This window comes from Amia ocellicauda, chromosome 5 (genome assembly GCF_036373705.1).
Source record: "Amia ocellicauda isolate fAmiCal2 chromosome 5, fAmiCal2.hap1, whole genome shotgun sequence".
Lineage (NCBI taxonomy): Eukaryota > Metazoa > Chordata > Actinopteri > Amiiformes > Amiidae > Amia > Amia ocellicauda.
The window spans coordinates 25,431,958-25,539,193 of NC_089854.1; the positions used below are offsets into that span (position 1 = coordinate 25,431,958).

Here is a 107,236-nt window from a genome sequence, read left to right on the forward strand (position 1 = left end):
TATCACAAGACCTACCGTGCTCTGGCTCTAATACATGGTCTATTTAAAGTGCATTAGAGTTACCCTGACAGGTTTATTAAAAGTATCCAACCTGTTTTCTGTTTTCTGTGCGTAAAAGCCATTGGCACAGACGCGTGAAACGACGCTGTTTGGTTTTTATTTTCTCAGGTGTCTCTCGCAGCACTTAAAAGTCTTCAGTTAGGCTCTTGTCGTTGGTTTCATTCATTAGTTTGACTCCCCTAGGAGAAGGGTCAGAAAAGTGGCTCATGCTTAAATTTCACCAGATTTGGAGGTATACGTATGCGCTTGGCAAAGAAATAGGACGGCCTGTCAATGCAATTAACTTTCTATCGATTTACCCGTAAACTCCTGAGACCTATGAGAGTAACGACTTTATAACACAGCCAATTGACTGCCGACTGTGTTGGGGATATATCAAACATTAATAGGTATAAATCATTAATCCATATAATAGCTAATTAGCATTATAAAATGTGTGTTTACTTCCAGGACAAGTCTTAGTCTATGAATTAATGTGTCTATTATTATTATTATTATTATTATTATTATTATTAGTAGTAGTAGTAGTAGTAGTAGTAGTAGTAGTATGATGATTGTTGTTGTTGTTGTTGTTAATGTTGTTCTCTCTTTCTTTGTTTTTTTTTGTTTGTTTGTTTTGCTATTAGTTGCCGTTGTTATCTCCATCTTCAACGTGTATATCAGCAGGGGCTCAAAACGGTAGGTTTAGATTAAATATTTCACAATTGTAAAAATGCCAGAAACTTATGGATTTATCCCGGCATTTCCTTCTAAGTACGGCTTCCGCTGCTTTCTTGTTATCTTTAAAGTGCTAGAAGTGACTGGCGTTTACTTCCCATACTTTTAAAGTTTAAATTACAGGGCTGGGTTGGAGAGGAGACAACCGCTCATCAGCAATGGGTTAATTTAACTTGTCCATCTTCGCCATTTAAATTGAATAACCTCACGGATGGCCCATTGCTGCAGAGCCAGACTGGGGTCTGAAGCCGAAATAAAGCATCATGGAGTCACAGGGACCTCAGTTCCTATTTGCAACCTCACACGCTCCAGGACATTCCTGTATAAAGGTTGCTTGTTTCCAGTCAGGATGCTAATGTTGTGCCTTCAACAATAATACAGTATAGCAGAGAGGGCTGGGGGCTGGGGAGAGGGGAGGGAAAAAATACTTGTGTTGGTTGCTTTGATCATCAGGGGCCCCCGTGTAGATAAAAAGTGTCAGCGTCCCTCCTTGCAGCTTCCAAACCCAGCCTGCTCTGGGACGTCAATAGACGGGGTCCGCCAGAAAAACTGCAGTGGACTTTCTCCAGGATCCAAGGGCAATCAAAAACACTAAAAGGTAAAGAAAGCTTGGTTATATAGTCTTTATTAGAGTCGGATCACACTGTTGATAATGGGATTTATAGAAACATAAGATATTGAGTAAAAATTCAGTTCATCTTCATAATAGTAATCATATATATATATATTCAAATGATAGTGATTATTCTTGGCTCTTTCAAAAATATCGCATTTTAATATACTCAAAGTTATATCAATGAAAGCTTTACATATATGTGAGAATTCCTTATGTATTGATAGCTATAGAGACATGTTGTGTAAAACATCTGATTTCAAAAGGGAGACCTTGCCAGCATACTGGATACCAGACCTTGCCAGAACTACAATTATTAACAATATTAAGTTTAATTTTAAGCTTAAAAATTAGTCATTCAAGAAAGTCTAAAACAGTGATTAATGATTCTTTTTTAAAACTTTCCTATATTAAAGCTCTAATATTTGAAACTTGGTTTATTGTGGATTCAAACAACATGAATAACAACAGCAATATTATTATTATTATTATTATTATTATTATTATTATTATTATTAATAATAATAATAATAATAATAATAATAATAATAATACCACACTTCTAGCATTCATTTTAATCATCTCTGATTTCAAGTATATTACTTAAAGGAATATACTGACTTGGTTGTTCCAGACGAAATAGCATCTAACACATTATACACGGTTGTGAAGAGTCAGGGAGGCCCCGGGGAGCTCCGCGGGTGGGATACACTCCCCTGTGTGAATGGGATTAACAGCCTTGTCTTTAAAATGCTATTTGCGTATCAATCCCATACAAAGTTTATTGGCACTAAACGCCCGAGGCTTGCGTCTCAGTTGAACTTCTCCTTGTCTTTTGCTTCCGTTTCCCTAATGGCAGAAACACCTGTATGAGATACAGGATCAGGACTCTTCTCGTTGTCCCGAAACTGTGAAAGCCATATGAAGGTGAGCTATTTTGAGGAGGACAGTGAATAAACAAAGACAGCTCTCTCCCTATCCGTCCTGGCCATCATCAGCAAGGGAATAAAACTTCAAACGGCACACTGAAGCGCCTTCAAAACGATGGCTTAGTGTTTGCTTAACCCCAGAAGGAAAAGTATTTAGTTTCGGAGTATTTATTCAGGTAGTCTGATATATTTCTTTGGCTTCTGCGAAATGTGATATGCCTTTACATGTGCTATAGTCTGTATAGATTTAAATATCCCCCGAAATATGATTTCTTTCCATAATAATAATTATAATAAAAACGACTGGCTATATAATAACAATAATAATAATAATAATAATAATAATTTGGGAAATAAATAACTGCCTATTGTTTGTCGGTCTTTAGGGACAATTTAGACAGTAAAATTAGAAATAAAACCGTATAGGAGACAAAAAAATCAGGGCAAGAATGAGTGATGTACTTCTGTCCCATAGCGGGCGCATGGATTAGGTCTGTGTTTTATTGTTTTTCCTTTCCTTTGAGGTATGTTACTTAAAAAGGGGTAGTAATTGTCACTTTATATATTTTTGTGGACTGGGAAATTGGTGTGGTGAGCCAAGAAAAAAAAACTAGTTAAATCTCAGAGATCAAACACACTAACGCGTGGGCATCTTTCTTAATCAATTTAAGGGGGGGATCTCAGTGTGCCTCAGCGACGCCCAGTGTCCGGCCCTCTGCTCTGATTGGCTCTGGAGAGAGAGACGGGGAACAAGTTTGAATAAAAATCCACATCCCTTAGTTGGGAGTATTATTAATTCAAAACACAGCCTAGCGCCAAGACACTGCTATTAATAATACGAAACTTTAAATGACTGCGTGGAGAAACACTGGGATTTAATGAGGACAAAGCAGAACTTAATTGCAAGAACTGCTAAAAGAAACGACATATCATTTTATAAATATATTTTATTTTTAATGTATCATTAACTACTGCTCTATTTATTTCTGCAATTGCATTTACAAATATATGAATATGCTCATTCAAAATCTTAGTCTCAATTGCTATCTATTGTAAAAGCTTTAAATATATTCAAACTTAGCAAAATAAGTATACTTGTTGGTTTTAAAAAGAAAAAGTTTGAGTTAGCGTTTCCTTTTAATTTATTTATTTATTATTTGCCCTTTTTGTTTGTGCCTCAACGTAGTTCTCTCAAAACTAAAAGGGTGGGCAACAAAATAACAATACCCTGCAAAAACAAGAAGAGCCCAAAGCCAATGAACTCTTATTGCCCGTGCTTGCAGAAGAGGATGAAGACCGTGACGATTGTCCACTCGGTTGTCTTGCTGGTGCTGCTGCAGTCCGGAGTCCTGGAGGGGAGGAAGGGTCTGAGAGGCGGCCGGGGTAACCCGCAGCCCCGCCGGGCACAACCGTCTCCCCCCTACCGGGACAGGGGCGAGGCGACCGAGAGCTTTTCCTTGGATTTCACAGCGGTCGAGGGCAACATGGACAACTTCATGACACAAGTCAAGAACCTGGCGCAGTCTCTCTACCCGTGCTCGGTGCAAAAGCTGGACGATGACATGAAACTGCACTTCTTGGAGAATGCGACAGTCACATGCAACGACGGGACGCCAGCTGGGTGAGTGTCCCTCCGTCAGTGGCGCTAGACTGTGCATGTCCAGTAATTGTCAAAGGCATCATCCAGGCCAGTTATAGCTGCTGTACATACTATAGTAAGAAACTGGCTTTCATGAAGGTGTAAGTTCTTACCTCATACTTCCCAGTAAGATTTGTATACATGTATATATGCATTGCTTGCACCAAGCCTGAAGAGCATGTAGGTATCATTGAATTGGAAGAAGAAACACGGTAAGTATAGTCAAACAAATAAATAGGCTACATACATTTATTCATACTACTTTTAATAATCATGATTTTACCCCTTTGTGATATGCATTGTACATACTGCATGGCACACAGTTTTTGAAGTACATTGTCTAATCTAAAACAGCTACTATCAAAACAAACATAGCTGTGAAGCTTTCATCAGTACATTTGCGACTCAGGAATCTGTTGTGCGACCACATCTATGAACGCTTTTCATGTTTGCATCAGTAGAACAAAATACTTCAGTCCCGCTGTCATTTCCTGCCTCTCACGTTTAGTGAATAAAGTATGTAAAACAAATACTTAATATACAGATACACATACTTAAAATACAGAACATTAAAATGAGAAAACAAGCGCTATGAAGATTGATTAACAAACAGTAAGAGCATGATACATTGAGATTTTTAGTGCTCATAATAAACCATTGAAGATATCAATTAAAAAAAGTTGTCTGCCTTCAGGAAAGCAGGCGAAAGCTAACATCTGAGGCAGCATGAGCCAAAGGAATACTTTAGTATTGGTGTTATTAAATGATTTCCTAATCTGCAGCACCTTGTCTGTAATTGTAAGTTATTGTTTGTCTGGAGAAGCAATAGTAAATTAATATTCCTAGAAAACCAAATGCTTAAGGCTTGAATCTGGGTGCTGTGTAAGGCAAGGGAGGGCATTGTTAGAGCACAGTGTTGGCAAATATTAAAGGTCATGCAGACTTTGGAGTCAAATGTGCAGTACAGTACACATCTTCCAAGCAAGAGGCGCCTCTATTATAGGTAGACAGGACACTCATCGATGTCACTGTCTGTTAGCAGATAATTGCCTGCAGATTTTAAGTGTTTGCAGATGGATGAGAGTACAACATCTGCAAAGTGTGGAAGGTGCAGTGCTATTCAGAGGTAATCGAATTGCACAAACCCATCGGGTGTCATTCCAATCTTGCATCGTCAGACATTTGAGGTAAGCCCTGGAAGGTCCATACAATAAGGGGCTTTGAGGGTTCTTTGACTGCTGTTGTGGGCTGGCCGCGGTAGGGATTTAAACATGCAAGATCCTGTCGATTTCAGTCAAGTTTAGATCCTGAGGTACACTTCTTTTGAAGGCACCCCAGCTGTAACTGAGGGAGTCACCCAAACGAAGTTCAGCAAAAACGAAGACCATTCTGAAATTCACCATTTGTAATGTACCATAACAAACTGATTTTATTATCTCTCTGTACACCTGTACAAGTTAGGGATTGGGGATGGAGGTCAGACGGGGTTCATATTGTCTGCACAAGACACATGATATCACATGAAATGGAGACGCACCACCAGATGAATTAAGGGCAATTTATGTAATGTTGTGTGAAGTAAATATACTGCAAACTAAAAACCTTTTCACCTTATGAAAGTACTAAAATCAGAGTGTAAAGCATAATAAATGTGGGTATTTGTCTACAGTTTGGATAAGGCTTTTTAAAAGGTTCATGTTTTGTGTGTAATGAGTTCACAGTGTTGAGGAGTGTAGGACGTTGAGCAACTTTCGAACATGCTGGTCAGATGGTGGAGAGGGAAAATAATCACTCGTGTTTATAATTCTTCCTAAACCAGCCTTGACCTTTGTGAGGGACACACAGACTTAAAAGCTTCCATTGAGTTAATGTTCAAAGGGCGAGCGGTTAGAAATTGGCTTGAGATGTCACATAGATATAAACCCACTCCCTTGGGACAGTGATATTTAAAGCCTGTTATATGAAACTAAACAAGCGAAAAAACAAAAACCATGCGTTTTATTTCTGGCTCTGTGGTCAAGCAGGTCGATAATCCTGCTGTCCCTTTCGCAACTGCTTCCCTGGAGGTAATGTACAACATCAGGACTACTTTCACAGTGGCCAGCTCCTCTAACAAAGTATATCAGCCGTGGCCCTGTTGAACTCCGTACTGAATTACTCACTTAGGCAATGGCAGATCAAAGAGATTCCTTTCAATGGGTTGCAGCAGTTTATGTGTTGTGAAATTACTCATGCAGTGAGTCTGGCAGTCGTGCAAAAAAACATAAACTTCCAGAACATCCCAATTAACTGTCTCTTCTTCTTCATAGCCCAGTGGATTTAATTTAATGATTGTCGGCCTGGGATACATGTGTTGACAGTATTTTGTAAAGTGTGCTTTGTATAAGCAGAGTTCCCTACAAGGTTGAGAATGTCTAGGGTTTCTTAGATTTCCTGTGTCTGTACGGTAGGGAAGGAGATCGCTAGTTGTGCAAGTGGTGATATTGGGGGACTAGGAAAAATCAAAAACCTACTACAGGACAGGCTAAACTGAAACTGGTAAATCATAATTTTATAATAATCTCATAATGTAAAATTTTGTATATAGGACTCATACTTCCACCACAGGTTTATTGTGGCCCGTTAGATTTCCATTCCCCCTTTAATAAAGACCTGCACTGAACATATCTCACAGAGGTGTATCTTTGCAAAATCATGATGAATAATTCAGAGAAGATCCAGAGAATAGCAGTTTGGAACAGCAGGGTGGGGTACTGAAAATAATACAATACAGTGACTTGAAAACTATGACAAACCAAGCAATACATTCAATCTAATTTACAGACATGACCCTGCTTAACCTGCCATTTTCTTGACTTTGTGAAATGCAGGTGAATGTTAAAGTTATCAGGACCAGATTATCAGGAAGGATGAATTAGCCCTATAATTTACTGTTGATCTAAAAAGATCACAGTCTCTGACCGGGAGGAAATGCGGTTCTTTGTGCTCCTCACTGTGTCAAACAGTTTGATGATACGATCATTTGATTGTGCACTTCCCCCTGCTTGGACAGAAAAAGAGCTGTCCAGACATTATATCCTTGACTTGATCCTAAAAGGCAGCATGAATGAAAATCTCGGGCCCTGAGCTATATTTTTTCATTAATTCCATGAGGGATGTGGTTCTGTTTTCCTGTTGCTCCTTACATCATTTTGGTGGTCAGCAAAGTCTTTTCATGTGTTTGAGATGGAAGTAAGAGGTGAGGCTGGTGAAATGCTCTATTGACTGTGGCGATGAAGTACCGGTAGCAAAACTGCAAAGCAGGACAGCCAGTGAGTGTGCTGTACACAAGAGCTGTGTGGATAGTAGAAGGGAGGAATAAGATAAGGATTCAAAGGATTGATGTGCAAAATGATTTAAGGAGAAGATCAGATTCTTTGCAGTTAAGGCACTGTAGTCTACCTTTTGTTTTGTTGTTTAATTGCATTATGTTTGCTATTATTTCAAATCAATTGGTTTAATTGCATTTGTTAAATACAGCTTGCAGCTGGATTGTATCATGTTAAGATGAAATATGTACTATGTGAGCTGTGAATTAACCACTTGGCTAAATCCATTTGTAAGGGTATATTTAGAGGATGCACAATAATACATTAACTGAAGTTTACATCTATTCAATAATTAAAGCATATCATATGAGAATGAATAATTGAATTGTATTTTGTCACTTGAGGAGGTGGCGAGAGACAGGGGACAGGTCCAGTCACATTTGTCCCTCTCATTGCTTGGGTCAGCTGCTCACCTCGCTTCAGTAACTCAGTGGATCCTGTGTAGAATATAAAATGTATATCTATGGCCATGTCTCTGTTTTTGTGGTTGAAAACATTCAGATTATTTGTAACGTTATTTTTTTTTACGGTTGATATGAGCAGCAAACGGCATGCCCTCACTGGAACAAGTCACAGCTGGGATTCGTTAAGAGGGTTGGATACAGTAGCATGTGGGATTCCCCCTCAACTGAAACAGGCACTGAGTTTTTAGGGGTTCCCCCCCCTCCCCCCCCTCCCCCCCCCCCTCCCCCAATACCAGGATAACCACACGTTCAGGCTAGATATCGTCAGAAGGGATTTTCCAGGGCTATAAAATCCGTCTCTAAATGGTTGACAGCTTGAGTGAACTGCAATATGCACACAAGTGTACCTATGGCAGAAACCCACAGTAAATGCTCCCAATCACTTTAGAAATAGACCGTGGCATGTCTAACAGTCACAAAGTGCCCCACACCAGCAGACACATGAGTCCAGAAGAGGAATGTCAGTCGATTGAAAGTAATTGCTCATTGTGAGTCCCTACACGCATTTTACTAATTCAATAATTAATAATGGTTTCAGGATCTTTGAAATGGGCCCAAGTCCTTATTGAAAAGAACATTTTAGCCGTGAAATCAAAGCCAAATGTTTTAAGTCCTGATCAAAGCCTAGGTTCAAGCACATGTTTTTTCAAGCTTTAATACAAAACAAATTGCTCAGTGGACTAACTCTTTGTGTGATACAGTATACTCAATATAGTGCAGATGCTTCAGCTCAAACAGCCCACATGGCCCATATATATATATATATATATATATATATATATATATATATATATATATATATATATATATATATATATAATTGAAGAGTAATTTATTGTTGAGCAAATAGCTATCATTGACAGTAGCATACAATTCTTAGGAATTATATAGGGCTTTATTTTCCCTTTAAAAACAAATTCCTCCTTGCTATTTATGCAATTTCTCCTGCTTTATTGCTTCTTCTACACTAGCAATCTAGAAGAGAATAAACATAATGCAAAGTGAACAGAATGACTGCGAAAATAATATTATAATTCCATTTCAGGGTTTTGATGACTTCATAACACAGTCGAGTGCAATCTTGTGGTTTACGATGTCACCAGCAGGCTGCAGTGGGATTATAAACCATGTAATTCAAAGCAGCCCAATTATTATAGTGTAAAAGTGTGTCCCACGAGTTAGAAAAGCAGTTGTTAAGAGCAGGGTAATTTCCTACCACTTTGTGTTTTAAGCTGAAAGGGTGTTTACTGTGAGCAGCTTCCTCAAGAGAAGATAGTGTGTTCCCATTTGTAGAATTTCCTCCCATATATATATGAAAAAGTATATATTGTATTTTTTATTTTATTTTTAAAGCTGACCTGTATATCACATTTCTTTCATGAGCGGGACCCACAGAAAACACTGCAAAACAAACAAGGGCCGCACTCGAACACAGAGTGAGTCAGACATTCTCACAGTGCTGTTTAGCCTCCCCTAATTTCTCCTTTTGAAGTTGGATATTTTTGGCAGCCGACAGAGCTCCTGGTTAGACCTGCGGTCACGGATCACTGAGGCCCTGTATTTACAGTAGACGCACAGAGCAATGTGTAATAATTTACATTTTCACTTTTTTGGTGTGCGTGTGTGAAATGCTGCAATGATGGCAGGGGCAGGAATGTGAGAGGGGTGATGATGTTGGCAGGACTGGGGGGCTGCGGGGGGGGGGGATTGTTTTACACAATCCCAAGGCCACAAGCTGTACGCGTTCCAGTGCTGTCTCCACACATCTGGCCACGTGCTCAAGGCTGTCGTCCCTCTGTGCCCGACCTGTCTCCATCTGCTGGCTTCAGTGTACTTCACAGTGGCAGGTGGACCTGGGAAGATAGCATTAAACTGGCTTTCTGTCACATCACTTTAATTCAAGTTCGAGACCTTCCTTTGCGAAAGTACTACAGAGGAAGTCTTGAGAGGGGCCAGCGGGGTGAGAATTGTGGAGGGTTTGGGATCAAAACTACACTTATCCTTCTTTATGTGTAAAGTGAGTCAAATGAAACCAGTTGCCTGATATAAAATTATCTTTTCCTCTCCATTTTTGTGATTTTTTCTATCCTCTGTTTCCCTTGGAAAATTAATACTACGGCTATGTTTCACACATGCTGATTTTCTAAACAAAATGTTCACACTGCTCAGCGATCAATAGTCAGATTTGCAGAAAACCCAGAAAAGCTCAGTGCCACAGCAGGACTGCCCCCCCAAGGTGAAGTGCATTTCATTCAAGGCAAAAAAAAAAATCAGAGCTGCCCTTCCCTTCTTGGCTGAACTCTCTCGGGTGGTTATTGACAAACCTGTGGTCTGTGTCTGCAAATGAGCATTTCATTGTTCATTTTCTTTGAGGAGAACAAAAACGTCAACATACATCTTACAAGGATTAGGTTTCTTTTATTGTACTTTTTCCAGATAAATCCAGTTTGTGATTTGGATCAAATCTCTTTGGATATCCTATTCACAGTGTCTTAGCATATCAGTCTAATAGCATGGTGTCACTAAACCTGATTTCCCCTTCTGGATAAAATGTGTTGAACGTGTAACAGTCGAGTTAACAAAGTTAACCGGATTTCAGTGTATTTTGCCATATTTTCTGACAATTTAAATGAAGAAAAAAATAACAGTAAAAAAATGCCTAGAGCATGTCTTTAATTTAAGCTTGGGAGCCAGTTGTTCTGGCTTGTTTGCAAAGGCAGAATAAAGTTTCATATCAGACATGAAAAACACCTGCTAAACATCTTGTTTATATCTTAAAGTAACATCTTCTTTATCCTTATGTTTCAGTAATACTGGAATCAATTTATAATGCTTGCACAAAAAATAAATGATTTTCATCTACAATATCATTAGAATCACATGCTATTTGTGTGTGTTTATTGCACCTCATAAAAAAACCTGGTTAAAGCAGAAATTATGTGAAATTTGAATAAGTATAATATGTATCAGTTAAAAGAGTTCAGTTTGATGTTTGTTTGTTGGTGGGAATCTGTGACACACCCGTAATGGTATTTCAGAGCTGTTCATCTTCTTAATGTATACTTCATTACACAAATAATATGCAGATCATGTCTTTGCTTTCTAGAAAATATGCCACACGTAGTTTGTATTCACGATGAACAGAAAGAATGACACTGGGTACGAAAAATGTGCACCAGTCCTCTAGATAATTGGCTGCTGTAAAAATACCACATGTTCAATTGGGAGGAAAAAGAGCCCTCTTGTGGGCATTACTCAAATGAATCAAGTGACGATGTCTTTTTCTGTGGTTCGTGCTTTTGATGGAGAATTTCATTTTGAGATTTGATGCTGTTGAAGTTGAAATCTAAATTCCCAGTGAAAGGGCCTGCTTACAATTAAAAACTAGCGGACTTAACCCATTGATATTTTCTCAAGCATGTCCATTTTGACATTGCAGCAGTCCTTCAATCAATCAAGTCAGTCAATTACTTTTCAATTTACTGAACGCCTTGTTATGGGGAGTAGTGACTCCGGGCCATTGCAAAAGTGACGTGCCTTTGGTGCACCTAGGCCTAGACCACATATTACAAACCTGTAAACCTCCACTTATGTCAGAAGCTATTTTTAATTCTTATAAATGCAAACCTGGTTAAAAAAAGGGTATTCGCACTTTGCAGGTGCGTCAAAGTTTTGATGTGGTTTAGGCCCTTGTCTAACATATGGCAATATAAAATAAAGCCTAAAGAACTCTTGACCTTGATGGCTGAACATTCCACGGAAGTCGGAAAGAACATTCCATCGGATCTTCCGGAATAATAAGGGCAGGAGCGACAGAAGAATGTCAAAGTCTACATCATAAGTATACATACAAGGCTGCGTTTGTCTGTATTTGATCTCTGTTTTTCATTCCAGTGACATCAACGACAAGGGTTTCTCGATTTTATCCTTCAGAGGATAAAAGACTTATGAAACAACAGTAGGAGAATGATGGTAAAGTATAGCTTCAGGGGATGGTCCCCGCTAGCTAAATCTGTATTCTCCTACGGAAATAAAATGATCTTATCAGGCCTTTAGCTTAGCCATTGAGGGATGTGCCAAATAACCCTTATTAGGACGGTGCCCATATGCACACTATCTATTGGCCGATCGCTGAGATTGCGTGTCTCTTTGTAACATTGTTTTATTTCCTTTTGTGACCACACCTCCACTATCTCCATTGCCTTTGACAACTTATTCTCGGTTTGGATTTCTTATGCTTTCCTAATACGGGCTCAACACTGTTTTCATCTGTTGCCCATATCAGAAGTCTCCCCTGCAAACTGGCATCAGAGTCATGCACTCACCCCTGCAAATACCATCAGCTTGTCTTCCTTTATCAAGGAATTACTTTTATTTGGGGGGGGGAGTACTCTGTAGTAATTGAAGCTGCCAAGAAGCAAAGGTGAATACCTATTACAAAGCAACACACATTACAATGTAATTACTGCAGTGGAAATCCGTGAAGTTTTCTGATCTTTTTGGGGGGGCGGCTTTGGGCCCAGTTGTGGTAATATTTTAGTGTCTGTCTTTATCTGTGTGTGCCTGGGATGTGTGCTGCACTTGGTCGAGCTGTACTTATAACTGTACTCTTATTTCAAACTGTGAGTGTTTTTAATTATGTAAAGATCAAATGTTCAACTTGGAAAGACGAGATGTAGAAAGTTGTTGTTTTGTTTATTTTCGTGTCCATTACTGTAACTAATCATCTTAATGCGGTCTTTAAAATTAGCATACCGAATGAAAGATGTGGTCGCTGCATGCTAAGTAACGCTTTTAGACCGTGTTGTCTTTGAGCATTAATGCTCACCCTTGCAGTGGGGGAAAAAAATAATCTCTTCTGCATATTTTCCCCTGCTCTATTGGTTCGCTAAACATAAAAATGTGATTGTGTGATTTAATTTCATGACGGATCAGGCACTCTGTGGTTAACCGAAGTCCCAGGTGAATTTATTCATTAGACATGACACCTTCCCAGGCATGGCTATGCTGTTCATGTAATTGAACAGGTTTTATTTGTTTTGCTTCTTGTAGGTATTACATGAAGGAATCCAAAGGCAGCAAAAGGTGGTTGATATTCCTGGAAGGTAAGAATGTGAGGATTTACTATCGTGTTTGGATATCACCTCATAGAGCACAAATCATTGTGTGTTTGCATAAACTCATTGTAGTCTCTCAAACAGATCTGTGCCTATGTTCAGGTGTCCATCATTAACAAGTCTGATTCTGTTTTATGCATGAAAAAGGTAATGAAGGCAAGATGCACTCAGAGAGTCGAATTTAGTTACTGTGTTACCTTTTGAGAAGATTTGTATGGACATTTCCCAGCTTTAATTTAGCCTTCATTTACATCATCTGTCTCATATGTGTATGAATAATATGACTCTGATTCACAGGTGGCTGGTACTGTTTTAATAAAGAAAACTGTGACAGCAGATATGAAAACATGAGAAGGCTCATGAGCTCCGCCAAATGGCCCCGCAACAAGACAGGTGAGTCCGAGGCCAGGAATATTTGTCTTGCATTAAAATCTGTTGCATCTAGGATGATCTACAATGGTTGCACATGGAACTATTCAGATATATTTTAAAGAGAGTGCCTCTTTTGCCACACACTTTAATGTAGGGAAGGGGAAACCTGGGAATTTGAAGATTGGGCAGCCAAAGCCGCTCTCCTCAGACACAACTGGGTGGGAAGGTGTTGTTGCGCAGTGTGGTATAGGGAGAGACATGGGACAGAAGAAGGGAAGGACTGAAGGAAAGAAGTTTAAATGAGATGTTTTGAACACTATACTTGGCATACACTGAGGATGTGACTGCAGTGCAGTGCTGCAATTGAATACGGAACAGATGTTTTTTTCATTTGTTTTTTATTTCTCCCGTAGGCCAAGGTATATATTTACTGACTGCATGGTATTTAGTTAAAGATTATTGCTTCATGATGATGGCAGGGAACTGTTCCTCCTTAGTTTTGTTAGTTGAGGCTCTTATCATGATATACCTCAGGAGTGGTTTCTAAGTGTTGTGAGACAACTTTGAAGTTTGTTTCCACAGGAAGCATTCTTGGGGGGGGGGAGGGATAATTTATGCTGAGCACAGCAGAGTAAATGAGTAGACAGCGGATGGAAATGTTATCCCTCTTTGAAAGCAACCCCCTCTTTTTGGGCAAATCCAATAATGTACATTTGAATCGAATTGTCTGTTAAGATAATCCCCTTTGCAACTCCTGAATGGTGGGGATCATCTCCGAGAAACAACAGACAGCCTTGGGAACGGGGAGACGTTTCCGCTTTATACAATTGTACAGAGGCAATGAGAGATTCTTTTTTTTCTTTTTTTGTGACAACAGAGGTTCTAAAAAACTTGACAGGCCGCCTACGCCCCGCCTGTGTATAATACAGTGCTGTGTGACACCTGTTATTTTAAGAGGGGAAACACCTAGCTTTTAAAAGGGATAATGACTGTTATTCATGCTTTGATTAAAAAGAGGGGGATCTTGCCAATGATTGATGGGTTCCCTTTGAAATGACATGCTACTGATGGCTTTGTGTTTCCTTTAAAGGAACAGGGATTCTGTCACCTCAGCCCGAGGAAAACCCATATTGGTGGAACGCTAACATGGTGTAAGTGTCCCCTTTTAAAGTGTGACTTATTGAGTTCCAATTAATTATTTGACAACCAACTGCCTTGCTGTTGTTTTTATGGTTGTTTCTTTTCCATGTTTTTTTGCGAGCATCAGTTGTACACTGATTTCTTGGCTCACTGAGCACACAAAACAGATAGCGGTCAGCCTGCCCAGTACAGTATGCTTTCTTTGAACATCCGCCAAGAAAGCATTGTTAAACCTAGGGCTTTACGGCTGACATTTGTTTGACAGCGCCCAGCACCCACTTCCAGACACACACAGGCGCACACAGACAGGCACAAAAAAGGTCAGTGCAATAACACATGTACACTGTGAATGTTTTGTTTAGATCTGCATGTTTGAGGGTTTTTCTCTCTCAATCATGTAAATAACTAGAAAGTTTTGCCCTTTTTCTTTTCTAAATAAAAGGAAGTTCACAAATCTAGAGACATGACATTACTATGTTGTTGAAACTGACTTTGTGAGAGCCTATCCGGGAGATACTAATAACCTCATTAGTGAAGTGGCCTCATCTGCTTTTGAACCATTTCTCTTTCTTAACTAGCAGAGGAAGCTGCGAAAAAGTGCAAAAAAGCTATAAAAAAGTGTTTCCTAACTTTCACATGCAGTAGCCTTTCTGGACTCACTTATTCACTAACCTTTGTGATCTGAATATGTTGGAAATGTCCAGCGTTGTAGTGTATTGATTCAATATATCAGTACAATTAATCGATTTCTCCTTACCAACAAGATAAACACACTCCTTCTCTCCCCTCTCACCCCCTCATCCCCTTCTATCACTAAATAAATGTCGGAATCAGGACTTTCCCACAACAATTGACACTTCATTGACTTCTCTCTTACAATTTGCTATCTACTTGCATACTGCACAGTATGTATTTATTATTAATCTCCCAATTTGCCAGGCAATAATGCTAATACAGTATTATCAATTATAACAACAACAACTGAAAATTTGTATACAGTTGTCATGGTAATCCACATCAATTCAATACTTCAATGCCTTGAATGGAGGCAGTCTCCCTTTTCTGCATGTCTGGTGTATCAGTGTAATAGTATCTGGATATTCTGAGTAACTCAACGGGGGTGGGGGTGGGGGGGTAAATCACAGGATTTCAAACAGCCAGGTGTAATAAACAAGCTGTGGGCCCTGTCTCACTTGGGCTTTTTGGTGTTTGATATTCAAACAAGACCGCTAGAGGCTTTTGGTCTGGAAAAGCAAATCCTTACTTTGGAAGCCTTTATTTCTTTTGGACTTGTATGAATTAAAAAAAAAGGCACTGGCGAGCGCTTCTCTAGTTACACTTTGATGGTTTGTGTTGCTTTTGCCACGAGAGGCCTCTCAAAGCCGATTTGTCTCGCCCTGCTGGAGTTTATTAATTGCCGGGAAAAGCAAGATGAATGACTTCAGACCCAGTATTCAGAAGTTTTGTTTACGCATATCAATGTGAATTAAAGGGGGTTGCATTTGAATTGAAGCACAGTGCTCCTACACTACAGAGCAGCTACAAATAAAGCTATACCAAACAAAACCTTACATTATCTAGAAATAACATGTTTAACATGAATATTTGTACTTGATCAATCAATCAACCAATGTTGATATGTTGGAATATTCATGTTCTTTTTCTCTTGTAAACATAATGCAGTGCCTTTAAAAGAGTATTAATATATACATGCACATACTGTATAATACACAAACACATCTATTTATAATTTATCCTAAAGGAAAGCGACCCAACCTATTACGTCTTCTAGGTGTTTTTATAAAGATATGCTTCTTGGAAAGACTTTGTGGTTTCTTTTATACTGACAGCAATTTAACGGATTGAAACATCAAAGACAAGATAAGTAGAATAAATCAACAAATGGCCATTAAAGACATTAATCATCGTAACAGCAGCAGTAACTTATAAGAACAAAAGACCAGAGGAAATGTTATAGATGAGGCCTCTTCCACTCATCTAAATGTGACGGTTAGTTTCCTAATGATCCAAGAAACTCATATTTATTTTCACCCTTACTGAGCACTGCCAGCGGCTCAGCATTCACCACAATGTTCTTCGCTGCACAGGCCCAACTTTTCTGCAAAATGCCTCTAGGTCTGTAATGTACTAGAACTGAATTGAAATATATATCAGTCACCAGTGTTGAGCTTAAAGGTAAGGGGTCCGGGTGGACTTTCTTGTGGTTGGTTGCAGTTCAAGTTTTAGATTTGCCCTCAGCCTTACAAAAACAATGAGACAGACTCTTTTATCTTGTGCTTTTCTAAGTGAAGTGGTAAATGTGTTTGGAGACACTTAAAGCTCACTGTGGGATCTTGTGTTTCAGGTTCATCCCATACTGCTCCAGTGATGTTTGGAGTGGAGCCTCTGCCAAGACTGACAGATGTAAGCCTTGCTCTTGTGTCCTTTGTTCTACTCGTTTGTGTGTTTTCAACATGGGTGCAAACTTGTCCTGTGTTTGTAAGTTCCAGACCAGTTATGCTGTACTGGCATATTTCAGAATAAAAGTGCAATATTTCTGGGTTCAGATTTGACTCAGTGACTTCTTTAGGGAAACTTTTTATTTTTTTAACCATGTTCACCTCTTGAAACCTTGGGAAATAATGGTGAATGTAACAATGATAATTATCACACTTGTGACCGCTGCAGGACTTTGCAGCTTTAATACATTCAAATTAATTCACCTACATGATATCACCGGCATATGTTTTCCTGAGCTGGCGTTTAGGCCATTGTGGCTGTGTGTGCGTTGTGCGTTGTGTGTGCTCACTGGTGTGTGCTGTCTTTCCAGATGACTATGCCTTCATGGGAGCTCTGATCATCAGGGAAGTGGTGAAGGAGCTCCTGACCAAAGGCCTGGACAATGCCAAGGTTCTCCTGCTAGCTGGAAGCAGGTGGGTTCAGACATTCGTCTCTGTCTGCTTCATAAGGGACACACAAATCATGTTGAAGGCCCTACGAGCTTGAGTTTAAATGTGTATTTTGAATTAATGATTGCACCGGGTTCTCTTAAGATTATGAATTTGTGGTGTGTGAGATGGAACTGTGAATTAATTGTATGTAGTATAGCTTGGCATGAAAATGTGCACGCTTTACCTATTTGTGTTTAGCCTGTACGTGTCTGACCTATGTTTTATGGTGCAGTGCGGGTGGGACGGGGGTGCTGCTGAACGTGGACCGTGTAGCTGAGCAGCTGGAGGAGATGGGTTACCCTGGGATCCAGGTGCGAGGGCTCTCTGACTCCGGCTGGTTCCTGGACAACAAGCAATACCGCTGCACGGACTGTGTGGACACTATCAGCTGTGCACCTACTGAGGCCATCAAGAGAGGCATCAAGTAAGGGCTTCAGAGCAGGGTAGTTGACCCCTGCAGCTTAACAGTCAGAGAGTCATACTTCATCCCATTGCCTTTCCTGTTCCCTCTCCATTGGATCCTTCCTATTGGCTTATTGAAGATTAATTTCTCTCTGCTCCATTCTGTAAATCTGCACAATCTTTTTAATGCTGAGATCCTTCAGAAATCAGCTAAATAAGGTTATTGTGATCACTCAGGGGTCCTGTGGATTACTAGCAACCAAACAAGCAGCTTAGGGGAGTATGGCCACTTGTCATTTGTAACCCATCTTATGAACTCACGTCCCCGAGACTTGTGTGTGGTTGTCCTGGCCTGCAGTAGTTCCTGGGTGAGGAGGTCCTCAGAGGTTTACTTTGCCATCTCTGTGCTCTGTCTTGCAGGTACTGGAACGGAGTCGTGCCAGAGCGCTGTAGACAACAGTTCAGAGAGGGAGAGGAGTGGAATTGCTTCTTTGGGTACAAAGTCTACCCCACTTTAAAATGTAAGGACAGCATTATATAACAAACATTACAGAAACCCAGATATGACGCCTGGGAAGGCTGAATGTTTTCCTTCCAGAGTGCTAACAGTGTAGTACACATAAAGCATTTTTTTTTGCCTTTAGTTGCCCAATATGAATAAAAAAAGTTGAGTTTGGACAGAGTATTACAGTGGAGGGGTATAAATCGTCTTTTAAAGTATGTACTTTTGTTGAAATGGTTTGTAGATACATTCATAAAAAGCAATGTTTACACTCACAAGATGATTTACACACAGTGAGTACTCCTTAGGTAATATTTCCTGAGTTCACTGTATCCCTATCTTGGCGGGGCAACACTGTTGTTTACCTTTCAAGACACATAGTGGTAGTTGAATGTAATTCTTATGTCCGACACTGATAAAATCCACTGAACTACAGTATGAAGTTCTGGGCATGGTCCGGTGTCAGGGTCCAGTTGAGCATGCATGTGTTGAAAGACGCCAGTCCTGACAAGGTTGTGTACCCCTACGGTGTGTAGCCCCAGTGTTCGTGGTGCAGTGGCTGTTTGATGAGGCCCAGCTGACAGTGGACAACATTCACCTGACCGGCCAGCCAGTGCAGGAGGGGCAGTGGCGATACATCCAGAACTTGGGCAACGAACTGAGGAACACACTTAAGGATGTCCCGTAAGCATCTTTGCTTCCCGACACGCACCGTTGGACACATTGACCCTGTCAGCTTCTGGCCACCTAACACCTTGTACAAAATGTGCACTTCATACAATAAGACCGAAGATAACAGACAAGGCTCAAGGTCAATGAGTCCCCTAGTCTTTAGTCTTTCTGACTCAGGTCCTGTGTTTGATTACTGCACCAGATCAGAGAGGACACAGTTCAACTCAGGGGATCCTGCCCTATCTTATCATGTTGGTGCTCACTGATGTCCACTTGAATTGTATTCTTCTTTCCTTTCTTTGAATTTGCAGGGCTATGTTTGCTCCTGCCTGCTTGTCACATGAAATTATCACAAGGAGGTGAGTGAACAAAAGCGTGTGCCCTGCAGAGGTATTCTACAAGATTTTGAAGTTTGTTTCTTGAGTGACTGCTTTCTTCATATTTATTGCAATGATATATACTTATCTGAGCAGATTTCAAACTGAGCAGTAACACTTAAGAATTTAACCTTACATCTAAGTAATATCTGCTGTTCATTTTTTATTTTCTTTCTGAGCTGCCTTGGAGAAAGGCATCAGCCAAATTGTACAATGATAATAGTCAATTTTGTGCACATATACTCCTGTGAATTTTCAAACCTGCACAAAATGTGTATTTCAATGAATGCTCCCTCATTTTTGTTGCAGTTACTGGACAGACATTCAAGTGAAGGGCACCTCGCTGCCCAGAGCACTGAACTGCTGGGATCGCAGTCTCCATGACAACAGCAAGAACAACAAGGGTCCACCCAAAGGCTGCCCGATCCACCTGATCGACAGCTGCCCCTGGCCACACTGCAACCCCACCTGCCCCACTATCCGAGACCAGTTCACGGGCCAGGAAATGGACGTCTTCCAGTTCCTGATGCACATGGGCTTCGACGTGCAGAAAATGGCGCAGCAGCAAGGCATGGAGCCTGGCAAGCTCTTGGGCATGCTCAGTAGCGGCAGTTAAACTGAGACCCGCCCCACTGTTTAACCCCCTCCAGACCGGTTTCCCAAAACGTGGGCTTCAGGGAGCCTTATCACCATCTCCACCCCCACTCAGCAGCCCCCTCTACCCCAGTCCCACCAGCCCCCCCTCAGCTCCTCAGCACACCCCAGTCCTCCTCCCACCAGCCCAAGTGTCCTCAAAACACTGACAACTGCCAAAGCAACTTCATAAACGCCACACGACGAAAAGGCACACCCCTTTGCATCTTGATATTCGCTTCTCTTCATTCTTTTGGTTGTGAAAGAAAATATTACGAATGTAATCCCGTTTTAAGGATACTCATTTTCTTCTTTTTTTTTATCTCGTTTTGGTTTTGTCTCTTGTTTTTTCCATTCTCATTCTGGCCATCACCGATGACTTCCGAGAGTCAGTGGAAAAGAAAACCATGTCCACTGTGGGCCAAAGTGTTTTTATTCCTCAGACCTCGTTTTTTTTTCTTTTTAATGAAATACACACAGACAAACTTGGTGGGAAAATCACTGGATCGTCCGTCTTTTCATCAAGGGAAGAAGGGACCAAAGGGCACGTGTCTCCAAGATGGGCATATTGGCCACACTTTACCCTGACCAAGGGTAATGATGAGGGAGGTTTAGTAAAGCTCAGAATCACAGCGACCAGCCAACCCCAACATGACCTTTGTACAAAACCCACACATACTGGCAGCTTAGCCTACAGTTGGCTACACCACTCTGGAAATTACAGAGATGAGAACAGGGCCTTCCTCCTCTAGGCAAACCTATAGGAGACATAGCATGGCATCACACTTCCAAACTTTAGTCTTCCTCTGTGCTGTAAGTCCACAAATGTCAAAATGTCTGTTGAAATGGCTGACTGGAATTCCCAGAGAAGTCAATACCATCCTGATGTTATCAGCCATTCTGTTCTGTTTTTAGTCATGGAGCCCACCTCTGCAAAGGTGATCTCATGGGCTCTGTGAAGAAAGAACAATGAAGTTTCAGAGTGGCCTAGTTGACCAAAAGCTCGACAGGCATCAACACAACAGCACTACACAGTTAAATGTGCTTCCTAAATGTGTTTTTCCTACATCACACAATACCAAACTGAAAGACGAATGGCAGTAGCAAGGAAACAGATTCTGTATGTCATGATAAAGCCTTCAGGTGGAGCTCTTGGCTCATGTTGGTTTCCATTCAGATGGGGAGACTGGTGGGTTGATGGTGTGATTCTGATGCTTTTCACCTCCTTCCAGGGTGATACACTGTGGAGTCTGAAGCTATTAAGACCCCCGACTGACTTCCATTTTAGAAGTGTACAGTTATTTTGAATCAGCCATAAATCAGAGTCTGTGCCCCTGAAATTCTACTCTAATGCTAGACCTACTGGTCAAAAATGGACCAAGACCACTGGAACCACAGCAATTCCCAACAAGGCCAGTCCATCCTGAAAATGTGGAAAACTATAGAAGTCAAAGATTTAAAAAAATAGCAGCAGTGTATAAAGGAGTAACACAAACCATTAATAGGTATTTAAACATTTATAACCAGACCATGTTTTTTCTTTAAAAGTGTACATTGTTAGTGACTAAAATGAGTTTATAAGTGATGTTTATAGTGCATTAACCTCAAGGTTTTTAGCATCTTTCCACTGTTGTAGTTCAGATAATTTTTCTGAGCACAAAATTGCTGTATGTTAGTATACTCTCCTCTGGAAAACTAACAGGAACTAGCTATTAATGAATGTTCTGAGTTTTGACTTCCTAAAAAAAACTTTATTAAATGCTTACTTTATCTTTTTATTATTATTGGTATTACTATTATTATTTTTACAAAGTTGATGACTGGTTGTTTGGAGTTCCAGGTATCTTTCAGTATAATTCAAATGTCAATATAGTGAATTAGGTTAGTTGATGCGTTTGGACTGTGCTGTATTGTAACAGTGTGCTGCCCAGAATGAGGAACTGCCCAGGGTCCTTAACAAGGTTCGCAACCCTCCTCTCATCAAGAGATCTTTCAATATACAAATAAATGAAGACACGCTGGATTTTTGATTTTGTTTTTTACTAGAACGTCCCTCATTGTTGGTTGATATAATTTTTTATATATATAAATAAAAAAGACTTCTACTTCATAACTAGCAGGAAAAAAAAGGTTATTACTAAATGTATTTTGTTCTGTAACATATTTTTTTAACAGAAAAAAGAAAGAAACTCAAGCTACTTTGGTAATTTTACATATTTATTTTATTATGTAAATCATATTTATAAGTGCTATTCAAACAGAGAAGTGATTCTTTGTAAATTGTAAATATTTTTAGTTTTTTTGATTATTTTTTTCCTGTTTTGACCGCATGTCTTTGTAATGGATCTAAAGAAAGGAAACATTATTATTATGGCAAAATCATGTCTCTGTGTGTTTTCTCTTCAGTTTCATTTTTTGACTCTAATCATGAAGACTGCATAGGTTTTTAACCCAAAGCACAGACAATTGCAGCAATATGGGAGACCATGGTAGCATTCCAGTATTTAAAAGACAAATTAAATATCCTAACATGTTCAGAGCCCACAAGTGTCACAAATACAACACAACAAAACTATAATGAAACGGGTGACAAATTAAAGGAAAAACCAACATAAAGTGTCTCAGTAAGGTGTTGGGCACCACAAGCTGCCAGAACAGTTTCAATGCTCTTGGCACAGATTCTACGAGTCTCTGAACTCTACTGGAGGGATGAACACCATTCTTCCAAAAGATATTCCCTCATTTGGTGTTTTGATGATGGTGTTGGAGAGCGCTGTCTTAACACGTTGTTCAAACAACAATAGGGTTTTCAATTGGGTTGAGATCTGGTGACTGCGTAGGCCATAACACATGATTCACATCATTTTCATATGCATCAAACCATTCAGTGAGCCCTTGTGCCCTGTGGATGGGGCATTGTCATCCTGGAAGAGACCACTCCCATCAGGATAGAAATGTGTCACCATAGGAATATGGTGATCACTCAGAATAACTTTGTAATGATTTCCAGTGACCCTTCCCTCTAAGGGGACAAGTGGACCCAAACCATGCCAGGAAAATGCCCCCCACAGCATAATAGAGCCTCCGGACCCCCTCACTGTAGGGGTTAAGCAGTCAGGCCTGTACTGTTCTCTTGATGTCACCACACATGCACTCGCCCACTTGTTGAGAATATGGGGAAGGATGACTTATCTGACCATATCACTTTTTAATCTCTGTAGACCAGTGCCTATGGTTTTCACACCACTGAACTATGAAATGTGCATTTGTCTTTGTAATGAGGGGTTCATGCACTACCATCTTGATCCAAAATCGAGGTCAACTGGGCCTGCTCAGCTTTCTTATACATGCCACAATTGTATCATGCAGTGCACCTGTTTGGAGGCATCTGCATTCGTTATGTACCTCCACTCATTTATTCAGGTTTTTCCTTTAATTTGTCACCCATCTGTTTAATATATACACTCACCTAAAGGATTATTAGGAACACCTGTTCAATTTCTCATTAATGCAATTATCTAACCAACCAATCACATGGCAGTTGCTTCAATGCATTTAGGGGTGTGGTCCTGGTCAAGACAATCTCCTGAACTCCAAACTGAATGTCTGAATGGGAAAGAAAGGTGATTTAAGCAATTTTGAGCGTGGCATGGTTGTTGGTGCCAGACGGGCCGGTCTGAGTATTTCACAATCTGCTCAGTTACTGGGATTTTCACGCACAACCATTTCTAGGGTTTACAAAGAATGGTGTGAAAAGGGAAAAACATCCAGTATGCGGCAGTCCTGTGGGCGAAAATGCCTTGTTGATGCTAGAGGTCAGAGGAGAATGGGCCGACTGATTCAAGCTGATAGAAGAGCAACTTTGACTGAAATAACCACTCGTTACAACCGAGGTATGCAGCAAAGCATTTGTGAAGCCACAACACGTACAACCTTGAGGCGGATTGGCTACAACAGCAGAAGACCCCACCGGGTACCACTCATCTCCACTACAGATAGGAAAAAGAGGCTACAATTTGCACAAGCTCACCAAAATTGGACAGTTGAAGACTGGAAAATGTTGCCTGGTCTGATGAGTCTCGATTTCTGTTGAGACATTCAGATGGTAGAGTCAGAATTTGGCGTAAACAGAATGAGAACATGGATCCATCATGCCTTGTTACCACTGTGCAGGCTGGTGGTGGTGGTGTAATGGTGTGGGGGATGTTTTCTTGGCACACTTTAGGCCCCTTAGTGCCAATTGGGCATCGTTTAAATGCCACGGCCTACCTGAGCATTGTTTCTGACCATGTCCATCCCTTTATGACCACCATGTACCCATCCTCTGATGGCTACTTCCAGCAGGATAATGCACCATGTCACAAAGGTCGAATAATTTCAAATTGGTTTCTTGAACATGACAATGAGTTCACTGTACTAAACTGGCCCCCACAGTCACCAGATCTCAACCCAATAGAGCATCTTTGGAATGTGGTGGAACGGGAGCTTCGTGCCCTGGATGTGCATCCCACAAATCTCCATCAACTGCAAGATGCTATCCTATCAATATGGGCCAACATTTCTAAAGAATGCTTTCAGCACCTTGTTGAATCAATGCCACGTAGAATTAAGGCAGTTTTGAAGGCGAAAGGGGGTCAAACACAGTATTAGTATGGTGTTCCTAATAATCCTTTAGGTCAGTGTATATATATATATATATATATATATATATATATATATATATATATATATAGTATACAATCACATGACTGAATCATGACATCAGGGGTCTTACACTCAGTTCCTGGAGGGCTCTATCAACCCCTGACTTTTGATAAACTGAAGCTCTCAGTTACTGAATTGGTCTATTTATATGATTAACCTGATACATGTATAACTTATACCCATGCTCCAAAATTCAAACCAACAAATGTTAATTACAAATTGAAATGAAAACTCTTACCCTATGTAAGTGAATAAAACACACAAAGGACACCTACACTAGAATGCACTGCTGTTTTGAATGATTACACATTTTATCAATAATCCCAACTTGGTTCTCGGTGAGCTTCTGGGAAATTATGGCAAAGGGAGCCTTTAAATATCTTTCGATTGCAAATGCAGGGCGTGAGTCAGTGGTGGTTGGAGCCTCACTCCTTGGCATGATGTAGCATACAGTGAGGGAAAAAAGTATTTGACCCCCTGCTGATTTTGTATTTTTGCCCACTGACAAAAAAATGATAAATCTATAATTTTAATGGTAGGTGTATTTTAACAGTGAGAGACAGAATAACAGCAACAAAATCCAGCATTTCATTTCAAAAAAGTTATAAATTGATTTGCATGTTAATGAGGGAAATAAGTATTTGATCCCCTAACAATCAGCAAGATTTCTGTCTCCCAGGTGTCTTTTATACAGGTAACGATCTGAGATTAGGAGCACTCTCTTAAAGGGAGTGCTCCTAATCTCAGCTCGTTACCTGTATAAAAGACACCTGTCCACAGAAGCAATCAATCAATCAGATTCCAAACTCTCCACCATGGCCAAGACCAAAGAGCTGTCCAAGGATGTCAGGGACAAGATTGTAGACCTACACAAGGCTAGAATGGGCTACAAGACCATGGCCAAGCAGTTTGGTGAGAAGGTGACAACAGTTGGTGCGATTATTCGCAAATGGAAGAAACACAAAATAACTGTCAGTCTCCCTCGGTCTGGGGCTCCATGCAAGATCTCACCACGTGGAGTTTCAATGATCATGAGAACGGTGAGGAATCAGCCCAGAACTACACTGGAGGATCTTGTTAATGATCTCAAGGCAGCTGGGACCATAGTCACCAAGAAAACAATTGGTAACACACTACGCCGTGAAGGACTGAAATCCTGCAGCGCCCGCAAGGTCCCCCTGCTCAAGAAAGCACATGTACAGGCCTGTCTGAAGTTTGCCAGTGAACATCTGAATGATTCAGAGGAGAACTGGGTGAAAGTGTTGTGGTCAGATGAGACCAAAATCGAGCTCTTTGGTATCAACTCAACTCGCTGTGTTTGGAGGAGGAGGAATGACCCCAAGAACACCATCCCCACCGTCAAACATGGAGGTGGAAACATTATGCTTTGGGGGTGTTTTTCTGCTAAGGGGACAGGACAACTGCACCGCATCAAAGGGACGATGGACGGGGCCATGTACCGTCAAATCTTGGGTGAGAACCTCCTTCCCTCAGCCAGGGCATTGAAAATGGGTCGTGGATGGGTATTCCAGCATGACAATGACCCAAAACACACAGCCAAGGCAACAAAGGAGTGGCTCCAGAAGAAGCACATTAAGGTCCTGGAGTGGCCTAGCCAGTCTCCAGACCTTAATCCCATAGAAAATCTGTGGAGGGAGCTGAAGGTTCGAGTTGCCAAACGTCAGCCTCGAAACCTTAATGACTTGGAGAGGATCTGCAAAGAGGAGTGGGACAAAATCCCTCCTGAGATGTGTGCAAACCTGGTGGCCAACTACAAGAAACGTCTGACCTCTGTGATTGCCAACAAGGGTTTTGCCACCAAGTACTAAGTCGAAGAGGTCAAATACTTATTTCCCTCATTAACATGCAAATCAATGTATAACTTTTTTGAAATGCGTTTTTCTGGATTTTGTTGTTATTCTGTCTCTCACTGTTAAAATACACCTACCATTAAAATTATAGACTGATCATTTCTTTGTCAGTGGGCAAACGTACAAAATCAGCAGGGGATCAAATACTTTTTTCCCTCACTGTAGCTGGGCTATCACATCTCAGTCTTATCCTACAAATAATTGATCAATCGGATTCACTCCAAAGACATTGCTATAAACTGCCTTGATTAGTATGCTATTCTGCCCATTGCCACAAGATGGAAGCACTTCTTTAAGAAATTGATTATTTTTTGTTTGCAACAGCATGAAAATTTCAGACTAGCAGTGTTAATTTCACAGTCCTTCCAGACGTGAATATGGACAGAACAAGTGTGCGTGTCATGGGCCTAAGTGACTGATTTTACAGTTGATTTCAATTGCAGAGTCTTTACTAGATCAACAACTAAACTAGAATTTAATTTATCTGTAGACACTTTGTCTGTATGTGGCAATACTTCTTGCCTAATTTTATTTCATATTTAAATAGGCACAGCGAAAATCTTATTAATAATAACTATTTATTGCTAATACATAAATAATAATATTTAATATTAGTATTATTATAACTGATCATAATAACTGATCAAAGTATCATACAGGAGAAAATAATTCCAAGTGAGACAAACAATGCAATGCAGGACTAAAAGTGACATACACAATCATATATATATAAAAAAGTGACATACACAACCATATATACACTCACCTAAAGGATTATTAGGAACACCACACTAATACTGTGTTTGACCCCCTTTCGCCTTCAGAACTGCCTTAATTCTACATGGCATTGATTCAACAAGGTGCTGAAAGCATTCTTTAGAAATGTTGGCCCATATTGATAGGATAGCATCTTGCAGTTGATGGAGATTTGTGGGATGCACATCCAGGGCACGAAGCTCCCGTTCCACCACATCCCAAAGATGCTCTATTGGGTTGAGATGTTGAGATCTGGTGACTGTGGGGGCCAGTTTAGTACAGTGAACTCATTGTCATGTTCAAGAAACCAATTTGAAATGATTCGACCTTTGTGACATGGTGCATTATCCTGCTGGAAGTAGCCATCAGAGGATGGGTACATGGTGGTCATAAAGGGATGGACATGGTCAGAAACAATGCTCAGGTAGGCCGTGGCATTTAAACGATGCCCAATTGGCACTAAGGGGCCTAAAGTGTGCCAAGAAAACATCCCCCACACCATTACACCACCACCACCAGCCTGCACAGTGGTAACAAGGCATGATGGATCCATGTTCTCATTCTGTTTACGCCAAATTCTGACTCTACCATCTGAATGTCTCAACAGAAATCGAGACTCATCAGACCAGGCAACATTTTTCCAGTCTTCAACTGTCCAATTTTGGTGAGCTTGTGCAAATTGTAGCCTCTTTTTCCTATCTGTAGTGGAGATGAGTGGTACCCGGTGGGGTCTTCTGCTGTTGTAGCCAATCCGCCTCAAGGTTGTACGTGTTGTGGCTTCACAAATGCTTTGCTGCATACCTCGGTTGTAACGAGTGGTTATTTCAGTCAAAGTTGCTCTTCTATCAGCTTGAATCAGTCGGCCCATTCTCCTCTGACCTCTAGCATCAACAAGGCATTTTCGCCCACAGGACTGCCGCATACTGGATGTTTTTCCCTTTTCACACCATTCTTTGTAAACCCTAGAAATGGTTGTGCGTGAAAATCCCAGTAACTGAGCAGATTGTGAAATACTCAGACCGGCCCGTCTGGCACCAACAACCATGCCACGCTCAAAATTGCTTAAATCACCTTTCTTTCCCATTCAGACATTCAGTTTGGAGTTCAGGAGATTGTCTTGACCAGGACCACACCCCTCAATGCATTGAAGCAACTGCCATGTGATTGGTTGGTTAGATAATTGCATTAATGAGAAATTGAACAGGTGTTCCTAATAATCCTTTAGGTGAGTGTATATAGATAGATAGATAGAGATATAGATATACCTAGTTAAATTCCAACACAGAATCAATGATAATCAGATGGACAGACATACACATGCAGACAATTATAACTTTATATATATACAGTGTGCCCAATTGATTTCTCTATCTCTTATGCAACTGGTGTAAACAAACATATCTTTTACCAGTAAGTGCACAACTGTAAATAAACCAAAACAACGAAAGAGCACCACTGTTTCGTGGGACCACCTCTCTTTACACACAGAGCCTTGCAGTCCTGCAGAAACATGATTCCATGCTCTGGTGCATCAGCATCACATGGGGCTACACTCCCCATTCCTTTGTTAATATAGCTCACTATTTATAGCAGATATGTCGCCCTCGCCAGTGCTACTCTGATCTCAGCTGCAGTGCGTCTCTTAAATAACTTTCCTTGGCAGTCTTCTCGCTACAGAGAGTGTGTGTGTGTCTGTGTGTGTGAGAGAGAGAGAGAGAGAGAGGGGGGGGAGAGAGAGAGAGAGAGAGAGAGAGAGAGAGAGAGAGAGAGAGAGAGAGAGAGAGACGCGTCTGCAACACAAAATCTGGGAGTGGACAGGACCGACTGCAACAGCAAGGACGAGATTTGCACGGGGGCCTTGAAGGCTAAAGAGAAACAGGACCACACCGCAGGAACGAGACAATACTTCTGACAAGAACGTCACAAAACCGAACCTCTGAGGTCCTGTTCTGTAAAAACTAGAAGAACTGCAGACACACTGGTCATCTTACTGAGAGACATCCGGAACTAAGTAACATGGAACAGTAATCTACAAGTAAGACAATAATAATATTAATAATAATAATTATTATTATTATAATCATAATCGTAATCATAATATTTCTCTGCTTCATTATATTGTTGCATTTCTATTTATTTATTTTATACAGCTCAGATTAAATTATACCTTTAAGGAGCAAGTGCACAATAGCTGTTCAGTACATAAACAGCATGATAATGATATGAGATCATTTCTATGCTGAGCAAGACAAGCAAGTAAACACACAGAAGCGACAGTAGATGTGTCAGTACAGGGGAGTACTATTTTATGGCAAACATAACATTATTTGCTATATGCTGAATTAGGGGTTATACATATGAAAATCTATTTCACTTCTCTATGTGCCGATCTGGTTAAATTAACCTGCCAATAAAACATTTAATTAATGAAGTAGCCTCCCAAAAAAAAACAAATTATATGTGACTTATATGTGAACTCATTTCCTGCATCTGCTGTTCAGAATAGCACCAGGCAAGGCCTATCCGGGGAAGATCTGGGAGGAGAAGCAAGCCATTTCTCTCCACTCTGCCAAAGCTGCCTGAGACAGCCTGTCTGCTGAGCTGGAATGGATGCCCAGGGAGGACCCTACCTAAACGTGGCGGCAGTGGCTTCCCCAGTAGGCGTTGCACGACTGGGGCAGATGATTCTGGGTTGCACCACGCTGAGTCTAGTGACCCACCAAGCGGGGTACAGCGCAGCCTACGGGACCTTCTGCATGTTTGTGTGGTGCTTCTGCTTTGCGGTGACCGTGCTGGTCTTCATGCTGGACTTCACCCGGCTGCACAGCTGCCTGCGCATCTCCTGGGACAACTTCACCATCGCCTTTGCCATGCTGGCCACGCTCATGTACGTCACGGCCTCTGTAGTCTACCCCCTGTACTTCCTGCGCTCCGAGTGCCCGTACAACGGCTGTGAGGTGCGCAACTACCGCATCGTTGTCACCGTCTGCTCCTGCCTCTGCACCCTGGCCTACGGCGCAGAGGTCTTTTTCACGAGGGCCAAGCCGGGTCATGTGGTGGGCTACATGGCCACGGTCTCAGGACTGCTGAAGATCGTCCAGGCCTTCGTGGCCTGCATCATCTTCGGTGCCCTGGTCAATGACAGCCAGTACAGCCGCCACATCGCCACCCAGTACTGCGTGGCAGTCTACAGCTTCTGCTTCACCCTCACAGTGATCGTGGTGATACTCACCGTCTCCGGCAAGACCTCAGCGCTGCGATGCCCCTTCGATCGTTTCGTGGTCATCTACACCTTCCTGGCTGTCTTGCTGTACCTGAGTGCCGCCATCATCTGGCCCATCTTCTGCTTTGACAAGAAGTACGGCAACCCCAGCAGGCCTTCCAGCTGCCCACAGGGAAAGTGCCCCTGGGACAGCCAGTTGGTGGTGGCCATCTTCACCTACATCAACATGGTGCTGTACATCATTGACCTGGTCTATTCTCAGAGGATCCGCTTTGTAGCTCAGACCTGAGCTCTAGACACTGACTGCCACCACCGCCTTGCCTTGAGCGCATCCTGCGTTTTGCTCACATTCACAAAAATAAGTCAGACCAATTCCTATGCAATTTCCCTAGCCATCGCCTGAGACACCTCTCTCTGTAACTGACCCAATCAAAGAGCTTCAAACATCCACACTGTTAAACCCACACAAAACAACCTTGTCCTAGTTCTTTCAAGGTAACTCCTGTATATATGCTAACAGCCTAATACCTTGCTGTACTCCCTCATTTATCTCTGAACCCTTTTTGACTGCGTATTAACAGAATCACCCAGACTTTCTTGATTGCTAGACCAGACCACAATCATCCACACTAAACACCTCCACCCTCTTCTTCAAAATTTAAATTGGTTCTGTATGACTTTAATTCTGTTTACTGTTTCTCCGCAACCACATGGAGTCCCATGATTTCAACAGTAACACCGTCTGTCTAGCACTGAGAGCCATAACCTAGACTAACCCTCCCCCCCACCACTGGCCCACACCGCTACCACGGTCATCTACAGGGAGGAACTATCATCTCTTCTGACATCCAGCTTGTGTTGAGAACTGCCTTCAACAGGCCCAGATGTCTCCTGTGATTGATTGCAACCTCCCAAATTTCAGTGCCTCATCCCTGGAAGTGCAGATTCCAGCTGCCTTAGCAAAGCCACCGAGCTCTTTATCTACAAAAGCGGAACTTTCCATGTCTGCTAAATCCCTCCTCTGGAATTGCAACACAGATGTTTTTCTCATCTCAAAGCCCAACTCCAGCCATTCATGTTCAGTGTGTCTCAGACTATTCCTACAATGTCAAAGAAGCAGTCCAAATATGTCAGTAAATAAGGTATACCTTTTAATTAGTTCTCTATGAATTATTGTGGTTTTATTTATTTTATTTATTTCAAAAGCAATGTCTGTATTTGTGTTTTCCTGCAAACTGGAACATTAAATTGTAAAGTGCCAGTACTCTTGCTGTCATCTCAGTGCAATTTCCCCCAAAACATCTTACAAATGTCCTTGATGGGTCACAGCAGTGTCATGATAGTAGGGACCCAAATTGCAGGAGAAGGCCTAAGACATTTTCACAGTCTGTGTGTGTGTGCACTGATTACACGTATCTTGACTCAGCATGGTTGTTCTGCATTATTTTCACAAAAGAAAAGATGATTCCAGTACTGCTGTTTCTGTTTTTAGCATGTATTCAAAGAACTTGGACAATCTGTGGGTAAAACCTTGGCCATTTTGGTCTTGTTGTGAAATGTCATCAGTATTACAAGATGGAGATATCAGAAAATGTTATTTGTTGTATAAATCAATCAAAAGATTATATGGAGGTGGTGTAGTATATTGTGGGCACCACTAAGACACAACTAAGGCCTTGAAAATGTATCATAAGTGAGTCTGATAAAAGACACCTTGCTTCTAGATTCAAGTGGCATTCAAAGTGGAAAAGGAAATACAGAAAACTGATGGGTGCCCTTATACAAGTGAGTGCTCCAGTCTTGAAAGTACAGCATTCCTGTTGTAAACCATGTTTAATCTCTGTACAAACAAGATCAAATAAGTCTGGGTATCTTCATAATGGAGGTCTATTGGCAGACATAACAATCACATGATATTTAATGGATGTAAAGATTCCCTTCAAATGTCAATGCAAGCCTTCCAATGATATCACTTGACTATGCTACTGTACCGTTCAGCTGTATCAATGTCATTTAAAGACTGCTGGATTAAGCTACTATGTAACCTTCATACTGTATGTGTGTCATTTCTCATAAACTGGAGTTTTGAAATACTTGTTACTCTTTCATATTATTAAAGTCTTCTGTTTGATACCTTAATATCATTGGCAGCAGACTCTCAACTTTCTTTCAAAACAAATAATGCAATCTTATCTCTTTAACGAATTCTTGGAAGACGGAGCAGGAAGGCAAATGAACAAAAGTCAGAAGTGAGATACTGATTCACATGGGGTTATTTTTTGTTTTATATTTTTTAAGGTTCCTTCATCAAAGAGGCTGCAGCAAACAGAAAAGCCCCTGGGCAATGATCGCTTGAGATAAAATCACAAGCCAACGCCGCTGCGCACACTGAGCCACATATTCCATCGCCCTGTGGGGCACATAACAGAATGTGACATCTTCACATCACAGCGAGGTCAGGTCTTTTGGAGCACACTGCCAGCCTGCCACCCTGTCAGCCCTGCACTCAGCCCGTGGACATGTGCTAGGCGATGGCTGTGTGCTAACTGCTGTAGGAGATTCCTATCGAGATCTAATGAAAGTCTGCTCAGCAGCATCTTCAGCCTCGCTGGTGGTCATATCGACAATATGCCCAAATCACAGACCACTCTGATGGAGAGGAACGAGAAAAAACTATTCTCTCTCTCTCTCTCTCTTTCTCTCTCACTCACAAACACACACTGAAATATAATAAGCGCAAACAATTGCTTTTGGGGATTCTGAACATTATCTGCATTACCAATGCCTGTGAGGTAGTTTGTGGAAAGTGTAAAGAGGTGCTTGTTTGGCTGTTAGCAAGGGAAAGCTCTGACAGCAGGGTTCTGGGAATGTGGAGAGATCCAAAGTTTGCAGGAGACAGGAGGCCAATTTCAAAGCTTGTTTGTTATTTTTTATTATTATTTGAAAGGTCCTATAGAATGGTACAAAAACCTAAAGCCATGTATCTTCAGACAGTGGGAGCCCAGCCTTGTTAGGAGCATAGAGGGAGCTTCTGAGACTCGTTGGCTACCCACGTTTTAGCATTGGTCCATCTCTCTCTGTTAACACTGGAGAAGTGTGTTAGCAAGCAGATTCTCACAGGGCTTGCCATTTTTCCTTTTTTCTGCATTGAGTGTTTGAAGTTGGAAGGACTAATAACTTGGCATTATAAGAGTCTTCAGAGCACTTGCCTAAAACCATGCGGTCTAGTTAATGTGCCACGCTGCATAAATCCCCTCCTTCTCTCCAGCACACTGTGTTCATTAGCATGCTGAGGGGAATTCGACAGTCTGTTTGCACTGCCTGTGCGGCACAGGTACATCATATAACAGACCTCCTTGTCTTGGATTTCATTAAGTGGAAGAAAACATCAAAGAGATTTTAAAATCAAAAAAGCACCCCGGGTTTGTGTGCGTCCATTGAATTCCAAGTACTTCCAGAGAGTCTTGCCATCTAAGCCTTTCATATTGTAGTCTTAACCCACTGGGTCCTCTTTCACAAGGCCAGTGTGTTTTCAGGCTTAAACAGGAAAGAAGGTCTAAAACACCTCAGGCCTGATGTTTTGTTGTTGTTGTTGTTGTTGCTGTTGAAAGAGAGATGAATGTATTGAAAAACTGTCTTGCTGTGCATCTTTCACAAACTGACTTTAAATTTCAGTACCTTGTGGATACCGCATCCATCCTAATCCACTTATCTTTCCTGTGTATATAAATCACTGTTGATTTTCTAAACACAAATTGATGGCGTTACGCTTCAGCAATGACAAAATGGGACACATCCAGCATAAGCATTAAGTCTTAGTCAACACGTGTTCAGTCAAACCAAAAACAATTCATATCAAGAGGAATTTATTGTTCTCAATGCTTTTCATACATTGTATTGCACATCCCCCTAAACTACCTGAACTGTCATTGATTAATACATTCATAATTATGAAATTTGTGACCTTAAGGAAGATAATGTCATGAAAGTAATACCACAATTGAATAGAAAATCTAAATTAGGTTCAGCCCCAATAAACATAATAATCAGATTAAGTTTTTTTTAACAATGATTTGGTTGTGCAGGAAAATATATGTAGCTCCATGTGTGGCTCACATGGATTAGTTTTTAATCTCAGGAGTTTGATGTATGACTACTGTTGTCAGGAAGAAATGTGTTGGTTTTTATATTCTCATTTATGGATATTAGAAAACAGTCCAAATAAGCAATTCAGGGAAACAAAACTGGACTCATTAGTGTGGACAGAAATTCAGGGAACAAGCAGAAATTAAGTCTGGAATATCCTTTCTCTTCCCTACAGGGCTGTCTCTAATCACAGGAAATGGGGAGACTTTTATAGACTACTATTCTATTACACTAGTGCTAGAGCTAAATTGGGAGGGTACGGTGTATAAAAAATGTACAGTCAACAAAAATGTATCAGCACAATGATGTAAAACAACAGAAATTTAACCCAGCATCTCAACTGAGATCACAATGCCCTTTCATCTGAACTACATGAACACCAGTCAAGTCATCTCAGGGGCATCTGGACTGGGACTTTTGAAGAGCCTCATGGTAGCATTATTTGGTCATCTTGGGGAAACTTAACAGAAGGAAAAGATCCTATGAAATCTGTAAAAGCACAGATCTAATCTCTGTGCTGTAAAGTGGTATGAAGGACACAATAAAGGAACTGTAGTTTAGAGACAATATGTATTAATAATTAACTTTCACATCACAGAACCCCTGCTGAGGCACGAGCAACTATCTGCCAGGTTAGGACCTTAGTTACGCATTATATATTTCTTTCCTGATTACTTTCTGGTTAGTGATATCCAGGAGATCCTCTAATGCTACAACTTCTCCTTATCACTTATCACTTCCTTGCAAAGCCCTGCTTTACCTGTGGTTTGCCCTATTTTTTCGTCCTGTACTGTGCTTCCACTGTAAATCACTGCTTGATTCTGAAATTGGACTCATTGGACATAACTATGTTAGGCTTACGTCACTCCCCTGAGATCCCAAGGGTGTACAACCTCCCCTTCCTCAGGCATCAGATTTTTGCCAAAGCAGATTTGTCATCCATTTGATTTGTGTAGATTAGGTTCTCACAGCTTGTGATACTGTTTTGAATATGGGCCAGCATACACTAGAGTTATGTTGACTCTATATTTAATTTCCAGAATAAAGGGGCTTTATTCTTATACAGCTACTTTGATAACTCACTGGGGTACAATTTATATATCTCACTTAACAGACAGACACAATAAATAGTACAGCATCCCTAATCCTAACCCTAGGGTAAGCAATAGTTAAAACGGTGTGGGAGGTGCAAATATTATTCTCAATAAACTTTTTAAGAATTTGAATGCTCTGACCAAAGCTCCCCAAAGCTCCCCTTGTCCCAGGCTATAACATACAGTAATTTAAAAGTATCTATATATTAAATAATTTGCATTGCAGATACTGTGCTCTGAACTTCCTCCAGTGTTGTGATATATTTTCTGTCATGTGTTGACCAGCACAGATGAGGTCAAGTATGATGCATTATAGAATTCAAATAACAGCTTCTTTGGTTTGAATTCAACAGTTGTGTTTAAAACATCAAAAACACAATACATTTTTGCATTTTTTTCATCACCTGCCCACACTGCTAGGATGTGTTCATTGATGAGTCAACAAAAACACCTTCTGTGTGAGCAATTCATTGTATGACTCAGTGTATGACTCTGTCAATGAGATCTAGTGTTAGCAGTAAAAAGGCCCTGAAAACAGGATTCTCAAATCGCATCCGACATCCCAGCTAGAATGGAGGGAGAATTCTGTGAATGTAGAGCATGTCACCTAAACTGCTGAAAGCTTTCTTATTCCTGTCTCTATGCACAGGTGTTAGTCTGACCAAATAGGCAGCTGCCAGAGGACGAAATGAAACCCAAAGGAGCTGTATATTTAGATGTATACTATGAGAACAATGCTTGCAATGCATACATGTTCAAGAATATCATTCCATTCAATAAGATGGACACTTTGCTTGCACGAATATGTCCTGCTTGATCGAGTCTGAACTGCAGCAATCAACATACAAAATAGATCTGGGTAAAACTGTTTCAGTCTGCAATCCAGGTGTTTAGAGAGAGCCTCATACCTGCTGAGGGATTTTATTCCTGCCAGATGTACTGCAGTGGATTTTGCCTCCATCCTGGTTCCAAACAAGGGATCCTATTTTATTTATAAGGGGAGAAAGTGTATGGGTCCTCAGTCTACCATTTTGAAATGCTCCTCCTATAAGAAAGTATCTGAAGTATGCAAGGAACACCAGCAATCAGTGATCTCTAAGATTCCTCATTAATCCCTCCCGCAGAAAAATCTTCAGACACAAACCTGATCCCCCAAGTCAATCCCTGACACAGTCCCTGCATGCCCTGTGTTTCTTGCTGAGTAACAGGGGGGTGACGTTGGGGTGCCTGGAATGACAGGAATGTAGTACACTTTTCCAGTTTTAAGATGCTTCTCAGCTGCTTGGGAACTTGACCTTTGCATTTCAAGAGCATTGAAGAGGCAAGAGAGAGTTATAGGAGAGAGTCAAAACAAATAAAGGAATAATCCAAATGCTTCTTACACCTGCGTGTCTGCCTGCTCCTGTAACAGGCAGACATTACTTGCATTTTCCTTGTCTGACTGGGTTAGATAGTTTCATGAGAGCACAGCCACTTAGTTAGCAGTCAAATCCAGGGGGTTTATTTGCAGCTAATGTTAATTTCCCTTTCATATTTCCCTCCATTATTTGTATTAACTTTTTTTGCCCTTTCATCAACAAGTGGGAAAGTCACATGGTATAATGTAATAATAAATATATGATAGAGAAGACAAATAAAGAAACATTGAAATTTGTTTACACAGAATAAGTTGCTGGTAGGATTCAAAATGACTCAAGCTGAGCTCAGGTTTTTCATTGAATTAAGTTTTACTGTAATGTGTGTTATGGTATAAGCAAGCAGGTGGGTGTGTATGTCACTACAGAAAACAATGCTCAAATCAAAAGTATATACCTAAACATGAACTACAATTGATATTTCATGGAAAGATAATCATCAACAAAAATGCTATCCTTATGTCTGCTTCTTACCCCTGAACACAGCTTTAACTGTATCATTAAACCTCAACCTTGACTACTAAAATGACTACTTAATATAAGTGTGAAGCCTAAGATTAGGCATCATTTTTACATGGAGATAGTTAGGTAAGGGATACATTGATAGGTATGAATGGTCCCTAGATTATATTAGAGTTGTTTCAGAGTTGTTGGTTTTATATTTGTAAAAGATGAGCTTTAATTAACAGAAGAGGTTATAAAGGTTATTAGGAAGGGACAGAATTGCCATTAAAACAAAACAGGCATTAATAACATCTAAACAGGAATTTCTGCATTGCATTATGCCTGGTGAGTTATTTCATTTTTCTTTTCATGTCTGCAGCCTATGACTGCATGGTATGAAACCGTCTGGAACAGGAAAACTGCATTTCCTTCTTACCAACCAGGATCTTGTGTCACCACAATAATGTGTCATGCTGAGATGTGAAAGTCTAAAAAGCCTATATCAGTACTGGGAAAGGTAGATTTACATTATGTTAGTTAGTAAGTTACTGGAAAAATAGTGTAGTCCGTTACATTCACACATTTCTAATAAAATAATCTAAACAAAAGCAGTAGGTCTAATAAGTCAGAGTGATACACATTGGGGGAACAAAGTTTCATATTTCACACATAACTACATCTTTCCGCCAAAGCACAGTTTAGAATAGATTTAAAATACTTTCTCACAACAAATCGGCTAGGGTTTACGAATGCACTTTTACTCTAGAGCCTAATCCTTGGCATTGATCAACTCTGTTTGGTTGACCTATATTTCCCTATTTCCCATTGTTTGGGGGATGATGCAACGAAACCGAGCTCTTGCACAGCCCGCCCCCCCCAACAGCACGATCCGGTTTGTCTGTGCTGTGATTGGGCAGTCATCTCCGAATCTCCCACCGCATTGGTCACGATACATGTCACTCAAAGATTATTTCCCGGAACACGTGTGGGGCAGCATTTTGGAGGAAGCCACGTTGACACCGGTTTCTATTTTGTACTACAAGAAAAAAGAAGGGGACGTCCAGTGAGAGGTGGGCTGCAGGAGTTTCTATGCGAAGGTAAGCAGTTGCACGAAGACCTTTTAAAAACCGACGGCAGCACGATCAGTCCCCCGAAAACGGGTTTGCATGCTTCAGCTACCTTTAAAATCACCGTGATGGCAGTGTGTGATAAAGCTTGAATTATATAGTGCATTTGGTCATGTCAAGCAAGTAACATGTTAGGGTGCCCATTCGTTAACCCCAGCGTGAACTGGTATCTTTACAGTTCAGGTAATAAGATAGTCCAGCTCTGATTGGCCTGATCAAAGGACACCGCCGTAATGCGATTATATATGGCGTGTGTGTCTTGTGTGCGATTGAAATGTCGCAATAGTGCGCAGTTTCCCTGTTTGCGTTTTGAGTGTGTGGCTGTTTGCACAGGTTTGTTGCGTTTGTGTTGCAGGACTGACACGGACTGGCAGAGATGAGTGTGGGTTTCATTGGAGCCGGCCAGCTGGCTCATGCGTTGGTCAAAGGCTTTTCCGCTGCGGGTAAGAGAAGCTGCTAATGAAGGTGCCCTGTAGGAGTGCTTTTTGACAAATGATGTGGGATGCTAAAGCACAACACAAGAAGTGATATGTCACTCATGTCATTAGCTATTGCCTAATTATAACATCTTAGATCTGCTTTTTTCCCCTCTATAATTGGGATGCTGACACTGTTAGTGATACTATACTTGTTTATTTAATCCTAATGGTTTGTACCCGTTTGTTTAGAGTACCTGCGTTGATCGCCTTTTAAATTGTGGTAAAATATAAACATTGACTTGTATAGCCCCCACGAAACTGTTAAAGTACAGATTTTGAAGTGTTGGTATGCAGCAGAGTGACATATGGCACACACTGTACACATGTGCAAATCACTGTTGGTTTTAATGAATGGTTTGAAACATTCCTCTAGGCATAATCGCTGCCCACAAGATCACCGCAAGCTCTCCAGACACAGACCTGCCTACCGTGTCAGGACTGCGGGTAAGACTGAGAGCCCACCCCCTAAAAGTTTTCCAGTGTATATGATTGTGAAAGAGAGCAAAGCAACTTGATACACATGCCCATTCTATGAAAAGTATAAGACATAAGTGTGTACATGTACTCGGAGTCTGTACATTTTCTATTTTCTCCTATATCCGGCCTGACATCTGTTCTTGTCTAGAAACTGGGGATCAATTTTACGACCAGCAACAAAGAGACGGTGAAGAATAGCGATGTGCTGTTCCTGGCTGTCAAACCGCACATCATCCCCTTCGTGCTGGACGAGATCGGCCCTGACATCATGGAGCGACACCTGATCGTGTCCTGCGCTGCCGGTGTCACCATCAGCTCCATCGAGAAGGTGAAGTGGTTGACTGCTTTTCACACCGCATCAACACATAGCAGCTGGAATCTGTGTTTGGGATGTGAACGTTAGACGATGAGACTTGTCTAGTCTCTCTGGCTGTAGCAGAGCATGCCGGAGTAACCTAGCTTGAGCTCAGTGCCGGGGAGGCGCCATGTTTCATTTTCTGTCTGCAGTTTTTGTACACCTGTATTTGTATCCCCTGAGGTATTTTAATTTGTGGGGTTGGAGCTAACCACAGCATTGATTTTAACCGTGAATTTGTCAGCTGTTTGTATTTGGTGAACATATATTCATTAGAGACTATTACAGGTTATAGTGGGAGCTGAATGAAACACCTCATCAAAATCGTGAAGGGGATTCTCATTCAGACATGCACTGCCAGATGCATTCCATGAAGTTTTGGGGTTGAGCCATGATGGTCCTCTTTCCTAAGCACAGTACTTTACTTTCCCTTTCTCCATGCAGAAACTGCTGCAGCACCACCCGGAACCCAAGGTGATGCGGCTCATGACCAACACCCCAGTGGTGGTGCGGGAAGGGGCCACTGTGTACGCCACCGGGACCCACGCAGAAATAGAGGACAGCCAGCTGTTGGAGCAGCTAATGGCCAGCGTGGGCTTCTGCACTGAAGTGGAGGAGGACCTGATTGATGCCGTCACCGGCCTCAGTGGCAGTGGCCCGGCCTATGTGAGTGAGACTAGAGGTTTCATTTCCAGCTGTGGCTGATTCTGGTGATGGGACTCCGGTGTCCAGTCCCGTCCTTGCTGAAGGACGAGATGTGGTAGCGTAGTGCAAGTGGTGCACTCTCGCCAGTCTCTCGGCTGCCTGGCAAGAGTCAAATGAGGGAAATCTGTCTGTTTCTTCAATGTCTCACTCCTCGTGGGCTGCTGTCCTCCATTGTTTTTGTGTAGTTCTGCCATTAATGACCACCTTTTTACAAAAGCTTATCCCAGATGTGAACAGGTCAACCTGTGCTGTGACACGGGGTCACGGAATCTGTGTAGGCTCTCTCCTCGGCCCTTGTTTACACTGTCCTTTTAGTGTTTGTGTTCCTGCTTTTAGAGACATTTGAATAGAGAAGGTTTATAAAAGCTTCCCAATGAACTTTCAAGTACCAAGTCGAGTTCTTTGTTCAGTGGCGTCATAACTCAAGTAGCTTCCTATGATTAAAGGAAAGCATTGAAAGCTGAATCATCCAAGGATGTTGAAGAGGAGCAGGGGGGGGATAGAGTGCATCTAGGCACAACACGGGCCACCTGAACAAAATAATGGAAATTGCTTCCTTTTTTATATCTGGGGGAGTATTCCTTTGCAGGTTGCCTGTGCATTATGTGGTTCAAGAAATGTAAACAAAAACTTCCTGTATCTCTTTTACTTTTTTCTCTGTGTATTTCTTATGTACTTTTCCCAAATGCTGTATTCCTCTGTGGTGCTGACACTGTGCATGTCATCTTTCCAGGCCTTTACAGCACTCGATGCCTTGGCAGATGGGGGGGTGAAGATGGGGCTCCCGAGGCGGCTGGCAGTCAGACTGGGGGCTCAAGCCTTACTGGTAAATCCATAATGATCTGAAAGCATTGTATACACTGCCATTTTAGATTGGAAAGCCATTTGCTTAAGGGAGACTGGAAATTAATATTCATGCTGCAGAATATATGCTGTGGAAGACGGTAGGTTTTGGTGTCTGTGAAGCAGTGGAATTGGTCCCAGAAGATTTATTATAAAGAAGGAAAACATATCTTGGATATAATATATTTATCAGATTTTTAGTCCTCATGATATGCAAAATATATACACTCACCTAAAGGATTATTAGGAACACCTGTTCAATTTCTCATTAATGCAATTATCTAACCAACCAATCACATGGCAGTTGCTTTAATGCATTTAGGGGTGTGGTCCTGGTCAAGACAATCTCCTGAACTCCAAACTGAATGTCTGAATGGGAAAGAAAGGTGATTTAAGCAATTTTGAGCGTGGCATGGTTGTTGGTGCCAGACGGGCCGGTCTGAGTATTTCACAATCTGCTCAGTTACTGGGATTTTCACGCACAACCATTTCTAGGGTTTACAAAGAATGGTGTGAAAAGGGAAAAACATCCAGTATGCGGCAGTCCTGTGGGCGAAAATGCCTTGTTGATGCTAGAGGTCAGAGGAGAATGGGCCGACTGATTCAAGCTGATAGAAGAGCAACTTTGACTGAAATAACCACTCGTTACAACCGAGGTATGCAGCAAAGCATTTGTGAAGCCACAACACATACAACCTTGAGGCGGATGGGCTACAACAGCAGAAGACCCCACCGGGTACCACTCATCTCCACTACAAATAGGAAAAAGAGGCTACAGTTTGCACAAGCTCACCAAAATTGGACAGTTGAAGACTGGAAAAATGTTGCCTGGTCTGATGAGTCTCGATTTCTGTTGAGACATTCAGATGGTAGAGTCAGAATTTGGCGTAAACAGAATGAGAACATGGATCCATCATGCCTTGTTACCACTGTGCAGGCTGCTGGTGGTGGTGTAATGGTGTGGGGGATGTTTTCTTGGCACACTTTAGGCCGCTTAGTGCCAATTGGGCATCGTTTAAATGCCACGGCCTACCTGAGCATTGTTTCTGACCATGTCCATCCCTTTATGACCACCATGTACCCATCCTCTGATGGCTACTTCCAGCAGGATAATGCACCATGTCACAAAGGTCGAATCATTTCAAATTGGTTTCTTGAACATGACAATGAGTTCACTGTACTAAACTGGCCCCCACAGTCACCAGATCTCAACCCAATAGAGCATCTTTGGGATGTGGTGGAACGGGAGCTTCGTGCCCTGGATGTGCATCCCACAAATCTCCATCAACTGCAAGATGCTATCCTATCAATATGGGCCAACATTTCTAAAGAATGCTTTCAGCACCTTGTTGAATCAATGCCACGTAGAATTAAGGCAGTTCTGAAGGCGAAAGGGGGTCAAACACAGTATTAGTATGGTGTTCCTAATAATCCTTTAGGTGAGTGTACATTCAATGTGTGTTTCTCCCAGTCGGGTCCCCTCACTCTCGGATGCGTGTTTTTCTAGGGGGCTGCAAAAATGCTGCTTGATTCAGAACAGCACCCTGGCCAGCTGAAAGACAATGTGTGCTCACCAGGGGGCGCCACCATCCATGCCCTGCACTTCCTCGAGAGCGGGGGGTTCCGGAGCTTGCTCATCAACGCCGTGGAGGCTTCCTGCATCAGGACCAAGTACGGCCTCCGTCTCCTGTGCAGTGTCATATGTCATGCGGAGATGTACTTGATTATTGTAAACACTGACTGCCCAGTAAGGCGTTTGTGAAACTTTTGACAAAGGGTATCATGCATTTTTCTGGAGGAATTGCAAATGAGTGTAGGGAATGGTTTCTACTGTCTTGGAGTGATGGAGGCTGGAACAAGACTTGTTCCCAAGCTATGGCACTGTTTTAACAGTAGATGGCGTGAATACTTAACGCTGGGAAAATTCCAGGGAGTTGTCTGATTTTGCCACCAGTAATTAATTGATCTGAGAATTTTAGCACTTAAAACAACTAAAATAGCGAGCCAGAACCCTGGAGTTCTACATTGTCTTTTTTGTTTTATTCCAGCCATGTTTAGAATCGCAGAATTTGGCTTTGTACAAGTGAATATATTTCCCGGTACTTTACTCTGTGTTTATGTAAAACCTGTAGGACTGTGACTCAACAAGACCAGAGTAGAGGACCTAATAACAAACATTTAAAAACAAAAACCAAGAGAAACCTGTGCGTATTAGTGAGGGCTGTATTTTCAGTGTGGTGCTCAAGGCTATGACGTGTGTTATATCGGCTGTGTCCTCACAGGGAGCTGCAGATGCTGGCTGACCAGGAGCAGATCTCCCCAGCTGCCATCAAAAAGACCACGCTGGACAAGGTGCGACAGCAGTCCTCGACCGTGGGAGCCAAGACCGGCCTCAACCTGTTCAACAACACGCGCCCCGGTATCAAGAAGAACTGAGCACACAGCCACCACAGAATCCCTATAAGAGGCATTACTTACTGATGTCACTTAACTTGCCTTTATCTGGTCCACAGAAGTGTGTTTTTAAAAAGAGAAACCAGCAGACAACCAGTGTTGCGTTCTTATTCCACACAGCCTGAGTGTCAAATGGAGGGAGGAAGCAATCGAGAGTTGAGCTGCAACCCAGAGGAGCGAGAGGTCACTTGTCCAACTCAGTGTTAGGATTATGTTTTTGTCTTTTAGATTAAGCTTAATTGTGCCTGTGTTTTAAAATATATTTTATTTTCTTGTCATTTTTGTTCTCTGTTGAAACATTAACCATGGCTACAAAAAACACCCAGCCAACAGCCAACAGATCTTCGGTTGTGGGACTATTTGCGATCCTCTACGAAATGTAATTTGAATAAATAAGCTGCAAGTCAGTTCTGAAACATTTTCTGAAGCTGAGTGGGGCTAGTATAACATTCTGTCTTGAGAAACTGCTCCTGCGAAGGATATGGAGTTAAAAAACCAAACCCTAATGACAGCCAGGCTTGGAAGAAAGCGTACCTGATATGATTCCACAGTGGTGCAATATTCAGGAAGCCACAGCAAGTCTAAATGCTTCTAGAATGCCAGTAAATATTTTTTCTGTTTTATATATTTAAATTGATAGATCTGTGTTGGAAGAAGATACATCTCACTGTAGAAAGACAGTGCACCAAAGCCCTGATATTTCATCATCTTTTGTTACATTTTATTTGGCATCTTTGAGTTTAATGTTTTTATATGTGTGTCTAACTGATATACTGCAGTTCTGTCTGACGAAAAAAAAAAAAAAAAAACTTGGGAGCAACCATTGTAGTGACAATAACCAATCACAGATTATATCAATCAGGAACCAAAACTGTCAAAGAACACGGTTTGGAAATTTGGTTCTTTTGTATTTATTTTTTTGTAACAAAATTTCTACTGGGATATTTTAGTTGCATACAACTATCAATCCGTGTGTATCCTTCACATGAAAGGATACGAATAAATTTCAGTTCGGCTGTCTGTGAAATGTGTTTTACTGTATATATTCAAAACACGCACAAGCACACACGCCACAACAGTACTTTCTGAGGTTCAGTTGGGAACTATTTTCTTTACAAAAATATGTGAATTGACATTATGTATAATTCTCACAGAAGCAAGTATGATATGTTTAATTTCTGTTTTCAAAAATTCCTCTTATTATTGAGAGGAGAAATTAGAAAATTCCATATGTAAATAACACTTTTCAAAGTCTGAAAAAAATACACTGGTGAGTTATTCAAGGTAATATTTATAAGGAGATATTCTGCATGAGCCTCAGCAAATAACTTCATATTTGTTCCCACCTCTGCATTTCATCGGACTTGATGAATTAGTAATGGGTAATTGGATTAGCCTGAGACCTTTCTGATTCTTTCAAACCTCTCAAGTATGAATGCGAGGTTATTCCCGGTGCTGTTTTTCGACTTGTGGTTCACCAATGTGTCATCCAAGGCTACACAATAGAAGCACCCCCACCAAGAGCCTGTAATGGACATTAATAAATGCACTAGTGCAGAATGATGCCCATCTGGCCGTAGACTGCCATTTGACGAGCAGAGATCACTGGGTGGCAGGTCTGTCAGAAGTTTTAAACTTCATATTTCCTGGGCAATACACCTCTAGCCCTTTTTGACATACCATTCTTTACAACAATAGTTTTTGATATAACTATCCAAGTGCTTTCCTTTTTTTTTTTTTTTTTTAGGACACTGTTTTTAAGCTGGTGATGTTCATGTTTTAATGTACAATGATGATTTGTAGTAGTATAGTAGTAAATAATTATAATAATTGAAAGTATCAAGGACTGACAAAATGGATCAACAATTTTTTAGGTCAGAAAAAGATATTGATGGTATCTGAGTGGCACTGTCTGTAATACATAATTAAACACACAGACCCTTCTGTCTGTCGAGTGCAACGTGCCATTAAACAATTTCCATGAATTCAGAAAATGATTTCAGTGTGGACGATAGTGTTGAAGACATTTCAAATAACAGATGGTTAAGATTGGAAACAATAACATGAGTATCTGTTTTTTGGATAAGGATATAAAAATGATTTTTTACGATTTTGTCCGCAGTGGCTGGACTCCAGTTTGGCAGGGCGTCTGTCCTAAACTGCTGCACAGTTATCACTAAAATGTTAAATACTGCGAGTGGCCAGCACACCGAGCTAAAAATAGCACTTTGTAAACAAGTGTTTTGCTGCCATAGAAACTTATCGATGTTAATTTGTTTGCACCGTGCTGTGACACTGATGTGGGGTAATGAGGTCTGTGGAATGTCCTACGCATCCCCGGTCACAGAGCCCTGCTCCTCTCTGTGTCGGCAGGACAGTGCCGCTGCGGGCAGCCCCGGCGCCTCTTCAAGCGTTTCCCCTGATCGTGGCCCGAGTCCCCGTCCTAGCTCTCATGTCAGGGAAAATGTGTTTTGTGGTGTCAGCTCTTCTCCCAGCAGACACGGTTCCCCATCACTAAACCACCATGATAATTGGATTCAGATGGGCAGTCTCAAGAAATAAGGCCATGGATCGGTCTGACATGAGCAATGAATCGTTGGGGTGTGTGGCATCAAGGCTGAACTGAACTTGCATTTAATTATTCAATCTCTCTCTCTCTCTCTCTCTATATATATATATATATATATATATATATATATATATATATATATATATATATATATATATATACACATACATACATACATACACATGCATTTGTGTTTGAGCATGTGTGCCCCCCCCCCCCTCTATATATAAGTGTGTGTAATTAAATGCACACAGCTATATACATATATTCATATAGTGCATTCACATGTTTAAAGTACAGTCAAGCCTGCCTTGCATCTGAATGACAAACACACTTCATAGTTTTGAGTATCACTTGTGTTTAGATGAAGGGAAGCTGTACAGTGCAGAACATCAAAATTACGGTTGTTTCGAAAGCAATGTTTTTATATTGAACAGCTCTGTACCCTGTGAATATCGAAAGCTGACAAACCCTAGGCTTTATTCCAATTCTCTTTCCTAGCAAGTCATAATTTTAAATGGGCTGCAATGCGTTCTGCTTGTTTGTGTTTAAGGATTTTTTGTTACCATCACAGCCAGGCAATGAAGTCTTGGAGTAATCCCTCTTTTATTCAAAAGGTTATACTTCACTGCCTCACAGGCCTCTCCAGCTAGATAAGTCAGTCTGAGACGCCTTTCATTTGCTTCTCATTATGCATCCCGACTCTGCCAGGCTTTTGTGTGCTTCCTCCCATTCTGAGGAAGAGGAAGTCGAATGTGTGTTTGTTGGCGATGGCCTTGACACCAGCTCACCACCCTTCAGTGGATTCACGAGAAGAAAGTGACAGTCTCAAGCTGAATTCCAAGCCCTAGGGCAGTATGGGGCTACATTCTGTACATATTGATCAAAGATGGATAAAGGAAGCTATTGGATGGATCCTAAGATATGATAAAAGACCTAGAAGAAGATCACATAAAAGACGGGAAGATTAAATATATTTTTAGGTGTGACATTGGAAAAGAGAAGCTATAGATCGAAACAAGTGGAAACATCTTTGATGAGTGAAATTATATTTAACCCTTCAGCTGCATTCACAGGTATGACTGAGCTCTTCTGAGTCGAGGCTGACATCTGGTGGATCTCAGCCGCTCATTCTCAATGTAGTCAACAGTAAAAATAGCCTCCCAGTCAAAGGTTAGGTGTACTTCAATGACGCACAATTTTATTTAGGTCTCTGTGAGTCACAAACTGAATACGGCTGAACATGTGTAAGCACAATCACATTAGAACAAATCAGCATTTATTGTGTAATAAGGTAGCAGGCCCCCTGTTGCTTCAGCACTGAGTTTCCTCAAAGACCACATACAATAATCTCCAGGTTGTGTGTTTCTAACACCTCAGCAAGAAATGTAGGTTTCCATTGTATCATGCTCATTAATAATTAAACTGCCTAACAATTTAATTAGGTTGCAAAAGACAATCGGTGTTTAGAGACTGTTTTGCCAGCACAGTTTTGCTCCAGTTGTGACACTGCCTTCCCCTATCCAAAACTTGACCTTTCATTGAGATGAATAACCAGAAAGTCTCCATTTAAATGAGCCAACATTGTAAATGAGAAGAGTTATCCCACTTGATGCTTTATCATTCTTATGCAGCTGGGTTGTGTGGGGAAGAAGATGTGGCTTGGTGTTTCGACCAGTAAAAACCATTTCCCTCCAGCTACGGTGAATCATCACTTTCACTTCCCTCTCCTGCCTCCTGTGCTATAACGATTTTGTGGGTTTTGGAGCCAAACTTTGTAGACCTCTGACCTGGCCGTTGGCTGTGGAGAGCACTAATAACTGATCAATGCCCATCCATTACAATCAGTACTATGCTTTTCTTTGTAGTAAGTGGGCCATTTCTTCAAAATGCAGGATTGACAGAGGACATTCTTAAACTCTTTGAACAGCCGTTTGGATCACATACAGAAAGCTATTGTGCTATAATAGCTTGTAAAATTGCTTTAAAATGCCACATACACCCAGCGGTAAAATAAATCAGTTGTAAGATGTTTCAAATGTGTTTATATAATATACAGAAAGCTGAAACACAGTTTAAGTTAAACACAATCATGAAAATACAATGTATTCACAAATTATTCCTGTGAAACAAAATCTTACTCTTCAGACATATATAATACAGTTAACAGTAAAACGAATGTTATTTTAATGTTGGTTGATAAATGCATTCATTGCTTTAAAATTACTATATATACTATAATATTATACTTTAAATTGCTCTGTTACTGTCCAACTAATCTAAAGTATAAAGAGCCCTTTTTTCAAAGCATATAGACCTTCGCAATATCTTCTCTCGAATACCACATCACAATTACCAGTAGGCTGAAAAATATGTACTCTAAAGTTTTATTTGTATTTTTTAAAGAGGATATATTCATCATTTGCTTTGAATTTTAGATACAGTAGCATACACATGCGATCAGTAAATCTTATTTAAACAATGTATGTATTTATATGCACAAGCTAATTTATACGTATATACATGCATTTCCACAGATGAATATCATATGCAAATACAAACACGTTGTTATTATTATTTAGCTATCAAAAGTAGCAAAAAAATGCACATTATTTTCGACGTTTTGCAAATGAAGTTCCACGTTTATAAAGTCAAAAGGCTCTATTACAGAGACGGGATGGCTCTTGTTCTGCAGTGCGTCTTGAAGACATTCTTGCAAGGTGTTGTAATCATCCTGGATATCGAGTAATGCCTGGCACCCAACGCCAGAGCCGAAAAAGCACGTCAGGTTCAGGAAACCAGTTGAAAAGGTTTGCAGGTGACTAGCTTAAACACTGATTTCCATTCAGCATTCAGGAGAGGAGCCGCACCCATGTGCACCAAGTGTAACAAGTTCAGATAGGTTACATTTTCACTATTCCGACTTCTCTGCTACTTTTTACACCTGATCTTTATGGAAATTGCATTCTTTTTTTAATACAAGTTAAAACGAAATGAGCATAACATTTTTATAATTATTAATAATAAAGTATACATACATTTATTTCATTCTCATCCTAGCAATTTAACTTTATAATTCTTAACAAGCACAAAACAGATGAAGACAATAATCAACAGGAGATTGCAAGCGGACAAGCAGGGTATATGCGCTTGAGCTGCGAAACATGCGCTCTGCTGTCCCTTTAAAGAGCGCGTCCTGCGATGTGTGCAAGAATGCGCTTTTGGGAAATATGTGGCCTCTGTCCCTTTAAGCCTTTTCGCCAGTTGCGTAGATCCTTCATGAATGAAACCACGTGACCAAACATCATATGACGTCTGGCTCCGGCACAAGAGAAAGGGATCAACAAGGAGAAGGCGAGGGAGTAATTTTTTTTACAAATCACCCAGAAATAGAGACGCCGCACTTCCCGATACTCACTATCAGACCTCCGGCGGTGGGAACAGAGGGTCTCCCTTGAGTTTGGTGAGTCCGGCGGCGGGTTTGTGTCGACCGCGGGTGGCACATTTAGGAGCGGGCTGTTATTTTGCTGAGTGTGCACGCCTTTGCTTTCCCCTCTGCCGCCCGTGTCTCCGCGGTGTGTGCATGTCGCCGTGTGTGAGAGTGCGTTAAAGGGCCAGACATGCTGATTCATCACGATCGGGTCGTTATTAGGCATTGCACGGCGGTACCCCCGCAGCCGGGCACACTCGGGCGCTTTCTCCGAGGAGCCACAGGGGGATTCCGGGCTCCGGGGGGATCGAGGTGCGGGCTGAGGCTGTGTAGAGAAATGTGAAATGCATCTGAACGGGGCAAAGCTGCTGTTTCATCACAGCTGTGCGGCGCTGAGACGCGGGCGACGGCAGCGCTGTTTGAGCGGCAGACGGATCGGTCTGGGTGTCTGCGTTGTGTATCTGGAGAGGTGAGCTGAGCCTCGGCTTTCTTTCGTGGCGGACTAGCTGCGGATCGTGTCCTCAAGTCGGCTTGTATGTGGAGAAGGAGAAGAAAGGAGAGGGAGATGTCTGTACAGGAGCATGTGGTGTCACAACTGACCATCATCACAACAAAGCAATCGATGCGGTGCTGCCGTAGACCCCGCTGGACACGGCGCAAGAATGGGTGTTTTGTGCGCGGCTGCTCTGTTTGACAGTGTTATAAATCAGTGATCAGTTTGCAAATGAGCGGAAAGTATCACATGTGCTGATTCATCACATTACATTTTGACGTTTACTCGCAGGTATTGAGGAGCCATGGTGACTAACATGGCCCGCCGGACAAAGGTCTGGGCTCGGTGGTCAGGATCGATGGTGTTTGTTATCCGGCGTTCATGCCCAATGGCCACGGAAAGGGTTTCTAGGGTGGTAATGTCACTGCAATCGGCACATTTGCAAATCATGACAGGGAAAGGGAGAAGAAACTTCTTGTCGTTATTTACGAATCTGGTATTTGTTCTGTTGAAAATGTGGTGGATGGTTCTACGCAGGTGTAAGGCATGTGCTGTGCCTGTAGTCTTGTCAAAAGTCTTCACATCCTTCTCGAAAACCATTATTATGACCTTCTTAATACATAAGGTGTATAGTTTAAGTCAGTATATGTTTTAAACGAAATTAATCGATTTATAAATATTTCAAATGAATAATTCAAATTACAAACACACACAGTTTGTGTATCTGTGTATAATCTACTATGTATTATATATGTATACACACACACACATACACACACACAGTGCATTCATCGCAATAGGAAATTTCCTGCTAAAATTCTTAAAGTCATTCAGGGGTGAACAGAAAGGAGAAGTAAAACCAGCCATATTTAGTCTGTTTCATTACATTGGTGTGGTTTGTCCTGTCTTTTAGTTCTGGTGGCCTGCTGGGTTTGTATTTGGGTCAGGTCACCACTAAGAAGAATTTCATGGGTTTCTCTAATTCTCACTATGCTTTAGCCTATATATGTTTTTCATCTTTGGAGATTTTATTTTTTCTGATGATGTCACCATTATGGGCATAGTCCTTAATGGGTGTCCAAGCTTTGGGCTGTACATTCTCACTGGGTATTTGATCAACTTTGCAAGCTCGTCTGTTACCTGTAGACACTCGACCCAACTGTCACTGTCCAGCAAACGCAAAACAAACTCTAAATACAGGAGCATCAATATCTAGTTTGTAGATACCAGGGCTCTAGAAACAAAATCACACTCTTTCATCATACTTGTTTCTTTTCGCAGCAGTTGTGTTTTTCGTGTGGCCTGGGATCAGAGTGTGTGGCAAATGCGAATGGTTACCATGCTTTGTATGTTGTTGTTGTTGTTGGAATTTTGGTATGTTGGCGATGTGACGCCTTAAAGAAAGAAAGAAAAGAAAACTGCTCCGCTCTGATACTTGCTATATTTTCTCCTTTTCAGTCACTTATCCATTTTAGTCCTTGGTTACAATGGCATAGCTGCCTGGGGCTGTAGACATAAAACTATGTTGGCTACTCATTAAATAAGAACCATTCATCTCCAGTCGTTTCCCAAAGGGTGAAGGTGAAAGCAGGCTATTACAAGTTTTTACTCAGCCCTTTTGAGATGCAGAAAAGCCCTGGTTTTACCTGCAGTTGCATCAGTTGAAATGATACCGTGGGAGTGGGAGGAATGGAACCAATTAATGGTTTTGAGGGAACTATGAGAAATATTTGCTGTTGCAGTAATGTGTTCCGGTTTCATCTTTACAATTCAAAGGTATAAAACATACAGCCTACTCTAAACCTATTTTAAATATGATATTATTATTCATATGTTTTCTTTTCCTTAATATTAGTATGTTACCCCACATAACTAGCTTCATGGTACTGGACTTTCTTAACAAAGCTTTTCAATATATGTTTGTTGTTGTTGTTACATTGTTTCTATTTTGTTTTGAATATAGTGTTTTGAAAACGGGCTTGTGATGGCTTATGTTACTGTGTAGGCAACATACTGTGTTGCTCTGTCCTTTGTTGTGACTGAACCCCTAAATCATCTTTTAAGCTTGTGCTTCTTAATGTTTTTTTCCATAAATCACTATCTTTTATCTCTTGGTATACAAAGCATAAGTTAAAAATCAGATGAGAATTACTACAATTTGGATAAAGTACTGAGTTAAGCTGAGGCACGGTATTGATTGGACCTGACTGCTCACATCTAGATAAAACTCAAAGGACACCAGGAGCAAGGAACTGGAGGGGAGCTGTGCTGTAGTTCTTGTGACTGTAAAGTGCTGTTATGTGATATGTAATTTTACTTCTGGGATTGTAATATATGTGTGTGTGTGTGTATGTATGTGTATATATATATATATATATATATATATATATATATATATATATATATATATATATATATATATATATATATATATATATAATAATCATAATCGCCCTATATTGATCCACTGCGGGATGAAGGCCTCCCCAAGATATTTTCACTTGTTTTGGTTTATGGTGTCTGTTTTCCAGGTCACACCAGTGTATCGTCTTATTTAAGCCTCCCATCTTTTTTGTAGTCATCTTCTAGGTCTATTTTCAATTCATTCTATAGATTCTTTTGTCCATCTTTCGTCTGTTCTTTTTGCAGTGTGTCCAGCCCATTACCATTTTAGCCTTTTCACTCTTTCAGTGATCACTTACTTTTTTTTGTCTTCTGGCATCTATTTATTTGTGTTTTTTGTGCCTGTTGTTATTCAATGTATGCTTCTTTGATGTTTTCTACTTTGTTTAATTTCTGCATTTTATGACTGGGTTTCAGAGCCGTGTATGAGGAACTGGTAGTATGCATTTATCAAATATTTTTTCCCTCCAATCAAATAGATAGATTTCCTTTAAATAGCATGCCGTCTCTTATGCATAATGTTAACAACAAACTATTTCTAAAACTCTAAGGGGAAATAGTAAACCAGGAGAAACAAACAAACAAAAACAGTGTGTCCTCTGTTTTCCTGGCTCGGTTGTTTCGTAATGAACACACTCATTCCAAGCAGAAGCTTACGCATCTATGACTGTTTGATTTGCCAGCTTTTTGTCCCCTCTTGAACCAGAGCAACAGTCGTGAGGGAGGGGTTGTTTGTTGAAGGATTTGATGGGATTCATGGAAATGCCACAAAGGGAAGTCTCCCCAGACAGCTCCCTGTACCTCCCAGTGTGGAAACGAAAGTTACTTTTCTTTCAGTTTCCTCACCATCTGAATTGTTTTGTTTTCAATATTTCTCAGTTTTAATTTCAGTGAGCGACAGTGCCCTAGCAATTGAAGGAAATGCTATTCAATGCTATGAATGGCATTACAGGCCACACATTTAAAGGCTCATGGCTGCAATGGTGTAGTACCAGCAGTAGATGGGTATAGTAAGGTTACAACTTTTTTTTTCCCCTTTACAAATCCTGGTTCGATGTGTTGCTCTTTTTGACTGGTCTGTGTGTTTGGTAGTATATCATGTAGGCTGTCAAACAGTTCATATAGAGTTAGGGACATGTACAAAAACATGTACATTTCTATAATGGATTCTGTGGATTTTGGACATTATTGTATAGTCCACAGTGGAGTACAATTAGACTGTACCATATCATATTTTTTTAAATATATAATACACAATTGGGATATTTTCACATGTCATGATGTTTAAAAGGGTTTTAATAAAATTGGGTCCCCTGCCAGTGTCTGGGCTGAAATCCAGGATCTCTCTTCCCCAATTCAGGCATAGATATCAGGGATTATGGTGTGTTTTTTCTAAGACTTTGTCTATAGCAAATATTGAGAATTCTTGTTTGTCTTCATTGTGTTGCCAAGTATCCTGAAGGAAGTAATAATAGTGATAGCCTGGTAAAAAGTCTTGTTTCAAATTGTACTTAACATGCTGTAGGACATAACTGAGTATTGAGTTTTCTTGTTCAACCAGAAAAATCCTTTGCTTCCTGAAACTCACCCGGTGAGGTGTGTATGTGTAGTGTGTGATTGTGTGTGTGTAAATCAGCATGAGAATATATTTATTCTTTAATTACTTTTTCACTCTTAAAATATGTACAAGAATAAGAAAATGAAATATACTAAGTTCTGTCTCACTGAAGAAACAAAACATAAAACAGTGTTTTTTTTTTTCTCATGTCTGGTTTTCATTCCGTTATTATTAGGGTTCAGTTATGAATATCTATTGGGAGTTTGGTGAAAACTAGAATGTGTATTACAGCAAGATATAGAGCACTGTGCTACAGAAAAGTGTTTTTGAGTTGTAGTTTTTTTTTTAAATATATAAAGCTCTTATCTTCCAATGATCCACTGTAACTTTCACTTGGTTTTCAAGCCCTAGAATTGAAATTGAAATGACTTATTTTCCCCCTTCTTTCTTATTGAATCACAGAGTTAATTTCCTTTCTTTGTGATGTTATTTTTAGGATTTTGAACAAGGTTCCTTTGACAACTGTATGTGAAATGTAATTGGTCACTAGATTTTGAACAAAATTACTAATTTTCACATACGTAATGTTTGCTGTGCTGTGTTATTCTGACTGGATGAATTGTGCTGAATTTTCCCACTAACCAAAGTTTATTAATGGAATATAATTAAAAAATATATATCCAGTATTGGTATTAACACACATTTCCTCAACGTCAGTTGCTTCAGTTTTGTTAAAAGCTGCTGTAAGGCTGCATAACCATCATGATTCAAGCTTTATCATAGTTAAAAGGGACTGTAGTCTCCTTGTCAGAGAGTTTGCTGTTCTCCTACATTGTGCTGAGCTAAAGCGTATTTTCCATCAAACGAGTGATTTGTGCTCTGTGTTATTAGCAGGTTGTCAATTCATTTGATGGAATATGCTGACGGAGCATGCCCACTCCTGGAGTATCACCACACGAATTGTGTATCTCATGTTGACTGTGGTGCAAGAGTAGGTGCTTTTTATTTTGTATTTTTTAAGACTGTGATGGATAGATCTTTAGAAGCCCTGTCCAAATCCTGAATCCCACTCGGCTAAAACCGAGAAGAATTCAGTGCTGGGTGAGGTGGATTGATCTCAATACTTTAGAAAAGGACCATGCTTGCCCTTGTACAGTTTGTGTTGACCATTTGGGACAGTTGGTGTGTGGGGAATGTTTTTCAGCTAATGAATTGGAAATATGGGTGGTTTCCTCTCAGGTACTTTCTGCAGAAAGTGAAAGTGCTGCCCAGAATGCAATCTACCTTCTTTTTGTTGTTGTTGTGTTTTTTATATGGGTAAACATCTCCCAGCTTGTTGATGTCTCTTGGGTAGTGAAACTATTTGCAATGGTATTCTTTTTTTTTTTCCTCCCTGCCCCAGGGGAAAAAGGAAAGTGGGGGAGGGGAAAACTTAGATTTAGTTAACTTATCTCCTGTCACTCTGGCTATCTCAGTAGAAGGTAGACCAAATTAACCTACAAGGTCCTCCACAGGAAGAACCTAGCAGGAAAAAAAAAAACCAGTCTGAATCCCCTGACAGTGCATCTTTTTTTTGCTTGTGTTAGGAAATTTGTCATTACACACAGACTTAGTACCTGAAATGGAAAACGTGTAGACAGATTTTTTTTTCTCCTCTCTCCCTTAATACCACATACCACTGATCTTGTGATTTTTTTTCTTTCCTCCAGAAAGCTGCTGAACATTTTTTTTTTCCTCTCCTTATTTCACGCTCTGAATACCTAGTAGTTAATAGCTTGCCTCTTATCTGCCCGCGATGCTGTATCTATATATATATATATATATATATATAAATGGGATGCAAGCTCCACAACAACGGCGTGTCAGTCACCATAGATGTCTAATTTTTTATTCACTATTTAACGCTGTATGGCGCACACTGATTGTAAAATTATTTACTTCACACAACCAGGGGGAGGGTGGGATCATTTAAATTTCGGAGAAGTAGTGAAATCTAAGCTGCCTTGTCAGTTGGAATGAGTCGAGTAGGGTCTTGTAAGCTTCTGAAACGCAACAATGAAAGGGTCAACAATGGCAGAAGACCCTTTGAAATGCAATCCTTATTGGGGTTACATCCAGTTGTCTTTTTCGTTTTTCTTTTAAATATACTCTGAGCAGGAGACAGTTTTAGAGTATGGCTATTCGTTTGAACAAATGGATGTGGAGTACAGGTTTTTTTTATTTGCTGTGCTGCCAGAACTTTAAATAAGAGATTCCCAGTATAATCTTGCAGGGCTTAACCTCTGCTGTGTGCATCTACATTGTATGTGGATTCCATGACCCCACCTTGGTTAGCACATGTATAGAATGGTTCTTTTACAGGAAGGACATCAGACAAGAGCTTCACTGGAAAGCTAGGTAAGGTGCTGTTTTTTTTTTGTCTTTCATTTCTTTCTGAATATACACTGATCAGCCATAACATTATGACCACCTGCCTAATATTGTGTAGGTCCCCCTTTTTCTGCCAAAACAGCCCTGACCCATTGAGGCATGGACTCCACTAGACCTCTGAAGGTGTGCTGTGGTATCTGGCACCAAGACGGCGGCAGATCCTTTAAGTCCTGTAAGTTGCGAGGTGGGGCCTCCATGGATCGGACTTGTTTGTCCAGCACATCCCACAGATGCTCGATTGGATGGAGATCTGGGGAATTTGGAGGTCAAGTCAACAACTCGTTGTGTTCCTCAAACCATTCCTGAACCATTTTTGCTTTGTGGCAGGGCACATTATCCTGCTGAAAGAGGCCAATGCCATCAGGGAATACCGTTTCCATGAAAGGCATGGTCTGCAACAATGGTAGGTGGTACGTGTCAAAGTAACATCCACATGAATGGCAGGACATTTCCCAGGTTTCCCAGCAGAACATTGCCCAAAGTATCACACTGCCTCTGCCGGCTTGCCTTCTTCCCATAGTGCATCCTGGTGCCATGTGTTCTCCAGGTAAGCGACGCACATGCACCCGACCATCCACGTGATGTAATAGAAAATGTGATTCATCAGACAAGGCCACCTTCTTCCATTGCTCCGTGGTCCAGTTCTGATGCTCACGTGCCCATTGTAGGCGCTTTCGGCAGTGGACAGGTTAGCATGGGCACCCTGACTGTTCTGCAGCTACGCAGCCCCATACGCAACAAACTGCGATGCACTGTGTGTTCTGACACCTTTCTATCAGAACCAGCATTCACTTTTTCAGCAATTTGAGCTACAGTAGCTCGTCTGTTGGATTGGACCACACGGGCCAGCCTTCGTTCCCCACGGGCATCAGTGAACCTTGGCCGCCCATGACCCTTTCACCGGTTTACCGCTTTTCCTTCCTTGGACTGACCACTGCAGACCGGGAACAACCCAAAAGAGCTGCAGTTTTGGAGATAGCTCTGACCCAGTCATCTAGCCATGACAATTTGGCCCTTGTCAAAGTCGCTCAGATCCTTACGCTTGGCCATTTTTCCTGCTTCTAACACATCAACTTTGAGGACAAAATGTTCACTTGCTGCCTAATATATCCCACCCACTGACATAATGTTATGGCTGATTGGTGTATATTAAATGGGTTAGCATTAGTAAGAAGTTTCTGTGCCATACCCCGACATTACAGAATATGTGCAGGATGCTAAACTGAGGTGCAACTTTTGTTGTCTTCTGAATTTGAATAGTAAATTCCTTTCCAGTCAGTTTCTTTCCAGACTAGAGGTCTGACATGTTGGATTTCGCAAAAGTGAACTTGACAAAAACAAAACCTTGAATGAGTAATTACAGTGTGCTATGTCCTCTCGTGATCTGTGCCAGGGGATTGCTTCACCATTCCAGTGCAATCCCCCAGGTCTGTACTGGTTGGAAACAACACAGACAAAACACAGACCAAAACAATTATTAATGAAAATGAATGGAACAAAAATAGAAAAACCCAAACATTTGAGTACCTCTGTGTTTAAAGGCATGGGATGTTCACTTTATTTTATCTGCCTCCTCAGATCTGCTCTCTGCCATTGCACCATGCTCTCTCGCATATCTTTTTAACATTGTATTGATTTAATTAGCTGCTCGTGTTGACGCTGTCTGCGCTCGGTAACATGGCTTTCCAGGAATTTTAAATCGCATGTCTGTCTACGCAGCCTTCAGTGTTGAAACGGCAGAACGTTGCAAGCAGCGAGTCTCAGTAATGTCTCCTGCCTGCTTCCAGATGAGGAGCTGTGAAGGCGATGTGGTGGGTGTGTCTTCTTTACATTAGTGATTCTGAGCATGATCACTCATCAGTATCTCAGTGCTTTAATCAGAGCACTACAACAGGTGAGGAACATCACTTCATTATCATGACAGGCTCGGCGAGGCAAGGCAAGGATTTTTAAGAATTTCACTGTATTGCGTTGCCTTGTGGAAGGGGCAGTGTTTTTCTCCCCCTTTGTTTTTCTCTTTTTTTTTTTTTTTTTTTTTAAAGTTAATCTAATCCGTGGATTAACCTTGCTGGCAGTCCTCTGTGTATTGTTAGATGCCTTCACCCTTGCCAATAAATTATTGTATAAATATTCCAAACGGGAGATGCATGTTGCACTAGGGTACTGTTAAATAATCATGCTGTTAATTAACAAATGTGAACGGCACTTGACAGCCTTGTAGCATTTTCTGAGGCGGCTACAAAAGGATGAGATCATTAAGGGACAACGCCACACTTGCAGAATCTTGCCAGTTCAGCATTTTTTTTTTCCCTCGCTCTTGTTTTTCTTTAGTTTTTTTTAACTTAATCTCCTCAGTTTATTAAGCAGCATGGTTTGAAGGCTGGGGTGAGCAGAACCTCTCTCGGGTTAGTTCAAGTTTAGAACTTCCTAATTGGAGACTTGGTCTTGGTCATTGCTGACATTGGTGTTTTTTTTTTTTTTGTTCCCCCCCCCCTCTTTCTCCCCCTTGTTTCACACCCCCCTCCCCTTAAGCTCCTGAAAATGTGTTGAGGATGCAGTTTCAAGGTTTTTTTTTTTTTTCTCCCCTCTCTCCTCCCTTCTTTTTCTCTGTTCACACTCAGCATTTTTTTTCTCCTGTGGGTGTGATGTCTCTCCTACAAGTAATCAGCTCAGAGATGTCAGCATTCTTCGAGGCGATTCATAAGAATTCAGCCTGCGCTTGCAAAAGACACTTCTAGTTCCCCATCACCCCCCCCCCCCACCAGCACCATCTCCGTCCTTGCTTTCCTGCCTCCCTCACTAAATATGCACAAAGGGGTGAAATCGTTTACTGGAGGTAATACATTTTGCATTGTGTAAGAGGATGCTTCCTTGCAAGCTTTTCTGACATGAATATTAAAAGGGTAAACTTGTCAGCAGGGATGTCACAGAACAGCAGCCTTTACTATGAAAAGTGACTGTTTGCCTGCTGTGGTTGCCATCATGAGATCTGCTCTTCATTGTTCTAGCTTATTTACACGGAGGTACTCTCCTGAAAGACAGGATTCACAAGACACTCTAGGGAAATAACATTGCAATACAACAAGAAAATGCACCATGGGCTAAAATCATTCATTGCTGCTGCTCTTTCTCTCTCCCCGCCCTGTTTTTCTTCTTTGGTCCACAATGCATATATATTTTTAAACCACGAGAGCAGACAGAAATTCCCTGTTGCTGTTTTATTAATATATTGGGAATTCCAACCCTCACCAGATTTGAATGTGATATTTTAATCGCCCTTTTTAATAGTATCAGGAGGTTAACCCAGTTTGAATTTATTTTATCTGTGAAAGGTGCCTCCTACCTTTGTGTGTGTGTGTATATATGTGTGTGTGTATATATATATATACATGTATGTATGTATGTATGTATGTATGTATATATATATGTATATATATATATATAGATTTTTATATGTATAGGAGAAATCTACAGTAGGTATGAACTACTGTCACCTCCATGTTGCAAATATCTTAAATGTTTCAAATTCTCAGTTCAGAATTCAAGTTTGATCCTTTCCCAGTTTTTTCTTCCAATCTAATGGTAATAACATCTACTTTGTGGTTAAAAGGTGCAACTTGCAAAGCTGGCTCACTCTTTCATTAAGCATTACAATGGTTGCTCTAACATCACAATTTTGTAACAGCTTGGTTAATGTGGGTAACTGTGCTCTTTGTCAACACCCCCTCTGTGCCCGTGGGTGTCTGATTCACGTTTTCTTGCGCTCCCTTGAAATGATAGGAACGCTCTAATCTTGGCTGATACTGGTTACGATTTTCTTTATTTAGCTGCGTGCTAAATTTGTTTCTACGTCACATTTATGTATTTATTTGTTCTTTTTTTTCTGTCATCCCATTTCATTTGTTTCTTTTAGAATATTCCTCTCGGGGATAAATGTTAAATGTATGGTTGACCTACAGTTTCTGTAGGTGGGGTTTGGAGCAGTGAAGTAAAGCAAAAGAGGTGAGGAGTGGAGTAGTTGCAATATAGGTGAACATTTTCACTGACATCTGTGGCTGTAAGCTGGGGATTCATTTACTAGATCATTGTAATAGAGACCTCCTTTATTATTCTAATTAAGTTTAACTTGTTTTGTCATTTATAAACTATTTAGATGAGTAGCTCAACCACCATGTATGAACATATTTAGGTTTCAAAATTACTGAGTTCTTTCATAATTTTCTCCAATATGCCATGCTGCTTAAAAAACAACAACATTAAAACAACCTTATGTTAATCTTTGAATCCTTATTCATAAAATCTACAGGTAGAACTGCAGACTTTCTATAAAGAATTTCTTAATTTTTATTTAACTGAACTTCTGCTTGTTGTGCACACCTAGCATATTGGCCTTTAACATAGGAACATAACTTTTTTAATAATTTGGGTTGTTGATTTCTGTTTCTTCATTTGATGTGTTTTAGGTTTCATTCCACATTACTAAACCACATTTTTTTTTTTTTTGCCACTTTTTTTTGTTTTTTTCCTCTATTCTAGTAGGTTCGTCTTGGTTCAGATACCCTGAAACTTGCCAGGTAGCTGAGGACACTTTCGGTACGATGGATGGACAAAACCCACAAAGTAGGAAAATGCTAAAGCCGTTAATGAATGTCCCTCCTGGTTTAGCATTTTTACAAACCGTCCCATCCTCCTAAGTGGCCTGCTGTGTCTGCTGTTTGTGGGGCTTCTCGGGTGCATTATGGGATAAGTGCTGAGTTGTGGGGTGCGGTTTATTGGTGTTGGTAGAGATTAGGAATCTGCTGAGCCAGGATGACTTGATCTCATGATATTTGCCCCGTCACGGCACACAATGCTTTACTTGTTTCCCAACGGCATTTTTGTGGAAGTTGTAAAGACTCCTTCAGTGTCAAAACTATTAGTAATACTTCTAAATATTGGCCTTCTTGTAACTTCCGTTCTCTCTCCCCCACCCGCCCCCCCGTCATCTCTCTAATGAACAGCAAATGTTCAACAGGACAGGTCTGAAGCTGACAAACTCAGCACGGCCCTGGTCCGAGTCCTTGTGTGGGATTTCTTGCACGGTGCTCTCCTTGCCTGACTAACAGTATTTAGTCTGCCGCCCAGTCCCAGATGAGCTCGCTTGGGGGGGAAAAAGAGGAACACAGGACTACAGGAGGCTGATTTATGACTTAGGCCGTCGGTCTGTCTGTCGGTCTCGTGTGAGACTACTCGCACCAAATTGCAAATGCTTTCTATTCAGGCACCCTGGATGCTGTAAACCATATGTGTGCATGTATATGCATACACAGACATTTAGGTTTGAACAATTCTCTGGCATATATTTTTTTTTTTATTAAAGCAGTTTAATGAACTACTTTCTGATGTATTAAGCATGTTGGCCTTTTTATTTTTATGTATTTGTGGTATATCTAAGCATATTACATCAGATTTCAAGTGCTGTAGTCAGATTACTTTCCCTTGTTTTGTATTGTTTTTCGCTTCCTCGTCTGGCTAAGGTGCCCCACCTGTCGTACCTGTCCTTTTCCAAGGCAATGCCCTGCTGCAGTTCCAGCAAGGCCGTGCTCTAGCAGCAGTGCTCGGCATGTTGCCCCCTCCCCCCACAGCCCTGTCCCCGTGTCTCGCAGCGCATACTCGGTGTCTGCAGTGGGCAAAATCGTTGGCAGTGAGCGCCAGGTCACTTGCTGACACAGGTTTTGTTGTCTGTAGAGTAAGAGCTGGCAGACCCTGTGACTCTGCTAACCTCCCTCCGACTAGCTGTACATTTCAGGACAGCCTGGTGTATTCTGCTGCCAAATCCAGTCATTACAGTTCTTATTATAGTTTTCATATTTCTTAGGTTTTCATTCCCCCAAGGAAATCCCCTCACTTTTTTTTTTTTTTTATTTCAGTTTGGTCTAGTTTTGGTACTACTTTTCAACCACAGTTTGGAATTCCCCAAGTTCCTTCTGTTCACGAGTGCGGATTATCCTTTGACCTCACCACAGTAATTACTCTTTCACTATGCTAGGCATCTTACAGGGTTTTACAAGCAAAATATGATGTTCCACATATACATGAAAATACAAGGGTAACGACAAATCTACACATTAGGGTGAATAACATTCAGGTAGAAGAGAAGATCAGAATAGTCTACAGTTTCCTTTAAAAAAAAAAAAAAGTCATTCTGAGAGGTTACCACACAGGTTTGCATCATACCTAAATAAATTCATTCCTACAACGCATGATGATTCTGAGATGTAAGATTTGGTAGACGAAACCTTGTGTGCACTGGAATTGTGGCCAAACCGCACTATTGTCAATGTAGGCTGAAGTGATACAGTTCTGATCAATACGTGGAAACTTGAAAACCACAGTATGAACTTCACTAGATGAATCTGGTGACTGGGGAATCCTACCTATTGTACAGCATTGCGGGGCAGGGGTTGGTAGAATGTAGTATGACTGATTGATTTGATCCTGGCATATTTGGGGATTTCGTGTGTGTGTGTGTGTGTGTGTGTGTGTGTGTGTGTGTGTGTGTGTGTGTGTGTGTGTGTGTGTGTGTGTGTGTGTGTGTGTGTGTGTGTGTGTGTGTGTGTGTGTGTGTGTGTGTGTGTGTGTGTGTGTGTGTGTGTGTGTGTGTGTGTGTGATTTTATGCAACATTGATCCAAACCAATCCCACAATCCAGCCTGGTGATCTTACATATTTGTGATGAGGGGTTCCACTTAAAATAATCTGTATTATTCATTTAAAAGAACATAATCTCTGTTTTTTCTAAAGTTATCTCGTTTTACACCTTTCTCAGGCTTCGAACCTGGCAAGGAGGAAAAACAAATCATAAAAGCGAACTGGTTAGGAGGCGTTTTGACAGTTACAAACTAGATTTGTTTGCGTTCTTAGAAATGGTTGTAAACCACTGTACCACCAAGGAGCTGACAGGAAACCGGAAACTGGAGGTTGCTATCTTTTTCACTTTCAGTGTCCTACTTTGAGAAAGGCAGCCACCTTCCATAGAGGGTGGCAGGGTTCTTGATGTTTAAACGAAGTCTGATTGTATTATACACTTCGGTTTTTTTGCGCGCACCCCCCCTCCTTCCAGCTCAGACATCGCAGTGTTTCCTTAAGAGTTACACGTTGTTATAAAGAGATTGCTTTAGCACTTTCCTTGCAAAGATAGAAATAAATGTGTCAGAACAGTAATATATCCTCGGTGCAGCTAGTGTTTCTGCAGTTCAACAAATCTTTGTTATTGAAAACCAATATTGTAGGTAATCTTCACTGTATATTGTTTTACTGAATGACAGTCCCTTTGTCAGCCATAAATAAATAATCCTTAATATTAATTAAGGTTTAAACTGGTCTCATTATTTTCCACAGACCTGTGGTGTCGGAACAGGCTCTCGTGGTATGACGACCACTAACAAGGGAAGCAAGGCCTTAAAGGTAAGAGATGGTGCTTTCAAAACTTCATGTCCCTGTACAATATAATTTCTATCTGTTTGTTTGCTGGCTGTTGCCTTTGATCTATCTCAGTGAATATACTAATTTATTTGGTCCAATATCAAAGTAGAATTATTTTCTTTCAGTTTCTTATGATTTTGTAACTTTTTAATTATCTTAAAGTAAAGCATTATACCCAGTGCCTGGCTGCAGATAAGAACATAAGAAAGTTTACAAACGAGAGGAGGCCATTCGACCCATTGTGCTCGTTTGGTGTCCATTAATAACTAAGTGATCCAAGGATCCTATCCAGTGTATTTTTAAATGTTCCCAAATTTTCAGCTTCAACCACATCGCTGGGGAGTTTGTTCAGATTTTGACGACTCTGTGTGTGTTTTATAGGTAGCAAGTCTTAAAGAAAAACACTTGGGTGATTTCCCAGATTCTCAAAGTCGAACTTTATTTCGCTACTCATTCTTTTTTTAGAAAGATTGGCCACATAGAGTACAAAAAACTCAGAGGTTCTTCAGATCACCCTGCTGCTTGCTACATCTACAGTTATTGTTCCCTTTTCTTACCCAGAATGAATCTCTGCGCCCATAATCCTAACCCCTGTGTATATCCATAGGAGCAGCCCAGTGCAAGGCTACAGTGAGTGATGGGAATGTGATTGCTATGTGCATTTATATTTGGGTCACCTGGGTGAATAATAACCATGTGGCCAGTGGTGAACTGTATTCAGACACGGTTTAGTTTGCAGCTTTATTTCTATACTAGAACGAATGAATTGACGGAACATGAAATAAGAAGCTTTGTTGGTGTCACCGGGAAACAAGCGGAAATGTTTTGTAGAGATCCAGCAGTAGATCAATGGAAGCTGATGATAGCGTGAAACTGAAAGGAACAACAACAATGTATTTAGTTTTTCTCCTTTCCTACCCTCGCCCCCCACAGGTGAAAAGGGAACCGGGGGAGAATGGCACAAGCCTGACAGACGAGGAGCTGGTGACGATGTCGGTGCGGGAGCTCAACCAGCACCTGCGTGGCTTGTCGAAAGAGGAGATCCTACAGCTGAAGCAGCGGCGGCGCACGCTGAAGAACCGCGGCTACGCAGCCAGCTGCCGCGTGAAGCGCGTCACGCAGAAGGAGGAGTTGGAGAAGCAGAAGGCCGAGCTGCAGCAGGAGGTGGAGAAGCTGGCTTCAGAGAACGCCAGCATGAAAGTGGAACTGGACGCCCTGCGCTCCAAATACGAGGCTCTCCAGAACTTCGCCAGGACAGTCGCCCGCAGCCCCGTAACTCCAGCCCGGGGCCCCATTGCCTCGGTCATCGGCCCCCTCATCCCGGGCAAGGTGGCCACCACCAGCGTTATCACAATAGTCAAGTCAAAAACAGACGCTAGGTCTTAGTATCCAGCAGGGTGGCAGGTCGTCGGGATGAACTGGTCAGTGCATCATAATTGAGCTCAGAAAGTCATTGTTCCTTTTACCCGAATCAACCCCCTTCCCTCTTCCTCCTCCTCCTCCACCACCACCACCACCACCACCACTCCCATCCACCCTCACACTTAGATGGAAGAAGTGCGGCCTATGGGGGTTGGCTGTGCGGTGTGGTCGGAGCTGGCGCAGGTTTGGAGAGGACGCATTGGCCAGCTCTACCACTGTCCCGCCCGTCACCCTTGCAGGCCGCTCACTTCACCTCTGTCATGCTGAGGCGTAGAGGCTGGACCCTGCAGGACACACAAGACACCACCTGGGCTTCACGGTTGACACTGTAAAGTAAGGTTAAATGGCATATTTGGTTTGGTGGTAAGCCGGGCCCAATACATCCAGATGTCATGCTGAAGACATTTCTGGATAAATCCAAATTTTGTTTTGAATGTTTGAGGTGATGTTCACATGGGTCCAACTGTATTCTGTCTAATAGTTTTGTTAGTTTCTGCTAACCTGGTTTGTCATATAAATATAGAATCATTGATCTATGTTTTTTCCGTCCTAGTACATCCAGGGAACTTAAAAATGTACTGAATGCACTGGCTTGGAGGCTTTTGAAGACAACCTGCTATTCAGATCAGTCTCCTCATTTTGCATGAGCTTGCATTTCATGGAGCCAATAGACAGAATTAATTTCATCCCTTTTTTAATAAGCACAGCTGAGAATGTGGTATTAATTGGCGAAAAGTTCAAAGTAATTCTGTTCTGTTCTTCTCTGCACAATTCATCTCTTTTATAGGAGGGGGGTTGATGCCATACCCATTCTAGTTTGTCCCCATCCCTCACCCCCCTACTCTAAACTGTGCCTAATATTTTGCACTGACCAAACAGTTTGAAAAAAATATATAATAATTAAAAGCTGTAAGTGTTCATATATTTCCGAGCTGTACAGTATCAGAGTGGCAGTGAAGTATATTTGCTCAGATTACCAATTTATGTGATTGGGTAGTCCTTTTTCCTTTTTAATATAAATATTTGAAGTGTTTGTTTTTTGGGAAATTACACATTATTATTATTTTTTTGTAATATTGTCCATGTCTAGAATAAGCTGGTATTCTTTGTAGACGTTTATGAATATTGTAATGAAGAATATTCGACCTGGAAGGCAATAAAATCTTTATGTTCAGGAAACATCGGTAGTCAGAGTTAGGGATCCCGTGCTTAAGTTTATAAACTATAGATAACCAGGTCTGTTGGATAAATGAAAGGAACACTTTGTGCTTATTAGAGGTTATTTATTTTATACCATTTAAAAAATATTTTGTGATTAAAACACTGAAAATTATTTAATATCTGTAACCTCTGTGATAAATGGTGACAATTTAGATGTTTTTTTTTTTAAATTTATTTTTTAGTTCTGTGTTTTGTTTCCTTTCATAAGAGGTATAAACAAAAAAGAAAATCCATCAGTCCAATCTAGTCTAAGTTGTGACATGGCAAACACTTTATTTTTCTGGGGTATATTAACATGGGGACTAGCTGACCACATAAATAGACAAAAGTGTATTTACACAAGCTTTACTATAAAGTTGTTAGTGTATGTATTCTAAGGATCTTTGTCCACGTTCAAGTTTTGATTTTTATAAATACATAGAGTATCTTACATTATTTATAAAAACCTTACAAAAAAACAAAAAAAATCTACAAAAAAAAATAAATTGTTTGATATCCTTTTTGCAAATTGTACCAAAAGTGGCTTATTATTGAAGTCGATAGCTTTTTCTAGTGACTAGGCGCGTATTGTGGAATAGCGCGTGGCGTGATGTTTAAGTGACAAGGTGACAGTATTGTTCACTATATGGATGTGATGCTGTACTTTTCTTTAAATTAATAACTGGTGACGTAAACACGGCCCATTTTCTTTCAGGCCCCCTCCATTGGTTTCTGTTGAAACTCCCCTCTGGCCTTGTTTTAATTTGAAATACTGATCAATACAAAAATAATTTGCCAGTAAATGCAAAAAAAAACACAAATCTAATTGGACTGAATCTATATGGAAAATTTCAGTTATGCCTATTTTAAGAAATATTTGTGTTTATTGTGAAATGACTCTGTGGTTTAGCCACTGGGATTCATATTAATGGAAGCCCCCTTCTCCAGCAGGGAAATTTATATATGAAAATCGCCTCGCAGCTTTGATGAACCCTAAGGGTTTTTTTTGTATGTTACCGGTGTTGAGTGTGTCAACACCGAAACAGGAGCAGGCTCAGCCTAATCTTTATGTACGAGATGCACTGTGGTAATATACACATTTTCCAAATGCCGAGAAATTGAAAGCAGTTTCCTAGGCATCAGCAAAGCGGGGTCTTTGTGTGTGCTCTTTAGAATTGGTGTTCGGCTTCATTAAGTATTCCTGTTGATCTAGCGTGGGGAGATTTGCTCAGCTTTTGGATAACAAAACTACTGCGGGGGTCTGAAGGTAAAAAACAAAATGCATTTTAAAAATGAGCAGCTGTATACATCACCACTCTTTAACCAAGTTATTTTTGTGATGTGTGATTTCTGTATATTTCTCTGCTATATTTAATGCAAAAAAAATTGGATATAATTTTTTTTATTTTGTATTTTATTTTATTAATGCCAGGGATGTGTGACTCTTCTGCACTGTGTAAAAACAAATGTCATGTCATAATAGCTACTGCCTTCTTGCAAGGGGCCTTTGTTCTTTTTTCTTTTTTGAATGGAAAGGTGGGTTTTACTGCTGTGCAGTAGGTGTAGTCGCTGGGCTTATTACTGTTTAAAAGACCAGTGAAATTTACATGCCAGAGACGGGCAAAGGATTTATTTAGCCATCAGAACATTAGACTTTTTTTTTCATAATTAAGGGCTTTTATAAATTTGTTAATTGTAGCTTTTTTTAAACAAAATTAACATATTTTAATACAAACTGAACCCTAATATTGTAATTTAAGGAAGCCATAGCCGTGCTTTCACTATTAACACAGAGTTTAGTTTATGCCAGTTAACAAAACTTTTAAGAATGAATAATTGAATGTGTAGAAAGTAATTGTATTAAGGTTTAATTCCAAAATACACCCATATGGTGTAAAGGCTAAATATTAATCTCTGTGCTATGTTAAATATGAAAAGGGGACATTTTGCTCAATTTATCTCCATTATAAATGATCTATAAATATTAGAGAAAAGCAGTTCACTCTTTTGCTACGAGCAAGTATTGGTTTTTTTTTGTTTGTTTGTTTTTCAAACATTTAGTTTCTTCGTATTTATAAAGACAACTGAAAACTTAGATTATTATTGGATTATCATCTTTTTCAGCTTGAACGAGGAAAACCGTTTCTAACATGCTTTGGCATGATCCGTAAAAGGAAACGAGTGAGTATTGAGACATTTCTAGTCAGACGGAGGAAAGAAAACCATGAAGGTCCTGTGCAAGTGGACAGTAGCCGTGATTGACCACACTTTCCAATGTTTGAGGTTCCAATTTTATACTGACCGGACGAAAAGTTAAATAGTTAAAGGCCAAGTGTTTCCTATGGTAGTATCTGTCCATGTCAATTTTAAAAATGCGCTCTCCGAGTTTATTGTCAAAGAAAGGCTGTGGGTTTTCAAACCAGTGGATTTGAAAGGACATTTAAAATTGACAAGATTTGCCACATTTTAATATTTACAGTCTTTGCATGATGCTCTGTACCTCATAATCCCTTTTGTTTGAACCATCCCCCTCACTTCATTGCATCACTGCTCATATTGTGCAGTAGTACTCAACCTTTGCAAGGATTTTGTGCATAATTTCTTTATTTATATACATTTTTTATTATGATTTGAAAGGAAGACCATTAATATGCTGCCTTTTTTTGATGGCTTTCTGCCGTGAAGAAATTTGCTCAGGAATGCAGATAATTGTGAGCGCACTTGTTTAGTCGGACTCTCGATGTTTTGGGACCATATCGTACAACACAAAGGGATGCCCTTAGGAAACCTGCGACAGGTAGTCTGTGCACCTGTGGTTTAGGGCTTCTCTGATCAGTAAGGGCTTGAGTTTGCTTGAAACAATGTGTGTTGGGGGTGGGGGTGGTGAAAGCCAAAATCAAAACTGGTATTTCATGATGGAACTGGGGGTTAATGCTGCCAAAGGATCACTCAACATTTCTGATATCAGAAACTATTACCTCTAAAGTGGACCTTAACACCGCCTCCCTCATACAAGCAAGTACAGATAAAAATATTTGTTATGACAATTTAAAAGCTGTTGAAAAACCTGCAAAATAACATTATAAAGTAAATAAGCTTATTTGCTTTTGCTTCAGACACACAACCGTGAATACTAGGAGAAGAGATAAAGATGCTAAGCCCACGAGACAAAGGTTTTAGGCAAGCTGCTTTGAGTGACAATGAAGAAAGAACCTTGTCGAATTGCTGGTCTTTTGAACTAGCTTTCTTCTCAACGCTTGGCCTTTAAATTGCATTTAACTTGAAAACTTGTGAACACTGGAAATCACGCCTGAGGCATTTTATTATATATATATATATATATATATATATATATATATATATATATATATGAAATAAAATATTTTGTTTTTTCTTAAGAAATCAACAAGAAATCTTTATTTGACTGGTTATCTGTGAAACTGTTCTAATGGATTTGATCCTCATTCTCGGCATTGCTTTGATTCAATGTTAATGTTCTCTTTTTGCTGTGGCGGTCCTGTAGTGTTACCCTCTGTGAACAATGTGTAAAGGTTTTTAAGTGCTTGTTTTAGCAAGCGCCTTGTGTCATTCATTTCTCTTCTGGAGACGTGTGGCGTACTTGTGTACGTCGTGGTGACTGTTGTGCAAAAGTGAACCTTTTTAAATATGCAACTCAGTGGACTGCAGTGAGAGGCTAGAGCTCTGAGCTATGAGTAGTATTGTTGTAAAGTGACAAAAGTCAATAGTTTTATACAGAGTGCATATCTATCTATGATTCTTGTTGAATCCCTTATCCCTCAGTTTCACCAAGCATATAATAACCCTTTCCTTCCTTTCGCTGCACATCTATACATTTATTATGATATAGGCTGACAAATCAACACTGTTTTTGTTGTTGCAGCAATTTTTACATAGTTGTGGTTTGTTTTTTTCCCCATTTGGTTCAGTTTCCCTGACTTGTAAAGCCTAGACTTGATCAGCAAAGGAAAAACCTGATTCTACAATGAATCCAAGCACAAATTAGCCCTCCCCCTTCCATCCAAGACCGCAATTTCTAATCTGAAGTGCCTAAATCCCTTAAGGCATGGGAAATGGAGAAAACAGTGGGGGGAAAAAAGTATAAGCTGTTCCAACATTCTGTGACCGATTAAATATTTGTGGCTGCTGTTGGTACCCTCAGGCCTGACTTCCTAAAAGATAACTGAATCTCCATCGTGTGTTCCCCGGATCACAGATAAAACCTGGTCAGCACATCTCGTACATTGAGTCTTGTGCGCTTTTCAATTGGACTGACACACTTCTTAAGTAAATCACGCTGCTGTAAAATAGCAGTTCTTTGTTTTAATTGTTCTTTGTATGTGCACGTGTGAAATAACTCTTCCGTGCACATTATAGCAGTCTATCATTGGTCATTTTTGCGGTCACCTTATTGTCAGAACTGGTCCTTACAAGGGGAGATAAACCAAATGGGTGTAGAAACCAAAATGAGTGGCACAACATGGATATTTCCCACATCCCAATTATATCTGAAAACTCTTTTCACAAGAGAAATGAATTTCTTCAGTTTCTAGTTCGGCTTTTGATATTGATTCAATACTGTGTATTTGCATATCAGAAATGAAAGAAAATAAAAAAATAAAACACCCCAAAATACGTGTCTGGGTGGCAGCCACATTGGGATAGTCTGTCAGAGTTTACACACTGAAGGGTTTGCACAGTTTTATGTTTTCTGGTGTGAACCAGGTGGACTCCTTTTAGGATCCAGTGGCTTATCTATTATTTTTCAAACAGTGGGTTATTACTTGTTATCTAGACTGAAAAACAAATTATCTGAATCAAAAATGTGTAGCCTATAGACATACCTGGAGGAAGGAAAGTGGTTATAAGATAAGTGGGGGACTAAAATGATCAGACACCCTTTTTTATCAGGGGAGCAAATGGGGAAAAGGCTTACTCACTGCATTTTGAAAACTTCACGCAGTGTTTGTTGTTAGTTTAAATTATAAACTTCCTATCTTGCTGCTAGACCAATTGCTAGGACATAGGTATGCTGTGAAGTTCTTCATGCTTTGGGTAAATCCACTAACATCACCCCCAACTTGTTTAAAAAAAAAAAGAAAAAAAAAAAAAAAAGAAAAGAAAATCTAAGCCCTTTTTATTGATAATATTTGATATTTATCTTAACAGCACTGTTGTGTGTACCTCTGCAGTCTTCTTTTACTTTATTACACCTTTTTGGTTACAAGTGAGATGTAATATATGTATTTTAAAGAAGAAATAGTTTATCAGCACTTAGGTGACAAAAATCTAAGCTTTAGACGGCTATTTTTTATTTTTAAATCAAAACACGTCTGTGTCAACTGGTAAGTATATGATTTGGCAAGTTTTAATATCTTGCTCTTCAGAATAGGTTTATGTGTCTCAAAAGTGTAAAGTGAGAAATTAAAGCTATAAAAAAAGTAGTGAGTTTTATGAATAAATGGTAAATAATAAAATCTGTTTTTGTTATTTTTCTGTCTGGGGTGTAATAAATTATGATATCACAGTACATTGTATGAAAAAAATACATAAAAATAAAAGTCCATTTAATTGTAAGTATTTATTAACTAAATTATTGTACTTTTTTTGAAATCTGTAGATAAGTAATATGATGTATTCATATATAACAACCATGAAATTAACTGTTTCATTCTCAGTCAGAGGCGTCATTAATTTATTGATGTATATACTGTATGTTTGTTGATATACAGCTTACTTTATTTTGTATATGACCAATAAACACATTTTGAAAAAGTACCTGTGCTCTCTTTTTAAAATGTGAACATTACATCCTTCTCAATATTGGTTTTATTCCTTAAGCCTTTGTGACCCATTTTGTTACAGGAATAAAATACAATAAGATAAAATAAGACGACAACAAAAAAAAGCCAAACCTCAACACAAATTCACCATTTAAACAGTGTGCTTTCTTTTTGCACGATCCAAAAAAAGCTACCAAGTGACCCAGTTTAAGCAACCTCTGTGGACGTATTTTTGGCCTGACATTAGTAAAACATGACAGAATCATGAAGGATGTCTAGGTGTGCTTGCCCTTAATGAGGACACGGAGTTATCTCCCTGTTTGTTTCCTGAACCCGGGTGTGGAGAGGGCTGTGAATACATGGTACTTTATATGCAAGGACACCTACATATCTTATGCATGACTTGGACACATTAAATTATGCATAATACTGTAAATTGCTTCAGTAGCCAGAACGGTCATTCCTTTCATGATCTGTACAATGTTAGCTGTATGTATGTGTTTAGGTTTGTGTGTATATACATAATTTATATATACAAAGAAATATCAACCATTTTTGACCATTCCTTTTTAAAATCTAGATCAATCGTTAAGACTTGTCTTATTCTATATACACATGTATGGTCTAGGCTGTGCACATATATAATGTGAATGTGTTGTATAGGTGAACTCCTTTACCCTGAAATTCTGCTATCTCTGTGATTAAGGAAATGAATTCTTCAGATTGTAAAGGATGCTGCAAACGGGTATTCGATGTTTAACCCACTTCCACACTGCTTCCAAGGCCAGTGGTGAGAGTGAGTCTTGTTTGACTGTTAGGAAGAAAGTATAGGGGTGGCCACTGGGGCTTCATTATTCCAAACACTCGGTGAGCTGGAGTGACAGAGCAGGCTAACCCTGTTTGTCTATGGATTTTATCATCCTGTTTGTGTTTAGTTTTGAGTGTCTGCTTCTGTCTGTTTAAGGACAAAGCACATTCATGTGTGTTATTTTCATCTGGTTCAAGATCTGTCACCCCATCTGGTTCATCCTGCAATCCACACTCTCCCATTTTTATTAAAGTAATTGTAAGGATGGGAACAAAAGGCATTGCTGAAGAGCATGAGGAAATTATTTCTCCTCATGAAGTACTACATTCTGCAAGGCTGATGAGAATCGATAAGAAAATCACTACCTATTGTGTGATTCTCCCACTACTGGCCTCACACTGATTATGTCATATGTACATTGTTAAGCAGGTCATTTGACCATTGGCACTTGCATTATGTGTCCATGAAACATAATGATTTATTCTTATTTTGTGAACATTTAGAGAGACATCTAAAAGAAAAACTAAACAAGTTCCCTATTACCTGAAACCTCTGTAAGGCCTGATTTCCTGTTCAGGGGCCAGTGATTGGACTTTGACCCAAAATTGCACATGAATCTGACCAATACTAGTGTTGAGGTGATTTAGTGGCCAATCTGGGACAAGCCTTTTTCCATAGTATAATTTATCATTTTTACCCGCTGTTGAAATAGTGTCTGGCCCAGATCTTTCAGACTGAGCCAACAACACAATCAATCTGTCCAGTCTTATCGCCTTGATTAGCATATTTTGCTCATTATGTGAATATTATGTGAATAATTTGTCTTATGTTTTTATATGTGTGTGTGTGAGAGAGAGAGAGAGAGAGTGAGAAAATGTTTCATGCATATACATACACAGGTAGTAAACATTTATTAACATTATGATAAAACAATGATTATTAGTAGAACTACTAATAATTACAATTGTACACTGAGCAGGTGCCTTGAGCAAACACCTGGGAGGTGTAGTTCTTATTTGCAAAACTGAATGGTTTGTTGAAGTGCATCTGAACAGGCATACACCACATGGTCAGATATTTCAAGCCACAATCAGAGGTGGTTTAAGTCCGATTCAAATCCGATGCCTGGTCATGCGACTTGAGTATGAACAGTCAAATCTGATTAATGTGCCATCATGGAGTCATTCTGAAGTGCTTTTAACATCAGTCCGTGACCCCAGACGGTAGGTGCATTTACACTGCCATTTCTGATCCGGATCAAATGCATCTCGACCGGCTTACGGCCTGGCATGCACTGCAGCGGAGTTTGTTTGCAAGTGCATTGGTTTTACTTGTTTGAATAATTCGTAATGAGATCAAACAGCAGTTTATGATATAGCTCTGTGTTCTAAAGGACTAATTCAATATATGCATACAATTAGTTTGGACTTTGGTGCTAGTGCGCATGTGAAGACCCCTGCTGCTGACAGTTGATCCTGATCAAATGGCAGTGTAGACGGGACACCAATGATCCTAATCAAGTGTACCTATGCATTTGATCCGGTTCAGAAATGGCAGTGCGAACGCGCCTATTGATCTCCATTGTTACCATAGATAGGTATAGATGCTCTGAGACCCGATTTAGTCACTGCTGTCTGAACACTCAGTTAGACAATGCATTTGAGAAACATTTGATTTGAGCAGTAAGTACAGATCTAGACCAGCTCTGTTCTCAGTCCAGGTGCTGTCAGTCCTCCCAGCCTCTAGGTGGCTGCAGTGTATCTTTCTAAGAGTCAAGAGTTCATTTACTGTTTTTCTCCACACCCGAATACAGGTAAGACGTGAAACGGATTTTGTGATTCCCGGAGTATTCTCGTTATGTTTATGCTATTTTGTAATGTTAAGTTTCCGTTCCATAAAACCATCGTGTTGCACAATTAGTAACTAAACATGGTCTAACAACAGCGATGTATATTTGTACGTTATTGTAACAACTGATCAGTCGGCGTGCTAATTGACCCACATGGCTGTAAAACGGAATAGAAACGGAGATGGACTGAAAGAATTACGCTCACTACATTGTGCCATGCTTTGAGACTCGGTTTGTGTAGTTATTTGGTTAAGCCCAAGGAAGACGTACTTTATTGTGTTCAATCCAGATCCATTGCCGACGGGGCTCCGGTACGTGTGACGGAGCAGCCGAAGCGAAATTCAAAGCTGTCAGCCAGCAGCAGGAAGCGGGTAAGTTGGAAACCTTAGAGTATTAATTATAACAAATTCCCTGTTATTAAAATGTACATCAAGGGGTTTATAGTACGCGTTTACAAGATTGCAGGATGTGCTTTACAGCTTGTGTCTTTCCATTGAAACAACGAATGCGTTTTAACTTGCGATGTAGGCTATAGCGGGGTGCCTTTTGTGTTGTTGCTTCCAGTCATTTTCGTAGAATATTGTTTTCATTTTTATTTCGTTATACTAAGCGTCCACATAATAAACCTCTCATTATGACTTGTTTTTGTGTTGTTTTATTATACTGCTTTCTCTTAACGTTACTCTAGTTTCAGGGCCTCTTTTCTGCACTTCATTGTTGTTAGTTATTAGAACTAGGATGTAGGACTTGTATTCTGTATTAACGCAATGTTTTACCTATGCACTTCTGTAGTTTTGAAAATAATTTGTATTCTGCCTGATTTGCGCTTTTTTTGTACTTTTGTTTTGCTCTTGTATCCTGTAAGTCGCCCTGCCAATAAATAAGTAATGTTGTTATTAATTAAAGTATGTGTTATTTTCAGGATGGAGAGCTATGAGGTGTTCTGTCGGACCCAGGTGCTTCATGTGAAGATCAGGGCTTTACAACAAACCCACAACAATGAAGCCCTTCAACCCCTCAGCCTCTGTGGCTCATCTTTCATGAAGGTTCCCATCCTTCCACCACTGGTAATACACATTTTCATATTTTTGTCATAGCTTGTAATGTAGTTCAATGTTTTAATTTCATTCTGAACTGAAGATATTTCTGCTTGGGCCTGGAGTAGTTTTGCTTTTCATTGTTGATGATGAGAACTGCTTATACTGGCAAACTAAAAAGAAACGGTTGACCATGTTGACAAGCTGAGTATCGTTCTTGGAGGTATTGGGGAATCCTCACCGTATTCCTGCGGCGTATTCTCAACATAAACACCGCCTCTCTTACATGTTAGCTGACCAAGGAGCGGAAAGCAGAGATGCTGAAATATAAAGACGAAGCCTTGAAGGTTGAAAACAAGAGGCGTAATCTTCCCAGGGAGCTACGGATGTCCCGTGTTCGCGCCCTGCTTGACAGTGTCCAGGTTGTTCATTCTATGAAAACCTTTATTGTGTGTGGTGATGGGTTATCAGTTTCTTTGTTTTGTTATTTATTTTGTTATGCATTGTTTGTATTTGTTGTTTGTTTTCAGCTCAGGAAGGCACCCACCTTGGAGGAATTCATCCAAACTGAAGTTCCTGATTTGTTCAGAGAAAGTACTGAAGGCCAATGCAAAGACATTCAGTTGGAGGATAACACAGATATCCAAATTGACTCTTCACTGCCCTGCACACCCACTGCCAAACCAGACCACCAGGAAAACGTGGATGCAACTGCTGAAGATACTTGCAGTGCTAAATCCTCTGAAGTCTGTCACAGTACTTGCACAATCCAGGGGATGGGTGAAAAAGCAGTGTGCCAAAATCTCCTGAGTGACTTGGTCCAGTCTCCAGAAACCTGCAGCACCTTGGCAAATGACATCCAGGTGTATAAATGTCCAGAGTCTCATCAGAATATGAGTCAAAGGTCTGTGTCGTCAGGGTATCTTACTTATGATAATGTAGATCTCAGTGGTAATGTAAACAGCGGAATGGAGCATTTTCTACTAAGTAAAGATGAGCATGCTGTGCCACAGGATGGATTTTTTCTTCACCCAAGGACCTGTGTGACTTCTAAGATCCCTGATTCAATTGGGGAATTTAAGATTAGTTCGCAAGACCTTCAGGAGGAAAGCACAGCTGGTGCCCAGAATATAGTTTTGAAACCTGCAGAGCTTGAAAATGCCAGAATTGAAAAACCAAGTGACCCTGGGCTTGAAGAGAAGCCTCACCACATTTCACTTCAGAGCATGCTTAAGATGTCCCAGGAGTATCGTAAAAAACAGAAGCAGCTCAGGAGCATGAAAGCAAGGGCCTCTGAGAATTGCAGGCCTGATAGTCTCTCTGACAAAGAAAACGAGGAGTTCTCCTGGCCACTGAGAGACGAGTCCAAGAAAGGGAACAGAATTAAGTTAATTCCCAGGCCACGTTTCTGTAAAAGCCCAGTTCATTCCGTGAACTTCAAATGCCATTCCAGAAAAAAGCAATTCGTAAATATGTCTGTGAGTATTAGTGATAATCCAGACAGCAATAAGAAAATCGATTCAGATGCACCAGAAGCTGATCAAGTGATGAAGAGCAGGAATCACACGCTTACTCAACTGGAGATGAACCTGTCCAGTCTAACGGCCTTCATTTCAGCCGTGGAATCAACCATCACAGAAATATCTGGCGCTTCGACTCCCGACACAAAGAACACACTCACTGTGAAAGATGACAAAGGCTCTTTTGCTCGATGGACTTTGGAGCCGAGCAAAATCCCTGTACGCTGTAAAACAGAATCAACTTTCATAAAGAGAAAAACTGAAACCACGCCTCAGTGCCACTCAGTAAACAGGTCGTGTGATGATGAATCTTCTACAGGACGAGAGTGTTGGGGGCTGCATTCTGGACCTGAGAGGGACCCTCTGAAAAAAGCATTGACACTCAAGAGCGAGAATAATGGGCAGGAGTCACGAGCCAGAAGAAGACTCCTCATGAATGCCCCACTTCTAAACACCCGCAGAGACTCAGGGGTGACCGATCAGCGCTCCACTACCCTAAATGGTAAGATTGCATAGGATGGCTGATCTTCCTTCCAGTAGTATGTGCCACTGTGAACACTTTTTAAAACATCAGCAGTGCACACAACCCTCGCTGGTGCTTTTGTTTTCCCCAGACTATCATATCACACAGTTATGTTTAGTTTTTTTTGCTTATTGTTTCTAGATTGGGATGTGTGCCTGCGGTGAGCATGTTAGGAAGCTGTCACTCTGCTTCGCGGTGCGTTAAGCTGTGTTGCTTGTCTTGTAGCGCGCCTGTCTGTCCTTGGCATACAGCAGCAGGTGAGGCGGGAGCATGCCGGGGGGATTTGTGCTTTGCTCGAGGAGCAGCAGAAAGCACAACAGAACATGATGCAGGTGAGAGGACCTCCTACGATTGTTATGGAACAAAATCTGGAGTCAGTGTCCTTATGGGGGGGGTGGGGCTTTGAAGCAGCTGGGCAATGATGGAGATCGGTGGTTATTAGATGGGCTCTGTTTAATGGCTTATTTTTTTTATTTGAGTTCTTCGGCTAAATGGATTCAAATAGGAACTTCACGTGTTGATTTATTATGCTGTTAGCCCTGTTTGGGGCTAATTTAATAAAGCCCAAAGTGAGGAAAAATGTGTCTAATTTTTCTCTGGTTTTGGTATTTGTCAGATCTTTGTCAAATCTCTTTGTAGAGGGCTCAGGCATTTTTATCATTTAATCCCCAACCTAAGTGAGCCTGTTCAAACACCGAATTCCTCTTCCCCAGGATTTCAAATCCATTTTCCTCCCTTTCATGGCTTTTTTACTCTGATTGTATTTGCAACATTGTGCTTGCACATTTAATTATGTTTTTTAATGTATGCAGCTAACAAGGCAATTAATATAAGTCCTTTTGTAATCAAATGATTTTTAGACTTACCGCTGTGTGCAGAGCAAATGGAACGAGACCCACATTATTTCAAAAAAGTGACATCAAGAATTACTGTATAATTTGTATAATTCATAAGCTTCAGAGTTAAGTGCCTGACTGTCCCCTTGAGCATTATTATTCTCAACTTTTCAGTCATTCATGCTTTATCCATTAAATTCATTTTGCCTCATTAAACATCCTACACATTTTATTTATTTATTTAACTAGAAAATTGCAGCTCAGTGCCAGCAGTTATCATTCCAGTCACCTAACTGCAGCCAAGATCAGGGGGTCACCACTTTCCCGCCAGCCCCCTGGTCTCCTCTCATTGAGCTCACCGTTCCACCTCGCACGGCAGCACAGGTATTCATCTGTTCATTTATTCCCGTTGGCTTCTGTTTTCTTGTGTGTTTTCTTCCCCTGCCCACTATCCTTGGGTGACTTTAACAGCGCCTGTGACCAGAGGGAGGGAGAGAGTGAGAGAAGTTCTGATTATGGTCAGTCTTGATGTAAAGGATCAAAAGCGCATCCTGTCGCTGAAACGAAGGAGACGGGGGTGCGTTAGAGTGCACTGTGATGGTGCTGACCCAGAGCGGAGTCAATGTACCCTCCTCTTTCTGAGATTGATCTCTCCACTGTGTTTCTCTGTTCAGGATGCCCGCCCTTCCCCCCGGCTGTCCATAATTGCAGCCACGGTCAGCGGATACCTGAACAGAAGACTGCTGCGCACAGAACGTGTTATGCAGCTCGTCAGGATTGTCAAGGTGACTGTTGATGACTAAGATGCCAGTACTTTTAAATTTCAGAGAGTCCTTGAAGGATTGCTGATCAATTTAAACCCCATCTCACACAACTGCTGTTTCAGTATATACCCACCGGTCTGATTTGAAAGTCAAAACAGGATGACTGTAGAGGTAGATTCTGATACCTGACGTTATTAATTGTCTGTCAGGGTTGTTTCAGAGTATATAACTGGAGGAAGTTTATTATTATTTTGGCTTCAGTCAAATTAAGTCTCACACAAACTATTCTCTACCTGGATAATGTTCGTTTTCACCCGTGCAAAACAATCCACTGTAAGTACCAGGTTAATGATCAAAAGGCTCTTCTGTACTTGTAAATATTGGAACTACAATAAAATGTGTTCAATTGTGGCCTGAAACATACTGTGGAGTACAGCAAAGGAAATCGTGAAATGCATAAACGTACCGTTCAGTCCCGTTTGGCTGTCCATACACAGCAGTTTTTCTTGAGGTTCAAATTCAAAAAGGAAGATGGTTGAAATTTATTTGACTGCCTTTGTGATTCAAATATAGTTCTGTTACATCATGTATCATAGTTTCTCACCACAGCATTTCTAAAGCTACATATTCGTTTTTTATTTTGCTTTTCATTGTTCAATCCTCAGGACACTCAACAGTTCCTGCTGGCTTTTCAGCCTCAGACTCCTGGACGGGCCGAGTTCACTTGCACACAGGACCGGGCTTTACATAAGCAAGTCCTGCTCCAGGTATATCCTCCTACTAATCTCCTCTCTCTTGACAGTCTGACTGTACAGTACCGTTCAGAAAATTGAAATCTCTTAGAAACAGCTGTCAAATACACAATAAACATACAATCAAACTTAATTATGCAACCAAAGGAGTAAAGCCTATTAGATCACTGAATTATTAAAGAATATATATGTAGATAAGTGTATTTCATCCTAATGTGACTTTTTACCTCCTCCATTGTACTTCCAGCTCCGCTCAGCTCGTTATGAAGTCCACGACATTTTCTTCAACTGTTCCCCGGCAGTAAAAATGCAGTTGATCTCCAGGGATCGGGAATTGGTGAGAGAGAGGAACTTACAACACGTGATCTCCAGGCATCGGGAATTGGCGAGAGAGAAGGACTTAAAATACAAGGTAACAACTTGTCTACATGTGGTTTAATAACCTTTAGTAAAGATTTGCAATGAATTTAAAGTCTATTATATTTTAAATGGATTTGTAGATTTTAAATATGAAATCCTTCCTCAAAACTTGAAGGAAAATTGCTTATTTTGGATATGAACTACATTGATTTTATAGTATTTGGTTCTAGACACTTCATGGGAGGTGGGATAATAAGTAGATATAGGTCATCAATTGGTGTATTTCAGCCTGAGACAATATCCATACAGCACTCCTATTACTTCAGTATAGAAGTGCTTATATTTACTCAGCCTGTTATTGTGTCCACAATTAATAAGGTGTGTTGTAATGCCTTCTCTTTTGGATGCCTAAAGGAAAAATGTTATTCAATTTATTTTTTTACTACATTCACTTGAGCAAAATGCAATTCTTACTGTCCACAAGGTGGTGCAAAGCTGCTTGTTTTGGGGCTTCATCCTGATCGGTTTTAAACTATAATGGCATAGAAGTGTACATTTGTTTTAAATCATATGATTTTCTTCACGTATTGTAAATTTGCGTTATGTAAATTAGTTATGTTTTTATTTCCCCTCTCCCTTGGATATATTGGGACGTTTTTCTTCTTTCCAACACGACTTTTAGGGAAGGTGTGGCAAAGCAAGCAGAGGCAGGAGATCGCCTGCCACAAAAAAGCCTCTGGAGGGGAAGCGAGGTTTGCTGTGAGTACCACCTCAAAACAGATCCTTCAGCATGACTGATACCTTGTAATTACAACAGAGAGACCATTTGTTTAAGCCCACATTCAAAAAATATGGTACAGTTTATCAATGTAGTAAACAGCGAGCTATTATTAAACCACCTCTGGTAGGATGTGGTGTAGGAGCTTTTATTAGTATGTGACATTGGCTTAAGGGGTGACCCAGTCTTTTAAGGAGCTGTGAGATCTATAAACTTATTTTTCAATCACAATTCATAATTATATTCTGAATCTAAACCTTGCCTCGCCTCAGCTCTCCTCTTATAATTATGTAACCTTTCCACAGACCACAGCTGAGAATCTTTCATCTAGGGAGTTCCCCAGGCTCTAGCATCCAAATTCAACGCAAATTAGTTGGAGTAATTCCAGATTCAAGAGAAACATATGTGCTGCAAAGGGGAGACAAATTACAGACATGTGGAAACACAAAGAGTTTTTTTCCGCTGTATTGAAAGCCTTTTAAATTGGATGCCCGAATATTCGCTTCCGATTACGGTACCATGGAAACGCAGCTTTAATCTGGAAATGAACAGCGCCTGCTCGGTCGTACTCTGAAGCATCTACTGTTTGTGTACTGACAGACGCTTTCGATATCAAACTGAACTGAGCTAATCAGGTTTTCTCCTGGGATCCCCCGAGACTCTTAAACAACTTGTCTGCAGACTGCCGCGAGCTTCATGTTTTGTTGCTTTTTTGTTGTTGTTGTTGTTTTTTCTTTTGCAGTCGATCAATCGCAAAGATTCTCTCTTCTGTTCCATGTGTGTTCGTCAGGATTCAGAAAGGAGCTGCGGAGAGCCCGAGAGTGCTTGGGAATATTCAGCCTGGGACACGATCGCGTAAACATCCCTGCAAAGAGCAAAGGGCCCCCACTAAACTCTGATAACACACATGACCCCTGAGAGAGAATCTGAGACGCCTACACTGACCGCCAAAGACCAGCAAGACAATCATTCGGTGGATCTCGGATGCTGCTTGTCCACACACAGTGTCTTAAATTGGTGTATTTATTTAATGTATTATTAGTATTAAATATTTCTAATTTACCACTGTTTAATTTGTCTCATTCTTAGGATTCCCTTGAGAGCCCTTAATATAACGGGTTTATCAAACACCTGAGGGTTAATATGACATGATACTAGCTAAACTCTAATCAGACTTCGTATTATGCTAAGAAATGGGTAAAATAACAAGCATAGGTGGGGTGTTTGTATAGGTGGCACTAGAGGGCGCTGTTGTGGGAAGGCTATGTTCATGCACCCGGTCATGTCTTGTCTGCGCTTGTTGGTTTAAATGCCCGTCCTGGTTGTTTGGATACATCAGCACAACAGGAAGAATGGAGCCGGCGCAGCGGCCCGGTGTGTCCGCTCGGACGGAGAGGAAAGCGCAAGAGAGGGCGAAGATACTGCAGCAGGAGAACAAGAGGAACACGCTGAAGCTCGTAAGGAGGACTGCTGTTAATTCCGCCATAACAGGGTTTAATGTGATTTAACCCCGAGTACACAGGCGCTGCATAAGCTGTTCTGCGTTTTCAAAAGTTACACTCTCCGGCTTAATGGCTATTGCTTGGTTTTAAATGCCACTTGCTGTCTGTGCAGATGCAGTCTTAATCAGTACATGCATATTGTTTTCTTTTATACAAAACAGTGGACGTATCAAATCCGATATCTGTATACCGCCGATCAGATCATGCATTTCAATAAAAAGTGGGCATTTGCTAACTTCTTGTTTTAGTCACAGTACGTTTTCTGCAAACCGTAGTTTTGGGATTTTCATTGGAGAAGTGCATAAGGATTTGTATCATCCTTTTCAACTCTGTTACTTAGGACTTCTTAGTGGACATTTTAAATGTCTGTATTAAAAAGTTATGTGAGTGGGGAAAGTACGTGTGTCAGCTGTACTCAACAAATATATAAACGCATAATGGAAAGTGTGGGTCCCATGTTTCATGAGCTGAAATGAAAAATCATTGACATTTTCTATTGGCACAAAAAGCTTGTCAAAAATGTTGTGCACAGGTTAGTTTACATCCCTGTTGGTGAGCATTTCTCCTTTGGCATGGTGTGGCATATCAAGAAGCTGATTAAACAGCATGATCATTATACAGGTGCACCTTGTGCTGGGGACAATAAAAGGTCACTGTAAAATGTGCAGTTTTGTCTCACAACACATTGCCACAGATGTGTGAGGTTTTGAAGGTCTGTGCCATGGTTACTGCACGAATGTCTACCAGAGCTGTCACCAGAGAATCGAAGGTTCATTTCTCTACCATCAACGTTGTCTTGGAGAATTTCGCAGGACCTCCAACCGGCCTCACAAGCGCAGACCACGTGTAATCACGCCAGCTTCTTCAACATCTGAGACCAGCCACCTGGACACTGGGTTTGCACAACTGAACAATTTCGGCACAAACTGTCAGAAACCAACTTGGGGAATCTCATCTGTGGCTCATCGTCCTCACCAGGGTCTTGACCTGACTGCAGCTCTGGTGGACATTCCTACAGTCAGCATGCCAACTGCACGCTCCCTCAAATCTACAATTCCATAGATTAGGGTCTAATGCATGTATTTAAGTTGACTAATTGCCTTATATGAACTGTTACTCAGTAAAATCTTTGAAATTGTTGCATCGTGTGTTTATGTATTTTTTCAGTATTCTTTCTGGGATAACTCATATGCAAGCCCAAGCTTATTTTTTTGGTTGTTCCTGCAGGTGTCCAGGATCTTGAAAAAATCTGAGTGTGAGCGGACGGAAGAGGAGCTGTCTGTGCTACAGAGGTATGAAGAGACCGTACAGGAGCTCACACTGCGTCAAATCAGGAGGGACAACCTGAAGAGAAAGCAAGAAGAGGTAGGAATCTGCAGCTCAGGTCAAGGGATCAACGCATTTAAAACGTTGGCATCAGATAAGGCATAATTTAAAGCAGTTTGTTGATAGTAAAACCACCCACAAGTATACTACTCATTCATAAAAATAAAAATAAAAATAAACATTTGAATATCCTTTTGTTCTCATGATTAATGTACATTTGTAAAAATCAATGCTAAAAGTTATTTCATTGAATATGCTATGGAGACGGTGGGAGTTGCATGTAAATATTTATTTTTTACTTTTATTAATCTCATTGTCTTAAATTAAGGAATGGAAGATGATTAGGTTTTGGAAGGTACATTGAAAGTAAAGCGCTTAAAATGTCTTAGGAACCGAAAAGTGGTCCTGTGTGTTTGATTTGTAATCCATTGTTGTGTTTTAGGTTGTCGACAGTCCAGATGAGCTGCTGAAGAAAGTGAAAGAGCTGTCGGCCGCTGTTCGAGAAGCCAACTACCTGGTGGTGTACACTGGAGCTGGGATTAGCACGGTACTGTACTCTTGCCCTTTCGGATTGTGCCTGTGTGAAAAGAAACCACACTTCTGGTTTACATAGCAGAAGATCTCTCATAATTTGAATCCCATCTCCTGATTTCAAGAAATCAAATTAGCTTTGACCAGCGAATTAAGTGAGCGGTAATTTGATTTGTTTTCCGAATAGGGAGCCATCTAACATTACTTGGCTTTAACAAGGCATTAACCTGCCTGTGAAACTGGGGAACACAACGCTGCTGTTTTCAGTGTTGACGTGCATAAGAAAAATGACATATTTTATATCAGATCTGTGATACCAGGTTTAACTCTAATGACAGATTTATTTTACAGATCTGAATATGTAAAATATACTTGCAAAGGTGCACAGTGATTGGAGGTTGTCCTGTTTGATTGGAGCCTGGAAAGGCTAAACTAATTCCAGAAATGAAGATCTGCAGTGGTTGTCTCTTGAATGACTTAATTTTTCTTCCTGATCTAAGGCAGGCAGCTTCCATCCCAGACTACAGAGGCCCGAATGGAGTGTGGACACTGCTGCAGAAAGGCAGACCAGTAAGGTGAGGTATTACTATTATCTAAATACTAGAGTGTGTCCAAGAAACGTGTGCAGTGTATAATGCAATGGGAGTCACTGAATGTAATCCTTACATCACCTTTCTTTTTTTGGGGTGTTTTTATTGTTTTTCAGTGCTTCAGACCTCAGTGAAGCTGAACCCACGCTCACTCACATGTGCATTAGGAAACTGTATGAAGAGAAACTGGTAAGAGGGGAGGTTGATCAGCCGTGATTGGCATGAGAGGGCAGGGGGGTGTGGGCCTGTGGAGCCCGTGTCTGAAGAGTCACTTTGTGTTTGTGTGTGAAGGTGCAGCATGTGGTGTCTCAGAACTGTGACGGGCTCCATCTGCGCAGCGGTCTGCCTCGAGAGGCGCTCTCTGAGCTACACGGGAACATGTTCATTGAGGTGAGCGGTCCCCTAGAGGCATTCCTCATTAGTGCCGCTCTCGGGGTCTAATGCTTTATGATGTTTGAAACTCGGAGCCGGGGTAGAAGAATCTCGACTCTTGATTTGGTTTGGGGATCTAAGCACTTCCATGTTTAAGTTGGCGCTTTGTAACCCTCCACTACGCATCATACGTCATATTCCCAAAAAGCACTAGTGTTCCTGGACAGCATGTTAGGCTCTCTCTAGTTGCTGAAAACTGAGTGTTTGCCTGTGCATTATGGGAAGCTGGCTATAGTATAAATTACCTCCCATAAGTCCAAACCCGCTGGGGATTCTGATACATCCCAATTCGGATTACAGTAAACGCAGCCCACTGTGATTAGAACAGAACGTTTTTGCGAAGGTCACTGAATCCTGTGTCGTGTGCTGCAGGTGTGCACCGCCTGTTCCCCCCCCAGGGAGTTTATCCGGCTGTTTGACGTGACGGAGCGCACCTCTCTGCACAGACACGGCACAGGACGCAGCTGCCCCCACTGCGGCGCCGAGCTCAGGGACACCATCGTCCACTTTGGGGAGCGCGGTACACTGGAACAACCACTCAACTGGAAAGGGGCGGCTGAGGCGGCTGGGAAGGCAGACCTCATCCTCTGCCTGGGCTCCAGCTTGAAGGTATGGCAACCTGCCCCCTCTCTCTGTCTCTCTGTCTCTCTGTCTCTGTCTCTTTGTCTCTCTGTCTCTCTCCTTGCTCACAGCTGCAGGGCTGGAATCTGCAAATCATCAGTCATTATCTCTAGGAAACTCCAGGATTTCCTCTAATTTCACCACCTACTTAGTATATTTAGAAGTAATTTGTTCTTTGGGGGTATATTCCTGCTTCTTAATGTAATCCGTAAAAAAAAAAAGGATACAGGGGATGACTGTTTAGGGTCGAAACTTGTTCATTTATTTGTAACCTCCTATCAGAATCTTCATTGTAAGATATCTAAGCCGTCTGTGGTATTTTTCTTGGTCTTTTCCTCAAATCAGGTCCTTAAGAAATATGCCTGTCTGTGGTGTATGAACAGAGCTCCCAACAAAAGACCTAAGCTCATTATTGTAAATTTACAGGTAATGTATTTACTTTATTAGAAGCAGCATTTAAAAACTAAATCTGTACCATTTACTGACATTTAGGCAGCCAGTTCCTTCTGAAGTGTCTACTGTTTTTTTTGTTTTGCAGTGGACACCAAAAGATGACCTTGCTGCCCTCAAAATCCATGGGAAATGTGATGATGTCATTGGTCTTTTGATGAAGGAACTGGACCTCCAAACTCAAGAATATGACAAGTTAGTACCATTCTTCTTCTGTAGAACATGTTCTAGAGTGTCACACCTGTCACTGGACTTCATGAATAGTGCATGTTAATTTCTGCTTCATAATTACAGAGTACATTAAAAAAACTAAACCTCATGTCTATGTGAGCTACACAAACCAAACTTAAGCTATTTCTGGACATGAAAGGTTCACTTTGCTTACTCACATGTCACACTCAGAACTCTGGCAAAATATAAGTAAATCATTTGAGCTATACCAAACGTTTTAGTTCAGATATGATCTTAAGTTTCTTCTGGTTACAGATTGGAGGACCCTATTTTCAGCCTCGCCACTGCCCTGAGGCCAGAGGAGGAGGATAGTCACAGTCGTAAACTGATAGTGCCTCCTGCTGGCCAGGAGGATTGCTCACAGGGGTCCACAGTGGAGCCTGGGGGGATGTCTGTCCAGGGAGGCTGGTATGGCCGTGGCTGTGCCAAGGGCAGGAAGAAGAAGAAGCCATCAACTTGAAAAGTACAGGATGAAACCGCAGAAACGTATTCACAAGTTTTGCAGATGGTAATTGTTGAAATCTGTAATGGGAGAACTTCAATTTTTCCCCTTTCACAAAGTCTACAACTGACAGAGTCTCCAAACCACCCAGTGGCACAGATAGAAGATTTTGGATTCTATTTGTGCAATTTTGAATATGCACCTTACTTTGTCCTCAGGAATTTTTGTCGCAGTTAAATACTTTTAAGTTGAGAGGCACAACTGTTGTACTGACAACAGGGCATTGGACACAAGCCTTGGAATAATCCTTTTATTTGAATCTTGATCTGTTTCTAAAATGAGAAACGTATCTTTCGTATTACGAAGTTCTCATTGTGTTAGTACCTGTGCATGTTTACATATAAACTTAAATTTAAAAATGGGTACTAATGAGAAACAAATTAAGTTCTTTAATTTAAGGGGGTTGAGTTGCAACATGCTCTGTTGCTTAACACATGGGTTCAGCCACAAGTTGTTGTTTGATGTCGAAATTGAGAAAGTTAAAAGAGCCCTTAGATTAACAACTTTTTTTTTCAATTAATATTTAAATTACCACTGCCACTGTTTACAAAACAATACCTTCTGAAGCATTGAAGGCAACTCAGGGGCAAAGTTCTTACAAATGGGCATTTTTGTGCACTTGTGATGCTATAGCCATGATACATACAAACCTTCCTTCTTACTGATGACAGTTCAACTTTGCAGCTGTGTTTTACTTATGTGTATTCAGTTTGGGGTTTTTGTATACTTTTTTTTCTCTCCCCCATGTATTAATATATTGGTATTTTGACACTTGTCTCAGGACTTGTGACTGCAATAGTATTTTTGAGAGTGCCACAATGTCTTATAACCTTTCTTTACTGGTTCCTTTATCTGGACTATTCAAAGCTGTTTACAATACAACTTACAGTGCTTCAGCAGTTCAGAAATGCTTTTTAGTGTTCAGCAAAACTTCATTATATTATTTCTTGAACTACTGCTTGGACTGGATGTAATAAAATTACATTTTACAATTTTTTTCTGTCACTGTCTTTGTTTGCATTTCTTAAAAAGTCATAAAAAGATGCTTTCAATTTTCAGTGTCAGTAATGATATGCAATTATGATTGATTTTAGCTATTACAGTGAAAATGATTTCAGGTCAGTTTGTTTGCATATGTTATTGTTTGACCTTATGTCTTTGTACTGTGGGATGAATTATCTATAATAATAATAATAATAATAATAATAATAATAATAATAATAATAATAATAATAATAGATGAACAAGTTCAGATAATCACCCAATTAAAACTTCTTACAGTGATCCTACACAAACAGAGAGACACTGAAGGCTGTGACACTTTTGTCCCATAGGTATAGTGTACTGTGGTAAAAAAAAAAAAAAAAGGTAAAGTAGTGTGAGGTTAAATGGTAAACACATGGTAAAGGGTTAAAATAATAAACAGACATATCCTGTAAACATACTAATAATCCAGACAGAATACACAGACCTGGGTCTGTAGGATGTAGATCAGTATCTATATATAGACAGAGATCAGTGTGCTGAACGCATGGATGCAGGTCACACTAAATCAAATACAGCAGTTTTGGCGCCTGACAGCGTCACATGATGGGGGAAGAGCAATGCGTCTCTGTAGCGACATGGCAGCGCGCAGCGAGGCTTCATCAGGCGAGGTTTTCTTGGTGACGTCACTTCCCTGGTAGGAGGCGTTGTCCGGCGCTGCCTGGTAAACGTCAGTGCTCTGCAGAAGCCGGCAAGTCTGATCCGGGCACGCACATCTGTCATTTCCCTTTAAGATACTTCGGATCCAGGCCGTTCACGAATTGTATACATACACGCGTAAATAGATATATATTTAAATTTTAATTAAAGAAAAACTACCTCTTACGCAATTGTTTGTACTACATTCGTCGTAAAAACCAATCTAATATTTGAACATGTTCAAGAACGGTCACCACGCAGCAGCCGACGAAGGGAAGGAGCCGGGGGGCAAAGCGGGCACCGCAGCCTGCAGCCCGGAGAAGAGAAAGCGCGTCGTGCGGGTGTGGTGTGACGGGTGGTGAGTAAGTTACATCTGATCTGATCTGGTGTGATGTCGAGAAACGCAGATTCTCCCGTCTGTAACATGAATCTGCAAAATACAGTGACTCTTGACACACGTCTCCGTGTCTTGTTCATTGCAGCCATAACTTGTCAGATCAAAGTTATCTGATGGGCTATTGCACTTCATATACAGGTCTGCTTCTGCTGAAATTGGTCCGGTGTTTTGCTACCTGTCACCGCGTAGCTAAGGCACTTTTTACAGTATAATCACTACGAATATTATGAAGTGCATCCTAAATAGCAAGTCCATGTTTAAATGATGATGATGATGATGATGATGATAATATTTTGGAAAATTCCCAATCCCAGCGTCCAGTCAGATCTTCAGAAGTTACTTTAACCTTCAGTCAGGTGTCGCAGTTTCAGCTCTAGAGCTGTCAAATGTGAAAGTGCTCTGTCTCTATATATATATGTTTATACGTTAATACAAATTGTGAGCATGATAAAGAGTAATGATCTAATCACTATTTGTTTGTTTGTCAATTTATGTAATTATTTCTCACAGTCATTTGTAATTACCTTGGGCGTTATTTTCTGTTCCCTCTCGTTTTGTAATATGATCCATAACAGTAATGATAGGGCAGTCAAGGTAACCAGTTAGCTCTATGACATTGCCAGACTCTTCCATTGAATAATAAAATGCTGAAGTTAGGACTGAGGACAGTAGGTCCACATTTAGTGTCTTCATTTGTTTCCTGATCACAGGGAAGGCCAGCAAGGTTTTTTTTTAAATAGTGTGCTGGGTGTATGTTGAAAAGCTTGATAATTAAGCTGACCCCTCCAGTTTATTCAGTGTTTGGCAGGTTGAGAGTCCTGTCCAGCTTCATTGTGTTTTCTACATGGCCAGTCATGTGTGTGGTATCAAAATATTTGTATTTGAAAATGTAAATGGGAATTTAGGTTGACAGCAGTTCTGTAAAACACCTAAAAATAAAAAATCCATAGTGTAAGGCTAAATCCTTGTGAACTAATCATCCCTTATTCTTTTTCTGCTTTCTGGCAGCTGCAATGGGTCAGAAATATGATTTGCTGAACTGTTGTTGTTCTCCTTCACTGGGCCATATTTTTCCTCTGTAGATTTGCTCGGCTGTTTAAGATAATCACGTATGTGCTTTTGATACACAGACTGTCACTATGGGGTGTTCAGCAGCCTAATTAGCACTGAGTGTACTGTAGCGTGTATTTCTCCCTTCCTATTGTAGTGTTTACCAGTACAGTAAATAATATTAATGTTGCAATCCACAAGCCTTTTGCATGTTAGCCCTCACAAGTTACTACAAGTTTGGCTGCTGTGGAACAAAGAAAACCTTGAAAATGCTATAGGCCTAATTGTGATGTCTTGCCTATGTCATGTCTTCACATTTTCCCAAGAAACTGAAACATCTCCACCCCAGTTAACCTTTAAGGTCACACCCCTTTCAACAAATGACAGAATTACATGCATCAACAAGATTAGATAATAAAGACTCACAAATCACTGCAGACAATTCATAAAATGTGAGTGCCATGTGTACTATTAAAGAAAAAAAAAGCAACAACAAACTATTTCATAATCTCTCCTAAGTAGATCCTAGATTTGCCAGAGGACTGTCACAGTGCATGGCTTGGATTCTCTAAAGCATGAATTAAGCATAAACAATAGCCTACCTGTTGCTGGAAAATGTTTGTGTTTCCAATTTTTACAGGATTGGTAGGCACATTTTCTATCAAAGACTGGTATGTAAAATGAGGATGATGTAGTAATCACCTTTTCACCCCCTCACTAAGAGAATACAGATCTAAAGAGATTTTGATCACAGAAACATCAATGAATTGGCCCTACTTTCAGCCCAAATACATTACTCAGTTATGTGAAGCGCAGGATTACAGTGGCATTATCTTGTAGAATTCCAGTTCCCCCCCCGCCAGCTCTAATGTGATTCAGAGGAATGTTGCCAAATAACTTGGATACCAGAACAGTAAACAATGGGATGGTTTTCCAATAGAGGCTACTCTCAAAAATTGGGCAAATGACGCATGCTTTGTGTTTGGATTACGTTCCAAATTGAAATGTGTTTTCTGGTATTTTAGTGCACCTTCGATCACTGCATTACTGTCACCTTTCTGCTTTGTTTTGGTAGGAATCGCCCCACCATGTCCATTTATTATTTTAATAAACCCCCGAACATAGGCCTTTCTGCCATTTGGATGAGAAAATTACATCACAGTGTTGCAAAAGGCCATGCTACATCACATATTGAATATCCATTCCTGTTTAGTGTTTTCTTCCTTCCTTTTTACATTTTTTTTAATATGATGAAAGCTTTAGTAGGAAATGACCAAGGACAAAGTTTGTATTTATCTCGAGAGCCAGCAGAAACACTGCAACGTCATTGTGATGGTTCTAAAGTCTAACCCCCCCCCTCCCTACTCACCCTTCTACGCTGCAATAGGATTTTTCGAGAACCTGCAAACCGGACATGTTTATGCAATAGGGATAGTGGGTGAAAGTGGAAAAATGTTAAGACACCCAGCGATCTTTTCTGTTGTTGAAACACACTGAAAGCCAACATGTGATGATTGAATACCAACCTTGGACAAACTCTGAAAAATCTGATATTTTCTCCTTCTAATAAATGATTAGGAAAACCTGCTTTTTCCAGTATCCGCTGTAGGCACTGCTGTATAGTTCTGTCAGTGCCTGTCAGTTTTTATTGAGCTTCCTGTGCTCATCTGTACTGAGTAAGTGGCCCAACGAATGCACAGCAGTTACTGTTGGATTACCAGAAGCAGCTCTCCATCTGGAGTTCAGACTACAGCAGAGTCACACTGACACATGTGGCCTTATTAGCCACAGCTATTTAACATGCTCTCTAGCTTAGGACAGATCTTGTTTATTGGAGAGATGGAGAACACTGTTCACAGCAATCACAATAAGAAGTATTTTTCATGTGCCATGCCATGCATTCTCCTTCTTACTGTCATAAAATGTATTGGAGTCTTGCCAGTCTCTTCCTTTTTTCTCAGCAACTTACTTAAGAGGGTCTACAATGCTTTCACCTCAAAGTAGGCTCTCATTGTTATTGTAAAGTCTCGTTAATATTTCATTACTCCAGAGTAATCAGCAACGCAGTGCCCTCTCGATGGCCCTGTTGTTCCACTCTGATAAGCAGTCTGTCCAACTCTCACTGCACCCTTATGTGGCATCTTTCTGAATGTTTTGCTATACAGTGAGGGAAAAAAGTATTTGATCCCCTGCTGATTTTGTACATTTGCCCACTGACAAGGAAATGATAATTTTAATTTAATGGTAGGTGTATTTTAACAGTGAGAGACAGAATAACAACAAAAAAATCCAGAAAAACGCATTTCAAAAAAGTTATAAATTGATTTGCATGTTAATGAGGGAAATAAGTATTTGATCCCCTATCAATCAGCAAGATTTCTGGCTCCCAGGTGTCTTTTATACAGGTAACGAGCTGAGATTAGGAGCACTCTCTTAAAGCTCCATAAGCAATCAATCAATCAGATTCCAAAATCTCCACCATGGCCAAGACCAAAGAGCTGTCCAAGGATGTCAGGGACAAGATTGTAGACCTACACAAGGCTGGAATGGGCTACAAGACCATGGCCAAGCAGTTTGGTGAGAAGGTGACAACAGTTGGTGCGATTATTTGCAAATGGAAGAAACACAAAATAACTGTCAGTCTCCCTCAGTCTGGGCTCCATGCAAGATCTCACCACGTGGAGTTTCAATGATCATGAGAACGGTGAGGAATCAGCCCAGAACTACACGGGAGGATCTTGTTAATGATCTCAAGGCAGCTGGGACCATAGTCACCAAGAAAACAATTGGTAACACACTACACCGTGAAGGACTGAAATCCTGCAGTGCCCGCAAGGTCCCCCTGCTCAAGAAAGCACATGTACAGGCCTGTCTGAAGTTTGCCAACATCTGAATGATTCAGAGGAGAACTGGGTGAAAGTGTTGTGGTCAGAGGAGACCAAAATCAAGCTCTTTGGCATCAACTCAACTTGCCGTGTTTGGAGGAGGAGGAATGACGCCAAGAACACCATCCCCACCGTCAAACATGGAGGTGGAAACATTATGTTTTGGGGGTGTTTTTCTGCTAAGGGGACAGGACAACTGCACCGCATCAAAGGGACGATGGACGGGGCCATGTACTGTCAAATCTTGGGTGAGAACCTCCTTCCCTCAGCCAGGGCATTGAAAATGGGTCGTGGATGGGTATTCCAGCATGACAATGACCCAAAACACACAGCCAAGGCAACAAAGGAGTGGCTCAAGAAGAAGCACATTAAGGTCCTGGAGTGGCCTAGCCAGTCTCCAGACCTTAATCCCATAGAAAATCTGTGGAGGGAGCTGAAGGTTTGAGTTGCCAAACATCAGCCTCGAAACCTTAATGACTTGGAGAGGATCTGCAAAGAGGAGTGGGACAAAATCCCCCCTGAGCTGTGTGCAAACCTGGTGGCCAATTACAAGAAACGTCTGACCTCTGTGATTGCCAACAAGGGTTTTGCCACCAAGTACTAAGTCGAAGGCGTCAAATGCTTATTTCCCTCATTAACATGCAAATCAATTTATAACTTTTTGAAATGCGTTTTTCTGGATTTTTTTGTTGTGATTCTCTCTCTCACTGTTAAAATACACCTACCATTACAATTATAGACTGATCATTTCTTCGTCAGTGGGCAAACGTACAAAATCAGCAGGGGATCAAATACTTTTTTCCCCTCACTGTAGATGCCCAGTGTATGTCTCTCCAGTTTGTAGCACATGCCTCCAAGCCCACCAAACTGCTGCAGTTGATTAGTTAATAGATTTTAAAGTGAACTGCAAATCAAATTTAATTGCAGGCAAGACCAGATTAATTGAGATCATAAGGACTATGAAGTGTAAACTTGTGATCATGCACTGAAGAATGCTTTTTTTACCTCTACTGTAGAAAGCCTGCTTTATTCCATCACATAAGGCATCCTGCAAATTATCATTATATTAAGGTGTGCCTTCCCCATCAAGGGAAGTGTAAACAATTACATAGAATTCCTGTGGGTTCTTTGACTCTGTGATGACCTTTAAGGTGGGGAGGGGGGGGCGGGTAAAATGATACTTGGTGTCCCTCTGCTGTTCTTAATATATCCCTGTGAATGGAAACACTTTGTGACATGAGATTAAATTTCTGTCACAGTAAGGCATGAGATCGCAACGTGTTGTATTGAACTGTTTCCGTAAGACATGGGCTTATAACAATTTGTATTTCATTACTTAAATTATTTTCTTAGTTTTGAAAATAAACCATCTCTCTAGTCTCTTTCATATAGGTATCTTTTATTGTGTGCTGGAACTAAGTTTTTTTATTTTTTTTTCTTGCATATTGTAACCCTTGCCAATAATAATGATGTGTTTCAGAGCACTGTAGTTTCATATAAATAGATTTTTAAAGTACTAAACCAGGTTAAAGCTATGATATGAGTGTTCATCTTGGATACATAATTTCATGACAACGGTATAGGATTATTATAAGCCAGGAATCCGTTGCAAATCCAATTAAACTGAATAGGTGTGAGTAGAACTGAACCAGAAAGCAGTTTATTTCTCAGTGCTCAATTGAGTTCTGTCTGGTGGTACAGAACTCTATATTGGTGCATGGAAGATTCAATCAATTCCCACTGACCTTTATTTGAAGATTATATTCAGATCAGAATGTCTAATTTTGTAGTACATATATTTCTGTACAAGAACATGGGATTTACCTTTTCATTGACCCTGCCTTTCTGGAATACAAGGTTTGGACTGAGGCCTTTAAGTTAGTGTGTGAGATTAAAGTGGTACTTGATCCAACCCATATGATGATGTCTAGAACTAATCTTGTGCATGTTGATGGTGCTGGTGGCTAGCTTCACTATCAGAGTTTATTCCTCCCTGATACGTGTTGGTTCTGGGACAGTCTGTCCAGTGCCCTGTGACTACTGTGCAACTTTGGGCCAATGAGTGTTTGTGTTTGTGTTTCAGCTATGACATGGTACACTACGGGCACTCTAACCAGCTTCGCCAGGCCAGAGCTATGGGAGATTACCTCATTGTTGGCGTGCACACGGATGGTGAGTATTCAGAAACAGTTGTCGCTAGCATTGATAAAACGCAGACCTAACCAATGTCATGTTTTTTTATCCTTGAAACCTCGCCAGTCACTGTTTACCTTAAGCCATGCCAGGGGGCTGTTTACTTCCAACGTGGCACATTTGTGATGTCTGTTTTGTAACGAGTGTGCCATTCACGCTACTTGAGCCACACAGTACAAGCCAAGCCATAGAGCACTACTGCGTTTGATCTCTTATGTGGAGAGTGTCATTTGGATAGAGCTACATTAGTTTTAATGAATTTAACAATAAATAAATACGTAAATAACGTCAGGAAACCTCATCTGCTATCTTCCCTGTTTAAAGTCCTTGTGCGCTGTAAACTCAATGCAAGTCTAGCGTTTTGTATTCTCTGCATCTTTAGAAAGCCGACTGAACAGACAGAACAATAAATACAGCCGTCAAAGATGACTGATTGGAAATGTTCTGAATTGACTACAAAATTGTCTGGACTTTTTTCCCCAACCTTTCCCTTTCCCTTTCCCTTTCCCTTTCCCTCTCCCTCTTCTCTCTCCCTCACAGAGGAGATAGCGAAACATAAGGGCCCCCCTGTGTTCACACAGGCCGAAAGGTACAAGATGGTGCGTGCCATTAAGTGGGTGGACGAGATTGTGGAGGGGGCGCCCTATGTCACCACCCTGGAAACTCTCGACAAGTACAACTGCGACTTCTGTGTTCATGGAGGTAGGCGTCTGCGAGACAGGATGACTCCTGAGAGACAGAGATAAGGAGGAAAAGAACACTACTTGCTTTTGTTGGTCATTTTCTGCTCAAATACTTTGCCAAGGTCACTTCCTTCAGTATGTGTTGACTTGTTAACAGGGTTGCTTTCAATAATAAAGGTGATGCTTTTAACCTACTCATTTAACAGTACACTGTAGAAGAAGGAAGAAAAGCAGAGTGTAATAATATGCCATTGGGGCTCTGATTTAGTACTTTGTACAGAAATCTCAAAAATGCATTGATATTGTTTTGCAGATGATATCACCCTCACTGTGGATGGGAAGGACACCTATGAAGAGGTTAAAACGTCAGGAAGATACAGGTAGGATTGTAATCAGTTTCCCTTACAGCTTACAGAAATGAAAACAAATTTGGTATTGTTTTGTCTGTCTGTCTTTCAAATGAATTGCAACATAATTGGTGTTTGCCTTATAAATCTGTGCTATGTGTGATGTGGTGGAATGGTGTGTGTCACGTATATGAAAGGAATTAAGTGAAATGCAGGCCATAGCAACTCCTTTAAATACCACACTTAGAGTCTTAGTTTTTGTTTTACCTTGGTTTAAAATTGAGGCTGTGAATTTCAATTTTCACTTCTCACAGAGCTTTGGAATTGTGTGTTGCAGGGAGTGTAAGCGAACTCAGGGAGTCTCTACTACCGACTTGGTTGGCCGAATGCTCCTGATGACTAAAGCGCATCACAGCAACCTAGTAAGTGTCATCTTCCAGACCTCCATTAAGCCCACAGAGGGCACTATAAAGAAACGTCCTTGCCACTTAAAGAAAAACTGCCATTAACAGTATCAAATGGGTATTTTTAAATCTTTCTTGCACTTACCAAAATGTGTTTATTCTGCATCTTTACAGGACAATTCAGATTACCAGCAGCATACGGACAACTTTGGAAAGGTAAGCAGATATGTTACTTTTTTAATTTAGTAAGATATTCATGTGCATAATTATCAAACATGTTGAGTCAGTGATTTAATAACCCCAAGGCAATGTCATTGAAAAGGGGAATCCAGATACAGATATCTAGGTGATGACCTGAAAGATGCCTTAAAAAAAAAAAACTGTTAAAAAGAAATTGACAGTTTCTGCTTTGATTCCGACACCATCTCTGTAACTGAAGAACAAGAGCAATGCGAGAGTTTGCTACCATGTGGTAACTTGCAGTTGTGTTCCTCTTGTGCTCTGCTTTTTGAAGGGTATTGTTCCCAGCCTTCACACATTCTGTCCTTCCTGTGCTCTGCTTACCTCTAATGAATGGCTGGCATTCTCACATGGTAGCTAGGTCTCGGCACAAGGGAGCTTTATTGTTGGTACAGTTTATAGTAAGTACCAGGGGCGCTTAGGCTTATGAATAAGTCGTCTATTGCCAACTAAGACATTATCCAGAGATCAGTCTGAATATTCACATTACAAGCAGATTGCCGTCTGAGAATATATATATATATATATATATTTTTTTTTTTTCTTGACACTGTAGGAGTTTTTAATTAAAAAACAAGAAGTCAGTTCTATGAAAATTTTCTTATTTTGCCACTAGGTGGTGCTTTGACACTTACTGAATACATCAGGGGTATACAGTTGTAAAACAGACTAAATTATGGGCTAATTTGAGAGGCTCATGTGGTTCACTGGTAGATTTTAATGACCTAATGAATGGTCTTCAATACTAGCTCCGATTTGAGAAATAAGTATTTGCAAGGTAGGAGCCTGAGGTTTCTGATTGAAATTGCTCCAGGTTTATAAAAATTGTTGGGGGGGACTTTGTTTTTAGTTGACCCAACCCTGATCTGTTTGTTCAGATGCTTGTGTTTGGACTGCCGCAGGGTCCTAAAGGCCGCAGTCCCTGGACAGGGGTGTCCCAGTTCTTGCAGACGTCACAGAAGATCATCCAGTTCGCCTCAGGCAAAGAGCCACAGCCTGGAGACACCATCATCTATGTGGCTGGAGCCTTTGACCTCTTCCGTATCCTTCTCGCAGCAAACATTACCACAGAATCATTGTGCCCAAATAGTAGCATGTGGTTCATGCCTTTACCCAAGATAACTCTGTATAATTGTGTAATCTTCATAGAGATGTGGAGGGGTCCTTGGTGTTGAGGTTTGGTGTATTTGGGAATGCAGTTTTGCCCTTAATATTCTGCATTAGATATTGGGCACGTGGACTTCTTGGAGAGTGTTTATAAGCAGTCAGATAAGCCATATGTCATCGTTGGGCTCCATTTTGACCAGGTGAGTGACATCATCAGAAGGTGGCTTGATAATATATGTGGCAATTTATTAGCCACCAAATAGACGTTAATAGATTATATTTATCAATTAACAAAATGCAAAGTGAGTGAACAGAAGATAAATCTACATCAAATCCATATTTGTTGTGACCATCCTTTGCCTTCAAAACAGCATAAATTCTTCTAGGTACACTTGCACACAGTTTTTTAAAGAACTCGGCAGGTAGGTTGGCCCAAACATCTTGGAGAACTAACCACAGTTCTGTGGATTTAGGCAGCCTCAGTTGCTTCTCTCTCTTCATGTAATCCCAGACAGACTCGATGATGTTGAGACCAGGGCTCTGTGCTCACTTCCAGGACTCCTTGTTCTTCTTTACGCTGAAGATAGTTCTTAATGACTGTCGCTGTATGTTTGGGGTCATTGTCATGCTGCAGAATAAATTTGGGGCCAATCAGATGCCTCTCTGATTGTATTACATGATGGATAAATATCTGCCTGTATTTCTCATCATTGAGGAGACCACTAATTCTGACCAAATCCCCAACTCCATTTGCAGAAATGCAGCCCCAAACTTGCAAGGAACCTCCACCATGCTTCACTGTGGCTTGTAGACACTCATTCGTGTACCGCTCTCCAGCCCTCCGGCGAAAAAACTGCCTGATATTTCAAATTTTACTCATCAGTCCAGAGCACCTGCTGCCATTTTTCTGCACCCCAGTTCCTGTGTTTTCGTGCATAGTTGAGTCGCTTGGCCTTGTTGCCACGTCAGAGGTAAGGCCACTTCTGACCAGACTGCTCCGGACAGTAGATGGGTGTACCAGGGTCCCACTGTTTTCTGCCAATTCTGAGATGATGGCACTGCTGGACATCTTACGATGGTGAAGGGAAGTAAGCATGATGTGTCTTTCATCTGCTGCAGTAAGATTCCTTGGCCGATCACTGCGTCTACGGTCCTCAACGTTGCCCGTTTCTTTGTGGTTCTTCAAAAGAGCTTGGACAGCACATCTGGAAACCCTTGTCTGCCTGGGAGAGAGCTTGCTGATGCAGTATAACTACCTTGTGTCTTGTTGCTGTGCTCAGTCTTGCCATGGTGTATGACTTTTGACAGTAAACTGTCTTCAGCAGCCTCACCTTGTTAGCTGAGTTTGGCTGTTCCTCACCCAGTTTTATTCCTCCTACACAGCTGTTTCTGTTTCAGTTAATGATTGTGTTTCAACATACATATTGAATTGATGATCATTAGCACCTGTTTGGTATAATTGTTTAATCAAACACCTGACTAAATGCCTACAAAATCCCTGACTTTGTGCAAGTGTACCTAGAAGAATTGATGCTGTTTTGAAGGCAAAGGCAAATATGGATTTGATGTAGATTTGTCTTCTGTTCACTCACTTTGCATTTAGTTAATTGATAAATATAATCTATTAACATGTCTATTTTTGAAAGCATTCTTACTTTACAGCATTTTTTCACACCTACCTAAAACTTTTGCATAATACTGTACATTTATATTATACTGGTTTGAAAATCGGGCAAAGTGGACTGCTGCAAGTTTTTATTCTTCTAAGACAGGGGTAGTCAATAGGTAGAATGCAGGCCAAATCTGGACCACCAGATGCTTTTGAAAGGTCCACTAGAATTATTTGACATATTATCATTATTTTTTTTTTAATGTATTATTATGGAGGTTTGTTGCACTCAATGTTTATTATTGTGTGGAACCTAGTAGCAGCCCTTTCTGGTTATTAGCCAATAGGATTTGATGTAATGTGGGATGTCCTATCTAGAGTTAGTGTTCCCGTTAGATAATTAGTTGTTTGCTCAAAGGTTCCCGGTTCTGACGTCTTTATAGACATTCTGGACTGGGGCAAGAGGGCCACTTTGTACTAGTAAAACAAAAAGGTATTCGGTTTCTTTTCATGATTTCTATAAATAAACAGCTGAACTGTGGATCATTGGTCGTGTGGGCATATTTCAACTTCCCCTCCAAAATATAAAAGTGCATACAAACGACTAGTGGTGTATTTAGAGGGGGGGCACGGTGCCATAGCTTGCAATAACCTAGAAACTCCTACATTAGCAGTGGAAACAGTTTATTTCTAGCAGGTGCACAAATTGAAAATTGTGCATCTTCACCCATTTCAATAACTGACTAACATTTTATTTTTGTACTTTGTCAAATGAATATACTAAATATATAAGCAACGTGGTATATTACTAATTCACAGAATTGTGTGTGTGTTGGAAAGGGGCATTTGGAGGTGTGATTTTTTTTTTGTTTCCCCCCTCTGGAGTCTGGAACTTGACTATACTATATTCTTGACCAAGAAATTTGGACCCTGACAAAAAATAATTGACTACCCCTGTTCTAAGACATTCAAGTTTTAAATGATTGTGAGTTGCTTTAAAAGTATAAGACCTACATCTTGAAATGCTGTCAGGTTGCTTATGTAGAATTGTTTTAAAGCCACTTGTTGCAGATGTCAAACAGAGTTCCTGCAGTTTGTCAAACACAGACCTGTTTAACAAGTGATTCATTAATTCCTTTACCTGAAAGAAATCCTTTAAATAACTTCAGTTTTTGCAATAGTTGACTCCTACACTGCCAGCATGCACATGTATTTGAGCTGTATTCATTGTGTAGATGTTTTACATTCTATGGGACTACAAACGGTTTTCAACGTGCAGGATGTGGTTTGGAAATATATAACCCAACAGGACCTTCCTTCCATCTTGAGGAAAAATAAACACGGCTGTGTCTTTGCAGGAAGTGAACCGCTACAAGGGCAAGAACTACCCGATCATGAATGTCCACGAGCGAACCCTCAGTGTGCTGGCCTGCCGGGTGAGTCACGACTGCTCCCACACAGCCCACTCCACATGTTAATAGACTCTCATAGACCTCTTCACTGATGTTCCTGTGCAACATACATTTGTCTGCATTGAAGAATCAAGCTTGAAAAGATCCTGTTGCCTGCTGCTTCCTCAGAATATGTTCAGAAATCTCCCAACACCCAACAGTGAGCTCTCTGTGTGCATCAATCCACGACTCTATATAACATTAAACATTAAATTAATAATAAGTACATTTACAAAAGTAAATCAGTTTTAGTTTAATTTCTCAGAACAAAGCTTTTTTTTTCGTAGTCAGTTTTTCTTTTGCTGATGATTTTATCCAGTGTATTTGCAAGGATCTATATAAAGAGTCACTGTATTAAAGAAAATGAAAACTCAAGCTCAATGTTTCAATTATAGAGTAAAACTGCATTAGTTTACATACTGCAAAACAAAAACTGCAGCAATATGGGTAATAGCAGAATTATGCAGAAGATAGGTATCTCATAGTATAAAAAGGATAAGAACAATTGCCCTTCCACACTTTCACTAATTAGGGGGAAATGTTACGCTGCACATGCCAGGTGGAGATAAGTCCACGTTGTTGCACCCAGGGTTCTCTGCAGTGGGTTTACCAAAATAACCGGCGTTGCTGTTTTTTTGTGGAACGCACTGCACTCTGAAATTAATCCAGTTACCCCACCAAAATCACATGTAATCTGGGAATATCTCCATTATCTCAATGCCCATTTGGTTTTCCTTCATACATGACTAGATGGTCACACTGAGTGACCATTGCTTCTGTAGCTGTAATGTTTTGTTTTTGTTTCCTATTTTGCACTTCTCAGTATGAACTGTATCAAATTTGACCCCATGTCAATAGTCTTTCTATTCCTATAAGGGCCACTAAGCTGGGATACCATAAGCAGGCCTGCCAGGCCTCTGTATAAAGTGTGATTACGTCTCAGTGTTGTGCCTCTGGGAAGAAGTGGGTCGCATGAACGCACAATTAATGCAAAGATTTGTTTGTCTGTCTGTAGGCATGTAGAAAGTTGTCTGTAGCATTGAATTGAGATACTTAATATTCAGCAATGCTGCTTACAATTCTAAGATGGCTGATTTTGTTTTCCTGCTTATTTGACCTCTTCGTTCCAATCCATGTCACTACTCTCTGGTGTTCAACCTTCTAGTAACTGCTGTTCAGTGTGGCACATTCCTCCTATTCTCTTAATCACCAGGCACATTAAAACACATTGAAATTATCTCTGTATCCTTACTAGAATCAATAAACATGTGTCGTGAGAATTTGGTAGATAAGATGAGCGCTAATTTAAAAATACTCTAAAACTGCATTCTGGCCTTGTGCACTTCTATCCACTTGTGGTCCTGGAGCACCTGCATCTTTTAAATATGATTTTAAATAGTCAATTGCTAAGTTGGTAATTCAGATCAGTACATTAAAAACTCCATACATATCTCGAGCTCCCGTGAATTACAACCAGGAGACTGAGGGCTTAGAAAAGAGCATCATTGGCCGGTGGTTCATCTGAAGAGATTAACCAAAATATGTTGTAAAATAATTTAATTTGATAGTAGACCAGGGCCTGTATTCATAAAGTGTCTGAGAGTGAGAAGTCAGTCCTAAGTGCCTGAAATATCCGAGAGTTACATCAATTTGGTCCTACTTTTACTCTTAGGAATAAAAGTTGTTCATAAAGATTCTTTAGAATGAAAAGTACTCCTAACTCTACCAATATTTAGGAGACCTCACAAGGTCCCCTAACTAGTTAGGACTTGGGAGATGGCAGCAAATAAGAAGATGGTGTCAGCACACCTTCTGTGAAAGGAAAGGTGTTACAGCGGTGTGATGATGAAGAGTTATTGTGACGATATAGATTGGACAGAAATGGAATATTGTTTCTTCCACAACTGTCAGAAATGCGGCACTGTCAGCAGAGATAAAGGTGTGACAATGTTGCAGTGTCTGGAAAGGGGGAAAATGCAACAATGTATCAGTGATGATTTGGGACCATCATCACGGCCTTCAATTAGCAGAATTTCAAACCCTATCAAATATCAATGATCAGTGATCGCACGTTTTTCTTTTTTTCTGTTTTTTACAAAATGAAGAAAATACTTGAACAGTGACGGACACCTAAACTTTCGTGAACATTAGCTAAAAGTTTTTCCTACGATTGGATCCTACTCAAAGCTAAATGTAGCTGTAAAAGGCTTTGTAACTAACTCCTACCCCCTACTCTGAGGGAGGAGTAGTTTTACTCCCAAACTAACTTTTAGCATTATTCCTAGGAGAAATTCTGAGATGTTTTATGCATACGGGCACAGCTAATAAAAATGTCTCTTTCACCAGTACGTCTCAGAGGTTGTGATTGGAGCTCCTTATGCTGTCACGGCAGATTTGCTGGATCATTTCAAGGTACGCAATAAAAATGTTTTATTGTCTGCCTTCAGTCTTAGTAACAGTCATACCGCCATCAGACATCATTGTAAATGTACATGTGAATAAAGCCGCTGTTTTTCTGCTCCTCTCAGGTTGACCTGGTGTGTCATGGGAAAACTGAAGTGTTTCCAGATAAGGATGGATCAGACCCATACGCTGTGAGTAGTTTTACCTATAACCATCTTCCTGTATTTGCATTGGTGATTTACAATTGGAAGTCAGAATCTACAGATCTTACTAAACCTGAACAGTTTGATTTTTACTTTTTTTGACCTAGAGCAAACCTAAGTCTTGCTAAATGACCTATTAATGTGTTTCCCACTTATTTTATGACTTAATGCTTCTCTGAGATGGAAAGTATGAGAAGAGAATATTAATATATACTTTTCTTTTTATAAATGTATATAAATCTATATAGCAACCCAAGAAACGTGGTATTTTCCTTACTGTGGACAGTGGAAATGACCTCACTACAGATGACATCGTGCAGAGAATTATCAAGAACAGGTGAGTGTTACTATGAGATTGACTTGTTAAACAGTGTTTGTATGTGGCCTTTCATGTACAGGAGGCTGTGGAGGCCTAAATGAAAATTGCTCAGTTTAGGGCTGCTGAGGACTTTTCTCAGCATCTGGTTAGTTTGGAGGACATAGCATTGTCTTCCATCTAAATTGCTGCTGTTAGCGCTTCAGCAGGGAGGTGAAATGTGATGAGGAAGAAAAAAAACAACTGGCGATTCAGTCAGGGAAAGGAAAGCTCGGTACAGTAGACGATAGGAGGGAGGCTCCTTCTGTTTCCTGGGAGAGTGACAAGTCTATTCCTGTCGTCTGTGTTTCAGGCTGTTGTTCGAGGCCCGAAACCAGAAGAAAGAAGCCAAGGAGATGGCGGTGATACAGGCCATGAAGAAACGTGAGGAGGAGAAGACACAGGAGTTGGGCAAGGCCGTGCTGCAGCAGGGATTGGAGAATTGAACAGCCCAAATGCCTGCGGGCGGGCGAGGGGACGAACAAAACCACATCCAGTTGCCTGTGCTGGAGGTCCTGTCTCCCTCACCCGGGTCTCTCCATTTAACTTCAGCAGTCGAAAGACTTATAGGTGTCTCTTCTGTTTAATATGGTCGTGTATTTCTTTTTTGGGGGTATGACATTCTTCCTTTGACTTTGAGCAATGTTTCCTTACCTGGGATGCAAGTCACTCCAATAACTTTTGGTTAAATTAGCGAGAAAGTAGAAAGGGCTTTGTTTAACGTATTGAAGTGGATCTGAAAGCCTTGTCCAGCTTAGTTCACTACCATCTCTGATTTCCAGAGAGCACAACCTCAGTATGACAGATTGTACCATACTAACAAATATGCCTGTTGAAGGACCATTTTGAATTTGTTTTTTTAACAACAACATCCTCATGTACATTAATGAGATTATTAACTATTGCTCTCAGTTTGAGATGAATGAAAGAGATCTGTGAGCTGAAATGATGCACTAAAACAAGGCACCATCGTCCCAACTTCGATTAATTGAATTACATTTAATATCCAGATACAGCTGACAGTTCAGCAATCAGTCCCTGCTCTATGATCTGTGTAGAGTATGATTTTAGACAAGCGATGGCCTAGAGACCACTTATGAACCCACACTTTTTAATGCAGGACCAGTTATCACTAATGAGGCAAAAAGTGGCCACTTTGAAGCTATGTCACTCCTTGTGAATGATTGTATGTTTATAACAGTTATGATTTATGATGTTTTAAACATAGTACTTCTATTAAGTATATGTTTTCATTCTGACAGTTGGAAATAGGATTCTCCTGTGGGCGGCACCATTTACAATAAGAACTTCCTCTCTGACAGAAATCTTACTTGAAGCCCATGGACTTTTGACTCTGTTTTCCTGTCAGAACAAGTGGCTGTGTTTTATGTTTGACCTATCCCAGGTTTGTACAATAGTATTTGTAAAAACCGGAGAAATTGATTTGAATTTTAATGTTGCTCTAATCTTTTCTTCTTGGCTCTATTTAAGAAAAGTGTGAAATGTAAGTATGGGCAGAAAAAGGTCTGATTGGAAAACACTGACAATTATTTTATGTTGTTCAAGGGGATGAAGGGGTCATAATCAGGGAGACAAAACCACTTTGTACAAAAAAACTCCCACAACCTTTGTAGCCATTTTTCGCAGATCAACTGGGTGTTTTACAAATATGTCATAATACTGTTGTATAGCAGCTCAAAGAATTTATCCATTGCTAGCAAGAGACTAAATTCTGCAGCTTTTATTTTGCTTGTACAGTTGTTGTTGTTTTTTTGTGGGGGGGTGGGGTAGGGTGGGGTGGGGGGGTAATTTATATCATACAATGCAAATTAAAATAGTTGTAAAATTTGAAACTTAAGAAATGTACTTGAATAGTTTTCTTTATTGCCGTCGTTTGTCGTGTTTAAAGAATCACAATTAAATTGCACACTTCCGTCTTGGTTGAGTGCGATTCCAAATGTAGAGACAGGGTCCTCTGCACTTTGGTTTTATAAAC

General features: G+C 40.6%; 7 protein-coding genes across 11 annotated transcripts; all 7 read left to right on the plus strand.

The window, feature by feature from the left end:
- Nucleotides 1-1,271: 1,271 nt before the first annotated feature.
- Nucleotides 1,272-21,732, plus strand: notum1b (notum, palmitoleoyl-protein carboxylesterase b). 2 transcript variants are annotated; one of them, XM_066704567.1, is made up of 12 exons: nt 1,272-1,375; nt 3,603-3,940; nt 12,843-12,895; nt 13,205-13,300; nt 14,370-14,430; nt 16,785-16,843; nt 17,250-17,352; nt 17,603-17,794; nt 18,193-18,293; nt 18,811-18,958; nt 19,258-19,305; nt 19,633-21,732. In XM_066704567.1, exons 2-12 carry the CDS (start codon nt 3,609-3,611, stop codon nt 19,937-19,939), a joined length of 1,500 nt encoding a protein of 499 aa, XP_066560664.1. In that variant the 5' UTR covers nt 1,272-1,375; nt 3,603-3,608; the 3' UTR covers nt 19,940-21,732. The 2 variants fall into 2 exon arrangements, with proteins under 2 accessions (XP_066560664.1, XP_066560663.1); XM_066704566.1 differs by having other exon boundaries at nt 1,273-1,375; nt 3,506-3,940.
- A 7,259-nt stretch (nt 21,733-28,991) lies between these two features.
- Nucleotides 28,992-32,649, plus strand: myadml2 (myeloid associated differentiation marker like 2). The gene is made up of 2 exons (XM_066704569.1): nt 28,992-29,322; nt 29,789-32,649. Exon 2 carries the CDS (start codon nt 29,894-29,896, stop codon nt 30,797-30,799), a length of 906 nt encoding a protein of 301 aa, XP_066560666.1. The 5' UTR covers nt 28,992-29,322; nt 29,789-29,893; the 3' UTR covers nt 30,800-32,649.
- Nucleotides 32,650-38,580: 5,931 nt separating this feature from the next.
- Nucleotides 38,581-45,069, plus strand: LOC136749919 (pyrroline-5-carboxylate reductase 2). The gene is made up of 8 exons (XM_066704570.1): nt 38,581-38,706; nt 39,092-39,179; nt 39,589-39,659; nt 39,841-40,020; nt 40,492-40,713; nt 41,486-41,578; nt 43,103-43,266; nt 43,878-45,069. The coding sequence occupies exons 2-8, from the start codon at nt 39,113-39,115 to the stop codon at nt 44,029-44,031; spliced, it is 951 nt and encodes a 316-aa protein (XP_066560667.1). The 5' UTR covers nt 38,581-38,706; nt 39,092-39,112; the 3' UTR covers nt 44,032-45,069.
- A 4,854-nt stretch (nt 45,070-49,923) lies between these two features.
- Nucleotides 49,924-72,811, plus strand: LOC136749920 (transcription factor MafG). 2 transcript variants are annotated; one of them, XM_066704572.1, is made up of 3 exons: nt 49,924-50,081; nt 64,312-64,377; nt 65,329-72,811. In XM_066704572.1, the coding sequence occupies exons 2-3, from the start codon at nt 64,342-64,344 to the stop codon at nt 65,779-65,781; spliced, it is 489 nt and encodes a 162-aa protein (XP_066560669.1). In that variant the 5' UTR covers nt 49,924-50,081; nt 64,312-64,341; the 3' UTR covers nt 65,782-72,811. The 2 variants fall into 2 exon arrangements, with proteins under 2 accessions (XP_066560669.1, XP_066560668.1); XM_066704571.1 differs by lacking the exon at nt 49,924-50,081 and adding an exon at nt 50,299-50,517.
- Nucleotides 72,812-75,455: 2,644 nt separating this feature from the next.
- Nucleotides 75,456-83,107, plus strand: cp110 (centriolar coiled-coil protein 110). Its single transcript, XM_066704574.1, has 11 exons — nt 75,456-75,846; nt 76,398-76,542; nt 76,806-76,934; nt 77,043-78,534; nt 78,781-78,887; nt 79,641-79,775; nt 80,066-80,176; nt 80,821-80,922; nt 81,155-81,319; nt 81,950-82,026; nt 82,836-83,107. Exons 2-11 carry the CDS (start codon nt 76,399-76,401, stop codon nt 82,942-82,944), a joined length of 2,571 nt encoding a protein of 856 aa, XP_066560671.1. The 5' UTR covers nt 75,456-75,846; nt 76,398; the 3' UTR covers nt 82,945-83,107.
- Nucleotides 83,108-83,213: 106 nt separating this feature from the next.
- sirt7 (sirtuin 7) lies at nt 83,214-89,226 on the plus strand. Of its 2 annotated transcripts, XM_066704575.1 has the most exons (10): nt 83,214-83,502; nt 84,775-84,912; nt 85,316-85,420; nt 85,909-85,979; nt 86,111-86,183; nt 86,286-86,384; nt 86,799-87,035; nt 87,393-87,473; nt 87,586-87,692; nt 87,984-89,226. In XM_066704575.1, exons 1-10 carry the CDS (start codon nt 83,398-83,400, stop codon nt 88,186-88,188), a joined length of 1,221 nt encoding a protein of 406 aa, XP_066560672.1. In that variant the 5' UTR covers nt 83,214-83,397; the 3' UTR covers nt 88,189-89,226. The 2 variants fall into 2 exon arrangements, with proteins under 2 accessions (XP_066560672.1, XP_066560673.1); XM_066704576.1 differs by lacking the exon at nt 87,393-87,473.
- Nucleotides 89,227-89,945: 719 nt separating this feature from the next.
- Nucleotides 89,946-107,021, plus strand: pcyt2 (phosphate cytidylyltransferase 2, ethanolamine). Of its 2 annotated transcripts, none has more exons than XM_066704577.1 (13): nt 89,946-90,271; nt 96,329-96,417; nt 96,979-97,140; nt 97,435-97,501; nt 97,806-97,890; nt 98,047-98,088; nt 98,991-99,153; nt 99,337-99,419; nt 102,187-102,264; nt 104,626-104,691; nt 104,808-104,873; nt 105,134-105,222; nt 105,554-107,021. In XM_066704577.1, exons 1-13 carry the CDS (start codon nt 90,150-90,152, stop codon nt 105,684-105,686), a joined length of 1,245 nt encoding a protein of 414 aa, XP_066560674.1. In that variant the 5' UTR covers nt 89,946-90,149; the 3' UTR covers nt 105,687-107,021. The 2 variants fall into 2 exon arrangements, with proteins under 2 accessions (XP_066560674.1, XP_066560675.1); XM_066704578.1 differs by having other exon boundaries at nt 99,015-99,153.
- Nucleotides 107,022-107,236: the final 215 nt, after the last annotated feature.

What these genes read in the sequence shown, in the direction of transcription:
- LOC136749919 (XM_066704570.1), top strand. Translation starts at nt 39,113, where the DNA reads ATGAGTGTGGGTTTCATTGGAGCCGGCCAGCTGGCTCATGCGTTGGTC. An exon ending in CTACCGTGTCAGGACTGCGG is followed by an intron (nt 39,660 to 39,840) that starts GTAAGACTGAGA and finishes GTTCTTGTCTAG; the next exon opens with AAACTGGGGATCAATTTTAC. An exon ending in CCATCAGCTCCATCGAGAAG is followed by an intron (nt 40,021 to 40,491) that starts GTGAAGTGGTTG and finishes TTCTCCATGCAG; the next exon opens with AAACTGCTGCAGCACCACCC.
- cp110 (XM_066704574.1), top strand. Translation starts at nt 76,399, where the DNA reads ATGGAGAGCTATGAGGTGTTCTGTCGGACCCAGGTGCTTCATGTGAAG. An exon ending in ATAAGCAAGTCCTGCTCCAG is followed by an intron (nt 80,923 to 81,154) that starts GTATATCCTCCT and finishes TTGTACTTCCAG; the next exon opens with CTCCGCTCAGCTCGTTATGA. An exon ending in GAGGGGAAGCGAGGTTTGCT is followed by an intron (nt 82,027 to 82,835) that starts GTGAGTACCACC and finishes TGTGTTCGTCAG; the next exon opens with GATTCAGAAAGGAGCTGCGG.
- sirt7 (XM_066704575.1), top strand. Translation starts at nt 83,398, where the DNA reads ATGGAGCCGGCGCAGCGGCCCGGTGTGTCCGCTCGGACGGAGAGGAAA. An exon ending in CTGGAGCTGGGATTAGCACG is followed by an intron (nt 85,421 to 85,908) that starts GTACTGTACTCT and finishes GATCTAAGGCAG; the next exon opens with GCAGCTTCCATCCCAGACTA. An exon ending in CAGAAAGGCAGACCAGTAAG is followed by an intron (nt 85,980 to 86,110) that starts GTGAGGTATTAC and finishes ATTGTTTTTCAG; the next exon opens with TGCTTCAGACCTCAGTGAAG.
- LOC136749920 (XM_066704572.1), top strand. Translation starts at nt 64,342, where the DNA reads ATGACGACCACTAACAAGGGAAGCAAGGCCTTAAAG. An exon ending in AGGGAAGCAAGGCCTTAAAG is followed by an intron (nt 64,378 to 65,328) that starts GTAAGAGATGGT and finishes CGCCCCCCACAG; the next exon opens with GTGAAAAGGGAACCGGGGGA.
- notum1b (XM_066704566.1), top strand. Translation starts at nt 3,576, where the DNA reads ATGAACTCTTATTGCCCGTGCTTGCAGAAGAGGATGAAGACCGTGACG. An exon ending in GCCATCAAGAGAGGCATCAA is followed by an intron (nt 17,795 to 18,192) that starts GTAAGGGCTTCA and finishes TCTGTCTTGCAG; the next exon opens with GTACTGGAACGGAGTCGTGC. An exon ending in CATGAAATTATCACAAGGAG is followed by an intron (nt 19,306 to 19,632) that starts GTGAGTGAACAA and finishes TTTTTGTTGCAG; the next exon opens with TTACTGGACAGACATTCAAG.
- myadml2 (XM_066704569.1), top strand. Translation starts at nt 29,894, where the DNA reads ATGGATGCCCAGGGAGGACCCTACCTAAACGTGGCGGCAGTGGCTTCC.
- pcyt2 (XM_066704577.1), top strand. Translation starts at nt 90,150, where the DNA reads ATGTTCAAGAACGGTCACCACGCAGCAGCCGACGAAGGGAAGGAGCCG. An exon ending in AAAACGTCAGGAAGATACAG is followed by an intron (nt 97,502 to 97,805) that starts GTAGGATTGTAA and finishes TGTGTGTTGCAG; the next exon opens with GGAGTGTAAGCGAACTCAGG. An exon ending in TGGAGCCTTTGACCTCTTCC is followed by an intron (nt 99,154 to 99,336) that starts GTATCCTTCTCG and finishes ATTCTGCATTAG; the next exon opens with ATATTGGGCACGTGGACTTC.